The following is a 126,073-nucleotide window of genomic DNA, read 5'->3' as shown; positions in this document are numbered from 1 at the left end:
GCCTCCTTTACATTATTTCATCATATGGCACGTTTTCACAACATGTTGAAAAATCACATTATTTTTTCGACATAGTATCAGCTTACTGGAAGTCCGGAAGGCTGGGTTAGTCAAGTATATTTAGTTTAAAGTTGAAGCAGAAAGTTAACAAAGAAAGTTGAAAACCACCTTCTGATCCATGAAATCTCTGAGTTTTCACACAAAGAACGCCTGAACATGTGAAATTGTTTCCGTAATAGAACCATCATTGTAAAAACGTTTGTAAAGAAGTTGTCGTCCAAAAAGCGACTAAAATGTCATAGTTTAGTATGTCTACCAAAATGTGACCAAAATGTCATAGTTTAGTATGTTGTCCAAAATATGACAAAAACGTCATAGGTTCGTATGTCGTCCAAAATGTGACAAAAACGTCATAGTTTAGTATGTCATCCAAAATGTGACCAAAATGTCATAGTTTCTTATGTCGTTCAAAATGTGACCAAAAAGTCATAGTTTAGTATGTCGTCCAAAATGTGACTAAAACATCATAGTTTTGTACGTTGTCCAAAATGTCACAAAAACGTCATAGTTTTGTACGTTGTCCAAAATCTGACAAAAACGTCATAGTTTAGTATGTCATCCAAAATGTGACTAAAATATCATAGTTTAGTATGTCGTCCAAAATGTGACAAAAACGTCATAGTTTAGTACAGGGGTCACTAACTGGTGGACCGCGGTCCGGATCCGGACACAGATGCCGTCTTATACGGACCGGACCTGTAATCAGTAAATTGTAACAGGATTTTAAATTTGACCGGTCGCTTCTGTTTTACCGGCACAGCTTTCCCAGTGTTTACGGCATTAGTTATCAGCTCAGGAAACACACAGACCAATTACGTACGAGTTCAGCCATCCCACATGACGCTACTCAGCCAATGAAGTCTCTGCATTGTAGCTGCTAAACATCACAGCTCTGTTCAGAAAACAGTTGAGAGGTGAGCGACAGACAAAAAGGAAAATGAATAAAGCGACACCGAGAGGGAAATAGTCCTGCACATGCTGACCAATGTTTGGCTCAACATACAGCTGGAGGCACCTTTCTCAACTATGAACATAACAAACATGACAAAACTGAATATGGTTCCAGACTGACCAGTGAGCTCCAAATGTGTTTGAGAACGACCCTGACACCATTCAGACCACAATTCAAAATACACAATTCAAAAAATACTGGCAGGGCAAACTGCAGCTCAGTTCTCCCATTAAGCAGCAGGGATATAAGGGGAGTAACAAGACAGGAAAAAAATGAAAAAGTGTGCAATAGTTTACATTTTTTGAGATTTAGGTATTGTTAAAGATGTATATAAGCTGGTTCGGGTTGTTTAGTCATTATTTTTTCAAGTTCTGCACTTAATTTTAAGAAGTACAGTTATATCAAAAGTTATTTGTTAAAAAATGTTGTCAAAATGTTTTTGAACCGTACTGAATTTATTTGATTTTATGGTCAGTTATTGATTACATGCACACGCTAATAAAACTTCTAGGTTACATCATCATATATCGCACTAATTGAAGGCAGACTTTGTGATGTTCCAGACCTTTGCTTTAATCCATTTTCTCTGACTGGACCTCTTTGAATTTTAGTTGAATACCCCTGATTTAGTATGTCATCTGAAACGTGACAAAAACATCATAGTTTAGTATGCCGTCTAAAACGTGACAAAAACATCATAGTTTAGTATGTCGTCTAAAACGTGACAAAAACATCATAGTTTAGTATGTCGTCTAAAACGTGACAAAAACATCATAGTTTAGTATGTCGTCTAAAACGTGACAAAAACATCATAGTTTAGTATGCCGTCTAAAACGTGACAAAAACATCATAGTTTAGTATGTCGTCTAAAACGTGACAAAAACATCATAGTTTAGTATGTCGTCTAAAACGTGACAAAAACATCATAGTTTAGTATGTCGTCCAAAATATGACAAAAACGTCATAGTTTAGTATGTCGTCCAAAATATGACAAAAACGTCATAGTTTAGTATGTCGCTCTGAAAACGTCGTAGTATAATATGTCCCTCAACAATTTTCATAGTATAGCCTTTAGTCCACAAAACGTTGTTATGTCCCGGCTGTCTAAAGTAGGTGAGGAGCAACACAACAACAGTCCAAACGCTGGTTTCCAGAGGGTTAGACGAGTATTTATTTGAAAGAGGAAGTTTACAACAACACAACATGTGAGGGGGTTAAAAGCAAATGTGTGTTAGTAAAATAAAAATAAATAAACAGAACTAAAAGTGAACTTCACGTTGACATTGATGGGCATTCCAACCAGGAACAAAGTAAAAGACAATCAATAGGAAAAAAAACTCTTCCTCTTCACCTCTTTAAACCCATAAACACACCTCAGTAGCACCCTAAACTAAAACTACCAATGTGTTCCCTGTTTTCCTTTGTGAACAATTCAAAGGTCCCTCTCTATCTCCCCACACATCCACCAACCACTGGAACACATCTCCAAAGTTCTGCTGGACCAGCTCAGCTTCCCCTCAGAAGAAGTGCTGCCACCTGCCAGATGAAGGAGCCTTTTGAGAGGCAGCTGGCATCGTGATTGGACTGTACTTTGGTCTGTTCCATTCCAGCTTCAGCTCCAGAGACGGCAGGTGAGACGAGTCAACGGAGGCCTGATGGATGAAGACATGCAGCTGAGTACAATCCAGAAAACAACAGAGGAGGAGTGCAGCAACCCAGGACCAGAACAACCAGAGTAGCATGGTATGTCTCTTAGAAAACATCATAGTAGAGCCTTTGGTATGAAAAAACACCATCATATACATCGTAGATTGTACAAATAACAAGTCAAAGGAAAGAGACATACATTGTAGAATTGTAGTAATTGTGGGCTGACTGATTTACTGATTATCAGTATTTTATTTTTTACTGGTTTATGGTAATAAATCAGTTTAAGAATGGTGCTACTTTGGCTCTGAACCTTTATCTACCTGTGGTCGCTCTGTCTTCTGGAGTGATTTGATTGGTTATACGTCACGAATAAAACTGCTTTAACTTAACATCTGTAAACAAAACAAAAACGACAAAGTTTTCTGTTAGAGTTTGTGTTCTTCTAAGTTTAACTCCAAGATTTTAAATGCTTTCATTTACTGCAAATGAATATCTACTCCAAACGCCTCACTAATAATCATTATCAGCCTTAAAAACCCACAAAACACCCCTCTATACTGGACCACACTTAGTACAGTCCGGTTCCCCCTTCTATAAATCTGCTTGGAATCTTCCACTTCCTGTTTGTCAAAGTGGCCTTCTACCTGGACAGGTTTTGTTGGAGCTCATGCAACAAACATTTTGGGTAACTGCACTTTAATATGGATGGATGACACTGAATTAGAGTCTGTTTTAATGAGACTGAGTTAAGATGTGTAGCTCTGTCATTAAATAGGAAATTATTTCTCAGAATTGACAGAGAAAAGTCTGAAATGTTTGCTAGGTTAGCGTCCCACATGTTCTTTGGCTAAGCTAAAGCTAACTCTCTCCAACTTCTGGATCTCTTGAGTTGCTTGTTGTTAAAATATCTTGCTAGAGGTGCTGAAGCTCAGAAAGTCTGAGATGTTTGTTCAGAATAAGCTCATTCTCAAGTCTGATCTGAACTGTCCTCTTTTGTTTGAACTTTCCCTAAACTTAGGAGTTAATGACAGAGCAGCACATCCAGACTCAGTCTCATTTATGTAGAGATTAAACTTCAGCGTCATTCATTGATGTTAAAGTGCAGTTTTTCAAATGTTTGTTGCATATGCTCCCGACCAAACCAGTCCAGGTGGAAGACGATGTGAAGAGAAAGCTCCAGAGGATGAATATCACACATTTACGTTGGAAATAAATGTCCTTTAATTAGACATTGTCATGCAAAAGTTGGATTTCCCTTTAATGATGTTCAAATCTTTGTTGAGTGTTTTGTTGATGTTGGTTTCTAAATGTTTTCTGACACTCGGCCCCAAAGATTAAAACCTTCTACGGCTCACAAGCTGCAACAATTCACACATTATCAACTATCTTTCTGACTAAACTAAGATAAAAAGTGAAAAACTGCCTGATTCCTGCATCATGAATGTAAATCTTTTTGGGTTTTATGACAGTAAACTGAATATATTTGGGTTGAACATTTTATAAACCAAAAGAAGAAATGAATTAATGGAGAAAACAATCAACAGATTAATGGACAAAGAAAATGTGTTTTCCAACATATATGGCTGAATTACTCCAACATTACAAGATACACACAATTTTAATTCAATTTTATTTATATAATGCCAATTACAGGTCAAATTGTCTCAAGACACTTTATTTTTATATTTTTTTGTCATATTTAAAATATGACAAAGTAAGAAATTTAAAGCTCTTGACTAATCCAATTTATTATTTGGTTTTTAAGACACTAATGGACAATTAAAATAACTTTCTCCACTAAAACTAATAAACATGAGATCAAATAGAAGGAACAGTTTACAATACTGCAGTCCCACGACGACAAGAATAAAGTTTGTCAACAAAAACTAAATCTGCTGGTGGATTCCATTAAAGTCCTAATAAATGATAATAAAGTGTGATACTAAAGGTTTGTGGTGCTAAAAATCTCCAAGTAAAGATATGAAGTTGAACATGTGGATGGAGGTTGATAAAAGTTGAACTCCTTTCATTTCTCTGGAGTCGACTCCATGGATTTTATGGATGGTGGTTAAAGACCTGCTCTTCTAGTGATCTTCCTTCGAGTTGCTGTAAAAAGTCAGTCCATCCTGGCCGACTTCAACACCTCTTCATGACAACTTGTTCTGCCTCTGACATCGTGGAAACTCCAGAAACTGGGGAAAACCTGTGGAGACTCGAAGAACTCGTGGAGACTCGAGAAACTCGTGGGGCGGGGGAAGGTGTGGTGGGCGGTGGGGGAGTAGAGGGGGGAGGCCGCCACCCACCTCCCCACCTACTCTCCGCCCTGACTCCACCCAGACTCCGCCTTGGCTCCACCCATGTGGTCACTTCAGGAACTACAATGCCAAAGGGACGACGAATTTATTTCTTTTTATCTGATCTGTAGCTCAGTGAGTTAAGGATTTGCCTATGGAGCTGAAGGTCGCTGGTTCAAGACCAGACACTTCTTAAATTTTTATCAAAATCCTGACAAAAACAAAGAAAGAAAACTGCCAGTGGTGGGTCTTGAACCTGCGACCCTCCGCTTGGTAGTCTGTCTTCTTTTCCCCTGAGCTACTCGCTCAGATACTAATTCTTCTTTTTTTTGCGCATTTATCATCTATTTTTTGTCGTTTTCGATTTTTCTTTTAACTCGAGTCTCGACTCGACCGTTTTTCTCAGGAGGTTGGGCTTCAGCCTTGGTGCTGGAGGGTGGAACCCTCAGTTCCAAGACTTTCCAAGCCCCCAGACCTCCCGAGTCCTCAGGACCTGAGCTTTCACACAGTCTGAGGGCTGAAATTTTCTAAGTTCCACAGTAGATCCCTGTTAGATTGAACTTTCACACAGTCCAAAGACTGATATCTTCTAAGTTCCTGAGTAGTTCTCTGTTAGTTTGAACCTTCAGACAGTCTGAGGGTTGAAATTTTCTAAGTCCCACAGTAGATCTCTGTTAGATTGAACTTTCAGACAGTCCAAGGACTGATATCTTCAAAGTTCCTGAGTAGTTCTCTGTTAGTTTGAGCCTTTAGCCAGTTCGAGGACTGAAATCTTAAAAGTTCTTGAGTAGTTCTCTGTTAGTTTGAACCTTCAGACAGTCTGAGGACTGAAATATTCAAAGTTTCTCAGTACTTCTCTGTTAGTTTCAACTTTCTGGTTAACAGAAGCCTTAAAACTTGTGACCATGAGTCTTGATTTCACATTTAGATCATCGATCTGAGTTCTTCTCAGACCTTCACCTGTGGGATTTTTAGAAATCCTCAACAAACTTTGATTCTCTTCACTGAACAGTAAAGTTTGTGATCAGAAGGTAACATTAGTTTGATCAATGCCTTCAACTACTAGTAGACTTTATCTGGAAAGCAGTTTTCTGAAATGAGTTCTTTGTAAATCTGTCCACAATCAAACCAAGAACATAGAAAGAGGAAATGTTTGAAGAAACAACTTGATGTTTTCATTTCAGACTAGAAAACGCTTTAAAACTTTTATCTGTTTTTGCTCTTTTTGATCGTTTTATTGTTTCTTCTGTTTAATTTGATCTTCTAAAGTTTAACTGGTGTGTTTTCAAATGTTTTGTCTTTAGTTTGATTCTTCTTAAATGTTTAGTTTTGCTTTTTTCTCACCTTTTATTCTTTTCTAATGTCTGATTTGATTTCCAAATGTTTTGTCTTTTTAAAGTTTAATTGTTTCTTCAAATGTTTTATCGGCTTGTTTGAAAAATGTCCTTTTCTTTCCCAATGTTTAATTTTTCGATTAAATCTTTAAGGTTTTTCTTTTTAAATGTTTTACCACCTTTTAATGTTTAATTTTCTTTTTAAATGATTCATTGTATTTTCTGTTTAATTCCTATTTGAAGTTTTATTGTCTTTAAGATTTAATTTTCTTATTAAACATTGAATTTTTTAGTTAAATGTTTTTTTAAAGGTTCAATAATCTATTTTAAATTTATTAAATTAAATATTTTCTCTGTAATATTTAATAATGTTATTTTAAAATTGGTTTAATTTCAGACTTACATGTTTTGTATCGTGTTTAATTATCTAATTCAATATTTTGTCAGTTTAATTAAATTAAATATTAACTAAAATAAAATGATATTAAACTGACAAAATATTGAATTACATAATTAAACACGATACAAAACATGTAAGTATGAAATTAAACAAAATTTTTTAAATAACATTATTAAATATTACAGAGAAAATATTTCACATAATTAAACATTTAAAAAATACTTTTTAAACAATTTTAAAAAAAAGTTTTATTGTATTACATTTTTTCCTTTGATTTAATTGCTTTTTGTTATGTAGTTTATTTCTTTAATCTTCTTTTTCTGTCAAGATTTTAACCCCAACCTTAAAAATGAAATAAACCCTTAAATCACAATGAAAATACTTCTGTTGTCACAATCATGAGTTAGTCAATTATTCAGTTTATCAATTCAACTTTATTTGTTTAGCACCTTTCACACAGATGACAAAACTAAACAAGCAAAGAGAAAAAACTATGCTAAAACTATGATTAAAACTCAAAAACATATTTAAAAAAAAAAATAAAAAAATAAAAAAATAAAGATTTAACATGGTAATAAAATATGTTGTGTCCAGGGGATGGAGGGAGTTTATTGAAGTCTTCTTGGGCTCACATGGGAAATCATTTAAAATATAAACTTGATATTCAGTCTAAGGAAACTGCAGAGCTACAGAAGAACAAACAATATCTCCTGTTTTCTCCTTTAATGAGTCGACTCTTCTTGTGCTTTCAGACCAAAGAACTACAGACTCTTCACAGCCTGCTCAAACTCTTGGTACAGGACCTCACCACACGGGTCAAGAAGGTTTCTGTCTCATTTCTACTCTGAAGCTCACCTTCTCCTGCTCAAACTGCTGACAAATGTTTCTGCTGCTCTAAAGTCTGGTCTCCAGAACTTCCTAAAAACTCTCAAAGTCTCTTCTGCTGCAGGTTGCTTTGTAGAACTGTTCCAGAAAACCTCACTAAACCACATGGAGGGGCCTCAAGATAGTCGTCCAAATGAAACCATACAAAAACCAAACTAGCACAACCCAAACGCTGAAGTCTCCTGCAGCCTACCAGAGAAGCTCTGAGAACAGAGAATCAGGACAGGAACTCTTACCTTCTGGACAACCAACGCTGGTTCTCAAACAAGAATACAGAATGTGTCTGACCAGAAACCTCTGAAGACTCACTACAGCCAAGCTAAAGACACAACTCAGCTGTACCAAATCCACTAATCACTGCACACATTAGCACCATGTGTTAACTGTGGCTAAAGAACCTCATTTACCAAGACAACTATCCAGTACAAAGCCCTAAAACACACCAAGAAACACATTAAAGATGATTTTACTGCTGGAAGCTGCAAGCCAACGCCTAAAGAACAAACTGAAGCAACGGAGCCAAACCCAGATCACTGGTGAAGAGAAGCAGAGGAAATGTTTGTCTGCAGCTAAATAAAGCAGGAAGACACTGAGCTGCTCAGGTGTTCCTGATAACACCAAGCAGCCACCTGGACAGCCAATAGGAACACAGCTTCCTGGAAGTCCAGAGGGCTGGCTTAGTCAAGGAAATTTAGTTTAAAGTAGAAGCAGAAAGTTAACAAAGAAAGTTGAAAACCACCTTCTGATCCCTGAAATCTCTGAGTTTTCACACAAAGAACGCCTGAACATGTCAAACTGGTTCCATAGTAGAACCATCATTGTAAATACATCATAGTATGGTGTGTTGCTCAAAAAACATTACGACCCGGCTGTCTAGGGTCACTGAGGAGCAACACAAAAACAGGACAAACGTTGGTTTCCAGGGGGTTAGGAGGATATTTATTTGAAAGAGGAAGTTTACAACAACACAACATGTGAGCAGAAAAATCACAAAGTCTGTCTTTAGTTCAGCTGAAAATATTAGTTTTTGTCTTTTTTATTGACCAAACTTTTCAGGAAGTAGATGAAGAATAATTAAAGCTCTCATGTAGAAGTCCAACTTATTTTGGATCCTTGTGGAGAATTTAATCTTAGAGTTTGTAAAGCTATTGAGTTTTTAGAGTCACATGGATTGTTTTGACATTTAATAACCGAGTCCTGAAATAAAATGACAGTTGTGGATTTCTGTCATTTCGTCTGGACTAAACAAATAACAGCAGCATAAATCTCAAATGTCATTATGAGGAGTCTGGATTGAGGTTTCTCACTTGATAATGATCAAAACATGAAATTTAGGTTGGTTTAAAGGAATATTCCACCTTAAATCTTTGAATGTTGACCTAAAAGGTTGGTTTCAGGAAGTATTCCACCTACAAGGTCCTCATACATCCACCTTAAAGAAAACATTCCACGAAAAATCCTTAGACATGCACCTAAAATGTTGCTTTAACCGAGTATTCCATCCAAAATCCTCAGAGACCTGAGGGGCTGGTTAAAAGGAATATTCCACCTAAAACCTCAAATATAGACCTGAAAGGGTGGTTTAGAAAAAATCCTTCAATGTAGACCAAAAAGGTTAGTATGGAGGAATATTCCACCTGAAATGTAGACCTGAGAAGCTGGTTTGGAAGAATATACCATCCTAAACATCCTTAAATGTAGACTGAAAGACGGTTTGGAAGAAAATTCCACCTAAAATCCTCCAATGTAGACCTAAAAGGTGAGTTTAATGGTATATTCCACCTAAAATTCACTACTGTAGACCTTGGAGGTTGGTCTGATGGTATATTCCACCCAACATCCTTGAACATAAACTTAAAAAGTTCATTCAAAGGAATATTCCATCTAAAATCCTTCAATGTAGACCAAAAAGTATTGGTGTAAAGGAGTATTCCACCTTAAATGTAGACCTAAAGGATGGTTTGGAGTAATATTCTACTCTAAAATCTTCCAATGTAGACCTAAAAGGTTTATCTGATGCTACGTTTAACGACTTTTCAGACCCCGTTAAGGACTGATCGCCTAGAGATAAAACTAGGGACTGTAAGCTGAAAAGTGTGGCTAGTGCTGGTCCACAAGTGTGAGGGTTTTCTGTCCCGTGGGTGGCCACAGGATCCTCTCTGTCCTCCGTGGAGTGACAGCAGAGGAGAGTTCTAGTGGGCGTGTCGCTTCCTGATTGGCTGTGAGCTGCGAGATCCAACATCTCTGATTTCAGCACAGCGGGAGTTTAACAGGTAATCTGAATGGACCACGTTTCACTCAGTAGTTCACACCTGTTTTATTGTCTGACAGAAATAAGTGAATGAAAACAACATTAGGAATTCTGTTGTATGACTATGTGCACAGATGGAGAGAAGAAATGTCAGGAAGACAGTCCATATTCAAAAGTGAGTGGATGGAAGACCCCCAGTTCAGGGATTGGCTGGGAGAGGTGTCAGGAGATATACAAAGGGCATACTGCAAGTTTAGCAGAAAGTCGTTAGATGTTGGCAACATGGGTTTGTTAGCTCTAAAGACTCCTGCACGACTCTGTACAAATATTTTTAAATGAATTGGACCAGAGAAAGTAAGAGTGAAGAGAAAGTTGAGTTGGGAATTGTCCAGTTGAACACTGTAACTCCAGTTTGTTATGCTAGTGAAGTGCTACGCTGTAATCTGTGGGTGTGTTTGCATTATTCTGTGATACATTTGTTATAATTATTTTTCATAGATAAATTATAGCCATAGACTGCACATCAAATGTCTGAGTAATAAATATAGAAGCAATCTGGGTAAATGCAAGTTACAGCTGTAGTAAAGAACACTTCCAAAGAATGAGGCGGACGGGAATGTATTAGTGTATGACGTGACAACGTGTCTGTATGGGCTGGAAATGTCCTGGAAATGTCCTGGAAAATAATTTCAGGGAAAGAGTGGGAACCCTGATTAAACTCTCCACAAGGATCCAAAATAAGTTGGATTTCTACATGAGAGCTTTAATTATTCTTCATCTACTTCCTGAAAAGTTTGGTCAATAAAAAAAACGACAAAAACTAATATTTTCAGCTGAACTAAAGACAGACTTTGTGATTTTTCTGCTCACATGTTGTGTTGTTGTAAACTTCCTCTTTCAAATAAATATCCTCCTAACCCCCTGGAAGCCAGCATTTGTCCTGTTTTTGTGTTGCTCATCAGCGACCCTAGACAGCCAGGTCCTAATGTTTTTTGAGCAACACACCATACTATGACGTTTTTACAATGATGGTTCTACTATGGAACCAGTTTGACATGTTCAGGCGTTCTTTGTGTGAAAACTCAGAGATTTCAGGGATCAGAAGGTGGTTTTCAACTTTCTTTGTTAACTTTCTGCTTCAACTTTAAACTAAATTTCCTTGACTAAGCCAGCCCTCTGGACTTCCAGGAAGCTGTGTTCCTATTGGCTGTCCAGGTGGCTGCTTGGTGTTATCAGGAACACCTGAGCAGCTCAGTGTCTTCCTGCTTTATTTAGCTGCAGACAAACATTTCCTCTGTTTTTCTTCACCAGTGAACTGGGTTTGGCTCCGTTGCTTCAGTTTGTTCTTTAGGCGTTGGCTTGCAGCTTCCAGCAGTAAAATCATCTTTAATGTGTTTCTTGGTGTGTTTTAGGGCTTTGTACTGGATAGTTGTCTTGGTAAATGTGGTTCTTTAGCCACAGTTAGCACATGGTTCTAATGTGTGCAGTGATTAGTGGATTTGGTGCAGCTGAGTTGTGTCTTTATCTTGGCTGTAGTGAGTCTTTAGAGGTTTCTGGTCAGACACATTCTGTATTCTTGTTTGAGAACCAGCGTTGGTTGTCCAGAAGGTAAGAGTTCCTGTCCTGATTCTCTGTTCTCAGAGCTTCTCTGGTAGGCTGCAGGAGACTTCAGCGTTTGGGTTGTGCTAGTTTGGTTTTTGTATGGTTTCATTTGGACGACTATCTTGAGGCCCCTCCATGTGGTTTAGTGAGGTTTTCTGGAACAGTTCTACAAAGCAACCTGCAGCAGAAGAGACTTTGAGAGTTTTTAGGAAGTTCTGGAGACCAGACTTTAGAGCAGCAGAAACATTTGTCAGCAGTTTGAGCAGGAGAAGGTGAGCTTCAGAGTAGAAATGAGACAGAAACCTTCTTGATCCGTGTGGTGAGGTCCTGTACCAAGAGTTTGAGCAGGTTGTGAAGAGTCTGTAGTTCTTTGGTCTGAAAGCACAAGAAGAGTCGACTCATTAAAGGAGAAAACAGGAGATATTGTTGGTTCTTCTGTCACTCTGCAGTTTCCTTAGACTGAATATCAAGTTTATATTTTAAATGATTTACCATGTGAGCCCAAGAAGACTTCAATAAACTCCCTCCATCCCCTGGACACAACATATTTTATTACCATGTTAAATCTTTTTTTTTTTTTTAATATGTTTTTGAGTTTTAATCATAGTTTTAGCATAGTTTTTTCTCTTTGCTTGTTTAGTTTTGTCATCTGTGTGAAAGGTGCTAAACAAATAAAGTTGAATTGATAAACTGAATAATTGACTAACTCATGATTGTGACAACAGAAAATTTTCATTGTGATTTAAGGGTTTATTTTATTTTTAAGGTTGGGGTTAAAATCTTGACAGAAAAAGATTAAAGAAATAAACTACAAAACAAAAAGCAATTAAATCAAAGGGAAAAAAATGTAATACAATAAAACTTTTTTAAAAATTTTGTTTAAAAAGTATTTTTTAAATGTGTAATTATGTAAAATATTTTCTCTGTAATATTTAATAATGTCATTTTTAAAAAATTTTTTAATTTCATACTTACATGTTTTGTAGCGTGTTTAATTATCTAATTCAATATTTTGTCAGTTTAATTAAATTAAACATTAAATAAAATTAAATGATATTAAACTGACAAAATATTGAATTAGATAATTAAACACGATACAAAACATGTAAGTATGAAATTAAACAAAATTTTTAAAATAACATTATTAAATATTACAGAGAAAATATGTTACATAATTACACATTTAAAAAATACTTTTTAAAAAAAATACAAAACATTAAATTAGATCATTGAACCTTTAAAAAGACAAAACATTTAATTAAAAAACTCAGTGTTTAATTAGAAAATTAAATCTTAAAGACAATAAAACTTCAAATAGGAATTAAACAGAAAATACAATTGAATCATTTCAAAAGAAAACTAAACATTAAAAGGTGGTAAAACATTTAAAAAGAAAAACCTTAAAGATTTAATCGAAAAATTAAACATCTGGAAAGAAAAGGACATTTTTCAAACAAGCCGATAAAACATTTGAAGAAACAACAAACATTAAAAAGACAAAACATTTGGAAATCAAATCAGACATTAGAAAAGAATAAAAGGTGAGAAAAGAGCAAAACTAAACGTTTAAGAAGAATCAAACTAAAGACAAAACATTTGAAAAGACACCAGTTAAACTTTAGAAGATCAAATTAAACAGAAGAAACAATAAAACGATCAAAAAGAGCAAAAACAGATAAAGATCTTACAGCGTTTTCTAGTCTGAAATGAAAACATCAAGTTGTTTCTTCGAACATTTCCTCTTTCTATGTTCTTGGTTTGATTGTGGACAGATTTAGAAAGAACTCATTTCAGAAAACTGCTTTCCAGATAAAGTCTACTCGTAGTTGAAGGCATGGATCAAACTAATGTTACCTTCTGATCTCAACAAACTTTACTGTTCAGTGAAGAGAATCAAAGTTTGTTGAGGATTTCTAAAAATCTCACAGGTGAAGGTCTGACAAGAACTCAGATGGATGATCTAAATGTGAAATCAAGACTCATGGTCACAAGTTTTAAGGCTTCTGTTAACCAGAAAGTTCAAACGAACAGAGAAGTACTGAGAAACTTCTAAAATTTCAGTCCTCAGACTGTCTGAAGGTTCAAACTAACAGAGAACTACTCAAGAACTTTTAGGATTTCAGTCCTCAGACTGTGGAAAGGTTCAAACTAACAGAGAACTACTCAGGAACTTAGAAGATATCAGTCCTTGGACTGTGTGAAAGTTCAATCTAACAGGGATCTACTGTGGAACTTAGAAAATTTCAGCCCTCAGACTGTGTGAAAGCTCAGGTCCTGAGGACTCGGGAGGTCTGGGGGCTTGGAAAGTCTTGGAACTGAGGGTTCCACCCTCCAGCATAAAGGCTGAAGTCCAACCTCCTGAGAAAAACGGTCGAGTCGAGACTCAAGTCAAAAAAAAACTCGAAAACGACAAAAAATAGATGATAAATGCGCAAAAAAAAGAAGAATTAGTATCTGAGCGAGTAGCTCAGGGGAAAAGAAGACAGACTACCAAGCGGAGGGTCGCAGGTTCAAGACCCACCACCGGCAGTTTTCTTTCTTTGTCTTTGTCAGGATTTTGATAAAATTTAAGAAGTGTCTGGTCTTGAACCAGCGACCTGCAGCTCCATAGGCAAATCCTTAACTCACTGAGCTACAGATCAGATGAAAAGAAATAAATTCGTCGTCCCTTTGACATCGTAGTTCCTGAAGTGACCACATGGGTGGAGCCAAGGCGGAGTCTGGGTGGAGTCAAGGCGGAGAGTAGGCAGGGAGGTGGGTGGCGGCCTCCCCCCTCTACTCCCCCACTTCCCCCCACCGCCCACCACACCTTCCCCCGCCCGACGAGTTCTTCGAGTCTCCACGAGTTCTTTGAGTCTCCACAGGTTTTCCCCAGTTTCTGGAGTTTCCACCAGGTCAGAGGCAGAACAACTTGTCATGAAGAGGTGTTGAAGTCGGCCAGGATGGACTGACTTTTTACAGAGACTAGAAGGAAGACCACTAGAAGAGCAGGTCTTTAACCACCATCCATAAAATCCATGGAGTCGACTCCAGAGAAATGAAGGGACGTCGACTTCTATCAACCTCCATCCACATGTTCAACTTCATATCTTTACTTGGACATTTTTAGCACCACAAACCTTTAGCATCACACTTTATTATAATTTATTAGGACTTTAATGGAATCCACCAGCAGATTTAGTTTTTGTTGACAAACTTTATTATTGTTGTCGTGGGACTGCAGTATTTAAAACTCTTCCTTCTATTTGACCTCATGTTTATTAGTTTTAGTGGAGAAAGTTATTTTAATTGTCCATTAGTCTCTTAAAAACCAAATAATAAATTGGATTAGTCAAGAGCTTTAAATTTCTTATTTTGTCATATTTTAAATATAACAAAAAAATATAAAAATAAAGCGTCTTGAGACAATTTGACCTGTAACTGGCGTTATATAAATAAAATTGAATTAAAATTGTGTGTATCTTGTAATGGAGTAATTCAGCCATATATGTTGGAAAACACATTTTCTTTGTCCATTAATCTGTTGATTGTTTTCTCCACTAATTCATTTCTTCTTTTGGTTTATAAAATGTCAAACCCAAATATATTCAGTTTACTGTCATAAAACCCAAAAAGATTTACATTCATGATGCAGGAATCAGGCAGTTTTTCACTTTTTATCTTAGTTTAGTCAGAAAGATAGTTGATAATGTGTGAATTGTTGCAGCTTGTGAGCCGTAGAAGGTTTTAATCTTTGGGGCCGAGTGTCAGAAAACATTTAGAAACCAACATCAACAAAACACTCAACAAAGATTTGAACATCATTAAAGGGAAATCCAACTTTTGCATGACAATGTCTAATTAAAGGACATTTATTTCCAACGTAAATGTGTGATATTCATCCTCTGGAACTTTCTCTTCACATCGTCTTCCACCTGGACTGGTTTGGTCGGGAGCATGTGCAACAAACATTTGAAAAACTGCACTTTAACATCAATGAATGACACTGAAGTTTAATCTCTACATAAATGAGACTGAGTCTGGATGTGCTGCTCTGTCATTAACTCCTAAGTTTAGGGAAAGTTCAAACAAAAGAGGACAGTTCAGATCAGACTTGAGAATGAGCCTATTTTGAACAAACATCTCAGACTTTCTGAGCTTCAGCACCTCTAGCAAGATATTTTAACAACAAGCAACTCAAGAGATCCAGAAGTTGGAGAGAGTTAGCTTTAGCTGAGCCAAAGAACATGTGGGACGCTAACCTAGCAAACATTTCAGACTTTTCTCTGTCAATTCTGAGAAATAATTTCCTATTTAATGACAGAGCTACACATCTTAACTCAGTCTCATTAAAACAGACTCTAATTCAGTGTCATCCATCCATATTAAAGTGCAGTTACCTAAAATGTTTGTTGCATGAGCTCCAACAAATCCTGTCCAGGTAGAAGGCCACTTTGACAAACAGGAAGTGGAAGATTCCAAGCAGATTTATAGAAGGGGGAACCGGACTGTACTAAGTGTGGTCCAGTATAGAGGGGTGTTTTGTGGGTTTTTAAGGCTGATAATGATTATTAGTGACACATTTGGAGTAGATATTCATTTGCAGTAAATGAAAGTATTTAAAATCTTGGAGTTAAACTTAGAAGAACACAAACTCTAACAGAAAACTTTGTTGATACGTTTTTGTTTTGTTTACAGATGTTAAGTTAAAGGAGTTTTATTCGTGACGTATAACCAATCAAATCACTCCAGAAGACAGAGTGACCACAGGTAGATAAAGGTTCAGAGCCAAAGTAGCACCATTCTTAAATGTATTTATTACCATAAACCAGTAAAAAATATAATACTGATCATCAGTAAATCAGTCAGCCCACAATTACTACAATTCTACAATGTATGTCTCTTTCCTTTGACTTATTTGTACAATCTACGATGTATATGATGGTGTTTTTTCATACCAAAGGTTATACTATGATGTTTTCTAAGAGACATACGATGCTACTCTGTTTGTTCTGGCTCTGGGCTGCTGCACTCCTCCTCTGTTGTTTTCTAGATTGTACTCAGCTTCATGCCTTCGTCCATCAGGCCTCCGTTGACTCGTCCCGCCTGCCGTCTCTGGAGCTGAAGCTGGATTGGAACAGACCAAAGTACAGTCCAATCACGATGCCAGCTGCCTCTCAAAAGGATCCTTCATCTGGCAGGTGGCAGCACTTCTTCTGAGGGGAAGCTGAGCTGGTCCAGCAGAACTTTGGAGATGTGTTCCAGTGGTTGGTGGATGTGTGGGGAGATAGAGAGGGACCTTTGAATTGTTCACAAAAGAAAACAGAGAACCCATTGGTAGTTTTAGTTTAGGGTGCTACTGTGGTGTGTTTTTGGGTTTTAAGAGGTGAACAGGAAGAGGTTTTTTTTGTATTGATTATCTTTTACTTTGTTCCTGCTTGGAATGCCCATCAATGTCAACGTGAAGTTCAATTTTAGTTCTGTTTATTTATTTTTATTTTACTAACATCCATTTGTTTTTAACCCCCTCACATGGTGTGTTGTTGTAAACTTACTCTTTCAAATAAATACTCGTCTAACCCTCTGGAAACCAGCGTTTGGACTGTTGTGTTGCTCCTCACCTACTTTAGACAGCCGGGACAAAACAACATTTTATGGACTAAAGGCTATACTATGAAAATTGTTGAGCGACATGTTATTCTATGACGTTTTCAGAGCGACATACTAAACTATGATGTTTTAATGACATTTTGGACAACATACTAAACTATGACGTTTTAGTCACATTTTGGTCGACAAACTATGACATTTTGGTCATATTTTGGACGACATACTAAAGTATGACGTTTTGGTCTCATTTTGGACGACATGCTAAACTATGACTTTTTAGTCACTTTTTGGACGACATACTAAGCTATGACGTTTTAGTCACATTTTGGACGACATACTAAACTATGTCGTAAAAAATTGCGATTTTTCAACGTGGTAAAAACGTGCCATATGATGAAATAATGTAAAGGAGGCCGTGAAAAACACTATGGCAAGGTTTTCATTGAAAAAAAATCATCATGACTTTTGGCACAAAAAAAATGCACTAACTCTCTGGAAACCAGCGTTTGGACTGTTGTTGTGTTGCTCCTCACCTACTTTAGACAGCCGGGACAAAACAACGTTTTGTGGACCAAAGGCTATACTATGATACATAGGCTTTTTTAATTGACATATTACTATGACGTTTTTTTAGTTTTAGTTTTTTTGTTGTTTTTTAGCAACATTTTATAAGAATTTGAACAGTTATAAAAATTACTATACTTTTACTTGTGCAATGAAATATTATTCTATGGCATTTTTGAGATGACATATTATACTCTGATGTTTTCTTTAATTACATACTATTTTGACAATATACTACACTATGACATTTTTTGAACCACATATCATAGATGACAATTTTAGGCAACATCCTGTCATTTTGCGCTTTTTGAACCACATAATAAACTATGGGGGGTTTTTTTGCCAACATGCTGTACTATGAACTACAGGCCATACTATGTTATTCTTGAAAAGTATACTATACTTTGACATTTTCTGAACTACATCCTATACTATGGCATTATACACAGAGTGCTTTGGTTACATGTTGATTTATAATCTAGATTTTTTTCTGTTTTGTTTTATGATGGGATTACCACAGACCTGACCGTGAACACTGTTGACACCCACCTGAGGGAGACGCTGCCTAAGATCTCAAGGCTGCTTGGTCGTGGTCTTTCTGGTCCTGCTCCAGAACGCCTTCATCAACTACATCTTCTTTTGAAGAGGCCCTCAGATGCTGCAATCTCTGACCTTCAGGAGGAACTGCTACTTTCACTCTGTAACGAGATGGCGGTTATTTTAAACACCCAGCTCCTGGCGGCTTGGAGTAAAAATTTAACAGCCATCAAAACGGAACTGCAGACAGTTAAATCTGAGCTGTTGGTCAGTATTTCAAACATCAAGTCCAACCCGGCTGCCCTAAAGCACGCTGTGGGTGAAACGGAAACTTCACTCTCCACATCACCGACGACATCGTCACACTCCAAAGCAGAGCACCTGTCTGCTGAACTTTTAAAAGTGGACAATAAATGTGAAGAATGTGAGCAGCAGCAGCCTGTGAGCAGCGGAACAGATATGATCAGAAAGAAATCACTTGCCATGTTTACATGAGATCTTTAATTCCTCTTTAATTCGGAATTAAAGTTAATTCCGCTTTAAAATCTCCTTGTAAATACTCAATTCCAAATTAAAAAGTTAAAGCCGAATAAACATAATTCCGAATAAACTACCTGGTTTCTTCCGATGTTAATTCCGAATAAACTACCTGGTTTCTTCCGATGTTAATTCCGAATAAACCAATTCCTGTGTACGTTCTATTCATGTATACAGTTAATTCCGCTTTAGTTAATTCCGGTCATTCTGCGCATGCTTGGCTCCTCATGTAGCGATGACGTAGCGACGTACACAGCTTGGTCGTCTGCCTCCCTTCTCCGGTATTCTATCTCTCTTCTCCTTCTCAAGTGACGCAACAGAAGTAGTACGCCATTGTCGAGTTGCTGTTTCAAAACGACAATAAAAAGCAAAGTGAAAAGCGTGCTTATTAGTTGTTCCTCCATGTTGCTGGGGAAAAGAAATGCCGCGGCAAATGGAGTTTGTTTTCGTCCGGTAAACAGCGATACGTCACGTCAACTCCCTGTCCAAACAGAATCCTTTCCAACACCCAAGCCTTAAAGCGGAATTACGGAAGGGGATAAATGTGCGGTCCATATAAACCTTAATTCGGAATTAATATTTCCATGTAAACGCGAAGCACAAAACTTTAATTCCGAATGAGTTAATTCCGAATTAATAATTCCGAATTAAAAAACTTGATGTAAACGTGGCTATTGTCTTTTTTCTTTTCTTTCTGGTTGACTTGATGCTGTCAGATGCAGATGTTGGAGCTGATTCTGATCTTTCAGGATAAAAAGCTGCTTTTCCTTCACAGACTTTTCAGGAAATTATTCTCTCAGGTTTTCTCTGCTATTTATATTTTTATTATCTGTGATTATTTCATTATTGTAAAATAAAGTTTGAGGAATAAAGACTCATTTAGTTATTTTATTCCTGAAATCTTTGACGTAGCAGAACTAAACTTCCTGACTGAGCTGTATTAATTAAATTGAGATATTTCAAATTGAAAGAAACACAACATTAACTGAAAGATTTCAGTCAATTAAACCTTAAATTCATTTACCAAAGAAAACCATCCTTTAATGTCTTACCTTTAAATGACCTACATTTTTAAAAAATATAGGTGCAAAGTAAAAGTTTCACACTAAAGATGAATCACTGATGAACATTTAATTGCATTAACTAAATAATTATGAGGAAACAGAAATCCATTTCTAATATTTCTATCAAATATGTTTATGTCTATAAAATATACTGGACAGCAATAAAAATGTCTGCATAGTGAAATATATGAGGTCCATCTGCATTTATACATCATTTTGATGTTTAAATAACAGGAACTGCAGCCCACGTTCAGTCAAGTTAGCGGAATTACGGATAAACGACGTTTCCAGGTATCTCTTTCAAAATAAAAGCCGTGCTTTGTTTCACAGAAAAATTACGTGATTTCAAAAATGTGATTTTGAAAACGTAAATCGAACTGTAATAAGCGTTAGCTAGCTGCTCCACCTGCTCTGAATATTTTTGTTCTCGTCTCTGTCAAGCCCAAAGGAAAAATGAATCCATATTCTGGCTACATTACCGACAACAGCATCGCTGGAGTGACCGGAAAGGTTAGCCGATCTAGCGGAAGTGCTAATGAGGTCTGCTCTGGCACGGATTATTACCGTCACACATGTAGCTTTGAAAATAAATCTTCTACAAGACACAGAGCTGTAGCTCCGTTTCAGTGTGAGCTCTAATGTTTCTCTGTGTCTGACTTCCTCTCATAAAATCCTCCTGTTCACTGGGAGCTGCAGCTAGCATAGCCACTAGCACGCTATTCTGGTCACACACACAGTCTCGATGATGACGTTACACGAGTACGTCAGAACGCAAGTTACGCTGCTGAGAAACGGCCACAATCTTCTTACCGCAAAGGTACAAAGCTGCTCGTCTTCTCCTCCGGCATCAGGAAACGTCTTCAAAGCTTCTTCAAATCCAAACGAAATACAATCCAGAAATCAAACTAACGTCATTGGTGCATTCAGTTGCAGTCGGACAATGAAGTTGCGTTCAGGAGCGTCGGAAATCAGAGTTTCAGTAAATTTCCAACGAAAAATTTTTTTTTTTTTTTGGGGGGGGCGCACACGGGGTGGCCAATCAGATCACAGGGGGGGCCACTGCCCCCACGTGCCCCCACATAAAACACTGCGTCAAAAATTTCACAAAAAAGTCAGTTTAGTATGTCGTCCAAAATGTGGAAAAAACGTCATAGTTCAGTATGTTGTCCAGAATGTGGAAAAAACGTCATAGTTTAGTATGTTGTCCAAAATATTACAAAAACGTCATAGTTTAGTATGTTGTCCAAAATGTGTAAAAAAAAAAAAAAAAAAAAAAAAAAAAAAAAAGTCTAGTATGTCGTCCAACAAGTGGCAGAATGAACCTGTTTTTGTTTCTTGCAGGTCATTCAGGTGAACGGTGTAAATTTTAAGACCTCTCGTCATTTATTCAAACCCTAAAAACTCATCTCTGTGAATCAGTAAGACATTTAATGATATATAATAAGAAATAAGATTTAAAAAGAAATATGTTTAATTGCTCATAAATCATTAAAGAGCAGCACACTGAAATATTTACCTTTTAAGGTTTACTCATGTGTATTATGTCATGACAAACCTTGGCAGTACTCGCTAACTTCTTGTCTTTAAACTTCATCAGTTTTTGTTATCATGCTCTAACTTTTTAACCTCTGATTTGATGTTTTTTCTAGTTAAAATGCACAAGAAATTCCATAAACGCCATGTATTGCAGACTGCAGGTGCCAGAAGACAGAGAATAAGTGAACAAGGAGATGTGTTTTGTGCTGAAAATCAGTGATATTTATTTGCCCCAGGCTATGACGTACAACCACAAAGACACTGTGCAAAGAAAGCAAAGATTAAGTCACACTTATGGAGAGTCGGCGAGCACATTTTACACAAACAAAAAAATGATATATCTGCAGTATATTTCCGAAAGAGTTCATGCTACAAACGACAAGATAAACCGATAAAATGAGGGCTTGGAGCTAATTCACAAGGAAACACAAACACCTCAATCAAAATGTAGAAATCAATACATTGTTTAAAATATACCGTTACAGTCATTCAAAAGTTTAAATCTTATAACACTGTTTTGTCATATTTGTTGTTGTCAGCTGTGTTTCAAAGTCCGCAAAAAAAAAAATCTAGCAAAGACTTGTTTTTATTTTCTCTAAACGCTACAGGTGCTGCTACGATAGATGCTGAATTAAATCCAAGATGATTCCCCGTTAATCTGCTTCTCTGAAATGAGATACTGCTCTTAAGGCTGATTTCTCAATCAAAATAATCAAAACGTTTCTTTCTGTCAATGAGAAAATGAGGCTGATACACAACTTGTTGAAAGAAGAAAGAATACATGGAACACATGGACTTGCCTAAATGATGGATGAGTACATTTTAGTTAATAAAAGCTGTTTATAAAACATTCAGCATGTATGGCATCTCTAGAGAATTATAAATATAATCATTTTAGGTACATTTGTCTGTGCTTTCACAAACGTGGTGTTTTTGGATTTGACCGTTGGCTGAACCCTGCCGTTTGTAGACTAGAAATTCTCATGTTTAGCTAATAGGTCCTTCCACCTCCAATCAAAACTGTTAAAAATATGTCAAGATGCGATAAATTTCCCACTAAAAAACTCCTACTATCCCAACAGATCTGTGTGTTTGGTTCTATTGTTGATGCCCATCTAATAGTGATAATTCCCAAAGAAATGACACAAACCTCCTTCAAATAAAGGAGATTTAAATCAGAGCATCAGTAAAATCAGATAGATGGGAGTATTTGGACTGCAGAGATCCTTCATGTGTAGTTCTACTTTAATTAGCTTCTCATATTAACCTGCCATGTATTACTTAAAGGAACATTTTGCCAAGTGGAACCTAGTTATTTGTCACTCAGCAGTTAGATTTTAAGATCCACAGTGGATTTTCTATATTTCTGAGGGCAACTGTGGCAGCCTAGACACAACTTTTATTGGTTTATGGTGATAAAGTGGTGTCTAAAAATGAAAAATATGTCCATATTTTTTTAAAAAATCAATTTTGAAACTATTTGGGTCATGGTATCTGCTCATATTTCTGTTTATGTGCTACTACTTGTAATATCTGCTCATTCAGTTGTAAAAGTTTAATTTTAAATATTCATAGGTGATGATGAAAAAGTTTAAAGCAAATCAGAGCTGGACGAGAACTCTGACCATCTAGTAGTGGCTCAATTAGCAACGTCCATATAGTTTTTAATTCTTCTCGATGAGAGAACCTTGTATAAAGAGTCTAAAATAACCACACAAATATAAATGCTGACATGTCTGAGTAAAGGCATCTTCGCCAGTTTTGATCCATGTGATGAACATAGAGGTTAGTAGATCCTGGATTGCAATGTAAAGATGTTAATCTGGCTTTAAATGGAAGCTGTTTGTTTACCCTTTAAGAAAAGTTTTTTAGAAAGAGGACATACTCTGAAAACACAAGCTACCATTACTTGATAAAAGCAGCCACAACTCACCGCTGACCACGGTGAGTTGTGGCTGCTTTTATCAAGTAATGTTAGCTTGTGTTTGGATAGTATAACCAGCAGAAAAGACCAAGTGGTGGTAGTTTACGCTCCGATATGTTCGTCCTTAAACTAGCTTTTATTAAAGTGTCTATTGACCCTAATTAATGTGGCTTGGTTAGTTCTTAACAAGTTGGTTAGCAGTTAAAGTTAGTTAAACCTTGATTATACCACGGATGTTCAGATGTTGTTGCCACTTGGAGGACTCTGCTCCACACATGTACGTACGAATTCCACACCACTGCAGTAGTCCACATGGAGACACATTTTGCTTTTTGACGGGCGCATCCATGTGGACTCTTGTGGTCTCAGTTTGCAGAATGAATAACACCGTCTTTAGCCTAACAGGCTAACAACTGCAGCTTTCACTTGAGCAGATTTACTCACTTCCTGTTGTCCCAAATGCCCCTACAAACACTGTAACGTACTATCGGGTCACTAATTGACCGTAATGTGGCCCCTGAAGCTTTGATCGTCTTGCTGCAGTGTTGTTTCAATAGAATTCAAGCATGTGTGGTCTTCTGCTGCAGAGGATTGTGGGTCAGAAAAGCTACTAGATGGTGTGACTGGTGCAGTACGACATCCTGGTGTTTTTACTCAACAAAATATGGGATGTACTAAATGATTTCCTGGCATGCTATGTAGTACAGTAGTATGTGTATTAGAATGTACCACTGTAGGTAATATAACAGTAAGTAAGGTAAGTGCTGAGAGTTGACATATGTTGTGAATCTGCATTAAATAAAATGCGAATTTGAATTCGGTAGTAGAAAAATATTTCTAGGCTGTCAGCAGAGGGGCTGGACGTGTAAAAAAACCACCACTATCTTTAGCATTATAGAATTTTCCGATAGATTTTTATTCAGGATGGTTTAAACGGTTTGTCTGTCCCATATATCTCTATATATGATGTTCCTTTATTTTTTATGTTTGTTGATTTTACATGTAAGGTGTTTTTGTGTGTTCTAAAAAGCGCCATACAAATAGAATGTATTATTATTATTACTTTAAAACATTAGTTAATACAGATTTTGCTGGTCTTAAAGCAACGTTTAACTATAACTTTAGAAATTAGAGCTAAATGATGTGCAAAGAAAAAATCAGATTGCAATTTTTACTTTTTTTTAAAAACAAATAATGCAACTGCAATGTGGGAATAGCAATTCTGGTAGGAAAAAAGAGTTTAAAATCTAATAATTTTTGTATTTCCCTTCCACTGAGTGAATAAATCAATAAAGAAATATGCTTTCTGCTGCGGTTTGTACCAAACAGCCACGTTTCCCTACATCTAGAAAATAATATTTATTACGTCGAGGCATCTCCGTAGTGTCAAAATGCTTTGCTTACTCAATAAAGCTGCTATAATTTGGATATTAAACGTGTCGATAATAATTTATTAACTGCTCGGCCTTTGTACAAATCAATATTTTTAGTGAGGATTGAAAGTTGATCAGCTGGACCTGTTTGCAGCTTCCAAGGGGAAAAAAAGTGTGAAATCCTTTAATTCCACTTTGCTGGTTTGTAAATGCTGATATAAGCCCAGATACGGTTGCTAAGCTGTGATTGGCCAGTCGCTGCAGGTGGGCGGGGCTTAGCTAATGGTCAGTTTCTCTACATTTGAACATTTGGCACTGTGCACATTTTGAAATAATGTTTTTAAAACTGATTGCCATTCCTTCTCACCAGTGACTCCAGATTAGCTGAGATGTCCTCAGTTACAGTTTATTTTTTTCACATTTCAAAAATGTGGATATTAAGGTTTTTTTTAAAGTGCAAGCAAGCAAGTACAAATAAAGCAAAAGCGCGTATAGAATGGCCAATGTTTTTTTGTTTTTTTCCCATACAGAATTTTATGTGCTTTGTTGAAGCACAGAGTTAAAAAATAGACTATAAAAGAGTGTTAGAAACAGGAATATAAGCTGACTGGTATTGCTGTATGTTACTGATGGTTAGTAATACATTTCAAAGCTGGTGGGAGAAGACGACACACTACAGACGGATGAATTAAGATGAACCTGAACAACAGTCATGGAAGGTACTGTCCTTATTGTTTATAAGCGCTATAAACAACATCCTCCTGTCCTCGTCTGTCCTTCCTCATTCGTCGTCGCTTTTGCTCTTGTCCGACAGATCCTGCGGAGAGAAAAGATGAGCGGCGTTAAGCAGGAGGCAGATTTAAAGGCAGATGCAGACGGAGCGGCGTGATGGAAGTTTATGGTCTGCAGGGCAACAACAAAAGGCAGCAAACCAAATAAGTCACCGCCGTGAGATAAGAGACGGAGCTCCACAGAGGAGAGGAAGTCTGGAGGTGAGGCCGAGTCCTCACATCCACTCCTGCTTTGATTCTGATTCTGGATAGAAGCCAGCGAGGAGTCGGGCTGCTCCTCTGAGCAGCGTCTTACTCTGACAGGCTCAGAATCCTTCTCACCAGGACGTCTGTAGTCTCACAGTAATGTGGCCTTCAGCTGTGAAGCTCAAACATCCTGACGTTCATCCTCACACTGAGCAGAGTTCAGGCCTCCAGCTGCCCTCTCAGGCCGACAATCAACCACAAGCCACCAGCGAGAAAAGGATTCGTCATCATCGTAGATCTAATTAACCCTCGTGTCGTCCTGCGGGTCATAGTGACCCGGTTTAAAGTTTGAAAATGTGGAAAAAAATATATTTTCACAGTGAGGCTTCTACATTTTCAACATTTTTGGGAAATCTTTGAACATTCTTTGGTGCAGAAAAAGAAATGCTAAAAAAACATGTTTCTTTAAGAACATTCAGAAAAAAATCAAGCAAAATCCAGCAAAAATTGCTGGATTTTGGTTGAGTTTTTTCTGAATGTTCTTAGTAGAACTTTTACTGATATATATGTAATCAGACGATTTTTATTCATTTTGTGAAAATATTTCTATTTTTTAAATTTTTATTTCTTGCCAATTTTTTTTTTTTTATAAAAATAAAATTTTTCAGGGAAATTTTTAAAGAACTTTTGGAATTTTTTTCCTGACGATTTTGTAAATTTTATAGATTTGGGCAATATTTTGCAGAATTTTTGGATTTTCAGACAAGGGAACAATTTTTTTTGGTGCCCGTAAATGAGGACAACAGGGGGGTTAAACGTTAAGACGGTGCTCAGTGTGATTTTTACCCTAGAAGTTCTACAGGCTGTTGGTGGGATCAAGCCCTAAAACCCACCAGAGGCATGGTATTTAAAAAAAAAAGTGGAATTTATCAGAGCAACACACTGAAAAACAGAAAGGATCACAGGATTTTGGACATTTGACAAGAGATAGACTGATTATCGTGGCTGATATTTGGCATTTTTCTGGTTATCAGTATTTTTATTGATTGATGGTTGATGAGCTAAATCAGGGTGTCAAACTCATTTTAGTTCAGTTCAACCATTATTTTATTATTATTAATAATTATTATTTATTATTTTAACTCGGAGCAAGAGCTAAGCAGACGCTTCATTTATAATATAGCCAAGCAAGGTCACAAGTAAACAAAAGATAAAGATTTCCAGTCACAAGTTTGGACACACCGACTCATTCAGTAGTTTTATTTAATTATTTTGTACATCAAAATTATAAAAGCACACATATGGAATTATGTTGTAAACAAAAAAAAGTCTTAATCTTCAGTATTAATCTACAACGTAGAAAATAATACAAATAAATAAAAATCTTCCTGATGGCAGCTTGGATAAAAGCCTGGTTGTGTGCAAATTGTACAACAAAGAGTTTTCTGATCACTGCGTCACTTCAAGCCGACGGTATCACCTCAATGTAAAACATGTTGCTGTTAGCACCAGAGCTAACGTTAGCTACGAGTCATGCTAACGGTGTAGCCATCCCATAATAGACCACTTTTCCAGACAGCGCTTGAGTTTACAGAAAGTCTTAAAATGTTGAATAAAATCGCTATAATTGCACTTAGATTTGCAGTAATCTGTGAATGTAGCAGACAGATGAAAAATGCAGATAAATAGAAATGAAACATTTTTGTGGTTTAAGTTTTTACTCCGTGGAGGCTCTGCCTCCTTGGAGGAGAAATAACCTAAACAACAAAAATATCTCTTTTAATAACTTAATTATAAACTTTTTGTTTATAAAAAATTACATAAATAAAAATTGATATTCCTATAAAAAGAACCATCAAAATGACAGCATTTATCAGACCCAGAAAAGATGAAAACAGAATGAATCTCTGGATTTTCAACTTTCTGAAGCTCCTTGAACTACTTATGCTGATTTTATGTGCCATACAGTGGAAAAAAAAATAACTGAATTCAGTATTTAAGTCATCAAAATCACTTTTTTCTATATGTCCCATTTTCCTTTTTTAAAATAAATTTTAAATTATAAACAAGTATATGTCTATTCATTGATTCAACTGTCAACCACAGTTTTATTTGAATTGAAAAACTTCACTTATTGTGTCAAATATTGCTATTTGACAAAACTGCAATTAATTGTGATTAATTAATTACAAAGCATGTAATTAATTAGCTTAATTTTTTTTAATCACGCCCCACCACTAAGATATGGGGGGGCAACGTGGATATTTGAAATGTTCTCTTTTGGACTACAAAGAATTTAATTACAGATATCTGCATTACACATCCAGATTAGCTATTAAATATTAAAACGTTTTGCTTGTTAATTACATGCCCTGCTGACAAATTACACTAAAGATGTAAATGAGAGTCTTGTCCTAAACTATCTCCCTCATACATTATTTATATCTTTTTAAATCAGATTTTTTTTATTCCTCCCTTTTACAGTTGAAGATTTGTTTTGCTGCTGATGTGAAGCACTTTTGAGTAAAGTTTATTTTTATTATCGTAATTCTGTGTTCAGTCATTGTCATTAAAACCTAATCTGTCATTTTTACATCAGACGACACCTACAGCACACCCCCACAGCGACAGCACGGCAAAGCATTTTGACTGTCTGATGACATTTTCATTGCCAGAAAAATGTACCTTTGAGAGAGAAATTAACTTTGCCTTGGCATTTCATCCATTGTGTGCTGCTGTTTTTACAAAATGTTCCAATAAATGTACTTTAAATGTGAAGAACGATGTGAGATATTTACTGCACGATCCACGCCTGCAGCTTTTCCCGCTGAAGGATGGCTGTGTTGTTTTCGTTGAAATCTGCGTTATAAACAACGGTGACTTACGTTATCGTCCTGGTCGTCGTCGCTGTCGTCGTCGCTGACCACCGGCTTGGCCTTCCCTCGGCTCTGCCTCTTCTTGCCTTTGTCGTGGCCTCGAGCCTCCCTGCTCAGCTTGATCTTGACTCGCACAGACTTGGCTGAATGACACACAAGAGGAGAACAGGAGGAATTTAAAGAACGTCTTACAGAGCGGCCGTTAGTCACCGTCTGCTCAGTCGGGAGACGTAAATAACACTCATCTCGTCAAAGCTGGCACCCACATGAGGGCTCAGAGGGAATTATGTCTGGAAGCGCTGAGTTCTGTCTGGCATAAACAGATAATCTGAAAAAATGATATGAGTGTATATTTGTTTGAACAATTCTGATAATTAATTATTTACGCTGGGTATTGTGCTCTTTTTTTCTCTTTCTTTGCTGTTTTACATCTTTTTAACGTGTACACTGCCGTTCAAAAGTTTGGGGTCATCCAGACAATTCCATGTTTTCCATGAAAACTCCCACTTTTATCCATGTGCTAACATAACTGCACAAGGGTTTTCTAATCATCAATGAGCCTTTCAACACCATTAGCTAACACAATGTAGCATTAGAACACAGGAGTGATGGTTGCTGGAAATGTTCCTCTGTACCTCTATGGAGATATTCCATTAAACATCAGCTGTTTCCAGCTACAATAGTCATTTACCACATTAACAATGTCTACACTGGATTTATCATTCATTTAATATGATCTTCATTGGAAAAAACTGCTGTCCTTTCAAAAATAAGGATATTTCTAAGTGACCCCAAACTTTTGAACAGTAATGTATGTCTGTGGGTTTGGGTCTTTAATTTGGAAAACAAAAATCGTGAAATGTAGATTTAATTTTTTTCATTATTTTATATACCAAACAAGTCTTTTTCGTCATCATCAATAATATAAGTTTCAACGGTATTGGTAAATATAGGATTTCTGATAGTTATTATTATTACTTGTAAACAAAAATCGAACAGTGTTGATTTGTCATTTTTGATCATTACATTTTTATTTATTTTTATTTTTTTGGCAACTTCTGATCATAGTTTGGAAAATTTTTGGGAATACAATAAATAAATATTTCAAACAGCATAAATAATATTAAACTAAACAAAAACTGGTAAAATAACAGACAGGACAACCAATTACAATCATAACTATTTTGAAGAATGAATAAATGATGATTTCTGAGTCGTGATTAGATCATGGACAAATATAAAAATGATTAGAAGTTTAAATTAAATGGCAGTCTGACAGATGGTCTGATGAGTGGGGAGTCATTCATTTATTGGAGAAAATAAGTTTGTTTTGAATTTAAGTTATTCAGATTGTTTATGAAGACGCACATGTAATCATGTTAATGTAAATTTACACACATAACTACAAATAAATAAGATAAAGAAATGATGTGACATAGATAAACAGTAAATAAAGAGAGGAAGCGGTTTGTTCATACAATCAAACTGTGTTTTCTTTATGCTACTTTCATCATTTTTGTTCATTATATTTTTACTTATTTCACTTTTTTGGGCAACTTTTGATTATAGTTTGGAATATTTTTGGGAATACAATAAATAAACCCTTTAAACAGCATAAATAATATTAAACTAAACAAGAAACAGGCAAAATAAAAGTTCAATTTAGGCAAGACAACTGATTACAGTCAAGGCTATTTTGAAGGATGAATCAATGTTGATTTCAGAGTAGTAATTATATTTTTGATTTATTTATTTTTTGGAAAGTTTATTTTGAACATTTCAACATAAAAACAAAACAACAAAAAAAGACACATGACTAAGTTGCTCAAAAAGGAGTGGGATTAAGTTGAAACTTATCTAATCCCACCTCTTCTCCTTACACAAATGATTGCAAATCTATTCTTACCGCTTCTTCAAAATACTACCATTTATCAACGCAATAATAAAAATGAACATGATTTATAATAAATATACACCACTACGTCCATTTACATTTATACAAAAGGACCTAACAATAACAGGACACATAAGAAAGAAAAGACCCAACTAATAATACACATAAATAAAAAATATATTATTTAATTATATTATAGATTTTACACAAATATATAAACAATTAGAAGTTTAAATTAAATCTGACAGGTGGTCTGACGAGTGGGAAGTCATTCATTTATTTGATTGATGCAGTTGATTGCTTTTTCGAGACCTAATTAACTCCATCAGTCTTTTTTGTCAATAGATATTTAAATCTGACCAATAATAATGTCATTTGCAAGAGTACTTTTACAATTAGTTTGTGCAATATCAGTTTAAGTAATACGTGTAGTATTTAATTTCCATGTAAAATATGCCTGTTTAATGTGCAATATTTCATTTTCCAGGTTTAATATTCCAATTTTCGGTATAATATTTAATTTTCCAGGTTCAACATTCCAATTTTATGAAACAGCTTTTTCTAGCACTAATTAACTGCATCAGTTTTTTCATCTACATTTCAGTTTTTTGTTCTACTTTGGCTAGAAAAGCTCCTAAAAAGCCTAAAGTGAACCTTTACTAGGGCTGGGCGATAAAGCTGGAATATTTATTGCATTAAAATGTTTAATTTCTGTCAATAACGACAATTCTTGGTAATTTTTATCAGTTTAATTAAAACCAGGAGAAAATAAATTTGTGTTGAATTTAAGCTATTCAGCCTGTTTATGAAGACCAAATAACTACAAATAAATGAGATAAAGAAATGATCTGATGTCAATAAATGGTAAATAAAGAAGGGAAGCAGTTTGTTTATACAATCGGACTTTGTACTTTCTTTATGTACTTTCATGCACATTTTATTCATCATTTAATTCATACTCTTGATAAAATCTCCACCTCCTATCATTTAGGCCTAACCTTGATCTTTAACGTATTTTATACCCGTTTACAGTAAACATTCTCCTCCCTAAGTGCAGTTAAAACTGGTATCTTTGACTCAGCTACAGTTAGCAGGCAGCAGCAGTCCTCGCTGCTCCCAGCAGGACGGTGGTGAATATTAAATCAGAGCAGCACTCGGTGAGTTTACAGTGTGGAATTTAAATGAAGGTTGTCGCTGTGTGTTTGTGTGTCTCACCCTCAGCCTCTGATTCATCGTCGTCGTCGTCATCGCTGTCATCTTCGCTCTCCTCATCCTTGGCGATTTTTTGTCTGGCGCTCTTGAATACAGACTGAAGAACAATGGAGTCCTCGTATATCTGTAGGGAAGACAAATAAAGAGGACGTCTCGGTGGTTAGTCACACTGGAAGATGTGGGAAGGAATAATAAAAAAGAGGACATTACGCTTTAATGGGCAGAGAATGGAGTAAAAATGGCAGGTTAAAGACAGAAATAGAATAAGCAGTGGTTATTATTAATCTGTGGGGATGTGGCATTTCAGACCTCGAGGCTGAAATATAGACTTTTCCCTAAAAAAGAAATGGAACGATGCTCTGTTCTTTTTAGCTTTCTGTCTGGGTTTTTATTCTCTCTGTGTCATTGGGCTGCTGTAGTGCATTATGGGCGATCCCTGTTGGAAAACAAGATAAAAGTGAACCAAAACAACCTTTTTAACAAGGTTGTGCAACTCTGGATAATAGCAAAGAGTAAGAAAACAAAGTCAAGGACAAAAGCTTAACAAACAAGACTGAGAAAATTACAACTTAAGGAAATACAACTTCAACAACTAAGTTCAATTTAATTTTATTTGTACAGCGCCAGTTTACAACATATGTTATCTCAAGGCACTTCACAGAATAAGTCAAATTTATTAGAAAAACCCAACAAATGTAAGTTTTCTTCTGGATTTCCTTTGAGCAAGCTCTCGGCAACAGAGGGAAAAACTCCCTAATTTGATTAACTAATTAATAGTTTGTTCTAAAAAATGCCAGCTTTAAGTGGAAAACATGTTTGCAAGGGTCATGATGTGTCTCACCAACAGTCTAAAACTCAAACACATTCACGTTATTACAGTGAAATGAGATGAAGACGAGCCGTGAGTGTTGATTATATCTGCATTGGCTTCTTCTTTTTTACACGCGGCTGACGCACCGACATTTGTTGGGACCAGCTCCACATTCAGAATAATCGTTTCCCTTCAGCAAAGGTCTCAGTGAGTCATCTCATTCTGCACAGAAGCAAAAAATAAACTGAATAATGCAGAATTCTGAGCTGTGAGGCAGGATTTGGGATTAGAAGTGAGGAAACTTCAGGTTTAACTGAGGACAACTCATGCTGAACACCTGAATGTTGTGACTCTGCCTCCCTGCTAAAGGCCAGTGATGGTCTGGTAGCTCTGTCAAACGTGTCGTCAAAATTCAATTCTGGATCAAAAGTTGGAGTCAAAAGTTCTCAAGAAAGAGTCTTAAAGCAGTCTTCAGAGTCTGACGTGAATAATGTTCATTCAATACAGGGCTGTAAGAACAAACATGAGCAAAATATTGAGATTTTAACCGACTACACAAAGCGTTACATCGTCTTATTACTCTGCCGAGGAATGCGGTGGAGTTCTGTGACGATTGGCATCTGTCTGTCTGTCTGTCTGTCTGTCTGTCTGTCTGTCTGTCTGTCTGTCTGTCTGTCTGTCTGTCTGTCTGTCTGTCACCAGAATTACTCAAAAATGTAAAAACAGATTTGGATGAAATTTTTAGGGAAGGTCAGAAATGACACAAGGACCAAGTGATTAGATTTTGGCAGAGATGCAGCTTATAGTCTGGATCCATGGAATTGTTAAATATTTCTGTATCATTGCCAGATAGCAGCACACAGTGTCACTGTAACCATGACAACCAGTGAACACTACATGATGGCATGATTGTGATCCTACTACAAATCCACCACTGAGGACGTATCAGGACTTATCCGTCAGAAATAATACAACGACTGAGCAGCCTTGGCAGAGTACTGCTCTCTGAGTGCTTTTCTTGTATACCTATGCAAACTTCATCTAAACACTCCTCTTCTGTTCTGGAAGCCACAACCCATTGTTTTAAGACCCAATCACGATGTATTTGATGTAATCGTATCAAAAGTTTAACCACCTCCTCTTTTTATTTCTGTGAGGTTGGCATTATTCTGCTTAGCTCAGTGTGACGAGTGCAGACAAAGAGAAGGCTTGAACTTCCTGTCTCATGCCTGAGATGGGCTCCATGGGCTTCTGTTGGGTTGCCACTTTCCACAGGATTATTTAGTGTCTGCATGAATTCAAATTTTCAAATCTTATCATTGTTTGTTCTTTTTGGGAAGTTAACAGAACTTCCCAAAAAGAACAGCAAACAGCTGCAGCTCATCTGGAATGCTGCTGCTGGAGTTTTAACCAGGACTAAGAGATCTGAACACATCACAGCACCTTACAATCTCTACACTGGCTTCCAGTCAGCCACAGAACAGATTTAAAACCCTACTGATTGTTTACAAATCCCAGAACGCTTTAAGCCCAGAATACATCTGTGATATGTTCAGAGAATATAAACCTAGCAGGGCTCCTAGGTCCAAGGACTCAGGTCAGCTGCTCCAGGCCAGAGTCTGGACTAAACACGGAGAAGCAGCATTTAGCTGTATTGCTGCAAACCAGTGGAACAAACTGCCAGTGGAGATTAAACTTTCACCGAATGTAGACACTTTTAAATCCAGGTTAAAAACATTTTTTCTCACGCATGAAATCTGCACAGTATCTTTTAAGTTATCTAGACTGTTGCTTGCTTTTAATTATTTTCATTCAATTTAGTTACTGTACATGACTTTATCATGATTTTTCTAATGTCTTGTGTACTTTTTAATGTTTTATCTGCACCTCACTGTAATGCTTTTAATGTTTTATGTAAAGCACTTTTAATTGTCTTGGACATGAAGCGTGGTACATAAATAAACTTGCCTTGCCTAAAATCTGACTAAGACATCCTATTTGCCTAATTTTATCATTTTTTCAATCTTAAAATGCCACAACATTAACTGGTTCTCAAGCAGATTATGTTTTCTACCAGCATCATTTCCTGTAGCAGCTTTTTACCGTCATACATTTTTATGTTCATCATTGTTCTCCATTAAAACAACCTGTTGACTGAAGCAGCTGAACACCATCGGTTCATTTTGTGCAGAAGTAGAGTCACATGAAGTGATAAAAGGCCACTTTAATGTAGACGAGATCAGAGTTTGAGTTAACAAAGAAAGACAAAGAAACAACCTTCTGATACCCGTTAACTCTGACTGAGGTTTTAGCTTTTGTTGGGCTGACTTATAGAAAGAAAATTGTGTCAAACTGTCTTTATATTTCAGCCCTGTGAATATCTTGAACCTCTTTTGTAGAACAGGTTTCTGGAGACTAAGCAACTGCCAGATAAATCCACTCTGACATCAAACTAAAAAAAGCTGCAGTGACAAACTCGCCTTAAACAATGTCAAGAAACCTGGAACAGCAATGTGCCTGCAAACGAGCTGGAAGCCTGAAGGCCAGAACTGGACGGGGCCAATGTTAAAGCTTCCCCTGAGCAGATCAGCACACAATGAGAACAACTGGTCCTTTCTGAAGACCCGAGTTCTCACCACATATACAGTTTTTCACAGAGGTTTGAAACTGGTTCCCTGATGAGCACAGATTAACCACTTAGGAGGCAGAGGCAACATTAAAGGAATCCCACAGAAAGACAATACAGGAGGTCCTCGGTTTATGACGTCCTCAACATACAGCATTTCGGCGCTGGAAAGGTTACGGATGGGTCCTCGGTTTACGACGTACGGTGTTTCGTCGTTACGAACTGGTTACGTGGAACTAGTTGCAGAGTGGACGAATGCGTCGTCATGCAGCGCTATAAGCGTTTCCATTCTCCGGTTGGACGCCACCTTGGATTGTGCTACATTCACTAACTTTTTGCCCTTCATTATGGCTCTCAGCATAAGTCAGACTCTTCTGATAGCAGTGCTTCGAAGAAAAGGAAAGCCATCTCCATGGAAGTGAAATCAGGTATAATAATAAAATGCTTGGAACATGACTTTTCTGAAGAACTGATCGATATCATGATGCACTTAACAGCTTTGTTTACATCTTTGTCGGAGTTCCGACTTATGGCGAAACTTGACTTACGTCGGGCCGTAGGAACGAAACTCCAACGTAAGTCGAGGACCCCCTGTATCTTGCAAGTCAGAACTGTTACTACTTATGTAACTTCAAGTTTTCTTTACTTTTTGCTCAAAATATCCAAAGTTCTGAAATTATCTGTTGAGTCATTGTTTCAGTAGAACTTGAGAGTGACTTGAGTTGATCCATTACACGTGTTCGAACCCTAAACAAGCACATAATGAAAAGTTAAAAGGAAGTAGCAGCGTTTCTTACCTGGGATCCCTCCAAATTAAAGGTCTGTGCATTTTGACAGAGCAGCATCACGTCTCTTTCCAAGTCTCCCACATTCCTGTATTTGTGGTTTCTCACACGTTCCTGTTCAAGAAAAAAAAACAAACACCAGCAATGGGTGAATACTTGATTTACACTCAAATTATCCTCAGTTAATATGATGTTTGAGGCCTCACTGTCCTCCCTTAATTACTTAAAAACACAAAAATTATGCAAATCTTTCAAATAACTGCTGATTAGGGCTGCAACTAACAATTACTTCTATTATCGGTTGGCTGTGATGAGCAGTTTGTCCATAAAATATACAAAAATACTAGAAAATAACAAACTGTAAACCCCTCAATACATTTTGTGTCATTTTTAGAGATTTAAGAAGTTGGAAAAACAGAAACATCAATTATTAAATCTGCTGTTTCTTATTCATCTCACAAGCAGCTAATCATCTTTTTTTAAAAGATTATTATCGTGCTTTGTGTATATTCTTCATCTTCATCATCCTCCTGTGTGTCTTTTCCATCAACAAACCTTGATCTTCTTGAAGTCCACAGGTTTTCTGATCAGCTCGTAATATTCGGGGAGTTCCTTCCTGGATGGAAGCTGCACGAAGACTTCGCTCAGTTGTCTTCCGGACCTGGAAACAAGATAAATCATGATTCAAATTCTACCCCATCAAGTTGCAGATTTAAAACTGAAACTCTTGTCGAGGGAGCAGTTTGTGTGAGCTTTGATGAAATTATATTTGCAAATTAAATGCATTCAGTCCTGCTAATTTCCCGGGAGTTGGGGGAGTTTCTTGTATCAACTTTGTAAACGTTGACTAATTTTAAACAGAATCCATTTGCAGCTTCCCTTTTTTTTTTGGCTGACTGTTAAGACCTTCACGCACTAATTACTACACGGATAAGTCGGCCTCTGACCAGAAAGACAACAGTCTAAATACACCACCAGCTGAATGTGGAAAACAGATGAGAAACAGCTCTCCTATGCTCAGTTACTGCTACTGACCTTCACTCTGTAATGATTCATTTATAACCACTGGAGCTAAATAAATTAACAGCTACTGCAGAATTAAACCACCCAACTGTGGGTTTAGTGTCGACAGATTGCAAAACAACAGACAAAAATGTGAAAACGTGTCTAAAAACAGCTGAGACAGGTGAGATCAAGAGATAGCCTCTGGACTAAAACAACAAGCAATCACTCATGCATGAAAACAGAAGCACACTGATAGTAGCAAGACTTTTACTTTAACCCCAACAGCCACCAGCAGGTTTGAATGGTATCTTACCCTTAAAAGTACAGCCAAAATTACACCATTGATCAGAGACAGAAACTGTAAAAACATTAAGAATTCTTGGATTTTCAATTTTGGAACAATAGTTGAAGTATCAGTTCTACACTACTGTTCAAAACTTTGTGGTCACCCAGGCAACTTCATGTTCGTCATGAAAACTCCCACTTTTATCCATGTGCTGCTAACATAACTGCACAAAGGTTTTCTAATCATCAATGAGCCTTTCAACACCATTAGCTAACACAATGTAGCATTAGAACACAGGAGTGATGGTTGCTGGAAATGTTCCTCTGTACCTCTATGGAGATATTCCATTAAATATCAGCCGTTTCCAGCTAGAATAGTCAGTTACCACATTAATAATGTCTACACTGGATTTATCATTCATTTATTGTTATTTTCATTGGAAAAAATGCTTTTATTTCAAAAATAAGGACATTTCTAAGAGACCCCAAACTTTTTGAATGGTAGTGTATTTGGCGTGTCATTTTGTCCCAAAAAGAAAAAATCGAACAAATCTAAGCTTAGAAGTGTGATATTTCTTCAAAATCCTTTTCGTATATAAAATTCACCTCCTGCACAAGATCATGTAAGAACCAAAAGGTTCTGCACCGCTCACTGCAACTGAGAGCAACTATCAGCTGTGACCAACACACAGGAACAAAGATTTTTTGGTTGAACTGCAGGCTGTGTTTTCACAGAGCAGAAAGGAGACAAACTAATTTAAGAAACTGAGATTTAAAAAAAAAAAAAAAAAAAAAAAAGACGCACACTTGATTCATAAAACAAAAGCAGCATGGTGCAAAAACAGAACAGAGTGGAGAAAGTTCTGAGTAACTTATTGGAAGATTCATGGTGAAGTTAGTAAAGAAATTCACTATTTCTTTTTTTCTGATTTATCGCATTGTAGCCACGTAATACTGCACAAAAGACATATTTGAGTTTTCTGTGCTTCTAGTCATGGTTCTGTTGTTTCCATAGAGGTGTCGGATTTTATATTACAGTTAAAAAAAATGAGTCCACAGTGAGAAACAAGAAAAGCACTCAGAGCGCAGTACTCCACCAAGGCTGCTCAGTCATTGGATCATTTCCGACGGATGAAATCTTTAAAAAATTTGTGACAGAAATCACAGCACCATAGAATGTGTCAATTTAATATAGATGTAAACACAAACTAAATGACCTTGTGCTGAGTACAGGCGTGTGTTCTGCATGTGTACGTTATGTACGGATATTGAATCACATGACCTAAATATGTAGCGGGCGGCAGGAATTGATGGGACTCAGAAACACCCCCACAATTTAATCAGTTGTTCCCTGGATCATTTCTGATGGATAAGTCCTGATAAGTCCTCAGTGGTGGATTTGTAGTAGGATCACAATCATGTGATCGTCAGCTGGCAGCTGACAGTGTTCACTTGTCATGGTTACAGTGATTACTTATTCATGAGGTCATATAAGGTAGCGCAAACTAAAATTTAACTACACAGCTTTTTAAAACATTTTTTTTATTATTCATTTCACCATTTCCTTGATAAAAGTAACACATATTTTGATTTATCTTAATAAAAACAAACTGCTAAATTACAGTAATTATAAACTCAAACAACAAACACAGGGATGTTAAATAAAATCCAAACACAGAGCTGTGAGAGTGTTGGACCTACAACCATGCAATACATGAGATATTGTAGCTCTGGTTATTTTCCTGCTTTTAACTGTTTTATAATAATCAACATAAATTCCTGGATTTGTCTTTGAGAAATAAAAGTGTACAGTGACCCTAAACAGCAGCAGCTGGATCAGTTCAGGCTGATTTCATGGCTCCTGATGTCAGATTACTTCGATCTTATTTCACTCACTGAGATCTGAATGTGCTGTAAGTTTAGATTCTCTGTGTAAACGGTGTTGAAACCACACAGGTGTTGGGTTCCGATGTCTTTGATGCCTCTCAGCCCGGCATCCTCTGGGAACAGCTTCTGTTAAAGACGATGGAATTACTGGAAACATGATCACGGAGGCTTCCAGCGAGAGGAGGTTTCTTGTAATGTCTTGTGATAAGCAGACGGTAAAACAACTGTTGATTTCAAAACAATCTGCTGTGTGCGTGACATTCCGTATTTGGAGATCAGGCTGTTCTCTGTTGCAACCAGACCTCCACATAAATACACCTTAATCTGTCTTGAAAGGAGCCCAGACTGTTGCCTGGCTCCCCTGAACAGATAAGACTTCATTAAATTCCAAGAAGCTCCAAATCAGATATTAAGTTGCACTCACTTTTGCCTCGTGCAATTTGGAGATGCGCTTTGTTTTACGAGGAAACCGCACTGTGCCCCAGGACTCCGAAGTCCTGGGGTGGAAACTTAAAGTTGTGCTGCAGTGAGAGGAGGCTGAGCTGTGATTGAGATGCTCTGGGAAGAACAACCATCAACTGGGAGAGGAAAGAATGTGACTCCTGGAAAGGCAGGTAGCGGTTTCCTTGAAAAGCTTCAGCGCAGTAGCGAGCCAGTGCATATTTGAGCGATGGGAACACAAATTGCACATGTTCTTCCATGCACGGCTGCATGTCGCAGAGAGACGCACACTTACGCTTTTGCAAATGGGCAAAAAAAAAAAAAGAGAAACATTCCAGACACAGCAGAATAGACCACACACTTAACTTCCACTGGACTGAGAGAATATAAGGTTCCTGCTCCTAAGACATGACTTCATGTCTGCTCATTTTTACCCAGGAAGGAATCCGTTCTTTCCACTGGATCATCGAGGCATGGCTGATTTGCTACACTCTTGCAAATGGGGGTATTTTTCTTGCACTTAAAAGCACATTTTACCACAACCATAACAAATGCAAACCATCATTAGGGTGGATATCAATCCCCAGCAGAACTAATAGGGATGTCACCGGAACTGATACCTCAGTACCGAGCCAAAACCAGAATTCTGAATGGATGACGTACTTACTTTCCAAAGTACAGAAGCTATCGAAAGCATCGCAGCTGTCAGAGGACGTCTACTAGAGATAGTGGTCTCTAGGTCTAAGTACAGGCGGAGCAACAGGTCCACAAAAAAGTTGTGTGTGAAGAAATTTAGCGTTTGAGTCAACGATCAGGGACACAATATAAACAATGAGTAGATTATCTATATAAAAGAACAATACACCCCACAATGCAAAAGGGTGTGAAGAAGAGACTAAAAGGATCTGTTTCCAACTGCAGACCAGGTTTCTGGTGTTCACACATCCACTACAATTAGTAAATTCCTGAAATAGCTGACAGTTTTTACTTGTTGTCTTGGTTGTCCCCATGAGATGATCTAATCAACAATTTTAGTGATTTTCTGTTAGAAGGAACAGTAAAAATGTTGATTGACAGTGATGAATTTGTATTATCTGAAAGCACCATATAGGAATAAAGTAAAGTCAGCACATAGGCTGATTGAGGTACAGAAGTCATTGCAGAGACCTTGTTTGACCTGATTTAACACATTTGGCAGGGACAAGCAGAAATAGCGCCCCCTTCTGGCTGGTTTTGAACCAGTCTACTTGCAGTAGAACTGCAGAACTGACCACATTTGAAGCAGATGAGATGATACTAGAGTGTAATCTCAGTCAGAACAGATAGAAAAAGGAGTTGGTCTTTAGGGATCGGGGATTTCTGTCTTTAGCTCTTGTCACTTCAAATAACGTCTGAGATTGATCTAAAAACATGAAGTTGCACCAAGCACATGGCTGCTGTGTCACTAAAAGTATGATGACACGACGAAAATACCAACAAACACACCATCTAAGACTGTATAAAGAAGTGAGTTGCAGTTAAATCTCCTCACCCGTCTCTGTAGTTGATGACCGTATCGATGATGGTGTTCATTTGCTTGGTGAGTTTGGGCGGGTTCGGGGAGAACTTTTCCGCCGGAGGTCGTCCACGTCTCTTCTTGGCCTTCGAGCTTCCTTCGTCTCTGCTCGACGAGTCCTTGTCTTGACGTCTTTTCCGTTTGCGCTTCTTCAGCCGGATCTCCTCCTCCATCTCCTCCAGGTTTCCGTCCTCGATAGCCTGGAGGTAAAGAAGAGAAAGAACAGGGACAAAGTTAATTAATTCACTTGTTCAGGTCGTTACAGTGCACAATTTTAGAACAAATCCTTTCAGCTTCTGTGAGTATGCTCCTTAATCTTCTGACATCATCACTATATGCTGTATTTGATAGATTTACATATTTTATTGTTTTATTTGTGATAAATCCCAGTGTTACATCACTCCTGTTGGATAAATGCCAGGATAATGTAGTTTAAAAATGATGAAAAAAAGTTCTTTAAGTTGGGTGTTCATCCCAAAGACTGGTACAACATTCATACAGCATTCATATTCAACTTTAACATTAATTTCATGCTAAAACTATGACTAAAAACTATCCCTAACAGCAAATATTATTGGACAGGATCTATGTAGCCCTGTCGTGTTTTATCAGAAACAGGCAGCCTACAAGTTTCTACACTTTCTTCCTCTTTTAATTGGAGTTTCCCTGAACTGCAGCCAACAGTTAGTCCACTCTTCTGTCACCTTGACCTCAAAGTTTCCTCCTTCTATTTTTGTGTTCCCTTAAACATTTGGGCCACGGTCAATAAAATGGATCTGCAGGGTCCGGGCCGCGTCTCCAGGGAAGGATGTCAGAGTCTATCTGGTGTGGCTGACTGGGTGCCGTCAGCATCACACCCGGCAAAACTTTTGGCATCCAATTACTCTTTACTGAGACTCACTTCAGTAACTGCCTGCCCATGAAAATAATTCAGTTGTTTTAAGCTTTATATATTTACATGAATCTCCTGTAAGTTTTCTGTGAACTTGTGACGAAACATACATTTAAGCAGGTTTTAGTGGTACATATCAAACATAGTCGTAACTAAAGACTGCACTGGGGGGAAAAAATGGCTTACTGTATTCTGTTTTTCTGTGATGTGTGAAAATACAGGAAATTACTTGATTTGGAAAGAATTGATCATTTTAGAATGACTGAGCTAATTTTGTGGAGGAGAAATCCTCATTGGAAATAAATATAAAGTTCTTAAAAAGCAAGAAAAAGGCCATTTGTCACTGTTCTCATATGGTGTAATACTGCAGAAGGCATCCTGAATAGTTTTTTTGTCGTCAGATTTGGGTTTGCAAGCGTCATATAAAGCTTTGTGTTGCTGCTTTAGTGTTGTGGACTGCCTCACAAGATTGCAAATATAGCAAAAACACTGCCTACTTTATACCTGTTGTTGGTCAATATCATCCTTTCTGTAGCTGAGATATTTCACTACAACAGATATGAGTCAGTTTTCCAACCAAATCTTTTTCTTTTTGTTTTAGTAATTTTCTCCTGTTTCCTGCTCGTTTTGCTGCGCATGTGGAGCCTGCATGTCGACAAACTCCATGCCTGTCAATAAAATTTAAAAAATGGTCTCTGTGCATCAAAGAACCTTTAAATCAGAGTAAATTGTGTTCTGTTCTTGAAGATTAGTCATGGAAAATGTCAGGGTTTTTTTGTATCAAAGCAAAAAAAAAGTTTTTGCGTCACGCGTTTCAGTAATTTTGTGTTACTTGCATTCACACATCTTAATAATTGATGCTAAAACGACATCATGCAGCTCTGGTATTGTAAAAGTAACATTATCACTGCATACATTTGTACTTCACTACTATAATAGCTGCAAATGTTGTGAAAGGTGTAATAGCATCATAGATTTTCTATATCTGTGTTTTTTTCCATTCAACAAATCCAACACCAGAACGAAGAAAGAAATTGATCCCACTGTTCCTTCTGTGTAGCAGCAGCCTGGTAAATGTCATTCTTCTGTGCCACAGAGCTCCATTATTGTCCAAAAACCGTTAAAAATATATGTGAGTCACACTGTTGCACAGAATGACGTACTCCAAAACAGCTGGGCGAAGAAACTCTCCAGTATGTATCCAGTATCTCAGTAATGAGTCAGTTTAAGAAAAGTTTGTTGAAAGTCACGGCGTCCATTTGTTTCAGGAGATTATTCAACCTTGAAAACCAGATGATGAATCTATACTTTGTCTTTAAGGTTTTTAATATTGAGACAGAGTCACACAGCATTGCTTTTCTTTCATTATTTGTTGACCGGACTACACATGAATAAGCCGGTGATGTATAAGTTGAGATTTGAAACCCTGACTTCTAATGAGCAAAAGAAAACCACTGAGTGTTTCTGCTTCCTGCTAGAAGAATTAAACTGTAGGTTAATGACGGTTAAACAAAAGCAGCATGAGAGCACAAATGAGGCTGTAATGTACACCAGCTGAATGACTAAACAAGTGCAGCGTGGAGCACAGAGAAGTTTTTAAAATTAAAATGATTGGATATGAGTTCATCCGAATCAAATCAGTCCACGTAATAACAAGACTGCTGTAATTAACTGCGGAGGTTACGAGTGAAAATGCGGTAACTTTTCCAACAGTTCTGCAGTGTTGTATGTGTTCATGATAATTTACCCGTAACCACTGTTTCTCGGTCAGCGTGTCGCTGTAGTCGACGTCTCGGCGACAGCGTGACCCTCGGCCAAACATCTTCTCCTCCTCCTCTTCGTAGGTGAGTCGTTCCACCTCGGCGTCGTCTTTGATGATCCAAGAAGGCAGCTCGTCCTCCTCCATCAGACGAGGTTTACGCTTCGGGTTCCTGGCATCCTCCCGCCGTCGGTCCATGTCCATGCGCTACAAGGTTAAAAACAAAGGAAATCACATCAGGTCAAGTGGCAGATGGTGACAGTTCGTTCCCTTCCTGTGATGGGGATCTCATGAGGTGGATTTAGACTTGAATAAAGAGGTTAACAGCAGCCGCACAGCATCTAATTTCTTCAGTTGATATCCTCACGGAATCAATGGATATTAAACCTTATCAGGCCACACTGAGATTGATTAGAATACCAATCTGTGTTTACATTCATTACTCTGCCAAGGAACACTGGAGTTCGATCAGTGTCTGTCTGTCCATCCGTCTGTCTGTTACCAACATTAGGCAAAAACAGACTAACAGCTCTGGATGAAATTCCCAGGGAAGTCAGAAATGACACAAGGACAAAGTGATTAGATTTTGGCAGTGATGCAGTTTATAGTCTGGATCCACGGATTGGTTAAAGATTTCTATATCATTGCCTGTATATATCTTGCCTCTTTTGCATATGTTGGAATTTTTTAATATAGTCTTGTTTTAAATGAACATTCGATTTTCTTATTTACTGTCGTTAAATTATCTTGTTTCAATGCACCGTGCAGTGACAGCTACTTATCTTTTCACCATACCCCCATGTATGGTGACAATAAAGCTATTCTATTCTATATATTTTATTCATATCAGGACTTATCCGTCGGAAATAATACAAGGAACAATTGATTAAATTCTGGGGGTTTTATGTCACGTGATTCGGTATCCGTACATGACGTACGCATGCATAACACACGCCTGTGTGCAAGGTCATGTTGTTTGTAGGTACATCTATATTAAATGGACTCATTCTATGTTGCCGTGATTTCTGACACAAATTTTTTCAAGATTTCAGCTTTTGGAAATGATGCGATGACTGAGTAGCCTTGCTGGAGGATTTTTCTTGTTTACATTGTGATATAAAGTAGCACAGTATTTACTAATAAAACTGAGGTTTAAAGCCACATGGCTGTCACATTGTGATAGAGAACCAAGATCAGAGTGGGCAACAGGTTTTCAGAGCAGGCAGGTTTTCTAGGTGCTGAAGTAAAAGGCAACTGTACCTCTGACATTTCACCTTTCATTCCAGTACACTATGATATGTTTTTGATTAAAAAATAACTTTTTCTACATTTTCATCTAACGTCCACACTACTCCAGTGTTCTAGGACCCCTAAAATAAACACTTTTGGAAACGCTGCTGAGCCTATTTCAGTCGGGGTGACGTCTGTACAGGCAGAACCAGACACTTTTGGACACAATGTGAGGAAATCAGTAAAGGAAATCAATCTCGGTGCATCACAATTCTTTCACACTTCACCGCACATGTGGTAAACAAAAGCGTATGACATCTGTACATTCTCGTCAGTCTGTCACATTGTGAATTGAATTATAACAGATGCTGTAAGTAATCATGAACGCTGCTCTGTTCATCTGACAGAAATCATAAAGTGGTTGGTTAGAAAACAACAGGCAGATCATACAGCTGCACCACACATCATATTTAACTGATGACGTGAGGATGTCTCATTTTGTGAAACAGCCTCGACTCCTCGTTTCTCTTCCTCTCCTTCACTCACATCTCTGGTGGGAAGGACAAAGATGTGAGGAATTAATGCTGTTAATCAAATGAGATGAATCTGTCTGTAGTGAATTAATCACAATATAGTAGGGCTGCAGTTATTCAATAATCGAGTATTCTATTGATTATTCTGGCGATTAATTAAGCAATCGGCTTCTTTGAAAGGGAGAAGAGACTCGATGCTGAGACAGAAGATAAAGTAAATATGTATTTAGCAATAAAAAGTAATTTTATTCGTTTAGGACACTTCTAAAATAATTTTAAAAAACATTAGTATTTGTAGGGCTGCAGCTGTCGATTATTTTAATAATCGAGTATTTTATTGATTATTCTGGGGATTAATCAAGCAATCAGACGTCTCCATCTCCATTTGCATTCCACACTTGGCATGCTAGTTACAGCATCAGAAATAACCGTCTTGGTGGAACTTGGGAGGATATCCGCACTGCATCATGCATATATAGTACCGCATGTAGTAGATTAAACAAAGCCTCAAGGCATTTTAGTAATCAAATTAGTCGAGGAATTTTTTCAGCCCTACAATATCGTACATATATACACCAATCAGTCTTAATATTATGACCATTGACGGATGAAGTGAACAACAGCCATCATCTTGTTATAATGCCATGTTCTGCTGGGAAACTCGAGTCCTGACATTCATGTGGATGTTTCAGATGTACCAAACCCTAACCCTAAGCACTGCAGGTCAAGCAACCCCCAAAACCCCTCGTCCCTCCATTGCAATAGCAGTTCGTGATGCCATTTGCCACCCTCAGCAGGACAATGCACTCCAACACACTGCAAAAACTGCTCAGGAGTGGTGCAGAGAACACGACAGAGCTAAGGTGTTCACCTGGGTTCCACAATCCCCAGATCCAGATCTTATTGAGCATCTGTGGGATGTTCCAGGATAACACTAATCTAGGTAGGTCCCACCCTGCAACCCACAGCACCCACAGAATTCACTGCCACCATCCTGGTGCCACAGAACATCCTGAGTCCATGTCCCACTGGGTCTGAGGAGCTTTAGCAGCATAAAGGAGACCAACACAATATTAGGCAGATGGTCGTAATGTTGTGTCTGATCGGTGTATATATGACAGGAATCGCTGACCTTGTAGTCTTTGTTAGCGGCTGTTGTACACTTTAAAAAAATCTCTGGTCCTAATTTTGCAATTGCTGTTCTTCCACCGTTGTTTTCTAGAACTAGGCAATCATCCCTCTGCTTCATATTTACACTGACACCTGCATGCCCAGTGTATGTGAATAGTCGTGTGGTATGACTTTTCAGGCATGACAGTATGCACTGAGACGGTTTCTAAAATGGTGTTTGAACACTTATGTGCACAGGGATTGTTTTCGTTTTAAAACGTGACAAAAAAATAAATAAATAAAAATCCTATTACGTCTACTGCCTGTAGACACCACGGTCCTATTATGACTCTTGAACTGATTTTATGACTCTTATCCAGGTTGTTTTGTCCTGAATAGATCCTCACTTGTGTTGTATCTACTCTCAGATGTACGTCGCTTTGGATAGAAGCATCTGCTAAATGAAATTTTAGAATTGTAGAATTGTAAAGAGATAGCCAGTGTGAGCCGGATGAAGATGAGGAAAGACCACCAGGATGCAGTAAAGCTTGAGGATGTTTGAACTTAGAACTTGGGCAGATGCTCAGCAAACTGATCAAAGAGCCAGAACAACTGTATTAGGATGTAGGAATCCTGTATACAAGGCATTACAGTTATTTATTATGTAAAAAGAAGCATCTGGCAGGGAACAGTTATTGCCAAGTATCAAGGTGCTTGAAGAAACGATGACGTTTAACCTGAAAAATTGTCTTGACATGATGACAACTTACAATTATTTTGGAGAATCAGCTGACAGCTGCTCCTCTTCAGGGAAATTATCATTTCCACACCTGTCATTACAGTAGTTTTACTCTGATATTTCAATGTACTTTTCTTACCATGAAGAGCTCAAATTCGTCTTCGTTGCGGGCGATCATCTGGTTGAGGGTTTCATCATCCGGAACCTCGTCTTCCTCCTAGAATTATTAAAAAAAAAAAAAAAAAAAAAAAAGAATTATAAAAGAAAAAGCAATCAGTTTGATCACTCGATGTTTCCATTCTCTGTTATAAACTCTTGATCAAAGCAGAAACCTTTCGTGTTCACTTCAAAACAAATCAGTCAAGTGTGCTGCTCAGATTTTATCAAGTATAAAACAAACAGCTGAGATTGTATTACAAAACCACCTGATATTATGAGTGAAGGACAAATAACTCGCTGATCGTATCGAGGGAGCCGTCTCTGGGTCTCCAGTAATTCAATCAAAACCATCATGCATCATTTAACTGGAGGGAAAACATTTATTCAGGACCTCCTACACTCATTAAATAAGATGCCTGGTCAGGAATAAATACCTCTTTTTACTCCCGAGATAAATAATACAACATATAAATTCAACTGAAACATGGAGATCTCACCTCGTTCTGCTCCTCGTGCTCTAAGATGGCCTGGAGGAAGGCTCGGCGCTCATGGCTCGAGGACTTCTGGTCGAACATGCCGGCCTGGATCACCTTCTGATCCACGTTCAGTTTGTATTTGGCAGCTGCCAAGATTTTCTCCTCCACGCTGTTGACGCTGCAGAGACGAAGCACTCGGACTTCGTTCTGCTGGCCAATGCGGTGAGCTCGATCCTGAGCCTGAAGGTCCTGGAATATGAAGGTGGAAGGAGAATGATTCGGCATCAAAGAGGCAGCATGTGCTTTAATGACATGGTCCAAAACGAACTAAAGGTGACACTGTTGTTTGGCCAGTTCCCTGTTAAATTTAGCTCATCTGACCAATTAAAGCCAAAAGGAAGCCAGCAGGTTGCCATGATTGCTGCCCAGTTTTACTCCTATTTCCTCTAAAATGCCCAGTTGTGGCTGGACTGTTGTCTTTCATTGTGGAATCAGAAAAAGTTACAAAAACTACTGAAAAACCAAACTGAAAGAGAGAATGATTCCTGTAAACAGTGTGATGGTGCTATCTCTACTACTTGGACATGTTAAGTTTACTTAACAGAAATCATAGTTTCAACTCCCTGAACCCGCTTTAAGTGTCACTGAGGACGTCCTGCAGTTGTTTGTCTGCAAATGCGAAGGACAACCATTTGGTTCAGACCTAAGTTTTCAAAAACAGACAAAAAAAAATTGTCCAGTTCCACTTCCTTCAACTATGAACGATCTTCAGAATTAAACCACGGATCTCTCAAGTCTGAAAATAGCACAGTTCACCTGACCACCCAAGTTTTTAAGGAGCTAAAATTAAAGCCAAGATGAAACTAAGAAGTTGCCATGATTGCTGGACTGTTGAGTTTTTGTTTGGAATCGGAAAAGGTGACAAAAACTATACAGAAACCAAACAAAAAAGGTAAATAACTTTAACTGATTCATAGACTTAACATGGAACTTCTACATGTTAATTTGACTTAACAGCCAACTGGTGAGCAAAATGAAAAACGAGGTTTGGCCACAGATACTCAACAACAACCCATTGGTACCTGATATGAAGCCTGAACTATCGGTTTTGTCACAAACCCTAAAGCTGCGACTTCCAACTGTTGGATGGCAAAACTCAATAACATCGAATCAGAAATCGTGTTGTTCATTCTCCCTAAATCCCTATTAGGTTTCACTAAAAATGGCCTTGGTCTGCTAATATAAAGCCTGTTGCTAGAAACTTTGGAGAACTATTTGACAAAGATCTAAACTTTGGCATTAAGCATCACAAAAGACTTTGTCATGGTGGCGCTTTCTAGCTAAACTCCCACAATGCTCTCTGCTTGCCAAAACCAAGTGGCAATAATGCGAGTGACCACTTTCTTGTTTTGCTACTGTTAAAAAGTAAAAGGTACTACAGCTAATCAACAACACATTTTCTGACATGTACACTACCATTCAAAAGTTTGGGGTCTCTTAGAAATGTCCTGATTATTGAAAGAAAAGCATTTCTTTTTCAATGAAGATAACATTAAATGAATGATAAATCCAGTGCAGACATCGTTAATGTGGTAAATGACTATTCTAGCTGGAAACGGCTGATGTTTAATCGAATATCTCCATAGGGGTACAGAGGAACATTTCCAGCAACCATCACTCCTGTGTTCTAATGCTACATTGTGTTAGCTGATGGTGTTGAAAGGCTAAGTGATGATTAGAAAACCCTTGTGCAGTTATGTTACAGGGATGAGAATGACAAATGGAAAAAAACTCTGAAAATGTCTGCCGAAGGCACGGAAAATTTTTGTAAAATTCACTTAGAAATGGCATTCTCTGGTGACTTTTAACAGTGAATATATAAGGCAATCAACACCCAAAATCCATTAATTTCTTCAATGAATTTCACCTGTTTTTTAAAAAAACAATATCCCAATTTGGTGGGCTACCAAGGGGATACTTGATCATTATCATTTATGGTACATTCAATTTTTGAGTTTCATGCCTTTCAAGGAATCTGTTCATTTAAATGCAACATATTTATACCCTGTTCATTTTAATTCTAATACAACATAATACCCCAATATTTTGTTGTTCAAAGGAATGGCACAGTTTATATACCATAGATCTATACGTATCCACGCACCAGAAATGATCGAAACTCAACAATATCGTGTGCTTGCATATCCGCGAAATTTAACACGTGGAAGGAAACAATCAGATGAAACTGGCACCAAATTGCTGCCGAAAATAGGCGGATGTTGTCATTAACATAAATAGCGAGTGATGTTTACAGATAGCAATGCCGATTTCCGTTCTCACAACTGTATCTGATTCTGCAATGCGCATTGCCGAAAGATGTCGGCGGCGGGATGGCCATCACGGCGGGCGGCCATCACAAGCCTCGGCTCGCAACGCGTCGGCCGGCCGGCCGCTTGCCTACCCCTACCCCCCTACAATTTTCTCAACGGATTTACACGATTCACAAAAATTATACTTTCGGCGGAAAAAAACTCGGAATTCCGCGGATCCGCGGAAAATTCTCATCCCTGATGTTAGCAGCACATGGATAAAAGTGGGAGTTTTCATGACGAACATGAAGTTGCCTGGGTGACCACAAAGTTTTGAACAGTAGTGTAGAACTGATACTTCAACTATTGTTCCAAAATTGAAAATCCAAGAATTCTTAATGTTTTTACAGTTTCTGTCTCTGATCAATGGTGTAATTTTGGCTGTACTTTTAAGGGTAAGATACCATTCAAACCTGCTGGTGGCTGTTGGGGTTAAAGTAAAAGTCTTGCTACTATCAGTGTGCTTCTGTTTTCATGCATGAGTGATTGCTTGTTGTTTTAGTCCAGAGGCTATCTCTTGATCTCACCTGTCTCAGCTGTTTTTAGACACGTTTTCACATTTTTGTCTGTTGTTTTGCAATCTGTCGACACTAAACCCACAGTTGGGTGGTTTAATTCTGCAGTAGCTGTTAATTTATTTAGCTCCAGTGGTTATAAATGAATCATTACAGAGTGAAGGTCAGTAGCAGTAACTGAGCATAGGAGAGCTGTTTCTCATCTGTTTTCCACATTCAGCTGGTGGTGTATTTAGACTGTTGTCTTTCTGGTCAGAGGCCGACTTATCCGTGTAGTAATTAGTGCGTGAAGGTCTTAACAGTCAGCCAAAAAAAAAAGGGAAGCTGCAAATGGATTCTGTTTAAAGTTACTAAAGGAACATCCGAGTTCATGCAGAGTCCCAGAACACAAGAAGTCTGAGCTGGCAGAATTTAATCGCTAATGAATTAATCACGCGTTAATAATTATTAGTTCAGGAGCGAAACACAGAAAACCTTTGTGGGAGGAAGCGATGCAGATAAGCAACCAGGTGTCTGTGCTTTTTGAAAGAAAAGCATTTTTTTCAATGAAAATAACTTTAAATGAATGATAAATCCAGTGTAGACATTAACGTGGTAAATGACTATTGTAGCTGGAAACAGCTGATTTTTAATGGAATATCTCCATAGAGGTACAGAGGAACATTTCCAGCAACCATCACTCCTGTGTTCTAATGCTACATTGTGTGAGCTAATGGTGTTGAAAGGCTCATTGATGATCAGAAAACCCTTGTGCAGTTATGTTAGCACATGGATAAAAGTGGAAGTTTTCATGGAAAACATGGAACTGTCTGGGTGACCCCAAAGTTTTAAATGGTAGTGAATGTCCTTCATCTTCTCCCTTATCAGTTAATATATTTTTAAATAGTTAAATTATTCACAGCAGTTATTCAGTACCCAAAATGCAGCAGTTTGTTTTTTTTTTTTTTTTACTGGTTTCAACAGGCGACATCACATCACCCCAACCCTGGCTTCATTCCATCGGCTTCCTGTCCATTTCATAATCAATTTGAAGAGATTACTGATCACTTGGTCATCTGTGTCTGGTCCCAAGCTTCATATCAGAAATGCTGACCCCATCTGAATCAGCTTACAGTCTTTGACCTTCAAGTGGAAGCCTTCCAGCAGTTCCAAAGTTGAAGCTTGAATCTAGAGGTGATCATATTCTGTCACCCCGACCCGATCAGCTTTGGAACAACCTGCCCGATAAGATAAGACTTGTGGAATCAACGACTTCTTAAAAACAACTTTTATAGACTTGCTTTTGTGTGATGTCACCTTTTCATTATTTTCAAGGTTTTTATTTTTGCATTTGTTAAAACTGATATATCAGGTATTGCATCTTTTTTCTTCTTGTTTTACTTTAATCTCAGCTTTGCTTTATTTTGCTTGTCATTACTGTCTGGCTTCCTGCTGTTATTTTGCTTTATGGGAATTTTGCTTTTGCTTTGCCTGTCAAAACATGTCGCAAACCTTTGTTTTCAAAGGTCATATAAAAATAACAATCATTATTAATTAGATTCCAGGCGCTAGTTGCTTCATTCGACATTATTGTCGAATGAAGCAACTAGACATTATTGTAAAAATGAACCAATAAACTCAGGTCAAAGTTGAGGGGAATATTTACTACGCCTGTGAAACGTTACTGTCAGACGCCCAAAATGTTGAATCGCTGCAATTTGTCCAGTTAGCGGGTTATTAATAAGACGTAAATGAGCCAAAACAACAGCTGATCTGATTTGGCTAATGTTGGAGCTCAAACGTTTTGGAACTGCAAGCACATCGTCTGGCTGCCAGAGAAAAGATGTTTAATAGTCTGATCTTGGAAGCTCAAAAGAAAGATGATTGATTTAAAAAACTACTTTGACTATATTATTTCTGTTGGCAGAAATATATATACAAGCAATCTATTTAATTGTCCCTGGCTTCTTCAATTGTTTTCTTTCAGTCTAAATTATTGTTACTGTGTCCTGTTTGCACAATAATAACTAAAACGGAAACACAAGTAGGAGGCAAAGTAACTTTAAGTCTATAGTTTTCCTCTGCGCTGGTCAGTCTGCTGTGATAAATCAGAAGCAGTGAATGTTTGTATAAATTTCCTCCATGATATTCTGCCCATCTGAACAGGAAAATCTTAAAATACAGACTGCATGAGATGAAACATGTAGTTTTCAGTCAGACTGCTTTCCTTCAGTGTTCACAAAACCTGAGTAGAGCCACTTAGTTAACAAGAACAAACACAATTTAACCATTTAACACCTAAAAATCCACGTAAATCCAAAAATGAACCCTTCAAATCTGTGTCTAGAGTTTCATTTGGTCACTTAACCCTCTGAACACGATGCGGTTTCTGGGTGGTTTGTGCTCCTGTCATGTTTTTAATCACTGCGGGTTCATTTTTCACTGCAGTATAAACTCCAGCACCTCTATAGAAACAGCACAACCATCACCAGAAGTAGAAAAAACTAGAAAATGTATTTGGTGAAGTAATAATACAAAAGAGACAAAAACACAAGTTATATTTCTTAGACCATTGTTTTGCTTTTCACACTACTCTCTGCACATCAGTTCTATAAAGATGTCTCACGGTGCTGATGGTATCTTTCAATACCATGCTGCCAACTTGCACCTCTGTATACCGTTTTTGAGCCATGCTGTATTCATTTTATTTATCACATTTGTTGCATTTTCTTCTCAATCTCCTTTCTTACTTTGTATCTACTCAGTGTAAACATAACCTACAATTTTCCAAAGAACTCTCAGTCACAGTTCAGTGAATCGTGGCCTTTACGTTTAACTGAGGAGCACAGAATGAATTGTTTGTTAGAGAATCTAGTGCAAACGTACCTGGTGTGGGTTCCAGTCGCTGTCAAAGATGACGACGGTGTCGGCGGCCTGCAGGTTGAGGCCGAGGCCACCGGCTCTGGTGCTGAGGAGGAAGATGAAGTACTGAGATCCTTCCTCGTTGAATTTCTTCAGCAGAGCTGCTCGATCCTCAGCCTTGGTGGTCCCTGAAACATCAAATACTTTTGTTTTGAACTTCGGCATCTCTTACAATGCAGTACATTTTAGAAAGCAATTTCACAACTTGACAGTTTCCCAAACAGCACAACAAAACACAAAGAGCAGAAACAGAGAGCGTATAAGCAGGTGGTACGTGGCTTTAACAGGGCTCCACCTCTGTATATTTGGGCTTTTGGATTCTTAATACAAAAGCAGTTTGCTCCATGTCACACTTTTGGATCCAGACATTGTGCAATGGAGGATTAAGTTTCCTAACTGTAATACATCTGTGAGAAAATCCCTTAAAGCCTGAATTTCTGAGCTGTTTTATGGGCACCAAATGCATCCCTCCAATTATTTCTTAGCTTTGCATATGAGCAGAATAATAGTCTAACTGCAAATGTTCCATCCACATTCTGTCCACCACCTTTTTTCAATTCAATTCAATTTATTTATATAGCGCCAATTACAGTCAAATTGTCTCGAGACGCTTTACAGAACCCATATGCCTGAACCCCCAGAGCAAGCCAAAAGGCGACAGTGGCAGGAAAACACCCTTTTAACAGGGAAAAAACCTCGAGCAGAACCCGGCTCTAATGTGGGGGAACCATCTGCTGCTGGCCGGGCGAGTTGAGAGGGACAGAAGAGGTAGAGAGGTAGAGATAGAGGGGTAGAGATAGAGGGATACAGATAGAGGGATAGAGGTAGAGGGGTAGAGATAGAGGGGTAGAGAGACAGAGGTAGAGGGATAGAGATAGAGGGATAGAGATAGAGGGGTAGAGATAGAGGTAGAGGGATACAGTTGGTGGGAGAACCACCACAGATCTGAAGCATCCAGCTCTGGGATCAGGGACACTCGGAGAAAGGACACAGGGAGAAACAGAGTGAGTGTAATGCAATAATGGTATATATATATTAAATATAAAGGTAGATAGAGAAGGGCTCAGTGCATCCAGAGAGGTCCTCCAGCAGTCTAGGCCTATAGCAGCAGAACTAGGGGCAGAACTAAAGGGACGTCAAGAGGGGAAGTCAGTTGAGTTAGTTGACTTTTTTGAGTTCGTTGAGTTCAACTTTGGCATCGTCTGAGGTCTGGACGAAACATGTTCTTGTTAACCATTGTGCAAGTCGGCCAGGACATACGCTTACATTTTTACACACTGTAGTGCAATTTTTGTTGGAGTATTTTTATTTGTTTTACATCAATATAGCCATTATATCCCAAGTTTTAACAATATGTAATGACTTATGTTTTAGTGCCATAAACCTAAAAAAAAGAAAATTGTTTTTGTTTTTTTCACATTTATTCCAAATACAGAAATCGCATAGCTATATCCCTCAAATTTGTAAAAGCTGCACAATATCCGTGGTCTCGTTTATAAAGATTTTTGTTTTGTGCACTTTATTTTGTATTTCTACAAACCCATTACTGCAACGAAACAGCGCTCTGAGACTTGGTGAATGTGTGAAATATTAGTGTAACTCCCCAGACTTTATATGCAAAAAGAATGATCGATCTATCTTATCTGGTTTCAAATCTACTGTCAATCAAAATAAAATATGCAATCGTAGCGCTACGCTGGGCTCTATAGGGTTATTAAAGAAAACATTTTTCAGATATACACAGATTAGCCTTGTAAAATTAACTGCAATTCGGAATTCTTCAAGAAATTATTGCAGTGTTTTTATTTTTTCCTTTCACCTTTATTCATTCATTATATATCATAAAAAAACGACATTTTGACATTCAGAGTCTGTTCAGTTAACTTTGGAAAGTCAGACTGAATTTCTTCTGTTTTTAAGAGAGTAACACTGTCACGTCTCTGACCAATTAAACTGTTTCAGAGGTGTCTTGAAAGGGCATGAGATGGCCCTAATTAAGCTAAGTTCACAGTCCACGGCTGCATTTCACAGACAAGTCTCTTCATTTAGTTTGTTTAAAGTGCTGTATCGACAGTCCAAAAGTTGATAATCCAACCAGTTCACTGGTTCTTTGAGTTTATTTATTTGGTTGCAAGACAAAATAATTATGGGGATTCTATTGACAGTATTTTCACTTCAACGCAGAACAACAAAAGTGGCTGTGTGGCTTTTACTTTCATAAGCTGCTCTGAAAATCCTTAACAGCCAAAAAAAAAAAAAACACAACACAATAAGCTGTGAGAGACTGCGAGGTGATGTGAGACTGCAGGATGAGCAGTGCTTACTGTGCTTTGTCTTTGGCACCAGAGCAATGCTCTTCAAACTGAGGGACATGAAAGTACCAGACTTTATTTTCAAATTAAATCGACCACACTTTGAAGGTCTTTTTGTTTCTTTGTGGCATTTGCGTCCTGTTTCCACTGCTGGGAAAAACACTCAGCACAGCGGTGGAGGTAAAATGAAGTGAGAAACAAACCTTCCATCGTTGTACAATTTGTTTTGTTTCCAGAAGAGCCCATAAATAAATCAATGACATCACTGAACTCGGGTCTCTGTTGCCAGACCCAGAGGTTAACAAGTTTGCCTTTTGTTTAATTGAGTGTGACTATCCCACTGAATGGAGGTGATGGAAATACTTCAAACACCCCATTATTACATGAGTCAATCCCAAATTAGAAAAGAAACACTGACCTTTGTAATACATCAGGAAAAATGAAGGATAAAAGCATTACAAGACATTAAAATCTGACTTAATTTCAGATTAAGATCTGTCTTGGTGCAGTGCCTGATGGAAAAAAAGACACATTACATCGTATTTACATATTTCTGCTTGTGTTGATGCATTATGGTAAACACACTTTTTGCTTTACACACTACATGGACAGATGTGCAATCAGCCTTTATGGGCAGCTTCACATTTTATAAAATAAGGTATCCAGACCTGCACAGAAATGGATCAAGTGGGTGTTTCTGAGTTCCGTCGATTCCTGCTGCCCGCTACATATTTAGGTCACGTGATTCGGCATCCGTACATAACGTACACATGCAGAAGACACGCCTGAGCTCAGCACAAGGTCATTTTTTGTAAACCCCTTCACACCTTAATTTATTTACAATAAAATTTTAAAAAAACTTTTGTGTGTTTTTGCTTTCCAGCTAATGCTAAAATAAGTAGAGATTGTTAATTTATCTATTACACATAGAACATATATATAATAATAATAACAGATATATAATAATTAGGTCCCACTCCGTCCGGTCCTATAAGAAACCAGTGCTTGCAAAAGGTTTCAAGGTATGTATTTAATATGCACAAGCCGGCACTGGGGGAATGAATACGCTATCTCAGCTGCAGTCTGAATGAAAGTGGTACGTTGTGAATTTGCAACAATGGGGTTAAAAATTTAATCCGTCGGAAATGACACAACGACTGAGCAGTGTTGTTGTCTACGTGAAAAGCCCTGAAATGCATTCTGGCAGCGGTGCTTACGTTTCAAGAGACGGGGCGTCGCATTGACTGCTCTTCATCCGCATAAAGTTGACGTTTAGGTTACTTTATGTAAATGAGCAGCATTGAGCAGGGGTCCGACACTTAAAAAACTTTTAAACTGACCATTGTTAGTCTAAAAGTAGGGCAGATTCAGCAACTGCACGCATGTTTCTCGCCTAAAATGTTTTTAGAAATGCATTTTACTTAACTGTTTTTGTAATAAAAGAGAAAGCTTCCGCCATGAGCCTCCAAGTAAAGCATCATCCAACATAATGCAGCCAACGTTTGAGTGACTGTTTGGGGTGAATCTCTTGTCGATTCCTGTTGAAGAGCATCAAGCCGCCAATATTGTGAAGCGACGTGATGCCTCACATGTAAAAACATCCCTGTGGACCATAACAGATGTGTGTATACGTGTGTGAGCTTACCGTCAAGACGTAAATACTGAAAGTTGCGGTAGCTGAAGTAATCCTCCATGATTGTCATGAGCGTGGTCATCTGGCAGAACAGCAGGACTCTGTGGCTGGTGGCCTGGAGCTTCGGCAGGATGCGATCGAGGAGCTCAAACTTCCCAGATGCTCGATACAGATCAGGCCTAAGTGGAGATAATGACATAAGAATCATTAATCATCGCTCATTAACATGGGTGATGATTAAAACCTCTGTGGCCTCTAGTCTGGCAGCAATTAATGGTGTAAGTTGGCTAAAAATCCCCTGACATTGTTTTAACTTGAAATGTTAGTTAGCGTTAGTCTGCTGTCGCCACATTATACCATTTCTGTAAAAACTTTTTCCCCTACATCCTGGAAAAACACAATAAAAGACGTCAGCTACGGAGGCTATGAATTACCGATGGCGAGCAGAAATTACACTTTTCAATCCGGCCTGCGTCTCCTGGCTCCTTCATAACATGGAAATATTATAACCTAAAGCAAATCTCATAATTAGAAGCAGCAGGAGAAAATGTATATTGTTAATAAAACTTATGATTCATTCAAAAACTTGGAAAGGTTCATGATGCCCTGAGGTAATATGACTAGTGAGAGTAAACAGCACATTATTTTAATTAACTCTTTTAGCCTGTCGTTAGAGCTTCTCCATTAGCAACCTCCGTGTCAACACTGCTAATGTTTAATGTCATCACTGTCAAATGTGACGCCTGTAACTAAAAAACTAATTTAAATTCATTCAAATACTGACACAGTGAAGGTTTCACAGAATTTAATTAGTAGATAATAAAGAGATTGTTTTGCAAAGTATTATTAACATCACAGGCAAAACATTTCAGACAAACTCCATGAAATTAAAGGTTTGTCGCAGAGCAAAGCATTATCTGGCAGCTCAGAGTGACACCCTGAATTTGAAACACAAGAGCAACACAATAAAGGATATACACACTTCAGGGAGTACCGTAACCAGCATATAGGAACAAAGAAATCCTCGAGCTTTATGCAGCATTAGATGGAGAGCTGGAATACAAACTATTTCACTCCCTCAGATGCAGAGGTGCAGGTTGTTCTATTGTATTACCATAATCAAGGTAAGCCTCTTGTTTCAATCCACCGCATGCTGTTTGAATAATTCTGTTCCAGTCACCACGTCTGGCTACTTATTATATGATATGTATGAGACAGGAAAACCAGAGAAGTAAACATCCACTGCTTCAAATCTCAAGTACATGTCAAGTGGCAACAGAAATGTGTGAAAGGACTGTCGTGTGAATTTTTTACACATCTGGTTGGAGCTGAACGGCTCCTATGAATTAGAGGTGTGACTTTTACGAATGAGTCAGTCGTTTGAACGGCTCTTTCAAGTGAAAGATGAGAACCGGTTTGCAGTTGCGAGCCGTTTGTACGTGCAAACCGCCCACGCTTTCTTCATGTGTCACCATGTGTGTGCCCCAAGAGTCTGAGTTGCCCGCGCTTTCTTTACGTGAACGACGAATGACATCTCTGTATTTGAGCTGTCCGCACCACGCTCCGTTCACGTGGTCGCAGCTCTATATGCAGATGACTTAGAGTGTGACCACAGTCCGAGTCCGACTGACTGGAGACTGCAGCAGAGCAATATTTACCGCCTTATCGGGGAGGAGGAGATATCCGCGACGGGAAAAAAAAACACATAAAATGAGCCAGTGTCAAAGGAAACGCAGCAGCAGCATTTGGATGCACTTTTCTGTGGACAGCACGCAAGGTCAAGTACAATGCAACATCTGTCAGGAAAAATATCTCTTTCAAGTCCGGTTCAAGAAACGACTTACACTATAGAGAAGTCAAATTTACATTAAACATCAAGAAATTCATCATGATTGACATACTTACAAAGTTAAACCTAAAGGAACTGCGTATACCTCAGTTATTTTTTAGCAGTCATTTTAATGTTTTTTGGGAACTTTTCTTTAATTGTATAGTCTGTATTTTGAAGGTCCATGTTATTGTATTTGTCCTCAGCAAGAGTTCACAACAGTGATATGCCCAAAAAAGCACTTAAAAACTGTAAAATTGTGAATACATATATATCAAATTAAATAGAAGGGTTATTAATATGTAAAACAATGCATGAATTCAACGCCAAACAATATCTTCTATAAAAAGCTGCCTATCAAAGTTGTGTCCTCAGTTTCAGTCAGCTCCGTCATATTTTTTCATAAACCTCATTAAATCAGGCAACAGCATGGTCAGCATATCCCTGAGGACCTCATTTTGTCTTCCTGGCTGTGCTGAATGCAACATTACCACACATACTCTGGTAAGTTTTAAACTTTTCGATATTTTAGATAAACAATGTCAATATCCCTATGGTCACAGCTGGATCATGTCAACAGCGTCTTTCCCTTATTTTAAGTTTGTTTAAATCACAGTGGATCGAATTTAAGCATTTTAGTGAGGTTATTGAGACAGCTAGCAACTGAGCAAAGTCAACCTATTTAGCATTTTAAGAGACTTTAAGCATTTAATTAATGTTTATAACTCATTGAAAGACGTCAGCTCACTGATTTTTTTCTCCATTTTTATGCAGGGAGTGGCACCTTAGGATGTCTTTTCTTTGTAATATCCTTTTATTTTGTAAATTGGTGCTTTTTAAAATATAAAAACTACTATCAACAACAGCAATTTCATAAAGGCTGGTGTATAAATAGATACTGACTGCTAATAAAGAAAAACTAAGTCTTCAGTGGAATTTAAGTTCTAAGTACTTCAAAAAGTACTTAAACTGCTTCCATTGCTTCCAAGGCAGTGATGGAAATATGAGTTTCATTTTCCTTGCTGGTACCTAAATTGGCAAAATCAGATTTACACTGGACCAGGATTCTCCAACTTCCATTGCCTTCTAATGTGGATCATGAAAATTCAATAAAACAAAGTGTGTAACTGTAAAAAAATCTTTTTTGTGCGACTTACCCACTGATGATGCCGTTTGGATAGCCCAAGTGCTCAGCAAAAGACTCCTGCATCAGAAAACATTTACTGGTTTAAATAAGGAGAAGCAGATCAGAAAACGAGTCCAAACTATCATCAAATCTTAGGAATAACTCAATGTTTTCTTAAGGCAGACAGTTCTTTGGTTTCTTCCCTACATTTTCCCCTAATAGATTTGTTTTAAAAATCAACACCTGGAGACAGAATCAGCCCAGTTTTAAGCAGCTGTTTTATGAATTATGGGATTGTTTGGTGGCTTTAATCTAATTTGAGGACAAAAACAACATCAGCACTGATCCAAAATGTCAGTGGAAGATGATAATAACAAAAATGATTTGGGCTGGAATTGAAATCTGAGAGAGAAAAGAAACTTGTATGCAAGACAAATTTTCCAAACAAGGGCTATTTCAAATCAGTAAATAAGCCACAGTGACAAAAGTATATACTACTATGAAATCAAAATTAGTCGTAGCTCTGTCAGCAGTGCTCACCTCGATGTGCTGGAACATGTACGGATGGTTGCAGATCTTCTTCAGCTGCATGATGGTGTTCATCAGAGTCTTCGCTCCTCCTTTGCCCTGTGGGAAAAGAAAACATACATTACAGATCAAAACAATGAGTGAAAACTTGCAGCAATTGATTTTTTTGACAACCACATCATCATTTTCTATAGTTAATATAACAAACTGTCACATAATAAGTAACTACTAGCTTTAGCAGGAACACTATCACTGATTTGGAGTTGTATTTGTACTCTCAACCGGAAAATAAGACCAATATCCCTTCATATTCTCTTCAAACTCCTAATAGAAACACTGTTCTGAGCTTCTAAATACTTTATTGTGCTCCAGTGGCGTCATTAGGCCTATTTTAGGGGGGCTTCAATATAATGTGGCCAGAATATGAGTTTAAATAAATAATCATGTAATAAGTCATTATTAACTTAAATATGATCATAAATCTTAGTTTCCCTTCACTTCATAGTGGAAGGTAGAGAGTCAGTGCATCGTTATCCAATCCATTCCACTTGTTCATATAGAGCACGCCCACATCACTGAAATCCAGTCCACGTTTTCCCTGCAACCTAGGTTGCACTCGGTACCTGCAGCATGCATCATGGCAGATGAGGCAAGAGATGTCAAATCAGAGCAGTTAGCTGTTTGTGTCAGGTATGTGTCAGACGGGGCATTGAAGGAACTTTTCGTAGCACTTGCAGAGATGAAATCATTTGATGCCGAGTCCATTGCAAATGAGCTACAGTAGCAGATTCAAAACAATGGTCTTGCAGAGCTTAAGTGTGTAGCACAAACATATGATGGTGCAGCTGGGGGGCCCTGCTGCCGCTGCAGGAAACAGGAAACACTGTATGTGCATTGTTATGCTCATGAACTCAACCTGGTGTTGTGCCATACTTGCAAGGCCATCCCAGAGGCTGTGGAGCTTTTCAGCTTGTTGGGAGTGTGTGTACTCTTTCTTCAGCACCTCCCTAGTGAATCATCATAAGTTCATGGAGGCTCAGACAAGGCTTGGATTGACAGCAGTTGAGCTTGTGCAACTTTCAAACACTGGCTGGGCATGTCAGTTGCGGTCAGTCAGTGCAGTTCTTGACACATTGTGTGCCATTTTGGAGTGCCTTTCTGCTATTAGATCCCCCATAGCTGTTGGTCTCAGAGCAAAACTCTGTAAGTTCTCAGCAGTCTATGCACTACTGATGTTTCAGTCACTTCTGTTTGTAACCGAAGGACTCCACAAGCTCCTTCAGAAAGAGACTTTAGACCTGGCAGAAGCTTCGATCTGCAAACAAGCAGTGTGTGACACACTTGAGGGCAAACGCACACATGTATTTGCCACAGAGCTTTATGAGAGAACCAAAGCCCTGTGTCACACCCACAGTATCCCTGAACAAGGTGCCAGGACAAGGCATAAACAGAGAAAAATGGATGATTTTGTGCGGGAGACAACTGCAGGTGTATGCACTGAATTGAACAACTCAGACACATCGAAAAAAGTTACTTTTCCCTTGTGTGGATAGGATGGTTGGTGAGCTTGAGCAAAGATTTTGCAGTGTCGATGCAGGGCTACTAAAAGGCATCCAGGCATGCAGTCCTAAATCTGAGAACTTCTTGAGTGAATCACACTTGAATGAACTTGCAAAACACTACAGCATTGACCTGAAAACAGAGGAGGTTCTGGAGTCCAGAAACTTTCTTGACCGGAAAACAGACGCTGGATGTTCACCTAAAGATATGCTGTCTGTGCACAACCTCCTTGATTCAGACATGTTTCCCTCTCTGAAGGCAACCATCCAAGTTGCCCTAACAGTGCCTATAAGCAGCTGCTCGTGTGAAAGGTCCTTTAGTGCACTGCGTTGGCTGCACTCCTGGCTACGTCAAACAATGGGTCAGAAAAGACTTCACAGTCTTGCACTCATGTCAATTGTAAAAGAGGCACTTCAGCACCTAAATCACAACAGTGTGATAGACGCCTTAGCCACCCTTAAAAACAGACGACATTCTTTGATGCTTCCACCATCCAAGTAACTGCCAATTGTAGCCATGTTATTTTAAAATGGTGTACTTTGTGAGAACACAGAGCTCTTTTTTTGCATACAGTTTTGGATAATACATGTGAGCTCTTAATGAATAAGAAGCATTGGTTAAATACGGCACTGTAACTATGTGATTTTTTTCTATTTTTGTTATTGTTAATGCTGTAAACATACAGTACTTCCTGTGTTTGTTGTTGTACTGTATTAAAAAATGTAATGGTGGCCTAAAACATTCACACAGTAAAGTATCTCTGAATAAATCTAAATCTGTCCAAAAAGTGGAAAAGCAATTTCTCAGTTTTTGTTAGCTGTTTGTGAAATTAAACGTTCGCTCACATCCTGTGCATCTCCTGGGGGCTAAGCCCCCCCGTCCTTAAAACCTAGTGACGCCCCTGCTGTGCTCACTAGATAGCTGCTAAATGTGTTTGAATCCTCTTGACAGCTGAGCAGGGAGTGCAATCTGGGGTTTTAGAACTTTTTTGCTGCCTGAATGAAGCTAAACAACATTAAAGTCCCGTGCTGGGCAGCAAAACAAAGAGCCGAACCTCATTATGAGGCTCCAAAATGCCGAGGGGAGCTGCAGGATTCAGGCGATAATTTTCAAAGTTAATCACAACATGTGGCCTTTTTCACACTGACACAGCTGCACACCCAGGTGATAATTCTGAGTTGATCACAACAAGCCACCTCGTTCACACCGTCACCCTGCATTCACATCATCATAATAGAAATATCTATTCAGAGCACATTCAACTGCACTGAAAACTGGGAGAACATTAGCTTCATTACACAGTGCTGGCAGGTGAAGATCGTAATGTAAAGACATGAAAACAGTTTGATCACTGCTTTGAACTAAACAGATTTTGGGCCATGAGTTCCTGCTATTTAGAAATGATACGAAATTTTATCACCTCTCAATATGTGCATTATTTCTAAGTTCAACTGTACGATATTTCCTTTTATGAGCAACGCTTATTGAATATCTAATTGAAAATTCAGGCCCAAAAGTAGAAATTCAATGCAGCAAAAGTGAGTACACCCTTGATAATTGACACAAGTTAGAAACGCTGTCATCAGTGAAACTAAACTGAGAACATGTGATTTCCAATTAGCTTAATCACATAAAGATGTTTATAAAATGATGCATAAACAACAGAACTTTCTCAATTTTGGACCTATGTGCTGTGTTTTTCTGCATATTTGCACCATGACTCTGCATGGACAAGGACTTCCTGAGAAACTGAGCAATCTGTGAGACTTCCCAAAGATGATAAAGGACGCAGGAAGATCGGTGACTGACGAAAAATGAATTGAAACGCAGTAACTGGGCAGTTTAGAACAAGCCACATTATCACTAAACAGAGCTGCCGTTACTGTCAACCCAGCACTACTTGGACAATCTGGCTCTAAAAACAGATGTGAAAGTGCTTTAGACTCAGCACAGGAGTTATCAGTAGAGATCTGAGTTTCTGTGACAGCTCAGACAGTCTGCATAATGTCAACCTCTACGGACAGCATCCAAGAAAAATAATACTTGCTTCTTCTTTGGACCAAAACTGCAAGACGAAACTTTGCTAAAGTGCAAGCAAAGAAGGGTGATGAATACCGGGAGCACATTCTTTGCTCAGATGAAACCAAGATGAATTTGTCCAGCTCAGTGGGGTCCTGCATGTTTGGTGTAAACCTGACCAGTACTAAACACAGTGAAGGCATAGTCCTGGCAGTGAAGTACGGAGGTGAAAGTGTGATAATATGGGGCTGCTTGAGTGACATTTATTGGTGGCACCATGAGCGCGTGTGGCCAAGATGAGCTCCCAAAGAAGAAAAAATGAAAACTATAACCTAGACAACTATGTCGCCGGACTTGAATCCAACTGGGCACATTTGGGTGATTTTAAGGAGCAAAGAAGAGCAACACAACAAACTCAAAGCAAGGTAGTTGAAACTGCTTACTGAACTGAAAATATAAGTAAAAGCCATATCTGTGTTGTTTAAATTAGCTCTTCTTGATTACAAGGGTTCACTTTCAATATCTAAACGCATTTTTGGAAATTCACACCACTTATAATACTCCTAACAGTGAAGAATGGAGGTGATAGTGTGATAATATGGGGCTGCTTGAGTGAAAATGCTCTTGAAAAGATGACATTTATTGGTGGCACCATGAACGCCTGTGGTCAAGAAGAGTTCCAGTCTGCAGAAGCTTGGCAGAAGAGAAATATTCCAAATAACGACGATCCAAAACACACTGCCAAAATCAAATGAGAGTTCCCAAAGAAGGAAAATTGAAAACTTAGACAACTACTGTATTTTCCGGATTATAAGTCGTAATTTTTTTCATAGTTTAGCTGGTCCTGCGACTTATACTCGGGTGTGACTTGTATATATTAAAATACATAATCTCACACTGACCGACATGACCAAGGAGTAAACATTACTTCACGGCAACCGGGAGGATGCACCATGCAACTTTCCTGCAAGTCACTGGATGGATCGACAAAGCCTGGACTTCAACAACAACCAAAACCATCCTGTCAGGACTCAGAAAGGCCGGATTCATTGGAAGTAGAACTGATGTTGAGTCTGACGACAGCCACGCAGAAGAGGAAGCAGCACTTCATCTTCCTCCAGAGTTGTTCAGAAGTGACAACGAGGATGAAGAATTCAATGGATTTAGTGATTTGGAGTGAGATCGAGAGTTTGTTAAATTTGCTTAACGGTAACTTTGGCTTATGTTCATTTTGTAGTTTCTTATTATAGGATAGCGTTACTTTTATTACTGAGTTATGGGTTTAAAAGGAACGCGATCCTATATTAACGGTATCTTGCTTTTTGGACTCATAATTTTGTTATTTTTATTCCTCCTATTCATCCTCCCTGTTATGTTCTTTATGCTATAGTGAATCTGAATAACTGTTAATATGCTACGTTAACACACCAGACACCTATTCAGTTTGTTGTTCTTTATTCTATTGTTTCAAGATGAAATGTCTGTTCTTGATCTCGGATTTTGTAAAATAAATTTCCCCAAAAAAATGCAACTTATAGTCCACTGCGACTTATATATGTTTTTTTTCTTCTTCATGATGCATTTTTTGACTGGTGCGACCGCACTTGAATCCAACTGGGCACATTTGGGTGATTTTAAAGAACAAAGAAGAGCAACACAACAAACTTAAAACAAAAACATGTTATTCATTTCATGCAGGAACTGTAACTCCAATTATTCGACAAAATTCAAAGATCTTTTGATGTCAGCCGGCAGACAACTGTAAAATATCACCTGTCCCAGCCAAACAGCCGTGTTTGTCAGCATGACACACTTCAAGAAAACAAAGCGCAGACAGACGGTGGAGCCACAGGGGTCTCGGTAACATTTACCTTCTTGTCTTTCTCTGAGCCATCGGTGAGGAGGATGCCTTTCTGCATGTGGCGGTACAGAACCTTCTGTATGGCAGACATGTCACATTTTATGACGTACTCCACCTGTGTCAATGACAAGAAAAACAAAGCCTCAGTGGCACAGTGGTGTCTTTCTGCGGTGACGCTGTTTGAGCTTCGTTATCACAGCCGCCTCGGCCTTGACACCAAGAGAAAGAAAACTTGTCAGAAGGAAAATAGAAAACCAAGAGACATGAAGGAGAGGAAGATAAAGCCACATCATGTAACTTTGCAAAATACATACAGTAAACAATCTCTAAAGTTGTCATTCAGGGGCAAAAGCCATCCTCTTCACAAAGTGAACACATCTTAGAGGCGTCTTCCACAGAAAATGAGAGGTTGTGAGAAGATCATGAGAAAAAGCAAGCTGTGCATCACTGGGGTTGAATCACACAACTTTTCAACCTCACAAGTAAGACTGCAGTTTCCAAGAATGTAGAATAACGAGGTGTTCATGTTACCTTGCTATATTACTTTATACCACTGCTACAGAGTAAATAGTGTGTATTATTCTCAGCTACAGTGACGCATTAGTGTCAGCGCTGTTATAATCACCACTTAGAGCTGACAAGTTGCTCATTTCTACAGTTACAAACCTCCAGCTTTAATTTCTTTCTGCAGCAAGAAAGAAGCCTTCGAGGTCGGCAGAAATGGCCATTTAAAGAGTGTCCTCTAACAGAATAAATGTAAACATACCTGCATTTAGATGGCTGGTGCTTGGCCGTGAAATGAGCTGCATTATATCTCCTGCTCTGTAGCTGCCCACGCTGACTTAAATAATATATAATCATTTCAATCAAACTACAGTTCAGGTTTTCTGCATGTAATCATGTTACATAAAATGAAAGCACACAATGTTTGGTTTCCGTCTCACCTTCTCCGGCAGCTGAGACTCGACCTCTTTCTTCAGTCTACGCAGCAGGAAGGGACGGAGCACCTTATGCAAACGCCGGATAATCAGGATGGTCTCCTCCTCGTTTAGGTCAACCTGAAGGAGTCAGAAAGTATGTTAGAACATTTTACAGACTGTTGTGGTGTGCAGATTGGACAGCTGACGGGTTGTTGACTGTAGCTAAACCTTCTGACATAAAAACTAGGAATATAGAAACAAGAAACGTTACACATCAGTTAACAATCTGTGTGATTGCACCTGATTTGAGCTGCTTCCTTGAGAGGCTGTCTTATGAATAAAATTTGATGTGTTTACGTTGTTAGGACTGCGGTTGTATATGTGTGTAGTTTTTCCTGTGCTTTATGTGTGCTTCTCGTTTTCTGGCCATCCTTCACTGCATCCCAACCAGCACACACAGCTCAAGTACAGCATTCTGTGTTTAGTAAAAGCAAGTAGTGTGGTAGATGTATGAAGGAGTGAGCTGCTACCTTTTAGTTTAACTCTTTTTCTCCTGTTTAAGTTAGAGATGGAGGTAAGACTGTGTTTAATTTTACCCCTTTTACTTATTAGGAAAGTTGGACTCACAAAGAACAGTGTGGTTTTCTTTGTTTTGTATTTTGGCGTAGAGCTCACTCTATTTATATGTTACCACTGATTTGTTTTTGTTAACCACAACTTTTGTCATCACATCACCACATTTGTTTGTAAAATAAATTATTAATTTTCTCAGAGGGAAAAGTGTTTTGTGTGGCTGCTTGAGACCTGTGAAGGATGGCATTTCATGTTGGAGCAACCCCTAGGCTGGGCGTAACAATGTCAATGGTTGTTTATTTCACAGTACTTCATGAATTAACAGCTTTAAAGGTGCATAGGAAGCAAATTATTGTTAAAAAATCTTCAAGAAATGTTCACGTTTTGTGAATGGCCTCACAAAGTTTTTGGCTTTTTGTTGTTTCTAACAAAATTTTAAGCTTTGCAGAACCCGATCGCTGTTTTAACCCTTCAACATTCACTGACCTGAAAATGGGCCATTTAAAAAGTCATTAATAATTTAAAAACACAAAACCCCATGATTCAGAGGTTTAAACCATTTTTAGAAACCAACGCAGCAGCAACAGTTCTTTCCTTTGTAATAAGAAAGCGTACACTGCAAAACTGCTGTTCCTCAAGTTTTCTCCTAATTTCTACTCATGTCTCATATTTAGATTATGGGGATATTATTTACATGCATGCTGCTTCTACCTTATTGCGGCGGCTGTATATCACAGTTCCTTACACTTTATCACTAACTCTCCATTCCATACCCATCACTGTGTTCTGTATGATCTGATTGACAGGCCTTCACTAAGGATAAGGAGACAGCAGCATTGGTACATCTATATTTACAAAGCATTACTGGGCAAACTTCCATCGTATTTAGGTACATTTCTCTCACCCATCAAGAACTTCTACGACTCTCGCTCCACTAGATGGCTGCACTTACAGGTACCCAGGATTCACTGTGAGCTTGGCAGAGCAGCTTTCTCCCATCATGCACCTTGGTCATGGAACAACCTCCAAAACACTTCAAAGCTCGGTGGTTTTGTCTCCCTGAATCAATTCAAAAACTTGATAAAGGAAAATGTAATCCATGTGTGTAACTCCTTTTCCTGATCTGTTTTTTCTTCTTCTTTTGTCTTCTTTTGTTTAAACCTGTTTCAGTATTTCTTATTCATGTAAGTATATCTGAATTGTCTTCATTGTTTTTATATACTGTGAACATTTTACATTCTCTGAAATGGTGTGTTGTCTTGGCCAACTCTCAGTTGGAAAAGAGATTTTTAACGTCAAGGGACTTCCTGGTAAAATAAAGGTTAAAAAATATGTGCTGCAGACCGTTTTAACATCCGACAAATAAAATGCTCCGAAGCTTTCAGTCGTTTTTGTGATGAATGTTAAATGGTAAACTACTGCATGACTTTTGTTTTATTTATTTACTAGTTATCAATCCAACAGTCGAAATGGAAAAGAAAGCACCAAAGAAAGAGTGTAAACTAATATCAACTTTGATGATTTTTTTAAACTATATTTGCTTCCCAGTTCCACTTTTCAAACCATAACACTTTCAAACTTTTATATTAGTATTTTTCCTGCAAAGCAAACCTTTAGTCAGAACCTGATCTAAATTTGCAAAGCAAGTCAAAGTTATTTTTTGGCCTTTTTGCCTTTATTATACAGGACAGTGGAGAGAGAGACAGGAAACGTGGGTAGAAGAGTAGGGGAATGACATGCAGTAAAGGCCATGGGCTGGATTCGAACCCATGACCGCCTCATCAGCCAGCTAAGCTATCTGGGCGCCCAGATTGTTCCTTAATAAGAAGAGACTGGCTAGCTGAAGGAGCCATATTTGTTTTGCTGCTTTGTTTTGTTCTTCTTTCTTCACCTGCTTTGACTTGTGTTCTGCAAACATTAATATTCATCATTTATTTTGTTTACAGCAATCTGGGTTTATAGTTTTCTACCACCTCCAGCTAGGTACCACGACTGGAAGGTATCTACCTGGTGAGGTCCTCTATGGAAGAGGACAGAGCCTCGAAGAGTTGTGGAAAAACATTCCAAAAAACAAGTTGTGAATGTTTAATAGCTTTTCTAGTTGGTAACTGACCTTCTCTCTAACTTTCCTGAGGGCACAGAAACATTTTCTGAGGGAAATTAAAATTACAAGAATTCATATTCAGAACATTTCCCAAGTGTTTATGTAGTATCTACGACAAACTTCTCTTTTGCCTTTAAATAAGCTTTTGTTAAAAACTTTTTCACCAGTGAACTAAACTTACTTTACATGATTTACACAACTTCCCACTTCTGTGTTTTAAGGAGGAATAACAGATGTGAAAACTGTGAAGGGGTGAAAAGTCTTCGGGGAACGGATTTGACGACAAAACTATCTGTAGAAACATCTGAGGAGCTTTAAGACGTATAGCATCTCCAGCTTTAGCCTAAAATTAATTCCACTAAAAACCCTGAAACATCTGCAGCTTAATCAGAAACATTCTGGCAAGCAGGTTCTTGTAAACTCTCAGTGTGGCTGTTATTCAATATAAACCAGACAGAAGCCACACAAAGAACACCTAATCAGGCAACAACACTAATTAGGAGCATTTGCAAAATCTCATTAGCTACCATAATGAGCAGCGTTCACCTAAAAGTAAGACACTGACTGATGAATTAAGGCAGTTACCCTCTCTCCTGTCATGGCGAACGGAGCGTTGAACCACTGCTCGAAGGTGCTGCAGCTCTTGAAGATGGTGGGCAGCAGGAAGTTCAGGAGCGCCCAAAGTTCGGGCAGCTTGTTCTGCAGCGGCGTACCGGTGAGGAGGAGGCGACGGGGGGCGACGTAGTGGGTGTTCAGCACCTGGGTCAGCTTACAGTGGTGGTTCTTCATGCGGTGACCCTCGTCCACAATCATGTACTTCCAACGAATCTGAAACCGGAAGAAAAACTTATCGAACGCTTATCTCTACGCTTTTGAAAAGTGAAAGTGAATCCATTGACACCACTTCCATATTTGCATTTTAAATATTTCTGATCACAAAGGAGTTGAAGAGCTGCTGCTGAGAACGATATCGTGATTTTCAATTTTGCCCTCGAGGTGGAAAACTAAACTGAATACAAATGAGAAGCTTCTTATTCCCTCTCTCATGTCTTAAGCTTCTGTCTGTGTGCACAGTTTTTATTCCTTCTTTAAAATTAAACGGCGTGCTTTCAGTGCACTCTTTGAATTATCAGCTATTTGTCACAAACAGGCTCAAAGAATGTGACAAGTAGTGTCAGTAATTTACTTAAATAAAACGGAACACACACACAAAAAAAAACCACAATGGAGGGTGGAACTCAGAAAAGTGAGGAGGGAACGAATGTGTGTCAGGTTCAGAGTGAGGAGGTGGTTCTTGGGATTTGGCTTTGTCACCAAATAATCATCACATTTACTGCAGCTTGGATGGAAATTACAAAACTCGGCTGGTAAAACTTCAACATTAATAAAATCTGAAGTTTTTCTACAGGGTGTCCCTAAAGCCCGGACACAGGAGATCTCATTAATTATATATATATTTTTTGCCTCCACAGATTAAATATGGCTTTTATATTAAATATATATTTGATTATTTATCAAATATACACTATCGTTGAACTTTATTTAGGCTGCCTTAGTGTCTCCTGTCGACTGTTGTTCTGTTTTTCTTGTTGCTTGAGATAGTTCTATGACTGCCTGTGTGTTTGGGGTTGCAGAATGAATTGGCATAGACCTCATGGTTTATGTTTGCAGATATATACACCACCATTCAAAAGTTTGGGGTCACCTAGACCATTCCATGTTTTCCAGTAAAACTCCCACTTTCATCCATGTGCTAACATAACTGCACAAGGGTTTTCTAATCATCAATGAGCCTTTCAGCACCATTAGCTAACACAATGTAGCATTAGAACACAGGAGTGATGGTTGCTGGAAATGTTCCTCTGTACCTCTATGGAGATATTCCATTAAACATCAGCTGTTTCCAGCTACAATAGTCATTTACCACATTAACAATGTCTACACTGGATTTATCATTCATTTCATGGTCTCTTTGAAAAAAACTGCTTTTCTTTCAAAAATAAGGACATTTCTAAGAGACCCCAAACTTTTGAACACTAGTGTATATTAAATTCAATATATTAAAACATTTATATAATGAATAAAATGTCGTTAAAAATTTCATTTCCTGAAAATATGTATTTTGGGCTATGTGTCCATACTCTAAGGACAACCTGTATGGTGACTTGAGGGTTTTAGACTTTAAAGTTGATCAAGTCATATCACTTTTCACCTGATAAGTTCCATTCTGCTCTCCACATTCTGCTCTTACACTTTAAGCCATGGACTCAACATTATAATGGCTTATTTCAAGGGTATTCAGGTCCATAGTTATGCAACAGGTCATGAGGTTCCTGCAGATTGTTTAACCATCCATTCATGCTGTAAACCATTTGTTCCACATCTTTTCAGCGGTATAGAAGCTATCTAGAGAGATAACATTCCTGAACTGTGGCTGAGAAACAAACCAATGCATGTGACCACACTAAAAACAGCCTGCAGACAATAAAGATGAGCGTCATCCACTGCACATGTATTTTTCCACTGAATATCAACTGTGACGTTGATGTATGGATGATCAAAGACGTCCTAACTGAAGGAGGCAACATTGAGGCAGCAGTTTCTGCAGTACAGTAGCAACACGTGGCTGATTCTGATCTTACTTTCCAGTCACACGCAAGGAACACAGCCAACGCAGTATTCTGTCATCAAAAGAGTATTACAAACATCAGACGGGTTCCTTCTCCTCCAGATACTCTGAGGCTTGTGCATTAATTTACTACAAGCAGAATCGACCGCCGCGATGCAGAGTTCTCAAGTCTTCCAGAAAAGTCGATAAATCGATTGCAGCTCATACAGAGAGTGCTGCTGCCAAAGTTTTAACTGGAACAAAGGAAAGGCATCACTTGGCATGTGGGAACAGTTCAGCGCTGGTGTTAAATTAGTTTTTAATGATGTTCATGTTTGTCTATAATTCTCTTTACAGACCTCATTATAGGATCATATGCTGCTGTATTGTGCTGTGTGTCACACAATTCTCATGTTTTTCCTGCTTTCCAATTTGCTTTTATCTCTTTTAAGTTTGATACCAAAGCTCTAACTGGAACAAAGGAAAGGCATCGGATGGTTGGATGGATGGATGGATGGATGGATGGATGGATGGATGGATGGATGGATGGATGGATGGATGGACGGACGCTTTATTAATTATTGCTATTATAGCATTACATGTAGCTGTATTGTCCTGTAAGTCTTCAGCAGATTCACAGATTTCAGCACGTTGCATCAAAAAGAAATCAGAAAAAGGCCTGAAATGATGATGTCTGAAAATGCATCTGTATTGAGTAGGAATAATACACATTTCTCTCAAAAGTACTGCTCAAACAGTTTTACAGATGTGACGTATGTGAGATAAGTGCCCACTGAAGCTTCTGCTGAACTGAAGAGATAATAAACCTCTATGTGAAATGATAATTAGACTGCAACGCTTTTCAAATAAAAGCATGTAGGGTCATATCTTTTTCCTGCTTTCCAATTTGTTTTTGTGTATTCGACATTTGATGGGCAGGTTTTGTAATAACATGACCTCAGTCGTGGAGGAAAACCAACTTTCCTTTGCTGATTTTCTGCACATTTGGTTGTGTAAAGATGTCACAGCAGGGTTCAAATGAGAGTGTATATTAGACAGACAGGACAGAGCTTTGATCTCTTTCACCTTGGCCAGAATGTGCTTGTCCTTGATGATGTATTCATAGGTGGTCAGGAGGACGTTGAACTTCCCGCTGCGGAGCTGAGGAACAAGCCCCCGACGTAAACCTGGGGTGCCCTGATGTGGGAAAAAAACACAAAGAAAAGACAGCTTTCTGTCGGAAGTCATCCAAAACCAATCAGTAAGGGAAGAGACGTAAAAGAAACAGGAGATTTTTCTTACCTTGTAGGCAATTTTGACCACAGAAGGCGCCCATTTGTCAAGTTCATATGTCCAGTTAGACAAAGTCCTGGAAACAAAAAATCAATAACAATCATTGGACACACTGGAGATTATATGTAAGACAGAGGTCTGGATTTACAGCAATTAAATTTTCTCAGGCTACAGCTTCTGTTTCTTATTGAAGTACAACTTCAGATAGAGTTAAGAGCTACTTGAACAATCATGCACTAAGGCACAGACTGTTGAATGAAGTTTCTCTCATCAGGGCTCAGACATAATTTGCTGGAACATTAGTGGGAATAAAATAACCTTGCACTGATGAAGCACACTGGCTTTCCAAAGTGGGAAAATGGATTTCTGTTCACAAAAGGAGGCTTTTCTTGGAGAAGGCTTTGTTAAAAACTGGACTCCCTCAGGGCACCACAAAGTTTTTTTAAAAAAAAGGCACATTTTAGTCTTTTCTCCAAATTTGTTCTCTGAGCATATTAAAAAGAAAGAACATTAGCACAGTGGCCTTGAGCTCAGATTTAATCCTCTGCTGTGTGAAGTCAAAAGGAACTGCTCGCCTTGGAAATCATAAAAAAAAAAAAAAAAAGAAAAAAGCTTAAAACAACACCACTGTTCATTCTAATCCTTTCACACCTGCAGTTATAAATCACTGCTGAAAAGGAATATTAATTAGGTGAAATGTGGAATTACAAGATACAAGTTATTTCTGAATTCTACATTGACAAATGTGTGCTTTCACCGGCCATATTTAAAGAAACTGAAAAGAATCCAGGAGCACTAACCCTCTTATTTAGTTATTTTTGTGCGGAGCGGGTTTGAATTTCAGCCACCAAACAACGGCGCCCTTAGAGACGAGGGTGACTGTTATTTGTAAGTGAATTCTGGGGTGAAGGTGTTTGATGAATCTGAGGGGACTTAAAACAATGACGATAATCACATGTTTAGTGAAGCGGAAAGAAAGATCTGAGAAGTTCCCAGAGCAGCTTCACACCGCTTTAGTTTAATTATTGTTATTATTATAAGTGCAAGAGAGAAGTTTTAATATGTTATAAAGTAATCTTGACTTGGCACCATCGACACAAACACCATGGTTAGGTACTTACAACTTTAGATGTTAGTTATTAATGAATATTGTTGCATTATGATGTCTTGTCATTTATGCTACATGCTTCACTATAGTGCATTTTTCTACTTATCATTATTAACATTTCGCTCTCATTTTTCTCACATTTAGCACCAATTGTGTACAGTGCACAACGCAGTGTCATTTTTAAAGGTTCTAATGCTGTTTGCGTGCAATTTCCTGACCATAATTATTTTATCTGATTGGTTTTTATTTCATTTCCCTCCCATATTGTATATATCTGGCCTCCTTTGCATATGTGGTCATTTTTAATATTGTGTTGTTTTAGATGTACATTTGATTTTATTGTTTAATGTTGATATTTTATTTCTTATTGTTTGTTATCAATGTACCGTAAAGCAAATGCTATTTATATTATCATTATGCCCCCATGTACGATGACAATAAAGCTATTCTATTCTGTTCTATTTGCAAAAAAACGTGACCTGCATGGTATATAAAGCCAAAAAGGGAGGAGAATCGCTCTTTCTTCCACCAGCACCGACCTGAATCCTGTGATACTTTTGCATCTTTTGTTTTGCTTTTTATCAGTTGAGTCGGGCTTCAAGTCCTGCTTTCAGCTTTGGTTCCACTGATTAGTTGATCGGCTTTATGAGGGTACTTCAAAAACTTCTCAGCCTCACCTGGAAACAAATGGCCTAACTACCTTTTTGGGGCATAACTGTAAACTGTTAAGTCTTATTTAGCTTTGCAAAAAATTCAAATGTTTGAAGCAATCAAAGAAAAACTAGAGGAAACCTTCGAGTTGGCTGCTGTTGTCCTACTTCCATGGTCATCATTTTCAGAGTGATGATGAAGTTAATGAGCATCTATAGGCTAAAGATGTGATTGTGTTCTGAAAGGGATAGTGAAGCTCAGTGAGACAGAGTGCACTGAAGTTAAAGGAGATTGTGCGAAAAAATAAAGCAAGAAGACTTTTCTACTGTGACATTTCCTGGTGAGGCTGAGAACTTTTCAAAGTATGCTCACAGTTTAAGATAGGAGCCCAAAAACAACAGTGAAAGTAGCCGTGGCTCCTATCTTTTATATGTTTGTTCTATGGTATTGTATCATTAAACCTGCTTTAAACTGCTGCAGCTTTGCAGTATCTTATATGCTACGGTTTCAGGGGGAATAACAAAGACTATCAAGCTTCTTCAAGTCTCTTAAATATCTGAATATTCACATGTATAAGACTCGGTACTTGGGTGTATTTGTTGCTTATTTTTCTCCTGACGTTAGCTACACACTTGCACCATCCCATTTGCTGCGAATTTCCCCACCATGGGATTAATAAAGGCTTATCTTATCTTTATTATGTGTTTTTTAGAGTTGGTCGGCACTGAAAGTATTTAAGAGGCTTAGTTTATCTTGTGAGACTTCTGGATGGCTTATTCAACAAATTTGGCTCCCGTAGAGGCAATGAATTCTTAAAAACAAGTCGAAAATCTCTATTTTCTCACTGCTGAAACCGACTGCAGTAGCTGCAAGTCTGAGCATGTTTGTCTTCTGCTACATATATTTTCGGGTGTTTTGACACTGATAGTTGCCAGGGTGAGGAGTACTGACGAGAGAGGGACGATGATGAGGTAGGGACCGTTCAGCCTCTTGTGCTCCATCAGGTAGGTGATAAGAGCGATGGTTTGGATGGTTTTGCCGAGTCCCATTTCATCAGCCAGGATGCCGTTTAGATTGTTGTTATACAGAGACACCATCCACTCCAGCCCCTGGATCTGGAAAACACACAGAAATAAATAAAGACAAAGAAGATGACGCTTTTATGAACTACTGCTTCTGTCAAGGAAAAATGACTCCTTCCCTTTTCGTTTTTTTAAGTTGTTTTTTTGGCCTTTTTGCCTTTACTATGCGTAGGACAGTGGAGAGAGAGACAAGAAACGTAGGTAGAAGAGTGGGGGAATGACATGCAGTAAATGGCCATGGGCTGGATTCGAACCCATGATGGGAACTATAGCCCCTGTTTATGGGTCGCCTGCTCAGTCAGCTGAGCTATCTGGGTGCGCTACTCTTCCCGCTTTCTAAGGTATTTCCGAGTTTGATGTTAGCTGACGTCATCCCAAATTATCCTACAGGTTAGAGCAGGTTACCATCTTTGGTCCCTGTTTCCCTTTAACCTGTACAGGCCTGAGTCCGTTTTCAGGTTCAGACCTAGGTTCAGGCCCTAATATGGCCTTCCGACAGGCTGACACTACAGGAGGAAGATATGCCAGGACTCTCTGCTCTGGTCTAGAGTAGATATTATCTATTCTTTTTTTTTGACCTGTTAGCCTTTATTTTATAGGACAGTGGAGAGAGACAGGACAGTGGGGAGGATCTGCAGCAAAGGGCCATGGGCTGGACCGCTGCATCGGGGGCTATAGCCCCTGTTTATGAACCAGTTGAGCTACCGGGATGCTTGATATCGTCTATTCTGATGTGACTAAGCAGACTAGTTGTCTCCATATTGGTCTGTAGTCTAAATCTGACCTTCTCCCAACTACATTATATACCTGAAGAGCAGAGAGAATCCTCAGAACTGATGCTGGCATTGCTTGCATGTACTGCTGCTCTGTTGGTGTCACTTCTCCTGATATTGGTAAACCCTATTCATAACCTAAGTCATCTGAGTCTCCAGTGTGTCTCTCTGTGTCTGCCTCCTCATCCTCTCAACCTTGCTTCTACCTCTCTGCATGGAAAACCATGAATAGAGAAATGATGTGCCATATAAAGGAAAATTACACGCTATAGGGGTGGGGGAAATTTCCGATTATTTGATGCACTGCGATTTGGACGTGGATGAATCTGAATTGATTCACAAAGTTCAAATTTCGGCTATTTAATTCGGTTAATTAAAGTAATACAGAAGGTTCTAAATGATGTGGAATAAGAAGCGCACCTGGAGCGGACACACCGACATACACAGAGGAAAACAAACATAGCTTACTGCCACCCACTTGGCCGTGAGAGCCGAACAGCTCCTTCTGATTTAAAAGCAGACGTGTGGAAACACTTCAGCTTCTACAACGCTGACGGCGGAAGCGAACTGGACAAGAGCCACGATATATGTAACCTATGCACTGCTGCAGACACTGGAGCCCAGATACACCATCCCACCCCGACGCTATTTCACCGACACCTCCATTCCAATACTCTACAATATACAGAAACTAAAATTGCATCAATAAACGATTTATAATCAAATCGTAGCCCCTGAATCGTAATCATTACCAAACCGTGAGGTGACCATCGATTCCAACCCCAATACTATATGTGGAATTACACATCAAAGATAAAACATTCCAAGTGGCTAAAGTTTTTCAAGTGCAGGTATGACAAACTGAATACCAAAAGGAAAAACTCTCCAGATGACTCAAAGGCATAATAAGCAACCAACACATGTAGGTAATTTGTCATGGCCTTTCTTGTTAAAGCGCTCTTCATTTCGAGTTGTGGCAATCTGAAAAGAAAAAAATAAACTGAGAAAAAAATGACTAAAAAGTGTTTCATCTTCTTCTGTCTCTCTACTTATAAACGCACAAACCTTTAGACGTGTGAAGAAGTTAATTTGATGTTTTTCCATTGTGAGCTTTGCCGGCGCACTTTGATCTCATTGCTGCTGTGGCATTTTACATCCCAACTGGTGCCAGTGTGCGGCAGAAAAAAGAACAACTGTGTGGCTCGCCTGCGGAAAACAATCAGGAAACGGTGGCAGGCAGAAGCAGGAAAGGGCAGGAGGTCAACCGGCAGCAGAAAAGGGGACCAATTACTGACTGCATGTGACTTAACTACATGCCTGTCAGTGGAGCTAATTCCAGAGAAAACAGCCAGCCGTGGCTGAAATAACTCAAAATTGTCCCCAAATAAATGTGAAGCTTTTATTAAAAAAAAACAAAAAGCAAAAAAAACAATTCAGGCTTGTTACACAGATTGATGGTGGAGCTGCAGACAATTGATCCAATTATTGCACCGCTGAAATCTCTCCAATTTCCCACAGGAGCTGCCACCATATCTCATTTAAAGCCTGGCAGACAGTAAATCACAGGAATGCTACGACTGCAACATGTCTAGGAGTAAAGAAAAAAAAACTTCTCTATCTCTGGTTATATACTATCCAACGGAAAAGACAAGATTGGAGTGTCACACTGGAAACGAGATCGATTGTATTATCATGAGCAGACAGTTTTCTTTAAGCTTCACTAAAATGATTGACCATTACTTCCAAACTCAGCCATTAATTCTGGGTTTCTGCATATTCCTGTTCCTTCCTGTAGGCAGAAATATTCAGACTGATGAGATTGGACAAGAGCAGAGAGAGTTTGCTATTTGTGAATTTACAAAAATACACAAACACATACAGACATCCTAACAGCAGCTATTATTATCTGAGTTTGCTCACTGCTACGGAAGAACAGAAATAGGTTTGTAAGGCTGTACCTATTATTATCTTTATCAGAAAACTTGCAGGTTATTCCCTAGATTACCTAATTGAAGATTTTGTCTATAGAAAGCTAGAAAATAAAAAAAGTTTGTTCCTAAAAACAGATAAATCCCACAAGGACGGCCAATAAACATGCAACCTCGAAGACAAACTTGGTCGTAAAATCCCAAAATTTGAGGCGTCTTGAGCATTCTACTGCCATTATTCCATCATATGCACTCCATGCCATGCCTAAATATTGCATATTTTAATTAGTTAGCCTATAGAACTGTAAGCATGTAGTTTTGAGTGTCCACAAAGTCTGTAAATAGCTATTAATATGTAAATTGACGGCTATTTCTTACTCATCTCAAAACTTTTGAAATTATCAATCATAAGACAACACATTTTCTTTTATTATTTAGTTAATTCTTTCATCGTCTGTTTATCGCTTCCTTCAGGGCTGCATTTTTCTTCTCCCTTTTCTTCCCTATTGAAACTATAATAGGAAGAAAACTATTCAGTGACAGGATAACCTTATCATATTGCATATTAAATCATTTGCAGCATCTGGCATTAATTTGCATAAATGGCCAACAGCAAAGAGAAACACAAATGCATTCCAGGACATTTTGAACTCAAAAATGACAGCATGAGGCTACTTTAATATAACACAGTCCTGTATTTTTTTCAGCATTGTCTGTTTTTGTGTGTTTGTGTTTTAGAGATGGCTCTGCTACAAAAGTGCAATTTAACAGGGATAAATCATTAATTGGTTCATTTATTAAGCCAACAAACATTAGCATAGTGCATATTGGAAAGTGCAGTGCTTTAATTATACTTCACAAGGCCGTCCTGTTTGTTCAATCGGTGCAGTTGTTCATCAGTTGTTGTGTAAATATTTGTCAAACACTAATGACTTTGTTCTGTAATCGGCAGGACTCATCCTCTGAGCTGATTAAACACATAGTCGTACATATCGCGTACAGGTAGGACTGATACGGACAGATAATATTAACAATAACTTTATTATTATAGCACCTTTTAAAAATCTGATTTCTGTATCATCATGCTTGCAGTGTTTTGAAGTGGAGGGATATGTAAAGGCACAGCGAACCGCGACTTGTTAGACAAAACTATCTTATTAGTTGTTTTTACTGCAGCGTTTTCTCTATTTTCTTGACTTTTAATGCACTTTTATTGCTTAATTATGTCTTATTTCTATAATTTTAATGTATTATCTTAATGTCTACCTTTACATATTTTCTAAAATGAATTTTAAAGTTCCTTGCTGAACGTATTTCTTTGCTTTGCGTTGCTTTGTGTATGAATAGTGCTACACAAATAAACTTGTCTAGAATCATAATTTTTCAGGAAAAGTAGCTCACTGGACTTTGGCCAGTTTTGGCTCTTCGTGAAGAAAGACATTAATTTGAAGTCCATATTTACCTGTTTTACCAAGGTTTACCTGAAGTACCTAAAGATTAACCAGCTGCTGTTGAGATCATTTTCCAGAGTTGTAAAACCCTGTCAGAGTATAACAACTCTAAACCGCTGTACAATGTTTATGCAGCTGATGAACCTTTAAACACATTAATCTGTGTCTCCAACCGGATATTGTGAATCGTTTTTATTGTCTGTAGTTGACTGAAGGCAGTTGTTTGCCTTCAAAATTATTTTATTTAATAATTAACGTTCAAAAATGTTATCGGTTACTTTTGTCAGTCAACTAATTAATTAAGAGGCAAATCATCTCAGCTCTATGTGTTTATAATCTGCTGATACTTGTGGTCAAATTAATTAAAAGACAGTCAACTAATAAATATATAGTCTATATATAAACTAGAAAAGCACTCAGAGTGCAGTACTCCACCAAGGCTGTTCATTCCCCCATATGGCATTATCAGAAATGCAGCATTTTCTTTTTTAGAAATACAGCATTTGTTTATTAGTTATTGATGATCTGAAATCACAGCACCATAGAATGTGTCCATTTAGTGTAGATGCACCCACAAACAAAATGACCTTGCATTGAGCACAGGCATGTGTTATGCATGTGTACGTTATGTACAGATACCGGATCACGTGACCTAAACATGTAGCGGGAATTGATGGGACTCAGAAACACCCCCACAATTTAATCAGTTGTTCCTTGGATCATTTCTGATGGATAAGTCCTGATAAGTCCTCAGAGGTGGATTTGTAGTAGGATCACAATCATGTGATCATCAGCAAGCAGCTGACGTAGTGTTCACTTGTTGTCATGGTTACAGTGACGCCATGCCGCTATCTGGCAATGATACAGAAATCTTTAACTAATCCATGGATCCAGACTATAAGCTGCATCACTACCAGAATCTATTCACTTGGTCTTTGTGTCATTTCTGACCTTCTCTGAAAATTTCATTCAAATCAGTTGGTCCGTTTTTGAGTAACGTTGCTGACAGACAGACCAAAGCCGATCGTCGCATAACTCTGCCAAGGAACACGACGGAGTTAATAAAAAATAATATTAGTAATAAAACCAGTCTTTAACGAGGAACACATATGATCCAACCCCCCAAACAAATACTTGTAGAAAGTCTACAAATTAAGTGCAAGTTCAAAAACAGAGCAGAGAAACGTTTAACCTCATGAGGACATTTTAAACTACTTAGCCTCGTCTAGCTGTGGCAGTACTGGGCCACACTGTGCAGCCAGAACCAGGACAAGCGGTCCAAGAACAGCTAGAAAGCCCGGCTGGCTCAAGCCACAGTTTCTGGTGGCAGCAATCACAGCTGAAATCAATCCAAATTAACCAAAAAAAAACACATCTTAGGCTACCCAAGGGGGGATGGAAACACTTCCAAAACCCTTGAACAAAAATCTCCCTCTAGTTAAAAATTAAATCTATTTTCCACTATCGCCAGTGCTTTAAATAAATGGAAATTGGACTGATGACTGTTGTTGTGAGTGTGCTTTCAAAATCCACTTAATTTTTCTGGACACAAACAATCCACTGCAGTCACCTCTGATGTCCTTTTAAAATGCTGACATGTTGATTGGTTAATTGGGGAAGAATTCATCACTCAAGATGTAGGAAAAAGGCTTCAAAGTGTTGTTTTGCTTTCATGGGGTTCTTTGAAAAAAATCAACCACTTACAAATAATAATTATAAATGTGACAGGCTGATTGTTCGAAACGTTGACTTTTCGATCAAATTAAAACAAAGTGGAGGGGAAAAAAATGAAAAATTTAAGATGACTTGAGTGATATAAACAGTAGGAAGTGTTTCGAAAATAAAAATGAAGGTGGGTCCTGTGAATGTGTGTGTTTGTGTTTACCTGGTACTGCTTCAGCGTGCCGTTGATCAGCAGCGACGACTGTTTCTCCACCTTCTCGATGACGGCGTGGGCCACACCGTAGTAAGAGTGGGAGCTGGTCTGGTCGGTGGCAACGCTGTACTCATCGTCCACATCCTGCTTGGCCGATCTGAGGGCGTTTAAAGTTTGGAGAGACACCATCATAACCCCAACTGGACTCTTTAAAGCAGATTTTAATAGAGCTAAAAGTTCAGTTTCATGACAGCCTTTCAGATGTTTATATTCAACACCAACTCTATCACAGTTTGTTTGTTTACTTGTGAAGCTGCTGCTCCTGGGAAACCCAGAAGGAGTCTCGAGTATATTTTTTAAACTTTTAACGTTTAATATGATTCCACTTGTTGAAAAAAAAACAAACACTGAATTTCCAATACGTCTGAACTAAATTCGTTTTTTTTCCCTCTATCTGAAGCAATTACTGCAGAGTAAATGTGAGATAATAGGAGGTAATATAATACTCGATGATGTGCTTGGCGGCCTTGACAGTCACTTTATCTCCATTGGGATCGATTATCTTCTTCTCCTCTGTTTCTGTCTTCGCCACCTCGTCTTCCTCCTAAGAAGGCAAAGTTGATAACCGATGATTGACAGCACACTTAATATAACAACAGCAGCACAGAGGCAACAGAAAGTGCAACTCTGTAGGGGATAAAACGGGGAATAGTGCATACAGCTACAGCCCCCTGGTGGTTTCTGATGCTGTACTTATTTTAATCCCATTTAATAGTATGTGGATGCTTTGAAGGAGAATCACTGACCTCCTCCTCAAACTCTGAGCCGCTCTCCTCGCTGTCAGATCGTGGGGCGACTTCATAGCTGTTTATAAAGGAAGGAAAACGAGAACAGTCAGAGTATTTCATCCGTCTGTCACACAGAAAGAACCGTCAGCATTTATCTCTTAACCCTACAGAGCTCAGCGGCGGCGCTATGATTGCATATTCATTTTTGATTGGTGGCCGATTTGAAACCAGATAAGATCGATCAACCATATTTTTTTTTTTGCTTATAAAATCTGGGGAGTTACACTAACATTTCACCAGGTATCAGAGCGCTTTTCTGTTGCAGTGATGGGTTTGTAAAAATACACAACGAACACACATAACAAAAACCTTTACAAATGACACCACGGGATATTGTGCAATTTTTTTTACATTTGCAAATTTGAAGGATACAGCTATGCAATTTCTGTATTTTGAAATATATGTTTAAAAAAATCGTTTTTGTAGGTTTATTGCACTTTTAAGCAATCTATTGTAGTAGTTAAAACATAAGTCAATACATATTATTAAAATTTGGGATATAATGGCTATATTGATGTAAAGCAAATAAAAATATTCCAAAAAATTGCACCCCAGTGTGTAAAAATGTAAGGATATGTCCTGGCAGACTTGCACAATGGTAGATTTTAATGGGTTAACAAGCAGCAGTCTCCAGTACAGACAGGAAAGCGTTTATTACATTTATAGGGAGGGCGGCTGGTTGAATTTTTACTCAGCCTTAAGTCAGACTGCAAGACTTTTAGGATGTTTTACACCTATTTCAGTCGGAACAGAAATCTGAGCTGGAATCTCAATGTTCGACCAAGATTAGCTGGTAGCGTGAGAGGTTTACAGATTCAGTCTGTAACCTCCCAAACTGCTTGCAGACTTGCTCAAAAACGTTCATCATGTCTTCTTGTTAATACATTAGTTTTGAATTCTTTTGTTCAGACATAAGGTGACCTTGTGTCTGAACAAAAGAACTCAAAACTAATGGTTGCAGAGTCATCAGTGCCACCTGATATTTAGGAGATTAAATCGAAATGGCAAGTTGTTGCACCACAGTGTTGTTTTTGTTTACATCTGCTTCCCAATAAGATCACATAAGGTCATGTAACTCTTCTCTGATTGTTCCGTCTGGTTTGATAAACTTAATAACATCCTGTAGTGTGTGATTTGGCTATTATTTTCAGATCTTGTAGTTTGCACATGTCTCAGATTAGAAGGAAGAATATCTGTCAAGTTTCTTCTTGCATGTAGTCTGAGGATGGTATTAGCAGAACAAGCAGCCCTGCACCTCTATGGAAACAGCACAACCAAGGCTGCAGATCGAGAGAACTGAATTTTCTGCCAAATTACAAAATAAAAAAACCTGGAATCAACATGTGCAACATTTTTCCAAGTACCAACATGTTGGGATGTGGTTTTACAGATGCATGTTACATGTATCTTATACGGCCAGAAAAAGCAATGAAGATGTTTTAAAATTACTAAACACAAATTAAACACCACTGAACAAAATTAGGAAACGGCAAGCAACAATTTCTTGGGCACATCATAAGGAAAGAGACCCTGGAATATATCGTCACAACTGGAAAACTTAATGGGATGAGAGGACGAGGCAGACAGAATGAAAATGATAGACAGACTGACATCATGGCAACAGTCCCAATTCAGAAAGGAAAAGATCGGATTAGATGGAGAGAAATGATCGCCTACGCTGAATGACATGGCACTGGATTGATTACCAACATGCAAAACACTGTAAAAAAAAAAAAATTCTATCTCTACATATCGCTATTTCACTAATAACATTTTTAACTTGCTTCCATACTTGTCTCCCTTCTGTGTTGTGTTAACACTGCCTGCAGTTCAGCTGAAAAGTCCATGGATTTTGGTCATGTGACTGTTGGTTGCAGCTGAGTTGTTAATGAATTCATGGTTGTACAGAAGAGCGCAGAGGTTTTTTTGTCTTTTTTCAGAAACTGGTCAGAGCAAACACTGTATTTTTGGCAATTTTTAAACAAAACGTGGAATAAAGTGATCAAATTTTAAGAAGAAACAGACATTTTAGTCTTGGTTATTTTACAGTTCATCAATTATTCAGGCAGTGTTTAAAAAGTCAGAACATAATGACAACAGGTCATCACAGTATGTCTGAGTACAAGGTGGCATCTTCAACTGGGATGTTGAGTTTGGTTACAAAAAAGGCTGCTGGAAATGTTGTTTAGTCAGTCAACTGCATGTGTTTCTGCACCATTTCACATCCAACTCTCTCAAAAAAGACTGTTTTAAAGACCGCTGGGAAGCTTACAATTCAGCTACAGTTTCTGGTGTTGATAATTATGTTTTGTTTTTTTTTTAAATTAGAGCCTTTATAACCTAGAGGTGGGTTTTTGGTTTCAGACAGTTACTGAAAGTGTTGTACTCGTCACAGTTTCTGCCTTGTTTTCCACTGTATGTCCCTCTCTTTGGGTGAATCTAAATTTAAACTCCACTCAGGAGGTGAAGCTAAATCCAAGTTCCAGGTATTATCTGCAGGGAAATGAGTGCATCCAACACGCTGAACACAGCAATTAATAAAGCAGGATGTGTTACGATAAGCGCTGCAAGGACGAGTGAGTGCTGAAATATACGGGAGACGTTCTGCTTGTTGAGGCGACTTTTCTATCAGTGGAGGATTATGGTGACATTTCACACATGCAAGCATCAGCTATTAACTTAAACTTCATCATTATAATACTCATCACTGTGAGCTGTATGCTGAGGTCGGGTTGTTCTCCTTCACACTGAGGCATGAGATACTCTGGGTTCTATTTATTTCTAAAGTCCCAGTAGTTTCTTTACATCTTTACCTTAATTCGCTGCTGTCTTTTAATGTTGGCTCTTATCAAATACACTGAAATTACTGGATTACAATTCTACAATTTCATTCAGCAGACTGTTTTATCCAAAGTGACGTACATCTGAGAGTAGATGCAACACCAGCAAGGATCTGGTCACGAGAAAATAACCTGGATAAGAGCCATAAAACAGGTTCAAGTGTGAAATATGACCCTGGTGTCTACAGGCTGTGCAAGCGGTAATAGGGATTTGTTGTATGAATGATTGTATTCTTCATGTATTTTTGTTTTTTGCAGTCTGTCAAGTGCAAAGGTGTTCAGTGAAGAGCTTTTCTTAAAGATTACACTGCAGTTTTACTAACTGTGCACCTACAACCAGGAAAAACCTGCAGAACATTTTAAAGTTTGACTCATTTTCATTCTCAGGTGTTTAACTTCTTCATAATTTTACTTTTAGCTGTTCTTCTTTTAGTTGAATAACCTTGTCCTCGTCCCTAACTGTTCAATTTATTCCTAATGCTTTTCTTTCTTTACTTAATATTTTGGTTTTGCGCCTACATCTTGTGTTTATATGTGTCTTTGCTTGGCTAAATATATACGAATGAGGCCTCGACCACAACATAGCCCAGATTTTAGATAAAAACAGGATGAGATATTTACTCTGACACACTGATATTGATGTAAATTTCCCTGCAATGTCCATGAACATTGTAATTTATTTGCAAAAAGTTGGGGAATATTTAACAGCAATTCTTTGTAATATCAAACAGGCTTGCACTTTATCAAAATCATGCTACATTTTCACGAATTGGCTACGTTTTCTACTTAACGACGGTGGGACCAAAACCTGCATTATTATCAGTGTCTCTTATTTTTTTTCTCTTTCCCTAGTTTCATTTAGCATCTTTTTCTCATCAAGAATGAAGATATTTTTGACAGCATGAAGCAGAGAGAGTCAATCAGAGCTGCATCTTGAAGGTTTCACTCTGGAGAGGAGATGGTTGTGCAGGTGTCATGTTCGCTCTCAGGTTTTTCAGCTCTTTCAGCCTCCTACTGTGGGTAAGGATCTTCTGTTATTTTAGCAATACTGACATTGAAAAGACATTATCTTCCCTTTATCTTAACTTTAACTGGTCGAGGCAGATGATTACCCTCTTTGAGCCTGATTAAAGTCTCTTCCTGTTAAAATGGAAGTTTTTTTTCATTGGAGTAACATCGGATCTGTTGGTTTTCTCTTTATGCTATAGTAAAGTTACATCTTCACAGTAGTATGTGAAGAATCCTGAGGTGATTTATGTAAACTGAATGCAAATGTGCAAGAATATTTTTAGTAATGCCTCTTATTCTACTATTATCTGACGTATAACTGCACTGAACGTTTACACGCTTCATTTAAACACTGCAAAAAACGTTGCAAAACATTTCTGGAAGGTATATTTGAGGTGTGAAATACAGTTTAAAGCATAACAGAGCCTCAGCAAATTCCTTACAGAGTCCTATAAGTCTGGGTCACCGGAAGTTCCTGGTTGTGGATAATTAGGTTGGTCAGTTACTGCCTTAATTCAGTATATTAAGCTTAATTCTGGTCCTTCTAGGAAAATCTTTTGGTAAGCAAAAACATTTCCTTCCCGGCCTTAGTAAATCTGGTTGGTAATTTAAGTGTCAGGAGCCACCAGCAGAATCCCTGGAGACTCATTATGCTTTCCTAAATACAAATAAAAGCGTCACTCTCATTTCAGAGAGGCCGACAACAGTACTATTAAATAATGTGCCTCCTCACCCCGGGTTCATCTCGAGCCAGGCCTCCAGCTGGCTGGATTTGGGAGCATCGGTTCCCTGCAGAACTTTCCCCGTCTCCGTCTGAATCACTTTGACCGGCAGCTCGCTCATTTGGCTGCTCTCATCCATGGGCTGCACGTCAAATGAAACACAAGGAGAAACATGAATGAATAAAGCTCAAGCATGACAATTCAATTCAGACAAATAACAATTATTAGTTTTAGGGAGGGATGGATGGATGGATGGATGGATGGATAGATAGATAGATGCTATATTAATCCCAAGGGAGATTCAAGAACAATTCTAAAAACACACATGCTCCAAAGTACTTAAATAGTACATGATATTAGCTTTTGCTGTTGTCATGAACCTAATTCAGGTATTAGGATGCACTGATAATATTTTGAACCTGAAAACATTCATATTATGATAAAACTTTTGATTATTTGTATAACCCCAGGTCAAGACAATAAAAAAGAAGAAACTGATGGAAGTGAACTAAAGTTTCATTCTTGCATCACTGATTTATCCATTCAAATGGTACAAGAAAAAAAACAGTAAAGGTAATAAATCCCAGATCCAAACTTTTCTGACTTCCCAAAAGCCCCTCAATAAATAACCACTAGAACATTAATGAGTGTTTCTTCCAAAGCTGTTCATTAAAGGCCTTAACAAGTGTCTTTCTGACAGGAGACAGGGGCAGAAGATGCAATTAAAAGGTGTGGGAAGCTGTGAATGAAAACAAACAGTGCAGATGTCTATTTGGTTTGTGTTGCAATATTTACGAGACATTCGATTGGCTGCTATTGTGCTGTCGCCCAGGGAGCAGTCTACCTCTGAAAGCATAATTAGTGTTTGCTTGATCTGACGTTCAAACATGTTTTTTTTATTTCTGCCAGAGCGCATTCTGAGAGCTGAGGTGAAGCACAGGTTTGATTTCACAGCAGCAGTAATTCAGGTACCGGTAAAATCATCACTGTGAGCTTTGCTTGACAGTTGAATCTCGGGAAACAGCTTGAGATCCACCTGGAAATCATGTAGACATGCGAAACAAAAAAACGTTGTTTCAAATGGCAGTGGATAATTTCAGGGCAGCTGCTTATTTACCCATTTTTCATTTGGAGTCACGTTTTCAGCCACCTGATGAATGAGAGTCCAATACTAATGATTTTTAACGCTCTGTTTTTGGTCTCAACCAACTTAAAGAAGAAAATTCTGGCTCTTCAGTTCGTAAACGCCTCCACTACGTCCAGCAGTTTTTCTCTAACTGTGTCCGTCTGCTGTTTGGTGTTGAGCAGGTAGTTAACAGTGGATTTTTAGAGATTTTTATCTGAAAATAAGCTAAGCGATTTGCTAAAATTCCTTATAAAGCTCCATAAAGCCTCTTTATGGAGTTGCAGATTCAGGTGATCACTCAATACAGGTTCATCCTTTTGAACAACCTTTTCACTTTTGCTGTCAATAACTGTGTTTCCATGTAACTGTCAAGCAAATTTGATGCAGGTTTTTGAGACGTCACAAACTATAAACATAAAGAAAACATAAATGTGTCTTGTTTCCATTAACTGGTTTGGAAGGAATAAACGCAGATGCATAGTGTCGCCAGAAGGTGGCAGTGTAGACTAAACGGCTGTAATAAACAGAGTAGAGGAATCTATAACAGAAGAATGGGGAAAGTACCGTTTCAATCTGGAAAGTTGTAATTACTCTTTTATGTCAGTTGGTATCAGTCACGGTTCGAACTGTCCAAAGGTGATAACAAAGAAAACGCAGAAACAGCTAAACGATCTCTGAATTATGCACATTTACTCAATAACTCTCCGTTTTAAGTGAGCATTTTTGGTAAAATTGGATGAGTTTGTTGAACATTTGCTGTGTCAATGACCTTTGTCGAAGGCAAAAGTTCAAAATACACACATATAAATACACTAATTTTCAAAAGTTTGGGGTCACCCAGACAATTTCATGTTCTCCAGTAAAACTCCCACTTTTCTCCATGTGCTAACATAACTGCACAAGGGTTTTCCAATCATCAATGAGCCTTTCATCACCATTAGCTAACACAATGTAGCATTAGAACACAGGAGTGATGGTTGCTGGAAATGTTCCTCTGTACCTCTATGGAGATATTCCATTAAAAATCAGCCGTTTCCAGCTACAATAGTCATTTACCACATTAACAATGGCTACACTGGATTTATGATTAGTTCATTGAAAGTAACTGCTTTTCTTTCAAAATCAAGGACATTTCTGTGGCCCCAAACTTTTGAACGGGAGTGTATGTATTATAGAAACACAGCTATTGATATGTTATTATGGAAATATGAACAGAGCAACTTTAAAGTGACATCTTAGATGGCTATATGACAGGTAAACATCACTAAATGATCAAAGCACTACAACAAAAAAGAAAACATAACAATATACAGGTCAGCATTGCATCTCACCTCTCCATCAGGTCCAATTGCGCTGGTGCCTTCACCATCACCGTCCACCTTCTAGACACAAAACAAACACATTAAAGCAATCAGGCGACGTATCTTTGCAAATGTTGATATTCCACATCACAGCAGGGTACATTCAAAGCATGGATAACACCAGCATTTAGCGATAACTCAGAAATGGTGGCTCCATAATGGTTTTCACTGCTTTTAGTGGGACCATTCCTCTGTTGAAGGGCACAGTCACTTGTACTTTATTCAGAGGTTTTACAGGAAAAGCTCTCACCAGGATAGTCAACAGTCATCTAAGCTACTCTGACCTGTCATGTTGTTACTGAAAGTATTTTCTCTGAAGCTATTCCCAGAATCAATGTCACACGTGCTCAGCTGAAATGGCACAACATGGTTACAGAAAACGCCTCGTCAAAGCGCTAACATCAGTGTCGAGGATGTCATGAATGTCAGAGTCTACAGGTGTTTGTTTCAGGGGACGACTGCAGAGTTCATTGCCTCTCTGACAGAGGATGTGAATTTAAGCATGTTGATTTAGTTCACCATGTCACAGAGTTGAGACTCTCTTAACATTTTGAATCACAATTCTGCCATGTGATCCTGTACAACAGCCACACTGTCATTCTGAGAGCAGCTTCATATAAACTAAATAATGAAGGGTGACAATAAGATGATGAAAAGCCGTACTTCATGTCACGGTTAAATGGTTGGGCTGACTTTATGTAAGACTTTGCTTCCACGCACCTCTGCTTATTATAATGTGTTTGTCCGAAAATGCTTTGTGCCACACAGAACAAGGTAGAGATGCCAGAAAATATTGACAGACTGATTAACACACTGTTGGATAAACACTGGATATCAATACAGTGGAATAAAGTGGAGAAAATCTGTGCTTGATAGTAGGGCTGCCACTAACGACGAATCGATGAATCGCCTGAGCACAATACGTCATCCATCCTATACAACAGATCAGCGTTGGTACAAATAATAAACCTTTTAAATTTGATTATTTATTGGCCAGACACCACGTATTACTCACAGCCATGACTGACTAATGACACTTCATACAAAGTGCTACAATTCTTTCTTCTGGTGGAGAACTGATTTGTATTCAGCTTGTTTCTGTCAAGTAGGGCTGCAACTAATGACGAATCGCCTGAGCACGATACGTCATCAAAAGCGGAAGTGAGCACGGAATGCAACAGAAATCACTATCCGAGCGGAGCACAGAACACGCACGGACATCCGCTTTGTATCGTGCATATATTATATATGCATATATAACATATGCACGATACAGCGCGGACATCCTGTGCAGACATCCGCGCTGTATCATGCATATATAATATATGCACGATACAAAGCGGATGTCCGTGCGTGTTCCGTGCTCCGCTCGGATAGTGATTTCTGTTGCATTCCGTGCTCACTTCCGCTTTTGATGACGTATCGTGCTCAGGCGATTCGTCATTAGTAGCAGCCCTACTTGACAGAAACAAGCTGAATACAAATCAGTTCTCCGCCAGAAGAAAGCAACATCCGACGAATAATCACTCCTTGAGCTTCCTCATCCTACCTTCTTTCTCTTCTTCCTCCTCTTCTTCTCCTTGGCGGCTTGAGCAGCTTTGTGTTCATACACCAGGGTGGTGAGGTTGGCCACGTATTCATCAGTCTGCTGCAGCAAGTAGGCCAGACGCTTGTCTTTCTTTTGGTCAATCAGTTTTCGGTAGCCTTCCTCATCTTCTGCCTGAAAGAGGGAGAACGACAAAAAGTTATTAGTGGGAAAAGATTAGAGCATCTTTAGTTATTTTTTATAGCCTGATAATATTCATTTAAAGCCAGTTAGGCTACACTTTGTGATCAGTGCCGTCTGGTGTACTAATGCATCCATCCTATACAACAGATCAGCGTTGGTGCAAATAATGCAAATAATAAACCTTTTAAATTTGATTATTTATTGGCCAGACACCACGTATTACTCACAGCCATGACTGACTAATGACACTTAATACAAAGTGCTACAATTCCAATATGTGCCTCTGATCATAAACAAAAGTTCTGCACACTGACTGTCAGACATTTACATCAAGTAAATTCATATTGGAGCATAAATACCACTTGTACAAGCTGATAAATTGCTTACTGTAAAGAAGTGATGTGTAATTACCGCCTAATGAAAACAATAATTCCAATGTAGTCGCACATATTTAGACCATTCTCATGCACCAACAAAGGGCTGCGTTGAATGGCCTGGCCTATTATTCAGCTAAAGGGGAAATAAAGAAGTTCTGTCGTGTTTGTGTTTCTTTAAACCAACCACAAGAGGGGGGTGAGTAAAGCAACTTTTAGGAGAGGCCTGACTTCTTTTCATGTGGGTGGCAAAAAGTGCTGTTTGGAATATGTCAGCTGATGTCAGTTAGACCAATCAACAAATGATTCAACCAGCAGAGCCATTATAAAGTGTGCATCTACGTGGACAGCCATATGTTTAATTCTAAGAAAGGAGTTTTATTCTGGGCTGCACAGTGGCTTGGTGGTTAGCACTGACGCCTTGTAGCTCAAAGATCCTGGTTTGCATCCTGGGATCTTTCTGCATGAAGTCTCCATGTTCTCCTGTACATGTGTGGGTTTTCTCCAGGTTCTCCAGCTTCCTCCCACAGTCCAGAAACATGCTGAGATAAATTGGTGATTCTAAATTATCTGTAGGTATGAATGTGAGTGTGTTTGTTTGTCTCCATGTGCAGCCCTGCGACAGACTGATGACCTATCCAGGTGTCCCCTGCCTTCACCCTCAGTCAGCTGGGATAGACTCCAGCCCCCCTACGACCCTAACGAGGATTAAGTGATGTATAGATAATGGATGAATGGAGTTTTATTCTGGGTTTCAGCTCCTTACCATGAGTCTCCTCATCCTCTCCTTCTCAATTCTCTCAGTCTCCTTCTTCTGCTCCCGCTCTGTGTTGGTGTGCCAGGTGGCGATGGCTCTGGTGAGTTTCTGCATTTTGCCAGACACTGAACGGTGATAATCCTTGAAGTCCTTGGCATGCTGAAGGATACTGTTGAGATATTCCTGAAAAACACAAAACTTCTTTCAGCACACAAGCGATTCTGACAGCATGGCACATAACAGAGAGAAATCAATATGCACTGTGTTACCATTCTTCAGTTTGTCATCCTCTTTAGATTAACATGCAGGAACTTTGAGATGATGTCACCTTGCTCCCAGCTTTCTAATTTGTTTTGGATGTGCGAGAAATTAAACCAATACTGGGTTCTAATGTTTCCATGGCATTGCAATTTTCACAACAAGAACAATATGGTGAAAAACTGCTGTTCAATTTTGTCTGTAAGCTTTAAAAACACGTCTCTGCTGTTCCCTGAGGATCATTATTTGGACCCGAGCGTGAATCACCTGATGTTTCTGTCTGCGTTTCTTTTCCTGCTCGAGCTTCTGCTGCTTCTCCAGCTTCTCCGTCATACGAGCCTCCCTCAGCGTCTGCCGCTTGCTGCGCCTGTAAGCCTTCGAGTTGAGGGCCGTCTCCAGGGTCGTGTCTCGCCTCATACAGGCCACGACGTCCTGCCTCAGCTGGAGATACATGCAGGTTACACATCAAACGCCACTTTCAAGTACATTAATACTGACAAAACTGTACATGTTAAATCAGTTTGGATCAGTAAGCAAAACTTAACAATATAGTACATGAACAAACACTTCTGAGGCACCTATACGTTTTTGTTAAACCTAAAATGATCATTTAAGAAACAACGTATTTAACACATTCATAGCTTTGAATTAGGAATATTTTCTCATTTAATAGATCTATTTTCCAACATATACTAGAATATGTGCTATATCATTATTTTTCTACTTGCAAACAAATCAGTGCAATATTAATACTTCTCTCAGTACTTCTAATTATGAAAGAATCTCCACAATACCACTGATATGTTCAATACTGCTATTTCTAGAACTTATGTATTCTTTAAATGTTGGTACTCTAACCTTGGCTGCTGTAAAATGCAAATGACCCCACTGTGGGATTAATAAAGGCTTATCTTTGACTGAATTAATGACCAAGATTGCTGCTAAAGTAACTGTCTATCTTATGTTTCGTGTGATATTTATTGTTTTCATTTTATTTTATTGTTTTTTTTGCGCCTTTACTGTTTTTATTGCATTTTTATTATTGTTTTGTTTTTTATTTTTTAAAAACAAAATAAAAACATTTATTTTAATTTGTTTTTTATTGTTTGCTTATTGTGAATGCTTGTGTAAGTTGCTGCACAACAAATCGCCCTTCAAGCGACAAATAATAAAGTTGAAGTGGATCTTATCTTGTGCTATTTTGAAGAAGCTGACGAACTTTAACAGAAAGAACTTCCATAAATTAAAAAATAATGAAGTCCTGAGATGCTGGTAACCCGTAATCAATTATACTCAAATCATAATAATCAAATCTAATCATAATTTGTTATATTTTCAACATAAATGTATTTTTTAAACATTTATAATAAATTTTCTGACTGCAAGAACTGTCAAATCCTACTGTCTAGACATAACTTGATACAAATGAGAGGAAATGCTATTCTTCTAATGACACAAGAACCAATTTTACCTCTGGACCTGTCCTAAAATAGTCCATAAAGAATAAAGCCCAGGGTTTAAAATTAACATTTACTGTGTGAATTCAGTATTAAATGGACTATACTTCTACCGTACAGCACTCATACAGCAGGTTTTCTGACCCAGTGTCAGTGATAACAACAGTGAACCTCTTCCTAGACCAGAGTAAAGGCTTTACATTCATTAAACATGAATGGTGGCAGCTGTTTTGTACCTGCCGCTGGAAGTTGAGCAGACGCAGCGCTTTGAGCTCCACTGTGGCTTTAGTCCTCAGGTCAGGAGGCAGTGAGCCCGGCAGACTTTCCAGCTCCTGGATTCGATGTGCAATCCGAGCCTGTAGCCTGAAAACCATGACGAAGATATTGTCAAAGTGTAGCACACTGGACTAAAATGAGCCAAAAAATACTAACCTGGGAAACCCGCATAAAAATATGCATTGAAGAGAGAGGGAGGGATTTTACAAGAACTGGTATTTTGTTACCACATGTATGGCAAACTTCTGAAAACATAACGGTATTTGTTTTTCCATGGCACCGAATGCGTCAGTTACTGGATACAGGTACTGGAAATACTGGAAATAACAACATGAGGATTGGTGCCAGCAAGTGCAGGCACGACAACAGGCTTGCTGTAATTTGTGCAAAAAATAAATACAAAAATAGCCACAAGAGATATTTTTTGAGTTTGATTTGAGCAGCATTAAATACAGGCATGAGGATTCTGTACATTTTATATTAACATGTCATCAAAATCAACCCCATTTTCCATTTATCATGCACCTACTAAAAACTCAATGGTTCTGGCTTAAAACTAACTACAAACATACTTTTACATTTGTTGCCTCTTTCTGTCTCCTCTGACTTTCGAGCTTATAAAAACCAAACTGTACAGACTGACATTTGTATAATATTTAATAATGTCTTCTTAATGTTTTGTTGTCTTTTCAAATTTTTTTCATTGCCTTTTTTAGTGTTTTATTTTTGCTTACTTTTGTGAGGCACCTTGCTATTTTGACTTCTAAAGATGCTATTGAAGCAAAGTTTATTATTATTATTATTATTATTATTATTATTATTATTATTATTATTATTATTATTATTATTATTATTATTGATGGCAAAACATCATATTCTGAAATGTTACCGTTATTGCTTGTGAGTTGTGACAGCTCTGTGTATTGTAGCGATGCTCCACACACTGGTTTAACTCATAATGTGAGCTCTCATACACTACCATCACTACTGTTCAGTCTGTTATTGTGCCGCTGTGTGCAGCACAATTTCCAAATGAATGAGAACATGATAAAATACATTCATTAGATTGCTTTTTCAAAATTTAAAATAATGAAAAGTTGGTAGGTACTGGTGCAAAATGCCAAATTTATGGGATCAAGTCATCCCTAGATAGAAGTGCACTTTTTAAGACTGCATCAGTTCTGTAACCCTAATGGTAGAAATTTGCATTAAAGTTTGCATTTTGTTGTATTTTGACCCTCTCCTTAAGTTTGCCTTTGGAACTGCTCGGTGTGCAGGGACACTTCTGTGGGGATGTCCGGTCGTGGCCCTGTTCATCGAGCAGGTCAGATGCTTTCTAGCGGATTTCTTGTCTTGGGAGGCCAAAAAGGAGGGGGACTGGCGATGGCACTGGCTGTTCGGGGTCTCAGAGAAAAAACAGGAGGTGAACAAAAACCTACTAAACATTGTCCTCGGATTGGCGATACATGTGACTGTCGTGGCAAGGAATTATGCCTTGTTTGAGGACAAAGCAATCAATAGGTGGAGCTTGTTTAGAAACATACTCAAATCTCAAATTAGAGTGTTTAAGGATGAAAGCGGCTTTGAGGGGGTGTTTATGAACCATGCAAAGCTATTGCTTAATGAGGAGGGAAAAAAATTGCCTTTCAGTTTTAAGGAGAGAATATATTGAAAAAGGGAGCATGTTTTTTTGAGGGTGTTATCATTTTTTGTTTATGGATTTTTGTTTATGAAGGCACTTTAAAAGTTAATGAGTTACTTTGTAAGTGAATCTGGCTTTTTTGGGGGGTGTCTCTGAATTGTTTGAGTGGGTGGTCCATGTGTATAAACTGTTTGGAGGGTGTGGAATCCAAGTAGGAGGGTGGGGTGATTTTATGCTTAAAGAACGGGGTTTGTTTTTCTTTCTTTTTTTTTTTTTTAAACAATTGTCAGTTTTGTGGGATCTTTTGTATTTTTGGTGTGAAATACTTGCAAATATTGGTTGGAATTTTTTATGGTAGAATGTGTACAATAATGTGAAATAAAATTTTTGTCAGAATTTTGCACTTTTGATAATAAAAGAGAAAAAAAAAAAGTTTGCCTTCGGCAGAGTAGATAAATGTAGGAAACCTAAAAGGAAATTTACTACAGAACATAATCTAAACACTGATTATGTTGGTCACAACAATGAAAACTATCAAATAGATCAGTAATATATAAACATTATTTCTAGGAGGATGAGTTGATATAAACATAGATTCTGGCTGTTTTGTTACCTGATATCTCTGCTGCAGGGATCCTGTGAGCTGTTTACTTACTCTCACTCAGGATTGATTCAGCAAAGCAGAAAATCCATACATATTAAACTGTACATATATTGTCATATTTCAATATAGTTTCTCTCACCTCACACTAACCTAAGGGGAAATTGCATAAAAGTGGACAACATCTTTAATTGTTTTGATAATACAATTTCCCAGCTGCCTCAGATGCTTATTAATAAATTACTACAGTGTGATACTACCAAAGTCGTTATTTTTCCCAATAAATTCACAAAGGTACTATCTGTTGAGACGGTCTAATGGGACAGACAGAGGCTGGCTCTCTCTGGTTTCACCGCATTTCTAGACCAATACAACTTGTCAAGGGTGATCTGAGAACATGAGGATGGGATCATCAAAACAACGGCCTTGAATTCAAATAAAGAGAAACAAGCCTGAGGGCTGGATCAGGAGATAAAGGTCTGTGGAGCTTCCCTCGTGTCTCCACCAGTCATGTCTGTTGTCAGCAAATGATACAGCCTGTGGACTGATATCACAGGGGATAACAGTGAGCTATGATTGGTTATGTACAGCACCTTCACCAAAGGCCACAGGGGCTCCGACGAATGATGTTTTTTGTATGATTAACTTCACAGGCACAACAAATAAGCTGAACCTTTTCAAACACACGTCTCAATCTGGAATTGTGTTGGCAATCTTTGATGTCAGAAGTGTGAGTCAATTTCCTGTAAAGTCACGACATCAATCTATCTGAATGAAAGCTCATAAGACTTCCTCGCACACAGCTCAGGTGGGAAATAAATCTATTTAAATTACCAGCAACAGTATGCAAAAGGTTAAACACATGTCACTCTCCATCGTGCACAAACACCAGAAAATTCCTTACACTTGCAATATGTGCAGCGTGAATAACAATGTGCACTGTCAAATACACACCGGTCTGTTCATGCAGGTCTCTCTAGTTATTTCAAGGACTGGATCTCAACTAGGGCTGCCACAAACGACGCGTCGACTAATCGCCTGAGCACGATACATCATCAAAAGCGGAAGTGAGCGCGCAATGCAACAGAAATCACCGTCCGAGTGGAGCGCGGAACACGCATGGACATCCGCGCTGTATCGTGCATATATAGTATATGCATATATTATATACGCACAATACAGCGTGGACATCCGCGTTTACGATACAGCGCGGACATCCGCGTTGCATCGCGCATATACTATATATGCACGATACAGCGCGGATGTCCATGCGTGTTCCGCGCTCCACTCGGACGGTGATTTCTGTTGCATTGCGCGCTCACTTCCGCTTTTGATGACGTATCGTGCTCAGGCGATTCGTCGACGCGTCGTTTGTGGCAGCCTTAATCTCAACACAGAAAATCACCTTTAAACTCTCACTTGCTGCTGAGTTCTAAGAAAGGGTGAATTGAAGTTCCAATTCAATCTGTAGTTGTTCAAAAACAAAATGTATTTCACAGAACCCAGCAGCTAAAACAGTCTTTTGTTTTTTAAGAACAGGAAAAGGTGAAGGAAGTAGAAAACTTCAAATTGTCAAATGTTTCTTGCTAATAACCTATCAAAAGACAAAAATACTGTGATTAAAGTATGATTTTGGAACATAACAATGAAAAAACACAAAATAAATATAAATAGCAATATTTTTGCATATAATTCCTGCCTTTGCACACATCCCTTGCTTGTTAGCATATGACAGTGGATCCATTATTCATCACTCACACATTCTCACTCTGGTGGTGGTAAACTACATTTGTAGCCACAGCTGCCCTGGGGCAGACTGACGGAAACATGGCTGCCAATGGCTGCGCCTACGGCCCCTCCGACCACCACCAACCGCCGACCCTTCCATCATTGGACGACCTGCTCTACCACCTGAGCCACAGCCGCCCACATATACCTGTACTCTCTCTCCTGCAGGATTCCCACTGGGTCCAGGCCCTGGGGCTTCTGGATCGGCGTGATGCGGTTCTGCTTCTGCTGCATCTGGAGCATGGGGGACACCTGCTGCCCAGGAGGCTGAGGGGTTGCTGAACCCCCTGGTATCGGCCCAGCTGGTACACCGGAGGTCTGAGGTGGTGCAGGGGACGGGCGACCGCTGGCAACAGGGGTGAGGTGTTTCTGCACATTGGCCTGATTTTCACCAACCTGACCTGGAGACCAAAGACTCTGTTGGTTATCAGATCCAGTCCACATTTTCAAAAAGTAAAAATAATACTGAGAGGCTAGTTTTTATAAATGTACACTGACGTTTAGAAGTTTAGGGTCACTTAGAAATGTGATTATTTTTGAAAGAAAAGCAGTTTTTTCCAATGAAGATAACATTAATCAGAAATCCAGTCTGGACATTGTTAATATGGTAAATGACTACCATACTTTCCGGACTATAAGCCGCTACTTTTTTTCTCACGCTTCGAACCCTGCGGCTTAAACGATACGGCTAATGTATAGATTTTTATGGGCGAGCTTCATGCCGTCGTCACATCAGAATGAAATTACCAAACAGGTCACAGTGGAGCAATGAAATTTCGACTTAAATCAAACGCACTCACACTAAATTCATCAGATCAGTCATTTTGCGCTTCATGCACACAGCCTCATCATGGAATTACATCAAGACGATCTAATTCAACTAAGTATGAACACTATATGAGATACAACAGGTATAACAAGAAAAGCACAGTACTCCACCAAGACTGCTCAGCCTTTGCATCATTTCTGATGGATGAAATCTTTAATAAAAAATGACCTTGCACTGAGCACAGGCGTGTGTTTTGCATGTGTATGTTATGTACAGATACCGCATCGCGTGAGCTAAATATGTAGCGGGCGGTGATGGGACTCAGAAACACCCCCACAATTTAATCTATTGCTCCTTGTATCATTTCCAATGTATCAGTCCACAGCGGTGGATTTTCCTGGTTTTCAAGGTGTTTGCTGTGATATTGTATCTAGTATCAGTATGTAGACATAGACAGATCTGTACATAAATTAACCCTTCATTAAACCCATTACATGTCCCTTTTCACTTCCACTGACTGGCACCTCCACACAGCAATAAGGGTCTTTTCCCTGTCTGCTCTGGCTCAAAGAAGACTTTCTCATTTTCTAGTCACCCATCCAGTGACTCATTAAATCACTCTGAATCTTGTATCTCACCTGGGCCAATTTGTTGTCAGAGAGTCTTCCAGGGAATACTGATATTTTTACTACCTAATTTTTCCATGTTAAATTGAGCTCAGGGGAAGTTGAGATTTGTTCCTTTTGAATGTTGGGCTTTTGGACTTATTTACTAATTTAGACTTTCTCTTCTTCTTGAAATACTTTTGCATAGTGAACCATTAATCTATTCATATATGCTGGAAACTGGAGTCTTAATTTGCAGAGAAAATATTTGCATTAAGCCATTAGTCAGACGATGCCATTATTTTGGAGTATATGGCACGCAGCAGCATTATTTTTCTTAACTGAAAAGTTTTATCTCTCTCACGGTATGTCATTACATGATTTATTATGAATCGTGCCGCTAATACATTTGTAAAATAGAAGATTTGGTAAAAATGCTACGATAATTGCACTTGCAGAGACCCACAAAAAGCCTGATTTTGGCACTGGTTTTTGTGGTTGATCCCTCTTGTAGTTTACTCAGAGAATTGCAGACAACTGGAAGGGCTTTTAGTGAAGAAAACTTTCCTTAAAGTATTAATCAGTGATTTAATTCCAATGGCAGCTATGATCCTTCCATCTGGTCATCCAGACTTAAAGTCTAATGTTCATAGCAAATAATTAAACCAGAATTATCACATCTATACATCTACCAACCAGTAAAGCAGCTGCAGTTTATGTCCCTATCTGCCCAGTCTTATTTTTTTCAATATAAAATGTCATCACTTAACAATAAGTGTAGATATTTGACATGAGCATACGAATTCTTGAGTTGGGGTCAAAAATGCCCACACTTTTGACCAAGAAAATCCCATCAGTTCATTTTCTAATCTAAGTCAACATTTGTGCCAAATTTGAATAAAGTCCCTCCAGATGTAAAACAGATATTGCGTTGAGGAAAATGGGATGAATACACCTATAGACAGACGTACAACCTAAAAAAAAAAAAAAAGAACCTAAACATTAAAAAGAACGCTTCAATAGCTTGCAAATTAGACAGAAAGAGGGAGAAAACCTCCTTAAATCACAAAAACCTGAAAACTGTATTGAAAATTGACTCACCCAAACAGGTGTTTATTTTACTATAGCATCAATATGAACATATTCACCAAATGTCTCTGTATTACACATCTCCCAGTAAGGATTCCTGTCTTGTTTGAGAACATATTCCAGCACGGACATCCCTCTTTGCAACAGAAAATAATGTGGTATGTTCAAAGCCAGCGTGGAAAGATGCTGCAACCTTTGATCCTTTCCCGCTGTGACGTCCAGCTTTAAAGATTTCACTGTAGTGTCTTTTTAAAGAGAATCTGAAGTGCAGCTGTACATCAAGCAGCAGTCTGTAGCCAAGTCGGCATCAAACCTTTCACTTTCACACATTTGACTGTAGTACGCGGAATGAAAAGATGTCAAACCTAATGTAGCTCAGTGGGCTATTAGCTCGACTGGTCATCTAAGCATAGACACACATCATGTAGAGTCAGGTGACAAATCAAAGGAAAAACCAACATAAAGGGAGGTGTACAACTCAGCATTGATTCTCCAAGTCTCTGTAACTCTACTGGAGGACGGAACACTATTCTTTCAAGAAACTATCCCCTCATTGTCATCTTGGAACAGATGACTGCGACCAGCACAGAAAAATTTCATTATTCAATAAAGGTAATCGCTCAGAGCAACTTTCTATTAATTTTCAGCGACCATTTCCTCTAAGTAGACAAGTGGAACCAAACCATGCCAGCAAAATGCCCCCCTACAGCCTAACAAAGCCCCTGGATCTGCACACTGCAGCGGTCAAGCATTCAGGTTTTTCCTTTAATTCGTCACCCGTCTGGAGATTGATGAAGTACTTACCATCAGACCAAGGCTTGGGTCCTGTGCTTTGATTGTGTCCTTGCAATGCTGGGGTTGGGCAGGGACTTGACTGCGGACCACCCATAGGTGCCATTGGCATACCTTTCAACACAATAACAATTTTTTTCCCCCATAATTTATAGATTGCATTTTTTAAGTGTGAGACAAAATTCTCCTTTTTTTGTGCTCTAAACAGACCATGCGAGCATGTGATAGGCTGGTAGCTACTGTTTGATGAAAGGTTTGTTTGGGTTTTTTAAGAAAATGTTCCACATAACTGTTTTAAATCACTGTAAACTGGACAAAAGTAGGTTATGGGCTGTTGGTCCAACAGAACAAGTTGTCTAAGTATGTCAACTTGGGTTCTATGACATTGCAATGATGGTTTTTAACTGTCTTGTAGCATTTTATGGCTTAGTGATTTTCAATTAAATTCCAAAAACGATCAGTAGCTTAAAGTCTGACGCTAGCAGCAAGTGGACCACAAATTCACACAGAAATACAATCCTAAACTGATTTATCATCAATCTTTGATGTTTAAAGATCCTGCGCTGCAAAAAGAAAAACCTGGACAACGAAGAGTCCCTTTCTTCATAAAGCAGCTTACAATATATTAGTTTTTAATGAAGTAAAGTTGTATCTTCCTACCTGGAGGCCTGTTGTAAGGGCTGGAACTAGGCGCCTGCTGCTGCTGCGGTGGTTGTTGTGGCTGCTGCTGCTGCATTGTCGGGAGGCTCCTCTTGCCCTGAACAGCCAGCTGGAGGTTTTCAGGCAGCGGCTGCCCACGTCCCAGGATCTTGTAGGCCAGAATCTGAGCCCTGAGCTGCTGCAGCTGGACCGGACTGAAAGCAGATGGTCCTCGCCCCTGCTGGGCCATGCTGGACAAGCCTCCTTGGGGATCCATGGGCATCATGGGGCCTGAGTGGGAAGGAGGCATGTGTGGAGGTGTAGGTCCACCTCCACCTCCTGACATGGGACTAGAAGCATGCTCATGGACTCCCGTGGGGGATGGATGAGGCGACATGTAACCTACAGCAGACAGAAAGGGATTTGGTGGTTTTATGAACCCAAAATTCACATCAGTAGCTTTAAAGCAGTGACTCACACCCTGAAGGTCGGAGGCAAAATTATTCAATTTTAGGGAGTGATAGAATGTTAACAAGACAGAATAGAGAAAAATACACACTCTTCTGCTTCTTTTCTTGTAAATTAAATATTTCACGTTTCAAAATTCGAGAAGTATTTAAATAAAGTACTCTCAGAAGGAGAAATCACCATTTGCTTGATTTGGTTACTTCTGGAGACTTATATAACTTTTTAAATGAATAACTAAAGCTAGTAAGACAACCAGGATCCATTTCTTTCTTTTACTTCTGTTAATAAACCCACTGCTTTACGTTTTATAACCAAAGGGATAAGATACCTTGGCTGTGCTGGTCCATAGGACTCTGTGGGGGCCCCATGCCACTGTGGAGAGATCTCATCCCCACGCCTTTCATGTGACCAAAGTGCATCGCCTCTGCCATCGACTTGTCATTCATCCCCTCCAGCGGCTGAAAATAGAAAAAAAAATGAAGATTTAGACATATGCATTATACATATTTCCTTCCCAAACTGTAATTTCTAATGTAACTGTGACTAAAAACTGTTTGTCGGTGTAATATCCCTCATACAGTTTATGATAGCTTTAGTGCACAGAGGCCTCAAGCCAAACATGTCAAAAAGCTCCAGCTAAACACATACAGTAGATAAATATCTCAAAACTATCTACAAAATATACACTTAATGAGTTGTATTGTCATTTTGCATACGTTGTTTTTCCATTTTTATTTTTTTTAATCATTTGTGATAACCACGAATGACAAGTGCAGCCCAACTGATCATTTTTATAATCAACCTATATGTAAAAAACTGAATATTTATGCTCAAAATAAACAGAAAAAGTCTTTTGTGCTATAATCTGCTCTGTAATTTTTTGCAACTTCATCAACATGTGCATCAGGCAGCACATGTATCAATACTGGCAGATATATTGGTTTGCCCAGTTTATCTGTAAGGCTCTGGCAAAGCATCCAATTAAAAAACAAACAGCATCCATTCAGCCTGTTGAAGGTAATGCAATATAAAATAAGAACTACAACACTTTCCTAGTGCAGCAGTGACACCAACAGACGCTCAACGGCAGCAAGCACACCTTACCTTGTGCATAGGATACATGTTGTCCTGAGAGTAATCACTTTGGCCTTGGCCCTGCATGCCATGAGGAGCGTTGGGCGTCCCAGGTCCGGGACTGGGTCCCATCATACTGTGAACAGAGCTTGGTGAGGGATCGGGTCCAGGGCTGGGGCCCAAGATGGGCCCTGGGGACAGACCTGCCCCAGGGGAAGGTCCAGGATGGGACATTCCACCTGAAGTGTCTGAAGGGGTGGACATCTACTGAGTAACTGGTAGGAAACCAGACAGCTGCAGGGAAAAAACAAACAAGAAACACGTGATTTTAATGCCATGCGAGCAATGAAAGACTAATACCATCAGTGGATGTAATGCATTTTAATATGCTAACGGTTATATAGCATTTTATATATGAAGAATGCCACATAATGCTTATCATGACTCAATAAACGGGTTTTTCAATAACCAGTGGATTAAGTCAGCTCATGTCTTGCAGTTTTAATAGAAACTGATTATGACAAGCTCCAAAAAAAGTTCCCTTTACTCTACACTGCTGTCTTGGATGTGATTATATTGTATAAATGAGGGCAGAACATAATGGAGAAAAATAATAGTACTATTATTCTGACACATATTGTGATGAGTCACTTTTAGTAGAAATGGTCATTTAGCTTCTTTTCCATTGAAGAAAAATAAAAACAATTATGTTTACTGTAAAAAAGAAATATGTTCCCATATGTGACTTGTCTATATCTTCACAATGCTTTATTTATGATGGTAGTACAGCTTAGCTTTTATAGCTAGACTAGCGTTAGTGTGTACCACGCTATTTGTAATGTGTGTTGTTCATAATTTATTTATTTACTGGTAGATGTGTGTTGTAACACTGCACATGCTCAACATAGCTCCATATGTCTGTCATTACTTCTGGTTCACAAGGAGGCTTAAAAACTAAAACTAAATTTAAACATATTACGGCGTAAGAATTATGTATGATTACAGTATTATTTGGGAATTACATTTTTTTCTTTACTAGAAAAAAATGCATTAAAAACACAACAATAATTTATTGTCAAATTATGTTTTAATGTCAATAATATAGAGGCTCTGTTTACAAGGTGGCTAAACAATAAACAAAACAAAATCTCTATAAACCGCTTGGAGTTTTACACAGGTACCTTTTTAGTGCCGTTTTTTTCAGTGTGTACTGTGTAAAATGTAGATTGAAATGCAACAAAAGCATAAAATAGAAGCATCCATACCAGTGTTGAACAGCTAATTAGAAACATCGAAACTATTTATAAATCATAGTATAAGCAAGTGCAATATCAAAAGCTCTAGAGCTGCATTTTTTCAGTAGAAGTAAAATGTGTCTAAAGTTGGGCTGCAACTAATGATTATTTTTATTGCTGATTACTCAATTCATTTGGCGTTTAAGTTTTTAAGCCTCCATGTGAACCAGAAGTAACGACAGACATATGGAGCTGCGTTGAGTATGTGCAGCGTTACAACACACATCTACCGGTAAATAAATAAATTACGAACAACACACGTTACAAATAGCGTGGTACAGATTAGCTTTTATAACTAGACTAGTGTGTTTCAGTCTCTGTACAGTTACAGTCATGAAGTTAGCTTTTATAACTAGACTCGTGTTAATGTGTTTCAGTCTCCGGACAGTTACAGTCCCGAACGTTAGCTCGGTAACAGCCAGTCCGAGTAACCGACTCTGATTGGATCATGGCTTCCACAAAACTGGTAGCCATCACGGACGTCCACACAAAATCAAAGTTAAAATGAAAGTCAAGCTCCTGACATGACCTTGCCAACACTTCGAGAGCCGCGATTTAACTTTAGCGTCACGTTAAGAAACACACGACTCCAACGAAACTAAATATTTGTGAGGTTTCGGTTTGTCGACCGTCGGAGAACTTAGCTAACCGCTAACTAGCTAACGCCAGCTAGCACAGCCCGCTAGCTGGCTTCACGCTCCTAACTGGTGAACTGTCAGAAAGTTTGGACAGTTAGCAGAGCGCAGAGTAATTTACATGTCGGTATTCATCGAGTACGAAGCGTCGTGTGTGGTTTTACCTTTCGGCCGAACTGAACCTGCACACAATTAGATGGAGTTATTCTAATGTTTCTTCAAAATATGACTGCTGTCCATAAGTTCACTCCCCCTTCGTGCTGTTTTGCTGACATATTTAGAGCGCTCCGCTGTCGCCATTACTGATTTGTCACTGTCAGCGGAAGTCCCGCCCAGTCGCTCCCTGATTGGCTGGATCCCTGTCAATCATTTTGTTGCGTTGTTTGGGCGTGTGGCAGCTCTGTAACTATTGCTGTAACTTTCTGTAGGACCATGACTGCAAAGGACGATTCCACTCATGTAAAACTATATTACAGACTTAAAGAGTTTGCTTTAAGCCTCAGACAGTGACTTTCTTGAGATCTTAAAAGTAATAATTGCACCATTTTCACTTTAAGATAGATAGATAGATAGATAGATAGATAGATAGATAGTTAGACAGATAGATAGTGTCGTGTTCTTTAATTGAACAAAATAACGTGGGACAACTGTGTGGTGTCAACATGAGGCTTTTTACTGAGCAGCCGGGGCAGGCCGACAACAAACTGACGTTACAGCGTCGGCTACGTCACACGTTAGGTGCGTGCCCAAAGAGTATTAACAACACAAGATAATACTGTGCTATAGAATACACCACATCTCCCTTTTTATAAAACAAAAACACATTTTTGTTTCACTTTTTTTTTTCTTTCTTTTGAATTGTACACATTCCATCTAACTTTTTCTTTTTTTTCAAAATGTTTTAGTTACACTTCTAAACTTTGAATGCATACCAAACACATTTAGCTTTTACTATGCAAAAACACAACTCTTATCAATAGCTTGCCTCAACATCTCTACTGAATACCACAGATATGAACAGTCTGTGTATTAACATTAACACTTCTTCACAAATCTAGCCTTTTAGGTTTAACAACAGCTCTTCCTGATCTAGTTCTCACAACATCAGTGTTTGCAGGAGTATCTAGGGATACACTTGGTTTTAGCTGCATTTGCTCAGTTGGTACATCTGATACACTCTGTTGTTTTTCACACTTTTCATGCAGAGGAATCAAATGCAAGCGATTACGTCGCACAGTCCCTTGTGGTAAGTCTACTGTGTAAGATCTTGGCGTAGAGTGACTCTGAACAACAGTGCCTGGTGTTTTAGCATCAGTCACCCACACTTGTTCTCCTGGTGATAAATTTGCCAAAGGTTTTACACGATGTCGCCTGTTGTAGTTTGAGATGTCAGACATCCTCTTCTCCTTTTCCTTCTGAGCGAGAGTGGCGCTGTCGGGCAGAGTTGGGGCTAGCTGAGATGGAAGGATCGGCAGTGTCGTCCGCAGGCGTCTGCCCATAAGGAGTTCAGCAGGACTGTATCCATGTTGAAGAGGAGTAGCTCTGTATGCAAGGAGAGCTAAATACGGATCAGCTGCTTTTTTCAGTAGGTTTTTCACAGTCTGAACAGCACGTTCTGCTTCTCCGTTACTCTGTGGAAACCTCGGGCTGCTCGTGATGTGCTTAAATCCATAACCTGCTGCAAAGTCTGCGAAAGTCTGTCCGGAAAACTGTGGCCCATTGTCTGACATTAGGACCTCGGGTATCCCATGACGGGCAAAGAATGATTTTAGGTGGGTAATAACATCGTTAGATTTAGTTTTGTTTAGCAGGGCAATCTCAACGAACCTGGATAGATAGTCCACAGCAAGAAGGTACATTTTCCCTCCTAGCTCGAACAGATCTGTGCCCACTCTTTGCCACGGGCGATCGGGACATTCAGTTGGCATAAGTGGCTCAATGTGATTGTGTCTCTCTTGAATGCATGTTCTGCACTTTAACACCATTTCACTTATTTGTTGGCTGAGCCCAGGCCACCATACTGTTTGACGAGCTCGAGCTTTGGATTTTACCACACCTTGGTGTCCTTCATGTAGTTTTGTTAACACCTCGTTTCGCATTGCTGAAGGAATTACGAGTCTTGAATCTTTCAACAACAAGCCATCTTTCACGGTGAGTGTTGCTCGATCAGGCCAGTAGTTTCTCAGTAATGGTTCCTGTCTAGCATGATCTGGCCAACCTTGATTGCACATGTCCATTACTCGAGTGCATACACTGTCCGTTTTCAGTTGCTCCTTGAGTGTTTGCATATATGATGAACTGACAGGCAGATTCTCAATAATACTGTCCACATATATGTCTGTGTTTTCCATTAGTTCTTTTTCCGATTGTGTCTGTTTTGTTTCCAGCGGTGAGCGGGACAGGGTATCTGCAGTCCACAGCGATTTACCTGGTGCATATTGTACTTTGTATGAGTAACGCATGAGTCTCATCCTAAAGCGCTGAATCCTTGGTGGAAGTAGATCCAGAGCTTGTCCTCCCAGTAATGAAACAAGAGGTTTATGATCTGTTTCTAGACTGAAGTATTTGCCAATCAGGAAATCACGGAACCGCTCACATGCCCATGTAGATGCTAGGGCCTCTTTTTCCACTTGTGCATATCTTTGTTCTGTAGGAGAGAGCGACCTCGAGGCGAATGCTACTGGTCTCCATCCTTCTTCCCACAGCTGCAGAAGAACGCCTCCTAATCCGTATGATGAAGCATCCGCTGATACCTTAGTGTCTCTGTTCGGGTCGTACATTGCGAGTACTGGGGGTGAGGTTAAAGCGTCTTTCAGAGTTTTGAATGCTTTGACTTGATCTATACCCCAATACCAACTGTTCTTCTTGGACAAAAGATCTCTCAGTGCTTTGTCTTTTTCTGCCAAATGGGGAATGAATTTGCCCACTTGGTTTACCATGCCCAGAAAGCTTCTGAGTTCTGCCACGTTTGTTGGCTCCTTCATCTCCGTGATGGCCTCGGTTTTCTTTGGGTCGGGACTTATCCCAGTGTCTGTGATTATGTGACCCAAGAAACTCACTTTGGTCTGTGAAAGATCACATTTTTCCACATTCAGGGTTATACCTGCTTTTTCCAATCTCAGCAGGGTGGCATGAAGTCGGGTGTCGTGCTCCTCCTGGCTTCGTCCCCATACCAGCACATCATCAATGTGGCAGACCACACCTTCTAGACCTTCGATGACCTCTGACATTGTGCGCTGAAAGTGCTCCGGTGCAGAGTTGATGCCAAAGGGTAGGCGGTTAAAGTGGAACCGCCCGAAGGGTGTTATGAATGTGGTCAGTTTGGCAGACTCTTCTGACAAGGGAATTTGCCAGAAGCCCATGTTGGCGTCCAGTTTGCTGAACACTTTGGCTCCTGCTAGCATCCCAAGACTTTGTTCGACCGAAGGCAACACAAACTTTTCTCTGCACACATACTCATTTAGTCCAGTGAAGTCCACGCACAGTCTCAGTCTTGAACTGTTCTTCTTTGGAACAACGACCATACCGGCGCACCAGTCGGTAGGTTCCTCCACTCTGGTTATAACTCCGAGCTCTTCCATTCTTTGGAGTTCTTCCTTTACTTTTCCCATCAGAGGTATTGGAATCCTCCTGGGGGTTTTGAGTGAGTATGGCACGGGATTTGGTTTGAGTTTAATGTGGTACGGTTGTTGCACTTCACCTAGTCCATTGCACAGTTTGGGGTAAGAAACTTTCAGAGTGTCCATTGAAACAGCATTTACACGCACTAGAAGGCCAAGAGCTATAATGGCAGGTAGGCCTAACAATGGTGTGCTAAGGTTTTTGACAACATAGACCTTCTCTGATGTCAGCTTTGATCCATACTTGAGCTGGAGCCTTGTGAACCCTATAACATCCAGTGGTGTTTTCCCAGGACCAAGCAAAGGTTTCTCTGGCTGCTGGAGAATGGGCATCTTGTCTTTCGGAAAAACTTTAGCCAAATCTGATTCCGCTATTGCAGTGACATCCGCACCAGTGTCGAGCTTGAAAGTAATGTTCGAGTCTTTCACCTGTATATCTGCAGTCCATGTCTGGTTATCTGTCGTGACTGAGCCAAGGAAGAAACTTTGCTCCTCATCTTCCTCAATACTTTGTACAGTCTTACTTTGTCCGCAGACCCGTTGGTAATGACCATTCTTTCCACATGAATGACATTTTGCATTGTTGGCTGGGCACTCACGTTTTGGATGAGGAGAGCCTCCGCATTTGTAGCAACGTGGTGAGCTTTTTATTTTAGCGTTAAACTGTGGTTGTGCTTTCATTGTTTTATTTTTGTACTTAAACTTTGATTTGTCATATTGCTGTTTATTTTTAATGACTCTATCCACAGAGCTCACGTTCATTTGCATCACGTTACTTTCACTTCTCAGGGCAGTTTGTTGCTTTTTGATCTCTTCTGACTGCCTTGCCATGTTTACGGCTTTTTCCAAGTCCAAGTCTTTCTCCATTTGCATGCGCTCAGACAGTCTCGTGTCTGCCAAGCCCACTACTATTCTGTCTCTTATGAGCTCATCATGGAGTGTACCGTAGTTGCAATGTTCTGCTAATGCATGCAAGGCAGTTACAAATGCATCTACAGTCTCATTTGGCTCCTGTTTGCGCATGTTGAACCGTGCACGCTCGTAAACAACGTTTTTCTTGACGATGAAAAAGTTATGAAAGCCGTCTCTCACTTTGCTGTATTCGCGCTGCTCTGCTTGTGTTAGCTTCAGGCCTCTCAGTACATCATCCGCTTCGTCTCCCATGCAGTATATTAAAGTGTTGACTTGATTTTCTTCTGAACTTGTAGACAGATTACTTGCCTGGCGAAATCTTTCAAAGCGACGAATCCACTTTGTCCATTCGTGTGGTTTGGAAAAATCAAAGGACTCCGGTGGCTGGATGCTAAACGTAGCGCTGGGAGTGCTAGCCGCCATGCTAACTTCTACCCGCTGTTGGTCGTCTCCATTCGACATTTCCGCTCACCTCTCTTCCTCTTCCCAGCTGACGGACCTTTCGTGCTTTTATTTTTGCCCACACAGCACTTCTGACACCATGTCGTGTTCTTTAATTGAACAAAATAACGTGGGACAACTGTGTGGTGTCAACATGAGGCTTTTTACTGAGCAGCCGGGGCAGGCCGACAACAAACTGACGTTACAGCGTCGGCTACGTCACACGTTAGGTGCGTGCCCAAAGAGTATTAACAACACAAGATAATACTGTGCTATAGAATACACCACAGATAGATAGATAGATAGATAGATAGATAGATAGATAGATAGATAGATAGATAGATAGATAGATAGATAGATAGATAGATAGATAGATAGATAGATAGATAGATAGATAGATAGATAGATAGATAGATAGACAGATAGATTAAACCTTTACTGATCCCGCATTGGGGATATTTACAGTGTAACAGCAGCAAATAGAACAGTTTGAATAAAAAAGAGCAGCACACAGTGTATATATATATATAAAAAAATGTTCTCCTTCTAAAAGAAAAAAATACAATATTTACAGCAACATTTCAAAATTTCTATGAAATTGCACAGCATCATTATTTACATTTTTATTGCACAGTTAGTTAGTGGGTGAACTGAACTACTGGGAGCTTGACTGTAAAGTCTGACTGCAGCAGGAAAGAAGGACCTGCGGTATCTCTCCTTTAGACACCGTGGGTGAAGCAGTCTGTCACTGAAGGAGCTCCCAGTGATGATACTGTTTCCTGCAGGGGTGGGAGGTGTCCTCTATGATAGATAGCAGTTTTGTCATCATCCTCCTGTCTCCCACCACCTCCACAGGATCCAGGGGGCAGCCCAGGACAGAGCTGGCTTTCTTTACCAGTTTGTTTAGTCTCTTCCTGTCTGCAGCCGTGATGCTGCTGCTCCAGCAGACCATTCCATACAGGATGGCTGATGCAACCACAGAATTATAGAAGGTCCTCAGAAGTGCTCCCTGCACCCTGAAGGACCTCAGTTTCCTCAGCAGGTGGAGTCTGCTCTGACCTTTCTTGTAAATTGCATTGGTGTTTGTAGTCCAGTCCAGTTTGTTGTTAAAGTGAACACCCAGGTACCTGTAAGAGTCCACAAACTCAGTATCCGTTCCCTGGATGTTCACTGGTGAAGGAGAGGTGTGTCTGTTCCTGCTAAAGTCCACCACCAGTTCCTTGGTTTTCACCGCATTGATCTGAAGGCAGTTCAGCAGGAACCAGTCCACAAAGTCCTGGTTAAGTTCTCTGTACTCCTCCTCATCTCCGTCCGTGATGAGGCCGACGATGGCGGAGTCGTCAGAGAACTTCTGAAGATGGCAGTTGTGTAGAGGGTGAAAAGAAAGGGGGTAAGGACAGTCCCCTGCGGGGCCCCCATACTGCAGACCACAGTGTTGGACACACAGTCCCCTGTAGGACCCCGTACTGCAGACCACAGTTGCCATGTTTACATGTGGCCTTTAATCCTCTTTAATTCGGAATTAAAGTTAATTTTGCTTTAAAATCTCCTTGTGAACACTCAATTCCGAATTAAAAAGTTAAATCCGAATAAACTTAATTCCGAATAAACTGCCTGGTTTATTCCGATGTTAATTCCGAATAAACCAATTCCTGTGTACGTTCTATTCATGTATACAGTTAATTCCGCTTTAGTTAATTCCGGTCATTCTGCACGTGCTTGGCTCCTCACGTAGCGAGACGTAGCGACGTACACAGCTTGGTCGTCTGCCTCCCTTCTCCGGTATTCTATCTGGGGATTTTCATGTTAATGGTTGAAATATATAAAATAAATAAATATATATTGGTTTTCTCTGAGTACTCCGGCTCCCTCCCACAGTCCAAAAACATCCATCCATCATCTATACACTGCTTCCTAAATCATCATCAGGGTCATGGGAGGATGGAGTCCATCCCAGCTCACTTAGGGTGAAGGCAGCAGACACCCTGGTCAGGTCACCAGTCTATCACAGGGCTACATAGAAAGAAAACATATGCATGCACAGGGAGAACATGCAAACTCCATGCAGAAAGATCCCGGGAAAGCCGGGATGCGAACCAGGGAATCTTCTAGCTGCAAGACAACAGCGCAAACCACCAAGCCACTGTGCAGCCCAGTCCAAAGACATGGTGAGGTTAATTGGTAGCTCTAAATTGTCCGTAGGTGTGAATGTGAGTGTGATTGTTTGTCTCTGTGTGTAGCCCTGTGATAGACTGTTACCTGTCCAGGTGTCCCCTGTCTTCACCCTCAGTCAGCTGGGATAGACTCCAGCCCCCCATGACCCTGATGAGGATTTAGGAAGCAGTGTATAGATAATGGATGGATGGATGGATGGATGGGTGTGACTAAGGATGAACTATGGATACTGCTAAAATTTGACCTTGAATGTTGTATTTTAGTGAAGAAAAGTGCATCTGTTACAGTTTTTGTTCAGTTTTGTTGTCACTTTGAAGCTGCTTATTCAGAGGGAAACCTAAAAGCTAAGATGTTCTCCAACACGTTTGTGCTCTTCTGTGCAATCTGTAAAATGAACACAAGATGGAAGCAGTGACCAGCTGTTGCCTCGGTGAATCAGCCTGTGCAGCTCCGAGCCATAACACAGCAGCACCTGTGGGTAACTACATGCATCTCACTTCTAAACAAACATGTCAAGTCCAGAGTGATTGAGTGCTAGATTCCACATTTAAATCACAGAGTCTGATGATGGCACTGAGTGTTAAAGGCAAGCCATGCAAATACAGCACAGGTTTAGCAAAGCTCTATTTGCATCCTTCTGATATCAGAAACTGTGTTTTGTTTTCATCATGAAAAGATTATGCTGTTTTCACTGTACATTTGCTTGTTTAAACTCAGTGGAGTTGTTATTTTTTCTATGCTGTTTTCTCTGCGTAGTACAGTCCACAGTTTGTCTGCATTTACATCAAGTGTAGCTTATCCAAATGAACTAAAATAACGATTTGAACTACAGCCTGTTTTAGGAATGAAATATGTTAATGTATTTAAAATGTTTCACTGGGATCATACTTAGACCTACTTTTTGTACAACCTGGAGCTTTTCCAAAGTCACCCGAGGAAATAAATTATTCCAGCAAGCTGCTGGCTTTTTTGTACACACCCAAACACCACTGGGGAATACAACGTGGAACTGACAGGCTGCAGCTTTACTTAAAAGCAAAAATGTGCTGCAGGAAATAGGTCATCTTTAATAATTCTTTCAAAAAAAGGGTGTGCCTAAAGTACATGACTGTTTTAAGACCCTTTTAAGATTTAGTCAACAGACCTTGAATCACTATTATTTAAAACTCAGTTGACATAATTTTAAGCATTAATTTCCCTAGGTACATGCTAGCTGTCTGTCGATGAGCGATGACATTTTGATGACCTTGAAAGACATTCAAAGTCCCGACCGCCATCATTTGAATAACCCATAGCTGACTGATCAACAAGCAAAGCTGCTCGTTTAAACTCCCATCTTGACTTCCCCTCCTCAACAATTCTGCCTTCCTTACATCTCCTCATAAAGGATGTGCACAAGGTTCCTGAATGTAAATTTTACCCAAATAAACAAATCTAATTAACTCTGCGGTCGAAGCCACCGCCCCCTTCAGATTCAGCGAGCCAGGAAAGGGTTTGGCCGCAGTCATTTGTCAGTGAAAGGACTAGTGGTTGTGGCTTCCATTCACCTTGAAAACCTCCGTAAAAAAGCCTCACTGGCATGACATTTTATTCAAAGTCTACAGGTTTTTAAATGGTTGGGTTGAACAATGGCACGTTCTTTTACAGATGCAAAGGAGGTCATTTTTCTTCCTCCTTTCCTTTGATAAATCCCTTTTTGCTTTATCTGCCTATTTAAAGGCAAAATTAAATCATTTTAATTTGAATCAAGCCATTCATACTAGAAGACAACATTGGTTTTATGAGCTTATTTGCATTTTGATGTTATTTTACTTTTTAAACATCAATTCAGTTTAGTTCAGTCAAATGTATTAGACAATCTATAACTTATTTTAGCGATGTACAAGGACCTTTTAAAGTTGCTCTTATCAACTTTGAACTAAGCAAGACTTATTTCTGGTATTATTTAAAAACTAAAGTTAGAAAACCTGATTGCTCTGAGATTTAAATGTATACATGCTGGTATTTGTAAAAATAGTTGTGATTTTGTGATTTTTAGTGAAGTTTAAATAAATAGCAAGTTATCTTATCAAAAATCATTTTCCCGGAATAAATATTTTGATTATACCCTACATGTTATATAAATTTAAAACACACATACTGTTTTATTATTTTAAGTGTGAACACATCACTTGTCAACTGAACATAAATACTTTCTTTATAATGTTTTATGGACAGAAGTATTTAATCCATATATTATGTTTTATGGGGTAGAAATAATTCATTTTTTTATTGCCTTTTCTTAGTTATTTATATTGTTGTTTAGTTTATTTGAGAGGAACATTGCTGGGAGAAAAAAATGAGTAAAACAGATCTAGTCAAAAAGTTAATTTTGTCCCAAACCAGATGTTAAAAACACCACAGAATATGACAAAACAATGGATCTTATATAATATGGTCTCTATAAAAAAAAATCCCCCCCAAAAAATACAGCTGTAAAAATTCACTATGTAAAAATTAAACACATTATAACACATAGTAGGTAGAATCCATAGAAGAATAAATGCATTTTTATGTAAGTGGCAGCCTGTTGTCTTTTTAATTCTTTGCTGTAAACCCAAAACACAAAAAGACCCAGAATATATATCACAAAAAATGACTACAATATAAACATTTTGGCACAAGTTCAAATGCATTATTTAACAATGATGTTGATTAAAGTGATGGATTGTGTATTATTATAATTAATTTATTGTATTATACTGGTATTTAATTATGTTTAGACACAGATGCATTGAAGCTGAATGAAATCTGTCTTTTTTAAAAATACCCTCATTAATTAAATGTCAACTCTCGATATATTTGCTCATAGACAACAGACACACACACACTTATGTTTGTATCGGCAGGTGTGTGCAAACAAAGGGTGTGTTATAATTAGTTTTACATGAACCACATTTGGCAGCAAGCTGTTTGCTTTTTCTCTGTGTTATGTGAGAGCTCCATTTGAATAACCAGTGCTTACATTGTGGTGCACTTATTTTATTTCTAAGTCCGATGATGACTGTTTAAACAGCAGAGACAGGCGGCAGCGGAATAATAAAGCAGCCATATTTATCACCAGTATGTACATGCTGACAAATGTCCTTTATAGTGTGTCACAGTTGACATTAGTGGATTTTGTTACTACTTGTGTTTCCACAGTCACAGTTCCAAACAGTTTTTATTGCAGTAAATACTACATGCAAGTTATTATTGATATCGGCAAGCTCTTCTTTAATCTTGGTTTTCCCCAGTTTTATCTATAGTTTTCTGTATGGTATGGTATTCTTTCTCTTCATCTTTTTTCATTTTTTAAAATTTTCATCTGAGGTTTTTTGGTTTGTTTTTTAAATGCAAATCACATTCAAACTTGTGTCTCTTAATTTTTCATAGCTTTAATTTTATTGACGCATCTTTGTAGCCATCAAGCTAACAGCTAACACCACAGCCAGCCCGCTAGCTCACAGCTAAAATATCTCTGTTACTTCTCCTCTGATGTTTTATTCTCAGGATTGTACATTTTATTCAATAAAGACTTACTGAAGAAGGAAAAGACTAGCATTTAGTTTCCAAAAGTGACTTTCTAACTGCCACTTAGCACAGCCTGCTAGTTGCCAGCTAGCAACTGATTTCCAGTTAGTTACAGCTAACTGCCAGGTAGCATGACAGTTAGCTCAGTTACAAACAATATTATAGTTCATACATTTTCCTTACAATCTGTTAGTGAAGTACCATCGATTGTTGTCTCATAACTGTTTTCATACGTTTCCTGTTCTGGTTTGGACTGGAGGAGTTTGAATAGATTAAATATTAATAGTATAGCCAATAAGCTGCTAACACTATAGCAAGCCTGGCTAGCACATAGCTAGATTATAGCTGCCCTAGCTTCTTTCTATTTCTTTTCTTTTACTGTCAAATAACAGATTATTTTAAGGATTGTACTTTTTTATTTATTAAAGACTTATTAAAATAGAAAAGCTTGCAGCAAGCAATGTTAGCAACTGATTTGCACTTAGCAACAACTAGCTGACAGGAAGGTAATTAGCCCAGCTACAAACGAGATTGTATTTCATACATTTTACTTAAAAGCTTTTTTGAAAGTACTGTTGGCTGTAAATTTTTAGCAAATGTTTGCGCTTTCCTACAGTAATTCCTACAGTAATTCAGACAAAATTTAAAAGTTATTAGTGTAAAAAAAAGCTAACAAGCTAGCTTCCTCCATTTTAGGCGTCCATGTCATAGTAAGAAAAGTACAAGTAATGCATGATATAAAGAGATGGACTTATTTGTGTTTCATTTTATTATTTATATGCTTTCTTTCACATTTAAATAAGACCTATTTGGAGAAAAAAATCACAAGTCAAAGGTCACCATAGCATCTCTTTTCTATCCTTCTTTTTCTTCTATTTCGGCTTCATCTTCTTTTATTTCTTATTAGTTATCATCATCTTTATTATTACTATTCAACTGTCATCATATAATATCAGTATATAGTACTTTCTATCATCTATGACATTCTCTTATGTATGAGTCATCCTTAGAAGTTATTGGGTTTAACATTACAAGAGTAATCCTCATTCACAGGGACTGCTGGAAAAAAGCAGCGTTTATTGTCTGCATGGTTGAACTTTAAATCTCAGAGGTGTCCAGTTTGGCCCCATCTGTTGTGTCATCTCTTTAAATGAATTTCCTGAACTTTATTCTTGTCCTACTGCTCGGTTCTTTGTCCTCCGACCCTCTGACCACTGTTTGTTATTTCCCTCTTCGAGTGCGTCTTATGAAAGGAAAACTTTTTCAGATTTACGGGCAGGTGCACGGTGCCCTCCTCCATCAGTCCACCCTCACTTTCTGGCTGCCGGTGCTCAGTTTGTGAGAGCAGTTTTTGAGCATTCTCCTGGGACCGGCGTCTGGTCCGGAGCAACGGCACTGAGATCTTTTTCCAAGATGGTGCTGGGGGCCAACAGGAGGCCGAGAAGAGAGGAAACGCTGTCAGGGGAAGCCTCTTTGTAGTTGCCTTTGTTGCAGGTGTTCTGCCATTCATTGTTAAAGCTCGCTGTTTAATATTACAAGCTGCCTGACATCTGGTGGCCAAGGCCGGACCGGAGCAGCAGCACCATGATAACCCGCCTGATCATCTCCTCTGACAGGTTACACATGAGCACAGATGTTGATTATCAACACATGGTATCTAATCATTCTGCACATTATGCTCAAATGTCAGCTCTGCTTTGTCCTCCAAACTGGACCACAACACTTTGTCTGACCTACAGGTGGACAAACAAGCACCTTCTCATCTGGTGTCTTTATTAGTGCCTTCAAAATGCAAAAATAAAAACACTTTTTTAAGATTTCGCAACATTTTTTTGGGCAGAAATAAGTCAGTTCAGTTGAAATAGATCAGTGAAAATATTGCTGCAGTATTTTGAATGGCGCTGTTTCCTAAAAATCACCTTCCTGTATAATTCAGCTGCATTCTTATTTACTTTTTGAGGGATTTAAATTTTCTTCCACATTAAACTAGAGATAATAACTAGTAAATGTACTGAAAAAATATATTAATTTTCCTGTTAACCATAAACAAACAAGCCAAAGCTATAAATAGTGTACACATCAAAAATCTGTATTTTGATTTGAATACATCTCACCATAAATTTACACTGTTTACTTTCTTAATCAGGGAAACTATCATTATTTTACAGATATTTGCCTCTATTTGGAAGAAAAAATGCACATTAAGGAATGAAAAATAGTATTATAGACACTAAAATTACTGGAAAAAAACAATTCATACATGTTGCCTGTACAAACAAACAACAAAAATCTGTCTTTTTACAATGTGTGACCATAAAATTACAGCAAAAATATAATTATTTTATAGATATTTGCTATTATAAACTATTCAAAAATTGAGTATAAACAAATTTTAGAGGTCAAATGTTTTCCTTTAGTTCTCATATAGTTTTTAAAAATTATTTCACAAATTGTCTTGTTTTGTTAAATTAAAGAGAATATCTTCTGAAAACAGAGAAAAGGTATCAATTCACAGATTGATAGTAAAAAGAAAAACAAAAAGAAAAAAATAGGCCAAAACTTTACATCATGTCGTCATCAAAAATCTGTATTTTTTCATTTTTTTCATTTTATTAGTATTTCATCTTCTTAACATCAACCAACAATGTCTAATTATTTTACAGATATTTGCCATTGTTTTCACAGTTTTTTACAGTTTTTTGAACATTACAGCATTCCACCATTGTTTTGCTTTTTTTCTGGCACTCCTGCTACAAGATTTTTTTTCATTTTTTTTTTTTTTACATTTTTTCTTTTCTTTTACAGTGTGCACCCTTTTTCATAAACTCCAGAAAACAAAATGCTTCCAAACACACACTAGTCTTTTTTTGGTTAAAACAGAGTGTATGCTCAGGCGTTAAATAACCTTTTTAATACGGTAAAGATGGTGGTCAAATGTCGACTTTTAGCAGGAAAAAAAGCAACTGAACTGTTTCCTTCTGCAGACTTCATGGTTCTACAATAACATCACACCATGTCTTCATTTGTCCCAAATGGGGGAAAAAATCGTCACTCTGGAGGAGATTCACTTAATAAATTAACATAATTGTACAAAAAAAATGTCACATTTATATTTATTAAGAGACCACAAAAGCCTCTCAGAGTGAACAGGCAAAGAAGGGTTGAAAATTTAGAAAAAACTGGAAGAGAAAGTTCCACATCGGCAGCAGAGAAAGCCAAACATTAAAACCTTTTACTGTAACTTTTTGAAGTGCAAATAAAGCAGAAACAGCTTGTGATACACATCTGTTAATGGCCTCTGTAATTGAGTTGTGTCCTCGTCTTTCGCCACGGGTTGGAATTGGATGAAACGGGGCAGAAGTGTTAGTTTGGCTCTTTTTACCCGAACCTGTTTCCAGCTCTTTCAACTTGTAGCAGACGGAGCTGAGAGTCCAGAGCCAGCATGTGTTTTGAACTTGTCACAGTGAATCTCTGCAGCTCGGAGGTGGGGTGAGATGAAGTCAGGCCTGAATACCTGCCCACCATCGCTGAGCATCTGTGAGCTGTTAGGACCACTTCATCTCTACCACATGCACAGGAGTAGGGTTGGAGGTGTGAAGGTGTAAAGAAAGGTACGACATGTCTGAGTGTATTTGTGAAGGAATGTGTCTGCTGACGTGCCTCTGGTCAGTTCTGAGGCAGGAAAAGGGGGATTTGTTCCTCCGAGGAGTGATTTATTACAGTTTGTGATGTATGCTCAGACTAATTGCTTGTTTCCACGGACAAAATTTAGCTTTTAGCCCAACTGACGGACAGTTTTAGCCATTAACCGTCTGGGCTCTATGCTGGCCATTTGTGTCCACTTCACTTTCTTTTTTTGACCATTTCAGCTGTGTTAATGCTGATGGTAATACATCTCCCAAGGGTCTGGATATCTTTCAGATGTTTTAATTTTCAACTTCAGCTCTTTAAATATATTAATAATATACTGTAGACATGCAATTCTACCACTTGGCTCCATCGTTTTATTTCTGTGATTGTACTAGATATCGCCTGTAATTAAATGAAACGGATGAAATCTGTAAAAAAAACTGTCAGTTATTTAGCATTTTTCAACAATTATCAAATATTATTTTTCTTTCAAATAATGGTAAATATGTGTAAAATTGTGATTGTTTTCATTTTTTACAGTTTGGTCTTTTTATTTTTTGAGGATTACATTGTAAATTAAGCTTATATTTTCTGCGATCTTACTAGATGTTTCTGTAATTTAACAAAACAGGGAAATTTAAAACAATAATGTCAATTATTTAAAAATTTAAAGAATTGACATTATTGTTTTAAATTTGCCTATCCTTTTTATGCCTATTTTTTTTCAGTCACATAATGCCAAGTATCTGAACAATAATTCAGTTTTTCCGTTGTTGTTTTTTGTTTGTTTTGTTTTGTTTTCTTTAGTTTTGGCATATTTTTTTATGGCTAGCATGTAAATTCAACTATTTTTCTGTGATTTTACCAGATATTTTCTGGTATTGGCATTGTAAATTAACAAAACAGAGAGGAACTCTATAAAAAATAACAGTCAATTATCTACCATTTTTCAGTTCCTAATATGAAGAATTTTTCTTTCAAATAATGACAAATATTTGCAAAATAATTTAAGATATTTTGCATGGATATTATCTGCAGTTTTGACTTGCTTTTTAGGGTTAACACATAATTTAAACTATTCTTTTCTGTGATTTTACTAGCTAACATGGAAAATCTGTCAAATGACAGTCAATTATTTACCATTTTTCAATCCTTATTATACATAATTTTCCTTTCAAATAATGGCACATAAGTGTAAAATAGTGTTTGTTTATTTTTTTACATTTGTTTGCTTTTTAATTTTTTAAGGATTACATTGTAAATAAGTCAATTATTAAAATTCTTAAAATCCTGGCAAATCTTGGCAAATTTTTTTTACAGTTAGCAAGTAAATTCACCTATTTTTCTGTGATTTTGCTAGATATTATCTATAACCAACAGGGGAAATTTGCAATATAAACAAAATAACAGTCAGTTGTTTAACCCTTGTGTCGTCCTGCGGGTCAAACTGACCCGTTTCAAAGTTTGAAAAAGTGGAGAAAAAAATATATTTTCACAGTGAAACTTCTGATGTCCACATTTTCAACATTTTTGGGAAATCTTTGAACATTTTTTGGTGGAAAAAAGAAATGTTTAAAATGTTTCTTAAGAACATTCACATAAAAATCAACCAAAATCCATCGAATTTTGCTGGATTTTGGTTGATTTTATGTGAATGTTCTTAAAGAAAATATCAGAAGTTTTACTTATATATGTGGAATCATTTTAGATATTTTTAGGATTTTTTGGACAATTTTTACTCATTTTTTGAAAATATTTACAAGAATTTTCTTGCCAAATTTGGGGGATTAAAAAAAAAAAAAAAAAAAAACTTTTAAGGGAAATTTTTTAAGGAATTATTGGAATTTTCTTCCTGAAGGTTTTGCAAATTTTCAGAAATTAAGGGATTTTTTTTTTTTGCTGAATTTTTGGATTTTTTTCAGGCAAGGAAACAAGATTTTTTGATGCCCGTAAATGAAGACAACAGGAGGGTTAAAAAGAAAAATAGTAAAAAAAAAAAATTTAAAAGCGAAAAAGGTACATTTTTGTCGTGTTCCTCATATGTGTGGGTATCACCTACAATGATAACATCCATTTAATCAGCTGATAAGTGACATATAATGCAATAATTAGTGAGCTTTAAGAGGTGCTGCATCCAATTAGACATTTACCAGAACTATTTATCATATTTTTGTTGCCTCCTCTGCTTTACGTAGAGAAAACTTTGTGTTTCATTCGACAGTTTGGTGTTGAAACACTTTGCTGAGATGATTCCTGTCACGCAGACAGAGAAACTGTGTTTTAACAGTGTGGAAACTTCTCCAGTGGATGTTTGAGCAGTGTGACAGCAGTGATATATCGCGGTATTACTCAGAGTATTTTCACATGGATTTTGACCTCTATGTAAACTCTGCTCCATTTGTTACCGAGCCGTCACGTGTCTGTTGTCTTTTTGTTCTGTTTGTTGTATTTTTATAAAGCCTTTTCCCTTTATTTCTCCAGTTTAGAGCTTCTAACTCTGATATGTTTTAGAATTTCTTGGTTGAGGATTTGGTATTTATACAGGTTATCACTTGCTGTAACTCACACCGTTCTTATCAGAGTGTGCAAACAGAAGATGATGCATGTTTTGTCAGTTCAATTCGACAGGTTTTTCGAGGCTTAACCCATTACTGAGGTAACGACAGACGTGTTTCTGACAAACGGGATCAGACGTTGCCCTCAGATACATCCGCCTTCATCTTTTTTCAGCTCACTTTGGGAGAACAATGCGGCAGATAAGCATTTAGCTGCTGAATTCAAAGCCCGTGGTATTTCACCTGGCACTGCGGGACCAAAGGCTCACTGACAGCGATGGCAGACGCCCTGTGCTGCAATTAATATGTGATTCCTCTGCTCACAAAGAGCTTGTCAAAGTGCCCCACCTCTGCGCTCTCAGGCCTTTTCACGATGCAAATCCCCCCCCGGAGTTTCACCATTCAGGAGGCCCTCTTCCCCCCCATGCTGTTGGGGCTGATGTGTATGTAACTTTCTAACCCTGGACAGGAATCTTGTGACGACTTGCTGGCCTGTCATATTTGTCAGACTCGTGTTTTGTTACGGCATTAAGCGCTGAGAACATTCACAGGATAATCTGAGCAGAGTCGCTGGTTGTTTCACATCCAAAACCACTTCTCTCCCTGGTAACCTTTACAAGAGGTGAGCTTACACCCAGGAGTTCCCTCTGATTCTGTGGAAAGACTGCAATTATCGACTTTTTATTGCCATCTGAAGGCGGTAGGAGTAGATTTATTTACTCTAGCAAAAGTAAAAGAGGCCACAATGAATTATTGTATGATATATTTTAAATTTTCATGACAGAATCAGGTCCCAGGATGCCAAAAATGAAGGAAAACGTGAATTATAAAGAAAAATAAAGGGTTGATTTTAACCTTTACAGTATATAAGATACACCTGACACCCTTTTTACAGAGAATTGGCTTTGCTCAAGACATAAAACAGTGTAGTTCTTACGAAATTAAAAGTAAAAGAGGATACAGTGAATTCCTTTATGAAATATGTACACATATTTTACAGTGTTTAACAGGCACCTGGAGGCAGGAAAAACTTCTTTTTTGTGCAGACAGAGAATAGGCTTTATTTAAGAGTGTTTTAGGGACATTTGGACAGAAAACAATGTAGAAATTAATTCCTTTATGATATATGTATGCATATTTTGGAACATCACGGCGAAATTATCGACTTTTTATTGTAATTTAAAGGAGTAAGAAGTAGATTTCTTACTCTAGCAAAAGTAAAAGAGGACACAATGAATTATTGTGTGAAATATTTTAAGTTTTCATGAGAGAATCTGGTTCCAGGATGCCAAAAATGAAGGAAAATGTGAATTATAAAGAGAAATAAGGGTGGATTTGAACCTTTACAGTATATAAGACAAACCTGGAGGCAGAAAAAACTATTTTTACCTGCACACAGCTGTGCATACATGATATAGATAATGGATAAAGGAATGAGATCATGTGAAAACACTTGAAATTCAGCTTTATTTATTAATTTCTTTCTTGTTTTTGTCCTCAAAGTGCCAACAAATCTGGCAGAAATGGTCAAACATTAGCAACTCGTCTTTGCTCATGTGCATCTCAGGGAAATTTGGAGGTAATAAAACAGTTTAGTTCTTACTAAATTAAAAGTAAAAGTGTCTACAGTGAATTCCATGATGAAATATTTGTACATCTTTTGGAAATGTGAAGTTTTCCTTAATGTCACTGTGCAATTATCAAGTTTTTGTGGTCGTTTAAAGGAGTTAGAAGTAGATTTCTAACTCAAGTAACAGTAAAAGAGGACACAATTAATTATCGTTGACATATTTTAAGAAAAAGTGTACAATTCCTTCACATTTGATGTCAAATGTAAATTATAAAGAAAAATAAAGGGCGGATTTGAACCTTTACAGTATGTAAGAGACACCTGGGGGCAGGAAAAACGTTTTTGTGTGCATACAGAGAATATGATAAAGATAAAGGACAAAACAAGGAGTGTCATGTCATGACACTTGAAACTGAGCTTTATTCGTTAACGTCAGTTGACAGTTTTTTGTCTTTATCTTTGGAATGCCAACAAATAAGGCATAAATTGTCAAAAATGAGCAACTCTTGTGCATTTCAGGGCAATTTTGACATAATTAAACAGTGTACTTATGACTGAAATTAAGAAAAGATGCACATTTTCTTCACATCCTAATGAAAATATCAGGTTCCAGGCTGCCAAAACTTTTATTTGCACACAGCT

At 38.4% G+C, this 126,073-nt stretch overlaps 1 protein-coding gene and 2 long non-coding RNA genes across 3 annotated transcripts; all 3 read right to left on the bottom strand.

Moving 5' to 3' along the window:
- Positions 1 to 8,491: 8,491 nt before the first annotated feature.
- On the bottom strand, positions 8,492 to 12,354 carry LOC129349110 (uncharacterized). The gene is made up of 2 exons (XR_008601972.1): positions 11,732 to 12,354; positions 8,492 to 11,606 (listed from the first exon to the last, which is right to left on the bottom strand). It is a non-coding gene; the product is annotated as an uncharacterized LOC129349110 (long non-coding RNA).
- A 3,850-nt stretch (positions 12,355 to 16,204) lies between these two features.
- LOC129349109 (uncharacterized) lies at positions 16,205 to 20,670 on the bottom strand. Its single transcript, XR_008601970.1, has 3 exons — positions 20,530 to 20,670; positions 18,131 to 18,279; positions 16,205 to 16,706 (listed from the first exon to the last, which is right to left on the bottom strand). It is a non-coding gene; the product is annotated as an uncharacterized LOC129349109 (long non-coding RNA).
- A 784-nt stretch (positions 20,671 to 21,454) lies between these two features.
- smarca2 (SWI/SNF related, matrix associated, actin dependent regulator of chromatin, subfamily a, member 2) lies at positions 21,455 to 107,279 on the bottom strand. The gene is made up of 34 exons (XM_023279410.3): positions 107,141 to 107,279; positions 105,077 to 105,340; positions 104,301 to 104,430; positions 103,526 to 103,906; positions 102,878 to 102,979; positions 99,759 to 100,011; positions 95,540 to 95,666; positions 94,114 to 94,287; positions 93,598 to 93,771; positions 92,278 to 92,448; positions 90,699 to 90,749; positions 88,253 to 88,383; positions 83,630 to 83,687; positions 83,330 to 83,427; positions 82,833 to 82,980; positions 76,665 to 76,828; positions 73,964 to 74,030; positions 73,748 to 73,858; positions 70,639 to 70,881; positions 67,401 to 67,514; positions 66,467 to 66,571; positions 61,029 to 61,115; positions 60,520 to 60,566; positions 57,547 to 57,713; positions 53,554 to 53,717; positions 47,826 to 48,053; positions 47,309 to 47,386; positions 43,546 to 43,764; positions 40,883 to 41,106; positions 36,289 to 36,394; positions 35,746 to 35,847; positions 31,515 to 31,635; positions 28,415 to 28,548; positions 21,455 to 25,369 (listed from the first exon to the last, which is right to left on the bottom strand). Exons 2-34 carry the CDS (start codon positions 105,308 to 105,310, stop codon positions 25,334 to 25,336), a joined length of 4,749 nt encoding a protein of 1,582 aa, XP_023135178.2. The 5' UTR covers positions 105,311 to 105,340; positions 107,141 to 107,279; the 3' UTR covers positions 21,455 to 25,333.
- Between the last annotated feature and the right edge of the window lie 18,794 nt (positions 107,280 to 126,073).

Source organism: Amphiprion ocellaris, chromosome 6, assembly GCF_022539595.1.
Source record: "Amphiprion ocellaris isolate individual 3 ecotype Okinawa chromosome 6, ASM2253959v1, whole genome shotgun sequence".
Taxonomy (NCBI): Eukaryota; Metazoa; Chordata; class Actinopteri; family Pomacentridae; genus Amphiprion; species Amphiprion ocellaris.
This window is presented reverse-complemented; position numbering and strand designations above follow the sequence as displayed.

Excerpts from the sequence above, each read along its gene's own strand:
- smarca2 (XM_023279410.3), bottom strand. The coding sequence starts at position 105,310 with ATGTCCACCCCTTCAGACACTTCAGGTGGAATGTCCCATCCTGGACCT. Across the intron at positions 94,288-95,539 it reads TGCTCAACTTCCAGCGGCAG|CTGAGGCAGGACGTCGTGGC; the intron begins GTACAAAACAGC and ends ATGTATCTCCAG. Across the intron at positions 73,859-73,963 it reads TGGTCAAAATTGCCTACAAG|GGCACCCCAGGTTTACGTCG; the intron begins GTAAGAAAAATC and ends TTCCCACATCAG.